The sequence below is a fragment of the Syngnathus acus genome, chromosome 13 (genome assembly GCF_901709675.1).
Source record: "Syngnathus acus chromosome 13, fSynAcu1.2, whole genome shotgun sequence".
NCBI classification, from domain to species: Eukaryota; Metazoa; Chordata; class Actinopteri; order Syngnathiformes; family Syngnathidae; genus Syngnathus; species Syngnathus acus.
Genome location: NC_051098.1, coordinates 12,727,129 through 12,829,192, shown reverse-complemented (window position 1 = coordinate 12,829,192; position 102,064 = coordinate 12,727,129). Strand labels below are relative to the sequence as shown.

The window sequence follows — 102,064 nt, the reverse complement described above, 5'->3', positions numbered from 1 at the left end:
CAGACCACTTCATTAGGGAAAGCGACCCCCTCACCCCCACCTCCTGATTGGCTGTTTTATTTGTGACGCTTCTTCCCAAACATATAAGCTACACGCGTAAAACACAAGAAAAGCTGGAGGTTTGTCATCCAAGCTCATGGAGGACGGGAGCGAGCCGGCCTTCTCCTCCTCCAAATATTGCGCATTCCCAAACGGAGGCCGGCCATTGATTTTATGTGGCACGGCTCGTTAAGTGCTGATTAGGCCGTTATAGCGGTATGATTTCAGGGAATGGCTCATGTGACAGGCCAGCAGACGCGAGTCGAGCGGAACTAACCGCCGCCATCTTCCCTCAAAGTCACCGGGGATGGCGCGCCCCTTGACTCTGACTCGGCAATGTTGGCCAGAACCCTTACAAGCAGTTATTCTGTAGGCGAAGCACGCCCTCTCATTGCCCTCGAGTGGTACGTGACAAAAAAAAAATAAAAAATCACTGCCTAAGTCAGGGGTGTCAAATTTTTTTTTTTCGCGGGCCGCATTGTAGTCATAGCTTCTTTCGGAGGGCCATTATGACTGTCAACCCAAATAAATGTATGAGCACCTCATATTAGATACAGTAAAAGCTACAAAACAAACTGACAAATAACTTGTTTTCAAATCAGATGAGTAAAAACTGGTCAAATATTTAAAAAAAAAGATATTAAAAGTGAAGACAATTTGCAATTCTAGTAATGATACACGAATTTGATGCACAATTTGTCTGGTCTCCGGGCCTTGGGTTTGACACCTGTGGCCTAATTTCATTCATTCACTTCAGTTGTATTTTTTATTTTTTTTTACATTTACAAACGGGAATCACAGAATAGGTTTTGATTCAAAAAGAGACAAGTACATCAATTTTAACCTAATCAAAAGATTCCGCTTCCAGTATAGTGAGCTACTACAGGTATCAAATCTTTATTTATCTGAGCCATGTATCTTTAAAGCAAATGCCACATTTACAGTCTTGATGAGTTCACCTTTATGTATGTAAAATGAAGAAGTGCCACACCATATAGAATTAAATCATAATCACACTAAATCATAGAAATGTATATATATGTCTGTACATGACACACGCCAGAAAATACTAAACAAATCATCAAGAATAAATGAGCCGTGAGTCCGCTCTTCTCCGCTGTCATTAACACAACCCCCCTCCCCTCCCTTCCCCTCAAATGATACGTTTCATTTACCCCCGCTGATGACGCTAATGATATGTGAGTGAAAACGTGCTCTCCTCCAGATAGCGAGACAAAACCAGCGCAAGAAAGAACCCATCTTGTTAGAGGCAACGCGCGGCTCAGACACTGTAATTTGGATTTGGACACTCTTGACACGGACTCCTCTGTAGGCGACGTGCATTAAGCGTGTGCGGGTGTGATCGCAAAGGTCAGACTGCTGCAATAAGGGCCGATATACTTTCTCCCCCCCCCCCGAAGCATTTTTTACTGTCAGTGTCAAGGGCGTCAGATGTTTGGCTCGTCTGCAAATGTTATTTCATCGAAAAGCACAATAAAGTGAAACGCCTCCATATCACAAATGGCACATTGGGAGAAAAACAATTGCATAGCTGTTGATGCGAGTGCGGCGAACCTGTTGCCGTTCAATCAAGGCAATAATAGCTTTGCGTTCGACTTCTCCAAAATTGCCGGGAACGGCGTCAAAAGGAACTGAAACGTGCTTATTATTAATGGAGTGACCGTCACTGTTGACTCATCACGCAGGCACCAATACATCCCACCGACATCGAAAGGCCTCAATTAGTGCGGCGCCGGCTGACACCATCTTTGTCACGGCGATGAAGTGCGACATGAAAAGCTGTCTGAACACGTTAAGGACGATTCTTATCCCGGGTGACCTCGTAAAAGCCTCAGATGCGCTGTCGATAACCGTCGGCGTCAAGCACGGAGGCCCGAGGTGGAGATTAGCCACGTGAAAATACAAAAGTGACATTTGAGCCTTCACACCTGTCAGGTTGAGCTTCACAAGTGCAGCTGAGGCTCCGGAAACCTCCCACGTATCTTTAATGAACCATTCTTCTCGGTACCATTTATTACTTTCAACACATTTTTCTGTCAGTAATAGCTTGAAACCGTGCACGAGCACATGTTGCGACATTTCAGCTTCATTTAACGCAGAATAATTTGTAGCTCAGCTCACTATATTTTCCAGCTAGCTTGTGCAACCCTGCTCCTAGCGCACATTTCCACTCCATTAGCATGTACGAGAGGCGACGCCGACCTACGGCTGACCCGCGCAACGGTGACATTTTCAAAACGAGCGCTTGGCTTTCATTTGCGCCGAGTCTTTTAATGACGCGTCACCAAACGAGAGCGAGCACCTTCGGGGACTTTAGCTGCCCTCCCTCAATAGCTTTAGCATTCCCCCCGCAACATTAAGCGCCATCATTTGCATGGGCCGGCAATGCGAGCTCCGGATGATTAAAAGATGAGCTCGTCCCGCTCGCCACTGCAGAGACGCTTGAAACGCAGCTCGTGTGCGAGGCTTTTCATTTTCATGTTTTGAGGGTTGCTGCAAAGCGGGCAACAGGTGGGCTCCTCACTTTTGTTCAAAACATCGCTGGCTGTCAGGAAAATAAACACCGGGTCGACTTGAGAGACTGCAGGTGTTACACATTCATTTGCACTTTGGGCTTTTTTGTGAACTGTGCCCATAAGAAAAGAAGCCTTTTTCTTTTCTTACTTTTCTCAAAAACAAGTATCTGTGCTTAGAATCCAGACTAGCAGGAGTACTTCTGCCATGCATCAAATAAAACGGCTACTGGTCCAAAACGACATAATATTACGGCACTATTTATTGTTTGAGTGACGTGACCTAAAGAGCATTACATCTATTTTAAAATTGGCCATTTTCTTTTTCGATATCAATTGCATTCGGATAAAAGGAGGTTATTTATAGCCATGACGCTTTACATGTTGCTTTAATCAATATAAAGAGCAATTTTTATTCCATTTACAAATCCCCAGATTAGCGCGACGGTAGCGAATGTCAAGAGGGATGCACATCACTTTTTTTTTCTTTTTGTCACCTGTCACAGCAGACTTCAAATGAAACGTCAAATTTTGCTTCAAGTTTGCAATTTTTGGTTCCTACCAGCAGGCCTTCGTCAGCTTTCTGCAAGGGCGAAGGTGAATTTGTTGGCGTTATGATTCCAGCCTGCAGGCGTAAACAGAGAGTTGTCTCGCTGTGGCAAAATTTTTAGTTCTTTAGGGACGGTAGAACTTTGCATCGAGATGGCGCACATATAGTACTTCCAATGTTTTTTTTTTATGATAGTTTTTGGCATTAACATTTGTTACTACTCACCTCATCCAGCAGCCAGATGGGGAAGTGGACGGGTCTAGTTGAGAAGGAGAACTTCAGAAAGAAAAACATTGTAGTTTGCATGCTTCAGTTTTACTAGGCAGCTTTGGTCTCTGTTTCTGACATTCACATGATTTGTCCACCTATTGAACATGATCTGATTAATTATCATTAAGTTAATAGGAAAAAAAAAATAATAATAAAAAAATGAAAAAAATAAAATATATAAAAAAAAATAATAGAATTTTCCATGACAGAACTCAACACAAGCAGATAAACACAAAATATTCCCTTTATTTTTTTTACTCATTCTACCTTCATAAGACTACACAGGATGTAGCTCTAAGCGGTATCTACAGTTTGCATCTTTTTCATTTACAGCGCGCTTCTTAACTCGTCATCGTATTTACAGTCTGAGAAAAAAAACAACAACAAAAAAAACACTGTGTTGGAAACTCAAACAAAATGAGTCTGGAACTTTAGCAGGGCGGGAGGGACAAAAAAAACAACAACAACAGTTCTCAGTGCAGCCATCATTGAACATACAAATCAATACGACAGAACAAAAGGAATTGGGACACCAAAGGATTCCCAACGCTTTTGATGGACAGATGGGGAGGCGTGCAGTCAAGTCACATTGTGACCTTTTCAACCGTCCTCGTCGTCACGTGAGTGTAAACACAAGCAGGAACACCCGCTGCTCTCGTGCACTGCGTTCCGTTAAGGCAAAGCGCGCTGCTTGGACAAAAGTGGACGCCAAACCTTCTACCCAATCAAATTCATCCAATCGGGCCTCGATGGACCTCGCTGGGGGCGTCCCATAACTTTTGTCCAGGTAGCATCTCTCTCATGGTGTCGCCAATGCAAAAGCAGCACATGTGGGAATACTGTCAGCGTTACGAGGTGAAAACACACTCGACCCACTTTGGGCCAAGTCCAATGATGGACGCAGGCGGGTTCACATTTGTTTTCAAAAAGTTCACATCTCTTTTTTTCTGAAATCCGGTGTGTTTGTAAGTGGTGAAAATCAAAGAGGAGCACTTGTTCTTTGCATTTTTTTTAGAAAAACGTAAACCACACACAATTTTTGAAAAAGTGCTTGCAAATCCCTTAAATGAGCTTTTCGGAGCACTTTTGACCATTCAGCAGTCCACAGGGAAAAAAAAAAAAAAACACTGACGGGCCGCCTCGCCCAGGCTGGCGACACGTTATCGATGCTCAACAAGTTTCAAGTAAAAAAAAACAAAAGAGAAAAGAAAGAAACAATGTGATCAAAAGATTAAAAGAGAGCAAATCTCCTTGGCTGAAAGAAAAGGCAGAATGGAGTGAGCCGAAAAATGTAGCCGCACTTGGGAGGAAAAAGAAAAACAAGGGCAATCAGCGGCTCATTCATTCTTTGTCTTGTTGATTGGCTCATTGAAACTCCAACAATTAAAGTTGTTTTTTTTGTTTAATTTAGACAGCACAAAAAAGACCTTGTGTTTATATTTGAGACTGACATAAAAAAAAATACTAAATGGAAAAATAGGATGCAGGACAGAATTGATTTTAATGTTTGCTCGGTCGGGTTTATGTGAGCTGGTAACGAGCATCAGTCAGCCAGCCATCACAATCAATCCGGAACACGATCCATCAATCCGGATTACGTTTGTCAAATCGGCCTCATGCGGCAGATCACATTTTGTTGTTTTGGTTTTTGTAAATCACAGAATTAATAGTACAATTGGCTAAAAAAAACAAGAAATTGTTTTGCTTAATCCAGAATAAAAATTGACCAGATCGCACAATTAATCGATGAAATAATCGTGACAACCCTAATTGAAATGAAGCCTGGTTTGGTGGATGGATTTTCAATTCCATTGTTTTGCTCTTAAAGAATGAAAAGCAGTCACTTTTTTTTTTGTCGGATAAAAAATCAGAATCACAATATTTTGACGCTTTTTCATTTTTGCTCTTGCCAACTGCCAATTAAAAATGGAAAGAATGATGTTGAGTGCAACTGACTGTTTCTGTCAAGTTTTTCTATTCAAAAGGAGGCTGCGCACGCACGCACACGCGCACACACAAAGGGGCGGCGGCGTACCGAAGCGTCTTTGGCAAGAGGTCCACCGTCGTCGTCGGCGAGAGTCCGTCGGGCCGGGCAGCGCGGCGTCCATGTCACCTGCGGCCCATTTCGCTTTGTCTCATGAAGTGGACGTTGTTGACGCTGTCGGCCAGCTCGGGGTACTGCTCGGCCGACAGCACGTAGAAGCCGTCGTAGCCCTGCACCTTCCCCGAGCCCAGCAGCTGCTGCTTCTCGCCCTCGGTCCAAGCGCGCGAGCCCTCCTCGCCGTCGCGCAGTCTCTGGCGCTCGCGGGCCCAGGCCTGCGCCACGGCCCGCCGGCGCGCCGCCTCCAGCAGCCGCGCCTTCTCCTCCTCCACGCTGCTGCCGTAGCGCGTGTTGAGGCTGAGCGCGCCGTACTGCAGCTGGATGTCGGTGATGCGGCGGGCGCGGCCGTTGAGCACGGCGTTGACCTGCGACACCGTCACGTTGACGCCGTTCTCCAGCGTGCGCCGGCCCGCCGCCATGCCGATCAGCCCCAGGTCGCCCTCCACCGGGCCCAGCTTGACAAAGTGGTGCGTGTCCACGCCGGCCGCCGTGTAGCGCAGCGACTGCAGGTAGAAGGCGTCGTTGAGCACGGCCGCCGTGCGCCGCCCGTCCTCGTTGGCCAGGCTGACGATGTCCGTGCTGATGCGGCCGTCGCGGATGGCGAACTTGACGCCCTTGCCGAAGACGGAGCCCGCCGAGGCGAAGGCCGCCGAGGCCTCGGCCTGCGGGCAGCCGGCGCTCTTGGCGTCGTAGATCTGGCCGAAGCGCTCCAGCTTCACGAAGGCCTTCAGCTGCCTCTGCACTTGGCACTGAACGCCCAGCAGCGACTGCAAAGCACAAACACGCACTTTACTTTTGCCTGGCGATGAAGCCCAAAGGGGGAAAAAAAAAGCAAACTGGTCAATTTGTGCCTGGTTCTTGTTTGGGTCAACTACTTCAATGGCAGCTTGGGTCCAGTCCACGGTTTGATGCGAGGATGAGTCAGCAAGCAGCGCTAACATGCCTGATCTCCCGCGTCACTCCGTGTTTGCGTCTTGCGCTATCAATGAGAGCGGCTCGACCGTCCCGTGAGCACACGGGGCAGAAGGGTTAGTGCCCCCCCTCCCCTGGCGGACCCCCCGGAGCGTACCGTCATCTGCACAGCATGAGGGTGCAAATCCAGCCCTAGGCTTGACCCAAAATGCGGCACACTACCTCGTCTCTCGGGACCCTCAACAGACATTCGTCATGCTTGGCCAGCGGAGCAAAAGTAAATGAAAGCAGACTCTCATTTTCCCGGCGGATGGAGGATTCGGAATCCGTTACGTCGCCGGGCCAGAACCGATCAGAGCACTTCTCACTAACAGATTCATCCGTTTATTCGTCTTTCTCTTCCTAATTTGCGCATGAGTGCCCGTGCTCGCAATCAATCGTGAAAGAGCCCAAAATTCAAGTTGTTTTCCTTTGCTAGCTTTTGAGAGTGCTCATTAAAAGACGACTTGCGCGGTGGCGAGAACATACTGGCAATGCCTTTCAATAGGCTGGTGGGGTGGGGGCTCTTTATTCATTCCGTCTAATCTACGCCGACGACGTTTCCCAACATACTATCTCCCCTGGAAGGATTTGAAATGCAAATGATTTTGGATTGGAAAAGCCATTTCCTCGTTTGCCTTTGCAGATCGCTTGGGTGAGGTTTGCGCAACGGGCGAGTGCACAAAGCTATCTTTGCTGGATGTGCACAAAAACGTGAAATTGCACACCTTGGATACGTGCTCTCCAACACAGATTTCCTCATATTATGTTATCAGTGGCGTGGTGGACATCAGGACCCTCTCCCCCTCCCTCTTTTGTCATTTCTGATTGCAGTTTCTTTTATTTAAATTTTTTCTTTTTTTAATTTAAAATGTTTTCTATTTTCTTTTAAATGGAAAACTGACGCTAATCTTCCTGAATTTTTTTTTTTTTTAATTTTTAATTGAATTTTTTTTAATATTCTAAGTGGAAAACTGACACTAATCTTCCTGGATCTTATTTTATGCCCTCATCCAATGACTCAATTGTGTCCACATTTCGTTTCCTCGCGGTGCCCGTGCTGACTGCGGCTGGGCCGTCAGATCACTGTTTCACTAATGGATGACACCGAGTTGAGGTGGCAGCCGGGGCGTCTGCCGACACCAATCTGACGGGCGACGTTAGCTCGTCTCGCTGCAACCCAAGCCCGGGCGACAACATTGGCCTCCTCAATAATTCAGGCGCTCGTGGAAAGGGAGGAGGGGAGGGACTTTAAAGGCCTCGCTAAAGCGCGGGAATCGGAGCATGTCTGCTAATTCCCAGACCTTGGCTGAGGGTGTAAGACTTGAGATGAAATCAATGGCCGGTGGTGGAGGGAATGGAGAGTGACTTTCCCTAATGGCAGGACAATTACAAGGGCTGTTTAGCCCGACCCCCATTGCCCGAGATGAGACCGGGACCCGGCTCGCCGATTGCCGGCTAACGATGCGGAGATGGGAACCGAGCAGAGGGCTCACCTTGGTGCTGTCCCACTCCTGCGTCTTCATCTGCGTGCGGATCAGTTCGTAGGACGGCTCCAGTGTGTCCGTGCTGGGTTTGCGGTATCCCGGGATGACGTTGTACAGCTGGAAGCCGAAGGTCACTAGCCAGCTGTTCACATCTGCAAAACAAAACTTTTATTTGGGATACCATGTTTTAAGACTTTAGTGATACCGATACCAAGTACCGATACTCCTCGTCATTGACCTACAATGAATGGCAACAGGTGGATGAAAACGCACGTGTATTGTAAACTCCGCCGTCTTGTGGAAGAGCATGTAATTGCACCGTTCCGACATATTTAATGAAACGTGCGCCTCACCCATCTAAATTCTGCCGTGACGCCGACTCCTTGAGGTATTTCGATGAAAGCGTGTCGCCGACACCTGGGAAGCCTTTTTGAATTGCGAATCAAATGCATCAGCACGTCTCCTTTCGAACGACTCCATACTATCTATCGTTTGTTTGTGAAAGCACACAAGCTGCAATAAATCCTCCAGACTGTCTGAAATGACTCACGTCGCGTCCCGCAGGTGCCACGGGGAAGGGAGGGGTGCGGTTCGCCGATGGCAAACGTCGCTCCAGCGAGCTAATTATACGGCGTAATATGGCGTCATTTGCGAGCAGCCGAGCCTCTGGGATTATTTTGTATTCTAATGAGATGCGGGAGGCATCTGCGCCTCAAATAGCGCCGCTTGGTTGGAGGTGCGGCTGGCGTCCTCCCGCTTTGTGCTGCCATTTGTGGAATTTCTCATTTAAAAAAAAAAAGAAAATTGACACATTTTTGGTCAAATTTGTCAGTACAACCTGACCGCAAAAATTAGCACTGCAACGGACGAGTACTTTTAGCGCCGACATTGGACGACACCTGACAAATGCTTTTTTATTTTTCATAAATCATTTGTTTGAGCAGACCTTGGTCATTTAACAAAATGGATGTAAATGCCAGTGCCATCAATCGCAACTGAGGCTGTCCAAAAGCCATTCAGACCAAAATGGGAAAGAAAAAAAACCTGGAAAAAAAATATTGATTTCCCTCGGTACCTCCTATAGGGGACGGCAGATTCCTCGTTATGATCGACAAAAGACACATTTGTGTGTCAACACAATGCACACGCAACCAATTTGGGGGAGAGACACAATTGCGAGCATCCCACTCGAGTGCGCTGCTGTTTTGCTTCGAGCGAGCGAACGGCTGCGACGAGCGAACTTGCTGACTCTTTTGACAAATCCATTTTGTTGCCACTTCTTTATGTGGCTTTTCACGGTGCTTTTTGCATGGGAAAATTTACTCTATTTTCATGATTTGCTACAGGGAAGGAAATAAGCCTAAAAATCTTTGGCTCAGTGACACAACAAATCGAGACAAAGACGGAGTTTACGCAGCCGCACGTTTTTGCTGGCGGGGAGATTTTAAAGCCCAGAGCGGCACCTAACGGCTCCAAAGTGACATTTGCTGCCGTTTAATGCGCTAATTAGCATCCTAGTCCGACAATTGTTATCAGCACGCCACATTTCCTCGGGCAAACAAGCGGCGACGTAGGGGAAAGAAGAGTAAATAAGAGGCCGATGTGGGGAAAATATTCTGTGCGGCCTTTTGTTTCTCGGTGACCTTAGCGCTTGATCTACGACTTGTGATTCAAAATGAATTCCTCCGGTGACATCACGACAGCGGGCGATGACTCGTGAGCGATTTCCGGAGCGGATCTTTTGTGTGTTGATGCAAAATGTGTGGCGCTGGGAGGCTCCCCGCTACCCTGAAGTGAGTGTCACTCTGCCAGCAAAAACAGTCTTGCAGATATGTGGCTCTCTCTTCTCCCCTTGACATGTGTAATTTTAGCGCCATAAAAAACGTAGATGCATTATTGATCGCCCCCGGGTGGGACTCACCTAACATCTGTCGGCATGGCTATTTATATTGCGCTACATACAACCCCGTGGACACCAAGTTGAGGTCGCTCGCTCCTTATGTTTAAATTTATGCGCTCAGAGAAATGTTTCACATAAAAAAAATATTTCCTGGAGGATTGAAATGTGGCCTTGGAAAGTTTGTTTACAGTAATCCCCTCAGGACAGATGCAGTCTGTGAAATAGTGACTACTCGCATATTTATATGAAAGCTTTAAGCCTAATACAAATATCTGTATTTGTGACTGAATGCGTGCGACTTTAAAAAGCACGGCCCGGCCTGTTGCGCGACGTCCGACTCAGCAAATCAAGTGTAGAGTTGGATGGCTGTTAACTGGCCAAAAATTATTGGGCCTAATCACATTGTAAGATTGTATAAGATGCAACTGTAAGCACAACTAAGTGCCATCTAGTGGTGATTGATGATATTGCACCTGCAAATTCACATATTTGGAGATTTTTTTGTCTTTCTTTGGTTGGTGGTGTGTACAAAATATGTGTGTAGGCTCAGTAAAAATGAAGAAAAATAAATAAAAACTGCGACATACCCGTCATGTAGCACTTGATCTCCTCATTGTTGCTGAGCGGGTTGTTGTTCTTGAACATGTAGAGGTTGAAGGGCACTATATGGCCGCTGTTGAGGCGTTTCCAGACGTCGTGGTCGGGGGTGGTCCAGCGCCCGGCGAGTACGTCGTAGTCCCTGCGGCCCATGTGCACCAGCCGGCTGAGGGGCTCGTACAGGCCGCCCTGGTAGCCGATGATGACCTGGAACCCGGGGTTGGTGTCCAGGTAGACCTCGCCGAAGGCCGTGTAGAGGACCCGCTTGATCATGTGACCCGAGCCGCTGAACACGGCCAGAGGCGTGCCGATGTTGTCGCAGGCCACGTAGAACTCGTCGCCGCTGCTCAGCTCCATGGCGAATAGGTGGCCCTGCAGGTCGTAGTACAGCGACGTGATCTCGGAGCTGCTGTGGTTGTACATGTGGGTGACCCGGGTGGGGCTGGACAAGTCGGCGTAGAAGAACTGCAGGTGGTGGCCCGCGCTGTTACGGCTGGACACCCTCCGGCCCAGGCCGTCGTAGCGGTAGCGGATGTTCCAGCCGCTGGCTTTGTTGTACACCTTCACCAGGAGCCCGGCCGAGTTATAGTCAAAGTAGTCGTTCCCTCGCTGGCGCAGGAAACCGTCCTCGTCCATCCTGTACTGGACGTCGCCCAGGCGGGTTATGCGGTCCCGGATATCGTAGCGCAACGGCGTCAGGCGGGCGCTGTTGCCCGGGCTGAGCAGATGCGGGTTGCCGTTGAGGTCGTAGCTGTAGCGCCACAGCGGCTTGTCGTTGACGGACACCACCTGGAGCTGTCCGTCCGAGTCGTACTCGTAGGTGTAGCGCGTGGTGTTGGCGTAGGGCCCCACCTTCAGCTCCTTGGCCACCACGCGACCCATGTTGTCGTACTGCACCATCATCCAGTACATGAGCGAGCGGAAGATCTCGTACTGCACCTCCTTCACGCGACCGTAGGCGTCAAAGTGTTTGGTGTGCGTCATCACCGCCGTGGTGATGATCTGGTTGATGTCGTAGTAGATGACGCCAAACTTGCCAAACTGCTCGGCCTTGCCCGACACGTCGTCGTAGCGGTACAGGTCGATGGGCAGCGGCGTCTCGTTGATGACCGCCTGCATGCTGGTGACGCGGAAGCTGTTGTCGTAGACGTAGTCGAACCTGGCGTTGACCATGCCCTCTTCGCTGAAGCGGAAGATCTGCCGATCGATCAGCGGGCCGATCTGGCGGTAGCGGATGGTGCACGTGAAGCTCTCGCTCTGCAGGTTGACCGTCTTGAGCATGCCGGCCGCCTCGTCGTAGGAGAAGCCCACCCGGGTGGTGTCGTAGAGGATCTCCAGCAGCTTGGACAGCTTGCCGTACTTGTAGATGACCCGGCGACCCGTGCCCAGGTAGGTGGTCTGCAGCAGCTGGCCCTCCTCGCTGTAGTCCTGCAGCACCGAGGCGTTGCCCTCGGGGGGCCGGTACGTGTTTCGGTAGTAGCCCACCGACAGCGCCGTCTCCAGGCTCTGGCGGGCCACGTTGGGCATGGTCACGGACGACAGACGCTCGTTCTTGTCAAATTCAAAGATGTACTGTCTCTGGCTGGAGAGCAGGAGCACCATGGACTGCGAGAGAACACTTCAGATCAGCTTTCCGTTTCGGATATTTAGTCGACGCGTGGATGACGCGGCTAATCGGAAAACACCATTTGCTCTTTGAGAATCGAGGTTCGGCTTTATGAAATGCAGTGAAAATGTTCTTTAGTTGTAGCTAATTATCCATTTGGCTCCCGACTTAGCGCCTTTGTACTCGCAGGTGTTGTCACGACAAGATCCCGCCATTTAAACACTTTCAATGGCAGCCGGAAAAGCCAGTCGTCAAGGTGCCTGGCTTCCCATTAACGCGTCCCGTCGTCGAGGCTGCAAAAAAAGCGCCGCTTTCTCACCTTTTCCCCGCCGCCACCGAGAATAAAAGTGACAGTAGCCTTTCCCGGTCGAGCCTTTTCAGCCAGACAAAAGCGTCGACGTGTTCCGACACGTTTTAATTACACGATGTGCTGATGATGCCGGAAGCTAATAACGCCGCTAGTATGTCAAATATCAATCTTTAGCGACCGATTCTTACCTTCTCCAGATAAGTGTAGCTCCACGATTTACCGTCGGCAAATATTTTGGAGGTGATTCTGCCTTTGTGGTCGTATTCCATGCGCACCGACATGGTTCCTCTCTGGATGCCCGCCACGTGGCCCCCGGCCGAGTAGGTCACATTGACCCCGTTCAAGCGGCTGCTCGGGGCCCAGAGCGTGGGTCGCCCGGCCTGGTCGTAGTGGATGCGCAGCGTAAACTTGCGGTGGTCGTCGTAGACCTTTTCGGTCCTGGTTATGCGGTCAAAGTCCAGAGACAACAAGTTCCTGTTGTGAACCTGCGGAGGAGAAAAAAGCGGCGGTCCGATCAGAAGGGGCTGAGTGGGGGGGTGCAATGATCATAAAATCCATTCTGACTGCATGCGGGCAAACGAGTGCCAGGTGCTGATTACTCTCATTTTGGATCTTTGGGAAGCTGGCACCAAGCAGGCAAGGACGACGTGCTTTGGAGCTTTTCGTTTGATTTGGAAAGACGGCATGTAATCCGAAAGGTCATGTTGGGCTTGGCGTGGAGTCAAGAAGGCGAGATGACAGCTGAAAAGACCAAGAGAGAGACGCCGAGAGTCTGTCGTGACCGTTTAGGTTGGCCATCCTGTTCCTGATCCGTGGCTCCCACCTTTCGCACGCTACCTTCTGGAACCATCCCAGCTTGCCCATTTGCTTCAAATGTCTCTTTTAAGGCACGCGCCAATGATCGGGGTGCTACTCTTAAAGGTTTTCTTTTTTTTTAGGGGGGGGGGGGTACTTTTCAATCTCCCCCGACAAAAGCCGGCTAAGGTCTCTCATCTGTGAAGGGACAATTACACCAAAGGCAATTACTGTCACTGATACTAATTGAGAGGCTTACTTTACGCTGAGAAAGCAACACTTTGGCAAGCTTGGCCACTTTATCCGACTTAAAATTAGATTCTCTTAAAATAATAACAAATTTACAAAAAAAAGATGCACAACCAACAAGTCAGCCTATTTGCAGTTTGAAAACTATTTTTTCAGTTTTCCTACAGCAGCAGCAACAACACAATAAAAAAAACAATTCCTTACATACATCGATTTTTGTCCTTACAGGACTCGACGGTAATCCCAAAGCGCTCACGTTTGTACAGGTTAATGGTATCTGTCCAAAGACATTTGAACTTGTAGGAAATGGACCGGGGAAAGAATCTGCACATAAAATGTTGTGATGTCAGGACGTGCTCCGTCAAAGGTTCACCGGGCTGAAAGAAAAACTCTTTTGAGCACAGACTCGAGTGTCCTGGGGGACGACGGGGGAAAAACTCACTGGCGAGATCTTTTTCAAACCGCATCGAGTCAGGAAGAAATCGACTATGAAGCAAGGGGGGAATCTGCACAAGGCCGTTTACGCATTTCAAAAAGTCTCCTCCAGGATATTGTGCTGTTGTCTTCTATCATCATTCAGCAAATGGAGGAAAACAAGAAGGGAGGCCCGGGTAGTGGAGCGGAGCCGAAAAAAACAAATCATTTGAATATAAAATACATTAGAAGAAGTCATTCTTTTTTTTTTTTCTGTTCAGACTGCCTCGCGCGACAACGCAAGTGTCATGATTTGATAATACAAAAAAAATAAGCTGCATTGTCGGTGTCTGTATTTTTTCCCCCCCATCGCAGCACATTGGACAACATGGTCACCCTGCGAGAGCAAACAGAGGCGCGGCGCCTCTGCGCCATAAATCAAAACAACCGCCGGCCGGGGCGAGACGATATAACGAGGGTCAACTCGAGGAGCACAGCAAACTGCAAGCGACACCCAAAATCAAAACTACTTTATCCCTCTGCGTGTCATTTTGGACATTTGAGTCGGAGGGCACCTTTTTTCTTTTTGAGCTGCCGCCCCACCCCAACTCCTCACCCAGCTACCCACGTAATATCACTTGACACGCCACTCAAGGTCGCTCAATGATTCGGGCCGTGCTCATCCCCGCCTGCTCGGTGGCTATTAGGCTGCTCCCGTTTCCCTACCTCACCCCCGAGGGCCGTTGTCTGTAACATACATTAGACGCTTGCACTTCCACAGGGACAACGGAGCCATTAAATGAACAGCCAGTGACAGACAAAGTGGCACCTCCCCATTAGCGGCCCGGATTCAAAGAAGAAGGAATAAAAAAAGGAACTGTTGCTTGTCTTGCAAAGGCAAGGAAAACAAAAGCAGCATGGTGTATTTTGGGGTTTGTTGTTGCGACACGCTGAGAGAAGGGTTTTCCTTTTTTTAGTTTGTTGGGGACTGAATTCATTTTGCATAAGGCATTATAAAGTGGGGAAAAAACCAGCTCCTACAATTTTACCTGCAGATTTGAAAAAACTTCCACCCACTTCCATTTTGGCAAGGCAAAGGCGAATTCTTACCCGCAGCCGACGCCCGTAGACGGTGACCTGGCCGCGAGCCAGCTCCTTCCTCTGCCTCCACTCCACCAGGTTGAGGCCGTTGTCCAATGCCAACGTGATGTTGCGCTTGCTGACGGTGGGGTGGACGGTGCCGGCCAGCAGGTGAGGCTCAGTGTGTAGCGACACCTCCATGCCGTTGGCCAAGGCTAGCCGCAAGGAGCCGTCCAGCCCGATGAAGTAGCTGTTGCGCACTTGATCTAAGAGATCAGGGAACAACAGAAGGCAATGTTAACGCTCGAGGAAATTTTTTTTTGGACTTCTTCTTGGTACCGGCATTAAGTTAATACTTGAAGAAAATTTTTGTGTGTTTTTTTTTTTTTTTTTAAAGAATTCTTGCTACCAACACAATAGCCAGGGCTAACATTGGCTTGATTACAGCGCTAATGCTAATTTAGTATTGCTACATTTTGTTTTTACTTCTTCTTGGTACCGGCATTAAGTTAATACTTGAGGAAAATGTTTTGTGTGTGTATGTGTTTTTTTTTTTTTTAAAGCAGTCTTGCTACCAACACAATAGCCACGGCTAACATTGACTTGAATACAGCGGTAATGCTAATTTAGTATTGCTAGCGCTGCTATTTTGTTGAAGCCCGAGGTTTGAGAATGGCGCTCGTCAGTGAGGCTACATCCAAAACTCCCTCTGAAAGTACCGGAGTTGAATCTTGACCTTTACCTTTTTTTTTTTTTGGTACTTGTACTTGAGTGTGAGTAGCTACTTTAGCAACCTCTGACAACCTGAGCATCTCAATGCTAACGAAAGAGGACATAATCTAATATTCATCCGAGCCGGGGCGCAGCGTAATGAGCTAAAACGGCCGCTCAGCAAAAGAAAAAAGAGAAGAACAACCTTTAGCAGCGGCAGCAGTATTTAACTGAAACGCTGCAATAATGCAGCGCCCGGCCCAACCCGGATCGATAGCCGGCGGCTTTCCCGGCGCCCATAAACTTTTTTTTAACAACTTTTTGCGGCAGCCTCGCGTGATGTCAGTGGAAGAGCGAGCTGAGCTGACCCGCGGAAAACAAAACAAATAAATAATAAATAGCACGACCCTTGTTTACGACGCGGCGCCACATTCAGACTTAATGTTGCTGCTTGTCTCGCGTACGTTCATCAGGGAACCCCCCCCCAAAAAATAGAGTGGATTATCCTCATTAAGGATCTCCTAATGGCTTGTGAAACATTAATGAGTTCATAGAAGGGCTGGGGGGAAAAAACTTTGTCATTCCCACGTGTCAACGAGACACATTTAAGCGTCTGGAAGGCTTCCTCTGTCGACAGGAAACAATGGGTGCAGCACGCGAGCGTTATGCTTTCCCCCCTCCCGGCCGCGCTGCCAAGAGAAAGAAATGAGCGGAGGTGGCAGGTTGACCTTTCGTCGGCCCTTTCCTCTTTCCATCACGAAGGTCGACATGAGGCCTGCAGGGGGTCAAACGAGGCTGGAAATGCCGCGCGAGTACACATGTAGCGGCGGCGGCTAACATACGAAGGCGTTTGTGGTTCTTTGAAAGGGGATTGACATTTTTAAAATCACATTAAAGGTTGGATAGTGTTTGAATTCCTTAGTGCAGGTATAATTGAGAGCATATTTAGAACATTTGATGCAGATAATAACCCTCTTTATAATGATTGACAGTAATGTCGGCAGCGATGCGGGCGTCCATAATTGCATATGTTAGCAAGAGACATGTTGGTCTCTTTCCTACTTTCTTTGCCGATTTTCTCTGATTGCAGCATCAGCGCACATTCCAACATGCTGCTCGGCTTGATGATTTGCTATTTTAGCCAAAATTATCGTGTCGTGGTCTGAAACTTTGCAACTGCCTTACAAATGTAAAGATGAGTCAGCTAATGAGAATGTAATCAATAAATATAATTCGACATTCAAGGTGGACTAACGGCCATTAAGCACAACTAGCGGTTGCACCCCGCATGCTACGAGAATGATTTATTTGGTGAATTTTCCAACATGAGGATTCATGAGCTGTTTGAGAGCAAGGAACTTGAGCAAAGTCGGTTGAATTAAATCCAATATTGCCGCAGGGCTTGAGGTGGGCGGTACGCGGCAGTAAGCAAGGCGCCGTGACAGCTTTAGTACGGCCCCTTCTGATTAAATGGGAGCATCGGATATGGCGGACGCCGCAGCCCGAGCAGCCTTGTAATTAAAGCCGCTACCCAATATTTGCGACGGCGACGTGACGGACCACACTGACAGCGACTTTGCAACGTTGCACCACTGTTAAAGCACAACAAAAAACTAATTTATAATGAGAACTGAGAAAAAAAATACATGTTTTTTTTTTTTTCCCAGACTGAACAAAGTGTGACTCTACATTATAAAACACGATTGAAAGTTGCCCTCCTTTTTCTTGTTTGACTGTTTTGCCAGTTGTGGTGATTTAAAGCTGCCCTCTTTTTTTAGGGCGAGCTCCTCCTCTTACATGTTTCCCGTTTTGAAGCGTGAGCCAGGAGACCCAATAAAAAAATCCTTTGAATTCCCTTAATTTGAACATAGAGTCTTTACTGAAACGTTTCTTTGCTTACTTCTATTTAAGCGTCGAATCACTATTTTTTTACTTTTCTTTTAGCAGTCTGTTTTGACACAAGTATCTGGACTTCGAGATCAGCACAGAGTGTGAGCACTTGGCTATCCCTGCGCCACGTAGTCAATTAATTAGCGGACCGGGTTGCTGGCGCCGATGGGCTGGTGAACAGATGTCCGAGACAAGGTCATGACACGGATGTGACCGGCGGATGGGACGACGGGGGAGTAAGAAACCAGAGCTGAACGCCTCCAATTTCATCCGTGAAAGAAGTCGGGGGAGCGTGGACGGATGGCGGGAGGGGGCTAGTCTTTGTCCCAAAAAAGTTCAGCGCCATCAACAGGCGATCGATAAAGTAGTCGGGCACAAAGGAGGACGTCAGAACGCGCCACGACACAAATTGGAGTGGTGAGCAAAGCCGCAGCATCTCGTATGCATGGCTGCCATTGTGTGACGTGACACATAATCGATAAGCGCGGACGAGCTGCCTTGTAGCCCGGCGCACTTTTCCTTTCATCAAGATGTAGCCGAGCAAAATGTGGTGAGGTGTTGGAAAACGAGACAGGTTATTATTTTGAAATCAAAAGTCATTGATAAATGTCGAATTATCTTAAATTACAGAATAAATAAAAATCATCTTTCAGATGTTCAAGGTGCCGCCAAAGATTAGCGTCAAAGTCACTGCTTGACATGTTTGTTAGCAAAAGCAAAGAAAACGACACCTTGCATGAGCGTGTAGAAGGTGCCCGAGGCCGACAGGTTGGTGGTGACCGTCACGTCTTCCTTGGCGGCGCCCTCCACCTGGACGCGGATGGCGCCGTCAGCGTCGGCGCGGTAGCTGCTCACCCGGCCCGTCGGGTAAGTCACGTTGGTTAGGCGGCCAAAACTGTCATACCTGCACAAACAAGATTAAAAAATGGGTAAAAAACAAAAGAAATTAAAAAGGGAGTTGTCCGCTGTTGTGGGTGTGGACACAGCCGACTTGGGGATCCCCACGTTTTTCAGCAATCGTAAAAAACAGTTCACCTGGCTGAAAGCTGTCAGAAAAAAAGATGAAGCGCCGTTAGCGGCTTAACAGACGAGCGGCGTATTGCCTCATTTCATTAATCGGCAGTCACGTTTATGACACGCGACGACACGACAAGGCCAGATTGTTTCATCCGGCTGCCCGCGTCACGTCGGCGGCGAAACAATTTGAAAGCTGTCACCGCGCCGAGGAGTGCTCACGCTCACTGAATAGCGATTGAAAAGGAAGCCCTCTTTGCATGTTGCCGCCTGCCACAGCGAAGCCGCTCGCTCATAAATGAGGTTGGCGGGTGCTGCTTTATTTCCTCAGCGCTTGCCATCTCAAATATCCAATATGGACAGGAAGAGCGGGAGAGGAATCATCTCCCGGAGATAAAAGTAATCCGAGCCGAGCTGCACTACGGGAGCAGTTTAGTCTTCCTCTTCCAATCAAGCTAAATGCTAAAGTCGTTTGTAGCTGAAGACCTCCGCCCCCATCTCACATTTTGAAGTAAAGGACACACCTCCACTCCAATTTTTATCATCATCAATTCATGTGGTGATTATTATTTGATTTGTTGCGATTTGTATTTTGTCCCCTGAACTCGAAATAGACTCAGCTGCTTTTTGTGGTCAAGGAGGGGAGGGGCCTTTCCCCTCAGATGCCCACGAGTCCCTTCATATTGCATCACATCTGTCTCACACGCCAGTTCCGTGACCTTTCGCGTAGAAACAGAGAGGGTGGGGGGGGGGGGGGGGGGGGGGGTGTTGTCCCCAATAATAATAGACTGGACATTGCGCCTCGCCGTCCTCCCGGCATAGCCGCTAATCGCTAACTCGAGTGCCATGCGGAGTGGAGAATGTCAGGATGCGTCCGAGTGAAGACAGTGGAAACAATAAGAAGAGGCCAGCAGTCATGTGACCACCTCGGCAAGACGCCGCAACAATGGCCACAGCAAATTTATTTTTTGTTGTTTCTTTGCTATGAGGCCGTCGCCCATTTGTCCTTTTTTTTGGGGTGTGGTTTCCGAACAACAGAAATCTTAAAGACGAAAGTTTAGGGACAACAATTCGATTCTGACAACCCCCGCCGCAGCCGCCCGAGGGGGACGGAGTGACCTTCAAAGCTAATTACGGAAAGAAAACAAACAGTCGTTATTGGCTGAGATGAAACATTGATGAGCGGGCTGGCACAGGTACGTAAATTTCACCCGCAAATGGAACATTGGCCGCATAGCTTGAAGTGACCTGGTGCCAATTAAAAAGCTTTCCTTACTACAAATTGCAATTGTCTTGGGAAGATGACATCATGCAATTCATGGATTATATTAATAACAAAGCGGCCAGTGATTGAATTGAGTAGAAAGTCGCCTGTGGTGTCTATGGAACATGATTAAAAGCTAATTTATTCATGGATCACAGTAGCCTGAAGGACGACGCCTGCTATACCTTTTCGAAACACGACACAGAAAAAACAAATGAAAAAAACTCACTTTAAAGATGTTGTTAAATGATAATGGAGCGTGCTGGGACTTTTCGAGAAAGCTCTCAAAAAAACAATCATAAAAAATTGGCGCTAAAATAATTGCTCTAAAATGGCTGACAATACGCAAAACCTCGGCAGCGAACGAGTAAACATTTCAATTTTTTTCCCAATTTTTCTTGCTTCATTTACAAACGAGCGAGCCCATCTGTGCGGTGTAAAAAATCAAATGCGGGGCCAGCGCCCTCACGGGACGGCGCAGATGCACCAGGACCGATCCGCTCACGCCGCGCTGATTCGAATCTACTTAAGCGACGCGCAGAGCCAATCAAAGACAGGTGATGAGTGTTAGCTCGGATGAAAGCGAGCGTCTGATGATGCATCGGGCCCGTCTATTCCTCCGGCGAGGTGAAACAGATGTCTGATCGGCGCCGTCCGCTTCATCGCACTCCCCCCCCTTTTTTTAGAAAGACGGGACAGACCGCCTCCCGGAAGTGGCGGCAAAACGGAATCCTGCGCTCAAATGCGCCCCTTGGCAACTGCGCTGAGCATATACGGCGTGTCATTACATGCCAGAACAGCTAATCCTGTTTTAGACGATAACACAAATGGGATTACGTCTGTACTGACGACATTCACGGCTCCGACAGGAGGTCGACTCGCCGTGGCTAACCTTTGCGCTAAAGCTACTCACTCAAAGAAGGTGGTCCACCCGTTGTCATTGGTCTTGGTCGCGAGCAGGCCGGAGCTGCCGTGATAGGTCATGACGGCGAGCACCTGGCCTTGCGCCGCCACGCTTTTCAGAGCGTTGTTGGTGCCCATGGTGAACCAAAAGGTCTGGCCGTCGGGCGTCATGATCCACAAGGGCATCCCGGTGGTGTCCCGTCTGATGGTCACCACGTTCTTATTCTTGTCCGTGATGGCGGCGAGGTCGCCCGCCCCCGTGTAGGTCAGGTTGTAGAGGTGGTCGCCCGTGGTCAGACTCTGGGTGAACACGTGGCTGCCGTTGGCGTCAAACAGGTAGAGCTCGTCGTCGATGGGCGACGACACCTCGTACATGTTGAGCGGGCTCAGGTAAGGCTTGTTCTGGCGTACGTAGCGGATGCGAATGTTGCCCAGGTCGGCGATGTAAAGCTCGCCGTCCGGGCACACCGCCAAGGAGGACGGCGCGTTGAGCTTGGCGTCCTTGGCGTAGCCGTCGTCGCCCAAGTAGCAGTCGCAGTTGGCGTCGTTCTTGCAGTCGCAGCCGCTGGGCGCCCCCGCCACCGGGGAGATCTCGCCGTCGGTGGACACGCGCCGCACCCGGTTGATCTTCTTCTCGTCCGACTCGGCGATGTACAGCACGCCGGTGTGGGACACGGCCAACGCGTTGGCCGACTCCAGGGTGGCGTGGACGGCCACCTTGCTCATGAGGAAGTGGTCGATGCCGGGAACTTGGCAGTGCATGGGCCGGCCCGCCACGATGCGCACTTGGTGGTTCTCCGAGATCTGGAGCACCACGTTGTTGTCCAGGACGTACAGTGAGTTGTCCAGCGGGCTCGCCGCCAGGTCTGTTGGCCACTCCAGACGAACCTGCAAAGGGGGAAAAAACGACATCAACATACAGAAAAACAATTTACAATTTAGATCTAATAAACAGTGGGATGGCGATAACCGCGTTAGTTAGGCTATTAGCAAGAAAACCATTCTCTGCTATTAGCTAAAAAATGCTCCTCTTTGCATTTCTTGTGATCTAAGATGCCCCCTTTTACAGTTATTATCAAATCTAAGTTTCCATTTTTTGAACGACGACAAAAATACAACCAAGCTTGATGGAAACAAGGTTTGATGTATTGGAGGGATAGCGAAGCATCAAGGGAACAATAAGTGAAAAAAAATGAGTTATCTCGCAGTTTCCATTTTCGGGAGGGGGGGGGGGGACGTAATCATTTGATAAGGACGAAAGCAGTGCCAAGTGTCGTGTTAAAAGCGGAAGCACGCTTTTTGTATAGTATGATCCAAAGATAGGAATCCATCGCAGGTGAAAAAAGGGCAGCGTTGAGGATCAGATAAAGCGCGGCGGACATTTTTTAAAAGAGGCGGAAACGCCGCCTTCTCCTCACCTCTAGCGTTTTATTCGAGGCGGACAATTAATTCTGTCGCCATGGGAAGGCCTCGGGCCTTCCCATTTAAGCTCCATTGTGGCGCGGACAATGCAGCAGGCTCGTCGCTCAATGTCTTCTTTAGCGCACGTCAAGAGGCACATTTGAATAACACATTGATTAAAAGTTTTCTTTTCTGCAAACGATGAGACAAAAGCGTTAATGAACGTGATTTTGCGTCAAGCAGATTTATGGGAAATGTTCCACCGGGGCAAATAACCATAGAAACAAAAATGGAAGCTGACGGCATCACATGACCATATACCATGCTATATAAAAATATGGATTGAATCTGGAGGGAAAAAACAAATTGTAATGTCAACTAAATGTTGCCGGAGACTATTTTGCATTTCCACGAGGCAGCATGTTGCATGTGCTTACAGAAAATACGCAAATTATGTTTTTCTTTGAAGTCCTTCGATGACATCACATGCAGCGCAACAGCCCTCCCTCAATACACCCGAGAGCTTGTTATCCGCTTTCAAGTAGAAGATTGCCACCCATATTCCACCTTTATCTCCTCACGCTCTTTAAGCCAATTTCATCATTTGACGGCCAACGGGGGAGTGGACGACATAAAAAATGGCATCTCTGACTCGCCGGCGTTATTGGTCACGCTTTTGAATCTCTTGGCACTCTTTTGGAGTGGCGCACTTGTCTGCTTTTGATTGAAAAAGCCCTCAAAAGGGAGGGGAGGGGGTTCCCCATCATGAAGCGTAGCCGCGGGCGGGCTGCATACCATCTCGACGGGCCTGGCGGCGTTCAGAAAATGCATTTGCAAAAAAGCACACGAGGGGAAGTAGTGGGGGAGGACTTTGAATTCCTTAAAACCAATTTCTTGTCAACACTGCCGGTTAAATATTACATGAGGCCCGGAGTGAGGAGGTTCTTAATGCCACTTTGAGAAGGGGTTTCACAGAGCTGCTGTCATGTATGATGTAACCCGCGTGTCACATGACTTCAGTCAAAATCCAGTCCCCAAGTTTAAAAAGTGGCAAGTGCTTGGCTAAAAATAGCTTTGTAGTAACTAAGTTACAGTAACAAAAATTTGGCATTTGGAAAATAAAGATTTACACAGATGTGACTACCAAAAAAAAAAAACATGCCAACTACAAAAAAACATGTCGCAGCAAACAATTTTTTTTTGCCTAGTTTGTGACTGTCAAAAAAAACCATGGCAGCTACACAAAACATCTCACAGCAAACAATCTTTTTTTGCCTGTTTTTACCCCAGGACACAGTCAAGAAGCAATCACGTCCCCTCTTTCCTGGCAGCAGCATGAGGTCCGCTGGCAGACGAGAGAAATGTCATCATTTCAAGTCCTCGTCTGAGAGTAAATCTAACGTCAACGCTGGCGCGGAAGCTGTAAATACCGTTCCATTTGCCTCCGCTTAAAGGCTGAACTTGGCGGGAGGCCCGCCAAAGCACCTTTTAAGAACTTTAAAGGAGAAGCCCAGAGCAGTTTGAAGAAGTGTAAGACGCTTGAGCGGGCTCGTCAGGTCCAAAAAAACCTCGCGGACACCAGAGGCAATCGCCCTCACAGCAATCCCACACGTATTTATCATCCAGTCAGGCTATTTTTGTACAATTTTAAATTGAACAACACAAAATTATCAAATTAGTTTTGAATTAATTTGATATCCGTGATGAATCGGATAATCGTTGCGCCGCAAATAAGATTCGATATGATACGATGCCGTCTCGTTCAGCCATCACTCAAGAAGTCAGGCTGACATCAACATCATCCCGCGGAGGTGGAGTTAATGATGATGGAGACTCCTCCAGAGAAACGCTGATGTTAAGTGAGGGCTTGCCGAGTGTTGGAAGCCGCGCGCATGAATTTTTAATGAATGCTTTTTAGCGACTGAGCGTTTTTTCAACGGGCCTCGCTGGCCGTTTGTCATGGTTGCGGAGTCTCTGTCATCTTTCTGCTTTTTCTTTGGCTTTTTTTTTTATTTGTCTCACCATCGCTGAGGACAGCAAAGAGGAGAACGGTGACGCTAACCACAGAACAAGAAACAATCTCGAGTGTGATGGCAGTAGTGAAGCAGAGAAAGAAAATTAAACCACATTTGTTCTCTAATAAAAAGAAGAAAAAAATAAAAAGGATTTGGTTCCTGTCATGTGAGGCCTTTTGTTCTAAAATTATATATTGAACGCTCTGTCTCTCAAAATCAGAGCTTATAATTGGCCCAAATTCAAAGTCATATGGTAGAGAGTAGCGTTCCTTTAATGTTGCCGTTAGCTTCAAAGCTTCCCGTTCTGTGCGAAAACAAAACAATGTCAGAAAAGGCCTCTGAACCTGAAGCCGCTTCACGGGAGGCACTTGAAATGCTGCGCTGACTCCCGTTTCAATGTCTTTACCTTCATTCTCAACACAGCCACATCGCGTCTGCAAGCGGGTGTGCACACTTGCGCAACCCCCTCATTTCAGTTTTCTATCCGCTCTTTTCTAGCACTCGGGTGTCCTTGCCCGGGGTGGTTTTAAGAGAGCGTGTATGTGCGCTCCATATGTGCTCGTGCCTCAGTGGACGCGTGGATCGAGAGTCCGCGGGGGGTTAAAGTTCAAGCTCATCCGCTGCACACTGCCTACGGCAAAAGGTCAACGCGCATCCTTGCTTAATTCTGCTCGGATGGCTAGGTGGTGGGGAGGGCGGGGCCGGGCGGGGCGGGACGCTACCTGAGCAATGTCCATGACGGAGTCGCAGCTGAGGGGTCGAGCGGAGGTCAGGTCGTTGAAGCCCAGGAGGGTGGAGATGACTCCGTTCTGGTCCACCCGGCGAATCATAGTTCCATCCACAAAGAAGATTATGCCGTACTTATCCACCGTGATGCCTTAAAAAAAAAAAATGAAGCGCAGTCGTCAGCAAACATCTTGACGTGTCACAAGGGCCATCAAGCTCTTTTAAAATAGGAGAATATTGGGCATCTTTTTTGTTTGTTTTTACACATTACACATTATAACCACTGGCAGAGCTAGAGGGGGGGTTGCCGGGGCACTGGTCCCTCTCGAAATATGCTTGGACCACAGATCGCCAGAAATGAGCACCTGACGTTTGCATCCAGCTTTGTTTTGCATGTGTGTGGTTACTTCTATATATTCAGAGCCTGTCACAATATTTCAGCGTTGGCGACAAAAGGAACCTTTGTGTGTGAGTGTGTGTTTTTAACACTTCTCTTCAAGCAAAATTTCCACACGTATGAATCACACTGTCATGCCGGCGGAGAACAAAAGGTGCGCGAGCGTGTGATCAAATAACTCAACGCCTCGTCCAAATATAGAGAACTAAGGGGAAAAAAGATGACGCTGGGGAGCGCAAGAAAATAATCAAAATAATGACATCTTAAAATAATTTACACCGGTGATGCTAACAGGGTGAAAGAATTGATGAGAATGTTTCACCATTTTTTTTTTTTTGCATCCAAAGCAATGCTAAAATGGGACATATGGGAGAGGGGCTAAGGGATGTGCATATTATTTCTTTCAAATGTAAATAAAAAAATATATATATATATATAAAACCACATACACGCTGGCACACATGCTAACTATTAGCATGTGACAGGGGCTAAGGGATGTAAGGGAAGCATATGATTTCTTTTAAATGTAAATAAAATAATATATATAGTAAAGACACACACAAGGTAGCACACATGCTAAGTGTTAGCATGTGACATATGCAAAGGTGCCAGGACTCACCTCTGGGGTTTGTAAGCGTGGCCTCGGCAGCCTTGCCCCCGTCCCCGCAGCGTGCATCGTCGTAGGGCAGACACTGGTCTCCGGTTCCCGCCACCACCTCCAGGTTTTTGGCCACGTCCTTGGGCGCGTTGAGCGACTTCACCTTGAACACCTTGCGGCTGCTGGTGTCCGACAGGTACACGGCGCCGTTCACCGGGCTGCTGGCCAGGTAGTACTTGTGGGCCGGGCTGTTGCTGAGGTCGACAAAAACACAATTCAAATGGAGTCGAAAGAGCCGTTTGAATTCATTGAAGGGGAAATGAAAAGAAAATATGATTAACGGAAAGCAAAAAAAAGAAAACAATTCAGGCATCTTAGTTGGAAATCCACAATAGTTTATGAGAAGAGCGTGCAGAAGATCTCACAGCTGGCAAATTGTTCGAATGGCACACAAAGCGTAGCAGCGTCCACTGGAGAGAAATGCTAATGATGGCACTTTGTCTGACCCGTAATTTTGCCGTGATATTGAAATGACAACGCTGTGTAAGCAACCCAGTTGCGGCCATTGCAAAAAGTCAACTCCCTTGTCCCTTCTTTTCACTTATTTGGACGAATCCGCACACAAAGCAATTGTTAGCTTTTTTTTTTCCATCCCCCAGCTATTCACCCCAAAAATCACCTAATGGCAACGTTTGCACTTTTTCTGAAATGGCACAAGTTGCAGATTTAATTTTTCGGAAAGGAGCTAAGTTTAGTCTGGGTTGTCACGGCGAGTCTTTTTTTTTTTCTGGGTAATGTTGCAAGGTAAATTTGAATTAGTTTAGGGATCATATTTGAAAATACTTACTGGATCAAAGAGTAAAGCTGAGCCAAGGCAGTTTGCGAGCTATTTTGTCCTGATGTGCGCTCTTAAAAACACCAACGTGGGTGTATTTTAGCAAGGTAGTCATTAGCGTCCACTTCAAAGATAACCCGAGTTTATCGGACGCTCGGCAGGCCCCCGATAAGCATTATGGAGACGCTTGGCCGTCATTCAGAGTGGATTAGGAGCCAATCTCTACTCTTTAACCTTGAGGGGTTCTTTCGTGGCTTACTGTTTTCTTAGAATGCCACAACAAGGCGAGGCTCTGTCGGGAGTGTCAACTGATTTCATTTGACAAATGACCTTCAACCAACAGCTGACATCCAGCCCTCCGACCACATCCAAAATAAGGTAGCTGGCCAAGGAGGAATATAAAAAAAAAAAAAAAAACGACAACAAACGGAGAAGTAGGTTGGTATCCAACCTCAATAACGGAATTCTCGTCGGCAGGTGCAATCAGCTGATAGCTTATCGGCTCCAGGGGCGTATGTAGAGCAGCCGCTTTCAAAAGCAGGAAGCGTTATTCGCCGACCTTCAGCGCCCGCGGCCATCCATATTCACCGACAACATCTAGTTTGTAGGAGATAATTGGATTTTGCCGCATGCTAGCGCAGAAATAGCGGGAGGGCGTGGGGGGACATCCTTAGCGGGGGGTCAATGAACACCAACGCGGGGTGAAGCGGGCGGCCACCTCCCCTCAGTCCCGTATCGGCATGCGCGGCTCGCACGCCGACGGCGGGATTTTGCCTGTTTTATACCGACGCACGCTGTTTCTCCTTCTGAATAAATCTCCTTGTTATCATGCAAATGCGGCGGCGAGAACAAAGGGACGTGATTTGGCTATTTTAATCTGGAGCGAGCAGCAGGCAGCGCACACTGACGAGTTTGTGTTTGTCGTCGTCCGACGGTGCGGCAAACCCATTACAATGTGTATTAAAGGACTAAGACCTCCCCGCATTAGTCTCAAGGTCACCATCAAGACACTCTGCTGCGTGATTCCGGTTACCATGACGACGTGGGACGGAGATAGGGAGTTGCGACCAGGCGAGTGGCTACTTCTGGCCCAGAGTGAGAAAAACGACAACATTCCAAGACCCAAATATTTGGATAAAACGAAATTGCTAATACGATGCCCCCGCTTGACTAGCACCCCCTGCTGGCAGGGAGGTGCAATTCCCTCAATAGAACTTTTGATTCTGGCATCATTTGCTTGTGTTTTCTTTACAATTAATTGAGCCCACAAACAAAACGACTTTAAAAGTAGTGCTTTTTTTCCAATGAAAGTCTGCAAGTCACATTGTGCAGATACCTGGAAATGGACACATCAAGTCGTCCAAAGGCGCACTGAACCTTTGCCTCATTAGTTGCTGAGACAGACTGAAAAGTCAATCGGGCAGCCAGCCACTGTGCCGTACATTTCTTTTCCCTAAATGGGGGCCAGTGACCGACCCCGCTCGGCTTTTCATTCCCTATTTGACCACATGTTGGCCGTCTGGAGTCGTGACCCCGTGATGGGAAATCAATCAGGAGCCCTTTCGCCCGAGACGTGCCGTATCTGCAGACGGCTCTGCAAACCTTTAAGCTCAATGAATTACGTGCTCATTTCTACTCCGCCGGATAAACTACAATAAACACAACATTGAGTGGAGATGCTTAGTCGGGGAAAATGGACGCCACGCTGGGCACGCTGGGGATTTTACCATGTCGGTAAACAAGCAAAGCGACTGCCATAAATGCGGCCAGATTAAGGAAGGCTATATTGAGTACAAACTATGTCCTCCGATTGTGGTCGGTGGGCAGAATCATAAGTTAGCACTTAAAAAAATAATATAAAAATAATGTTCAAATATTCACGACACATATTTGTTTTTTTTGCTGTGAAATGTTTACCCTACAATGATTTTTATCTTTTATAAACGCCACAAGATGCTAACAAAGGCATGTCTAATAGAAAATTCGAAATGACATCCAATTGTTTTTGCATAACTTATATTTATTATATATTTTATATTATATATATTTATATTATCATATATATATTTATATATATATATATATTTTTTACATAATTTATTCATTATTATTTGTCGAAAACCTGCTAATATACCCCCTTTGTATTTGAGGAAGCGCTAATTATCCAGAGAAGCAGGAGATGCAGATGCAAAGCAGTGGCGTGTGCGAGATGAAGGCCGGTTAAAAAAAATGCAACGCTATCAGCTGTACGAAGACGACAGTAAAGCAGACAGCCACTATCTGCGCACAATGTATAATTTCCACTTTGAAGCCAGCGTCACAATTGGGTTCACAGAGAGGCAAAAGGGAAGGGAGCAAAGGAAGTGGAATCATCTTTTTCGATCCTCTTTGCCTTACCTGTGCCGGAAGTCTTTATTTCTGCCAAGAGTAGCAGACGGAGGGCACAAGACAGACAACAAATGTTAGCTGCTAGTAAAACACTCTTGTTAGCGGGTCGAGTTAATCAAACGCAACTGGGAATTAATGCCAATGAAGAGAAGATGATAGGCAACAACCTGAGTTCCAGGACGCTGGTGACGTTGCCCGTGGCGTAGATCCGCCGCACGTAGTTGAAGTCGCCCACGTAGAGGCTGCCGTCGGAGGCGCACGCCAGCGCCACGGGGGCCAGCAGCTTGTTCCCGTCGGCCATGCCGTTGCAGCTCGGGCACGAGATGCTGCGGCGCCGGCCGTTGCCCATCACGCTGCCGATGACGGGCGGTTGCTGCGAGATGAAGATGTTTTCCCCGTTGCCCATGTGGAGGATGCCTGGTGGGGGACGAAATGTTCTTTTTTTTTTTTTTTTTGAATGGCGTGAGGATCAACTCAAGTTTACATGAATTCAAAGAGCTGCTGTTTGAAATGCGCCGCACGTCACGGAGAGCGTGGCGAGAGCGAGTGGTCTGAGCAGAGCAACATTTGGTCTATCAACGAGGACCAGCCAAGCATCCTCCTCCCAGGGCATGATTAAATCTCGCAATGGCTTCGGCGAGCAAGCTGTCGGCAATTAAATTAGGCTTGATTCTAAAAAGGATGGGCACGAACATGACGCGCCGGAGCCAAAGAAGCGAGGGGGCGGGGCCCGGCGCCGCTGGCCACGTCTCGTGGAATCTGCCCGCAGCTTCTCCCACCCCCTGACTCGGCGTGACGGATCAAAGCTTCCCGAGCACTTTTCCTATCAGCACGCCTCATCTCCTCTGATGAGGCCGTCGCTCGTGACAGGAGACTGCTCCAAACTTTCTTCTCTCTTCATCCACTTTTCAAGAGCCATTTGGCAGGAATGGAAAAATTGACCCCTTGGTTGGCCGGGAAGAAAATCGACAGCGGTAGATAGACAGTGTATAAAAATGTAGAAAGTGTGTGTGTGTGTGTGTGCCGATTGTACTTTCTCCTGCAGTTTGTGGGCGGCTGTCGGCGGGCAACAAAAAATGACCCCCCCTCCCCCTCCAGAATAGAACAATGCAAATAGGGATTGTGAAGTTGACTCACCGCTCTGTATATTCAAAGCGTGGTGCTTGTCCACGGTCCATCCGCCCAGCTTGGAGGCAGAGCTTTCGTATCCCTGGAGAACGGCCGTCCTCTTCTCCCACAAGATCAGGTCCGGGCATGATTCATACTCGAAACCCACAGACACTTAAAAAAAAAAAAAAAAAAAAAAAAAAAAAGAGTAAGGTTAGCGCATTATAACTTGGAAAACGGGAAGACTCAAAACAAGCCGGGCTGCGGTGGTAAGCCACCGCACTGGATCCCACAGGGCGGCCTCTAATTGCTTATAAAAGTGTTTATGTAGCGCAAGAGTTATTTTCCCAATATGGTGGAAAGCCAACCAGTGATTTGTCCCGTAGGAAATAAAGGTAACGATCGGTTCTAGGGTAAAACCATCAAAAAGCTACATTAGCATTCAAGTGCAACTTTAACATGAAAATGTTCAAATGATCCGATGATGTGGTTGAGACAAAACGGACGTTTCCTCACTGACCAAAAGCTTCGGACAGGCCGTAGACCTTCTGGCTGTAGACGTCCGTCTTGTCCCACACAAAGTCGTAGAAGAGGTTGGGCCCCGCCGGGAAGGATTTCCTGAAGAGCCGGCCCTCCACGGCCACCGTGAGGTGCACCTTCATCAGGTTGAACGGGATGGCCACGTGGGTCAGCGTCACCCTCAGGATGGACTTGTAGCCCGCTGTCCTGCTGCTCAGGTAGCCCAGCTTCATGTCCGTACCCGGTATGGGGATTTCCTCCTGCAGCGTCTGCACGGGAGCAAATAAATAAATACATTAAAAAATATATTACAAATAAATAAATAAACATAAATAAATGTAAAAAAAAACACACATATGGTTATTCAATTTGAAATCCCATCCAAAAAATATTCAAAACGTTTTTTAAGATTATTTCATAATAAAAATAAATAAATCTAGAATTATTTTTCTAAACAAAAAAATTAAAACGTTTAGCGACACTCTGCCAAACATTTGCCGGTCCTCATCTTCTCTATTCCGTTTCAATTCCCGGCCAGGTTTTGCAAGTGACCGCCGCGAAGCAACACGTGCCCATAAATACTCCCTGGAAATCCATACGGCCTTTCATTTCACAACCAACGTGCATTTGTCTTCCCTTCTGGCCGCTGACCAGTGCAGACTGTCACGTATTATTCATAACCTTTCCTGCCAGCGGATCGACGGCATCAATAGGAGGACAATTATAGCGCGGCGACGCGCTGAAGGATTTCTTCATTATGGCGCGCTGAATAGTTTCCCGCATTGATTTCATAACAGAAATGTCCTTCATTACAAGCGCTCCGTCCCGCCACCACGACGGCGGCGCCGCTGCCTTGCCCTCGGGCCGGCGCCTTACACGGGCGGGTAATATATGGCGCGTGTCGGGTGGCGCTCACGTTGCAGCTAAAGGTCAACGAGTGCCGCTTTATTCCACTCCGCTCTAATTAAGTCACCTTTGGCCACCCTCGCCCTGCTTTTGCGTACGGCGAGATCTTGCATAACAATTAAAATGGCGAGCTGCCGTAACGCTGGTCAGAGGACACGTCAGTCAGCGGCGCATTTTGCTCGGAGGGCGATTGATCCGCATTGGCCCTCGTGAGGCACGGCGAGCAGAGGGCGGCCCTCCGAAAGGGGAGCGGGCGGAGGCTATAAGTAGACTCATTGCAAATTCACTGAAATGCCATAAATCTTAGCAGGCAAACTGGGAGACGAGATAGTAATTAGAAAAGGGCAAAGAGACGCCTGTTAGACACGCCGTCCCGTGCGCTCCATGATGGCGACTTTGTGGGGAAAAGAGGTCAACGCGTCCCGGTAAGCCCGCTTTGTCGCTATTTTCAACAAAATTAAGACGAGATGAAGGAATTTGTTTCGCGAGAGCGGAGGAGAAGTCTGGAGGGATGGGTTCAGTCTGACCTGTAAACTTCCATTTATTCGCTTAAAAAGGCCAATTTTGTTCGGAAAATGCCGCCACAAGAAGGCGGAGATGCGCCCTAAAAACACCATCAGGTTGACATTGATCCAAATAACAGAAACGTTTGCGATAAGATGATTTTGAGCTGAACATAAACATCGAAACTTTTTTTTTTTTGCCATGCTTTGCTCCTTTCAGCAACTTGGCCATCTTTTCATGAACAGAGGTCCACAGCTCAGAAATTATTCAAAGCGGCCTTGGCTGGCATTACACCTTTATTGACTCTTTTGGGCTTGAGCGTTGTACGTAATGTCGACGCGCCGCTTTGCCTTGACTGCACACACCCCGCTCATGTTTTTCCACGAGTTCGAGCTTGAACCCAACGCACGTCATCCGTTTCTCCTCAATACTCACTTGACTGCACAAAAAGCTGGCTTTTCTTCAGGCAGACTATTTTCATTGTCTGATACGCGTCAGGTATAAATTGGTCGACTAAATTAGCCATCAAACTAACAATGACACAGATTTCAGGGTTAAATTATCAACGCGACGCTCGGCTGACATCGCGAACATGTGTAGTCATCCGCGCTCGACACGCTGGAAAGTGGCCAAGTTGCCGAGAAGAGCAATTACGCCCGAGAGACCAGATCACGGCGACGACTATTACGCTTGATGAATAGTCGGCAGAGTCTGCACAAACACACGCACGCACAAACACACAAATGTTTGAGTCCGACTCACCTGTATTTCGGGCACCACCGTCCCCCTCTCGGCGCAGGATCCGGAAAAAGCGGTGAGCGGCGCCGGCGACACGGTGGGGCTGGGCCGGGCGAAGCTGCTGAGATCACAACTGGGGATGTCGTTCTCCTCGTGGCGCATGACCACCGTGTCCATGACGAAGAAGCGGCCCCACGGCAGCCACAGGGTGTGCTCCTGCGTGATGAACGGCGCGCGCTCAAAGTGCAGCGCCACCGCGATGCCCCCGTCTGTCACCAAGTCGAAACTGGGAACGCGAGACAAGTCATTTAATTATTATTTTATTTTTTATTTTTAATTAAATAATTATATATATTTTTTTTACATCATACTTTTACATTTAGCCGGACATACTGCACACTGAATATTAAGTAAATAAAAAATTCTCTGACAGCATCAATCAAAAGCGGTCATTCTCTAAGTGCTCATTGTCCGAGTGCACGCTAGCTAGAAAGCGCCATCGATCCCTCCAATGGAGGCAGTCCGCTCCAACACGACTCTTAAAGCCCCGACGTGCAAATCCATCGACTGGGCCGAATTATCGGCTCCGTGCCTTGGGGTGCGCGCGTGCTATCGGACCCGCGTGGTTCTTGTCACTTCCTGCTGAGAGCCAATTTGGACCCGCTCACCTGGAGCCCCCCGTGGACATGCTTGTATGCGCAGCGGGAGGTCGCGCTACAGCAAAGTAGCGGCCTGGACATTAAAAGTACAGCTCGGAGACTTGTGGGGTCAGATTTGTGTAACGTCTACGGGAGGGGAGGGGGGGAGGAGCCTGTGTAGGCAGCGATCGATGAGGGCCTTTGTCAAATATGACATGCGGGAAATCTTTCTCACTGCAGCTGAAAGTATGTTGAGGAACTCATTTAGCAAGCATTTAGTCTTTTCTGTGATTTGCTTTTTTGATGAATGCTGGGAAAAAAAAAAAGCAAATGACGCCAGGCGAAGAACCCGCCCCATAACTTTTGTTTACGACAGAAAACTTTGCGGGCCTTGGACAACATAGAACACATCATCGAAATGAGCCCGGACAGCTTTCCCATTTCTAAGTGACTGAACAGGTGCCTTTCTGATTTCACGCTGCACTGAGCCTGTTTACAGTGATTGCAGGAGGGAATGCTTTGGGAGCGGCCGCCCCGTGTTTACAGGATGGAAAGCATCGAAGATTGAGGACTGTTTACACTTAAGATGCCTCCGAGAGAAGCGTATAGAATTTTTTGCGTGAGGGAAAAAAAAAACACACGGGGGAGAAGAGATGAAGAAAGCCGGCGTCGCAGAAAGCAAAGAAGAAAGTCAGAGAGGAAACGGCTTCAAGGCCAAAGCAGATTAGAGGCGAGTTGATGATGAGGGATGTCGATGAAAGGCCGGGGAAAAGGATCAAGCGTGTGCGCTTTTTCCAGACACCGCCAAGTGATCAAAATGTCAACGGGAAGTGGAGCACGGATCGGGACGCAGCGGCTTTCACTCTTCCGAGACAGACGCCAAATGTGGGAGGGAGGGAGGGAGGGCGCCTTGTTTGGATACATGGGCGTCGCTCTGGGAACGCCCCCCAAAGCCATACATCCTTGATATCCGTTAACTCTCACATCTACGCTTATTTGGATTTATTTATTATTATTTATGTCTGATTATTATATTGATTTATTTGTTTTGGGATTTATTCAAAAAATCTTGAGAAAGTCTCCACAAATGACATGATTTATTAGTATTTGTTGCACTAAAGAGTAAAATGATCAATAGTTGGCTTTTTTTTTTTGAGGGGGTGTTTAAATGTCATTATCTCTCTCGTATGTATTAATGTATAAGAAAACGGACATTTTTGTTTTCGTTTGCCAATTTTTGAACAATTTTTAAAAGCGCTATTATTTAATCAAGAGACCGATGCAGTGAACGCCAAGCTGGTTATTTCCCGTTGCTAGTTAAACAAACCACCTGCTGACATATAAATAGTTTTACCAGTGAGATGAGGATTACTGGTCGTTTACTAGCCGAGCTAACGCGCAGAATAAAAATGAGGCAAATTACGTAAAGGGCGTCTGAAATGAAACGCCTCCCTTAATTCCTCCCCAAAGCGCCGTTGTCGACTAAACAACGTCCATCTGCGCCGCGCCGTCCGAGCTTGCTCGCTTTGAATTGGCATATTTGATTTCTTTCCCTCGCCCGCCGCAACTGAAGCGGAACTTACGAGCGCGCACCAGAAGGGCTTTGTTTGATGTGTGTGGGAATTGCGCCCGGCGCTCCCAAATTGGAAAGCGGCAGGCAGATCAATGGCGGCGCTGGAGCGGCGAGAAAAAAGATGCCTCTTACCTTCCGTCTTGTCTGGTGACGGTGTAGCCGAACGAGGGCTTGTTGACGAAGCTGATGTTGACGCCCACCAGCGGCGTTCCGTCCGAGGTCACCACTTGTCCGCGGATGACGCACGCGTGCCTGCGGCGAAAAGGGAGAAGCGACGAGGTCACTACCGGGACGACAAATTGTAGCTCGTGCTTAATGATGCAGAAGAATAATTGTCCCTTCGCAAACGAGGAAGAGCGTCTTGAATGAAAGTGGGACGCGGCAAACATGAGTTTATTGTTGGATGATGCATCAAAAGACAATGGCGGGGATGCGGATCTGATTGCTGGAGGAAACAATTTCGGGCTTTTGTACGGGAGAGTTTTCTGTTCCAGTTCTAATGCTGGATATTTGTGAGAAGGAAGCAAATCTTTCTTTGCAGCGAGAAACCAGTCGAAAGATTGAAAAGAAAAACATGGTACAGAATAAAAGCAATCAAGCAAAACAAAAATAAAACACTTTGCACGTCTCTGAGGGTTTTTTCTTTCATAGCCGAGCTGGAGCGATAATGAGATAACGAAGCTTTGCTTTTTGCACTAATCAAAAAATATGCATGACTTATCTTTCTCATTGCGATGGAAAAAGTAAAGAGTGAAGATTGGCAGACTCGTTTGGCCGCTTATCGAAACGTCGAGTCGTCCACCTGGACATCCGTGTCGCCAAATGAGATCCAATCGGCGGTGACCAATCATCCTTTAGTGGCCGACGCAAGTAACAAAATATCTACTGTGCTGAAGTAAATTTATTTCAATGACATTTACACTCTACATTTAAAAACTACCTCCATTGTCAAAACAGGCTTGTTACGTTTTCGAGCGGTAATCTTGAGACGACCTCAGGTGCTTTGTTGAAACTAGTTCGGGGAAAAAAAAGCTTTTTTTTTTTTTTTTTTTTTACACCAAAGTGGGCAATATTCCAAAACTCCCGTCTCCCTTGTTGAATTCCGACTTGGCACCTCCACTTTGGTCAGCCATTGTTTGTGACCGAAACAAAACACTCCCTTGACAAAAAGGCTATTTTTAATGGCGGTTTAGGTCTTAAATATTGCCACAGAGCGGAAACAATTAACAGCGGCCATGTTAGCGGCCGCCCTCAACATGTCCTTACCAAAGGCAAGATCATTCACCTCCTACTAGGCCATTCCCCAGGAACCTGCTTCTATGTTAATGAGCCTGGCTCTCCTTCAGCAGACCTTGGCCGTAAACAAGCGAATACGGCTGGCCGTGTTTGCAGACAATTGCCGCCAGAGTTAACCCGCCGTCATCATTCACGCCAGCGGTTTATTTTATTTGAGGAAGCCGATCGTGGCGGGTTTTCTTTCAGGATGCGTCAAAGTGGAACTATCTCCTCTCCCGCCCCGCCGAGACGACTCTTCCTCCTCCTCCCTCGTGTCAAGACAAATGATTTAAATATTGACGTTAAACAGAGCCCGAAGAAGGAGACGCTGAGGGTGAAGGATCGGGTGCAAGTCACCGAGGACCTTTTGGGCCTTATCTCCGGTTGGAAAGCTCACAGTGCATATCTGCCAGTGAGGCCACATTGAGTGTAAACATGAGCGGCTGCAATTTGGACCGCCGGATTCAAGAACTGCTTCGGGATAATGCAACCCAATGAGTTGCTTTTTGATGTACTCAGTGGAAATGGACAAAACAAACCAAAAATAGCCACTTTGAACCAAAATGGCTGACTTCCTGTCTGGAGTTTTTTTTTTTGTGGGTCTACTCATAATGGACATGGCTACCAAAATTCACATTTCTGGGTAAAATGTTTAGGCAGGGCTCGAACTGTAAAATGTCCGCTGTGTCTCGCTGATCCTCGTTGAGTGTATGAGGCATTTTTGTGGGTCATGTTAAACGACCTTTGAGGGTTGATTTTTTTTTTTTTTCTAAATAAATTGAGCATGGGGAAAAACGGCAAATTGGCAATTTATTTGTCCTGACAATAATAACGATGAAGAAATGAAGTCATTTCAAGAAGGTCTCGACAGCGTACAACTCACACAGACGTCGGGCCGGCTTATTACAACGGTGAAGAACGGCATTTGCTCGCTCCAGCCCGCCGAGAAGAAACACAACAAGTGGCGCTAATGGCCTGACGCTAATAACACCTCTGTTGGCTATCAATCGCTTTCTCTGGCTGTCCCTACTTACTATTCTGTCCGGTATCCGCCAGAAAAAAAATCAAATGTAAGCAAGATTAAAAACAGATTAAATTTGACAAAGGTGCCGGAAAGGATTAATGGCCCGGTACGGCACCTTGACTTCATTACCGTCTCCGGTTTTGTTAAGTTTGTCTTTTTGTGGCGTTTCAGTGTCTCCTGTTTACTATTCCATCCGGCGTGCACGGTTGCCGCCGCCGCCACCGGGGGCCTCGTCGCTCTCTTGTATCGCGTGTCACGCCGGAGCGAGCGAGGAGCTTTTCTGCAGCGGCGGCCGCTTTACCGGGTGACACCTTCTGCAGCTTCTTGCGGTGGCAAACATCAGAGGGCGGCGAGCTCCGACATGTCAACGAGGAAGCGGTTAAGCGGGATCAATGGAAAGCTGATCGGCCGGGCGGCCGTATCAGAAAAGGTGCCGGGAGCCCATCCGAAGGCCCCGAACAGGGCTGTCAGAAGCGCTCGCTTCTGTCGGTGGGAAACCAACACCGGGCATGAATAATAGATTGTCACTGATATTTTTAGGTGAGCCTCCGTTCTCGCGGCTCATCTCTGGGTTCTCTACGTTTGACTTATTTATGGCCGCGGCTTCTGCTATCTCGCGCTACTTCTTTTTTTTTTTCTCCCCTTGCTCGTCCGGCGAGTGCTTGTTGACAGCCGGAGAAAATGTCAACGGGGTTAGGTGGGGTGCTGTCACTGTTTGGTGCACGCGCGGCGCTTCACAAGGAACCTTCGGATGGAAGCGCCGCAAACTGGAAACTGCCGTATAAAGGCAAAATAAAAATAAGATAAACAAACACCTAACCTAATTGAATAGGAAGTCGGCCATTTTGGCTTGAAGCTGCCATTTTGGTTCAGGCTTTGTACTTTGACTTGCGAATCGATCCAATTGAGTATCCCGGTAGTCCTCCAAATGAGCCCCGATCGTAAGTAGGTGACAGGCCTTCCTTTCGTATTTTTTTAAGGCAATTCAAAACATTTGTTTGAGTGCCAGCAGAGAAAAATGTGTTGCCTTTGTGCTTGGAAAAATGATCCAGCTTGAACTGAGAGACTTTTGAAATACGCGTACAAAGTTGAGCTAAAAATAATGACGTCTGAAACCATAACCTTTCCCGTCAGAAAATAACAACACGCGGCGCTGTTTGTTTTCTTGACACCATTTGAAGAAAAAAAAAATGCTAATCGCAAAGTCAAAACAATATGTGATATTGTTGACTTATTTTGCAGTTTTGATGCTGATTTGTCGCAAGTGGAAAAAGACGAGTGACTTCCAAAGCGGGATGCAAATAAGGTGACGAGCGATTCAAGATGAAGCGGGAGGGAAACAAAAGGCGGGGTGACAGGGGGAGGAGGGCGACTCTGGCAAGCGCCCGCCTCTGGGAGCAGGCCTCAGATAGATTACAGTAAAAGTAATCACGATACATGAATATGAGACGCCGTTGACGTCGCTCAGAATTTTTTTTTTTTCCCGCCTCATTCCACGTTTGTCCATCATCGTCCGTCCGTCATCCGTCAAGGGACGCGCAACCGCTGCCGGCTGCCCATTTCACCCTCCATTACTTCATCCAGCTGCCTTCATCCCATTCTCCCCCCCCAAAAAAAAACACCCCGGTGACACTCGTTCTTGCCGGAGTTATTTATAGCGCAGTTGTCTTAAGTAATAACGTGCTAAATAACTCCGAGAAGGCAATAACGAGCAACGAGCGGGGCTCCTGGCTAATGTTATTTTGCAGCATTTAGTCATTGTACACTTGCAACAATTCATTATCCGCCTATTGGAACGGATTGGAGGCTTTGTTTATTGCATGTAATTGCTTTAAGGTGAATGCAACGAGTGCCTTTGCTCTCGTGTTTTAAAGATCACGCGGCAGGAAAGTCGGCTAACGCTCGGCTTGGAAGGCAACGGGTTTTGCACATTCACATCTCCTGAGATCCAATGAAAGAGCCGCATCAGGATAAAAATGTGCTCACTTTTGAGTGACAATAAGTATAAATGAATTCTATCTTTTTTTAAAACAACAAAAAGGAACATAAAATACAAATAAAATCAGTCTATTATTCAGAAAAATATGTTAAAAAATACATAAAAAAAGTCATTACAAATACATTTAAAATATGAAAGAAAATAGAAATAATTCAAATATCATGCAGTGTGACTCAAAATGTAATTAGAAAATAATAATTAAATATACTAAATTAAAAAAACTATTTATTGCCAGGGGTCAGGCTTTACTAAAAACTTAGAAAATTTTATTTTTCACAAATCTGTACCCTCATATCAATCCTTAATGATTGATTGCATTTTCTAATACTTTGACCCTTTTGATGCAGGGCTCGTATCTAAGATCAGGGAATGTTGAATGCGTTGCTAATTAAGTGAGTCAGCGACAAACGCAATGTCAGAACCGCAAAGGAGCGCGGCAAAGCTTCCCACTCACTTGGCGTCGAAGGGGCTGGCGCCGCCGCGCACCACGTGGGTGCTCTCCCGGCCCACCAGGAAGCGCACACGCTCGTAGAAGCTCTGCGCCTTGCCCTGGTTGCCCGACGACAGCTGCGTCTCCTGGATGATGTCCAGGGGATCCGGCGAGCCCACGCACAGTGACGTGCTGTGACACGTCGCCTGGAGACAGCAGTCTGGATCCATGCAGTCCACCAGGCCGTCTGGCAAGGTCACAACAACCATGAGTAAAAAACATTTTGTGTGTCTGAGCAATTCACTCCTGTTTTAAATCTGTCACATGGGCCGCAACAGAAGAGCCCGCAATGAGCTGCGCGGCGCAGGAAGTCACGTCCCGGCCGAGGGGCGCTGAGTGTGTGCCTGTTAGCGCTCGGGGCTGCTTAGAGTGGTGCCTCTCAAACCGGGGGTCCACCGGTCGTGACTCGGATCGTCGCGGAATCATTTGGAAGGAATTATTAGCGCTAACATTGAATCCACGGTAGATTGATGCGGGAATAGCAAGATGTTCCTTGGCTTCCTGGACACAAAAAGCCAGCGAACCCCCTACTTTAGCTCGTCTTAATTTGTCCGCGCCTTACCGCCATCGTTGTCCTTGACGTCACCGCAGGACGTCTCCATGGAGGTGTCGCAGCCGCTGCCTCTCCAGCCCAGCTGGCATACGCAGTACCAGCCGCCGTTACCCAGCGTGCACCTGCCGTTGCCGTTGCACAAACCGGGACAGCCCTCTGCAAAGACAGTGTACGTTTTTTTTTCCCCCCCACCAAAAAATTAATCCTGTAGGATGAGTTCCCGTTTGTAGCTTTCCACTTTTCAAAATACGACCACACGACAATTTACTGCAATTTTTTTGCAGACACAGGTGATCCCGGGAACCCCAGTTTGACTACCGATGAGTTAGCATTTCTATTCATGTTCCCGGCCCTTCCGGATGTTGACGCGCGCGCACACACACAAACACACACTCTCCTCCGTTTTGTGATTGTTCCGTGGCGAGTGCCTGGAGGGGCAAAAGTAATGACCCTCCGCTTCAAGTTGATCAATGCGATACACCTTCAGCCAAGCCGCTAATATCCCTTTGCCGTGCACTCAGATGCGCCCAATCCTCGCAGTCGATGCCGGAGTCATTACCCGCCTTCACGCAGCATAATGACACACTCACACTCTACTTACGATCATGTTCAAACACACGCACTCACCCACACACATACGATGGACTGCTATCGAAGCCCACCATATGTCATTATTTACTCATGTCGTTAACGTGGGCTGATAATAAATCAAAAGATCTCATTCGCATGTCACATCTGTTCCTAATATTTTGACACGGACCCTCGTCTTTAAGTTGTGCTGACGGGCTGATAAATCAAACACCTGATCCTGTAAACTGGATCAAGTAGATTAAAATGAAATTCATTAAAACGGTATCTTCAAATTTAATGTAGAGTACATTCATTTGGATTTAACAATTTTGAAAGCAGTTAAAAAAAAAAAAAAAAAAATTGGATTATGTGTGTGTTCCACCATTGAGAGGAGCCAAAGGCAACAGAAACGCCAGCAGGGAGAACAAGCCAGTGTGTGGGGGTTGTTTTGTTGAGCTAGAAAGCGGGATGCTAACCACGAGGATGTTTATTCAGGAGCATCTCCCCGCAAATGTCTGGTTTGCCGATTATCTGCTCACGAGCGATCGCGATGGTGCCGCGCCAGATATCAAACACGGACGTCTGTCACGCTCTGCGTTGTTCGCGAGGTGCCTTGATAAGCGCCGTGCTGAGCTGACCCATTTTGTCAAGTGCGGGGAGCAGCCGAGTTGACGTTTCCTCTTTGAGCTTACATCAAATGGTGGGAAAACGGGCGGGGAGAAATGTGAAAGGGGGTATTTAAGATTTAACTAAAAATAATTCTTTCCGCCCAATAGGTAGAGCGCTTTTGTATTGAATGCCATTGATGCACTTTCTGAGTGAGTGTCTACGTGCCATTGTTCTGCATGTTTGATAATCAAATACTGCAAAGCTTTTAACCACGTCGTCCGTCCTACCAAGAAAATCAATTGCGCTTTGGCATTCACTGATTTAAAAAGGCCTCTGCTAAATGATGACGGGCTCCTCAAAAATCAATTTCAATAAAAGGCAGAATAGATAATGTGCTGCGGTCAGAACAAAACAATACGATTTTCTCTTAATTTCCCTGAAGAAAGGTGGCGGCTGCTGGAGGCTACTACTGTTAGAAAATGTCATCATCTATCCTAGACACCGAGATTTCATAAAGTGATATGTTAGAAGCCCTAGGAAGTTACAAATGCAGAGAAATGAGATGAGCCCATAGTACGCAGGTGTTAGCTTGTCAACAAAAATCCTAACGTGCTAATGTGAAGTTGTGCTCCTAGCGAGTGCTAGCAAACTTAACAAAAACTCTAACGTGCCAATGTGAAGTTGTGCTACTAGCGAGTGCTGGCAAGCTTAGCCATCTGAGCTAAGAAGGCTAACTGCTTAATCGGCACCGCGAACCACGCCCCCAACCTTTCGACTCGCGGAAAAAGGTTGTACAACACGAGCGAGTGGGTGTGAAGGTGCTAAGTGGAGATGATGACGTGACAATGGCGCCAAAAGGTGGTTCATGGCGTCGGTTGGCGGGCATTGTTTGTCGGTTGATGGCAGTCACACAAACGATGATGGACGAAGGAGGACGTGGAAAAGAAAAAAGGAGGAATGCCGTACCTTTCACTACCCTATCCAGATAGTGAGCTTGGGAGATAAAAGACAAGGACAATAGAGTAAGGGAAGGCAGAGTGTTAGTGTGCCACAAAACCAAAAGAAAGCATGCATCTCAAGCAAAAGCGACAAACAACAGCCAACGCGGGGGATGAAAAGGAGCCGTGCGGAATCCCGTCGGACGCCGCCCGCCTCTCTCGCGGGAGCGCTTTCAAAAGACCGATCGATGCGCTCGGGGACCTTTTCATCTTCAAACGCACTTTGGCAGACGGAGGGGTCGAAACGAGACGCCTTGATTGTGACAAGTGATTTCAAATGGTGAGCTTTGGCTTCTTAATGGCCGCCGCCGAGGGATATTCTGTTCGGGACTTCAAAAGGCTCCATCTATAATTAAACATTTACAGACCGGGCTCAAAAACGACAAGGTCTGAGGAAAGGTTCTCCGTTCGTGCAATGTGACTGGCTGAATGTCGTCGCATCAGTCGGACACGTTCGACCCATAACGAATTTTCATGGGTCAGTCTGACCGGCCGGATGTTAACTGTCTATGGGTCAAAGTGACCCGCTGCTTGCTGAACCGTAAAAATGTCATCAGATCAATGTAAGGCGCTTTCTGTTCTCTGTATCACTTTCTAATCAGCTTTGAGTTTACCTAAACTAAAAGGCACGCTTCTTCCCAAGTGGCAACGGGGAGCAAACAAGGAAAATAGAAAAAACGCTAACAAGCTTCTTGAATCGACTCTTGCAATCGAAAGGTTAGCGGTCCTCACTTGGCTGGGCTCCCCCAGAGGGATCACAAAGTCGCCCAAACAAACAGAACTTGCTCCGGTAAAGTTAGAGCACGCGCCACTCAACGTTTTCAACAGCAGTAAAGATTGGAGTTGACATCACGATGAATTCGAAGTTTTGGGTCCGTCCACTCATAATCCTAAACAAACTTAAATTTGTCCAAAATTCTTTGCGGAGGCCCGAGCTCCGAGTCGGGCGGCGCGGATTTTGACAGCGCGACCTCCGGATAGCCCGACGCTCTTGACGCCGAGCGGCTCTGACAGGCCTGACATTAAATAGCGGCGCGCTAACGAAATGGAAAGGCACCTGTGCCCAGCTGAGCTCCAGTCACCCTTCAACAGCTGTCAATCCTCACAACATCCATCATCATCAAACACACAAAATAATTGAAAAATTGCTGCGAGGCGCAAACGCACGACTCAAAGACAAATAAAATAAATACAATTCGAAATACAGCTCCAACGGATCCACGGGCCTCATCCGGCAAATAAGCGGCAAATCTCTCTCCTATTAGAGGGCCTCGTCACAAAGACGCCGCCGCACTCCAGTGTAGCGTTTTTTTTTTTAATTCCTTGATGACGCCCTAAGTGCAGTTTGAAAAGGGCTTAAGGAGAGCAATTTGAGTCAAGAAGTGGCAGCAAGTGCCCCAGCACGCAGGATTCTTTTTGGGTCGTCGCTCGCCGCGTATGCTCAAATGTTACAATAAATGGGAGGTACAGTGCAGTGAAAGAAGAAACGACCACAATCTCGTTCCGAGGCAAAACAACAACAAAATAAGAGTGAGCTTTTCCAGAAAGCCATTGCTATTCGGACAAAACAAGCAGTGCCAAGGAGAGCAAACACACAGCGAGAGGCGGATCGGGCGGGCGGAAATGAGGAGCAAAGAGGAAGAGGATGAGTCAACTCAAAGGACACCTTAGCACATTCCCACATTAAAATGCATGAAGGCAAGCCTCGGATCCTTGAGTAAACCCGTTCATGCTTTACTGAGTTGCACAAATTCAATTAAGCATGCTTTCCGAGCCTCCCTCCCACCCGCCACTTCCCTCACTCGAACCCCCCCCCCCCCTTTTTGAAACCCGGCCTACCGATTGTGCAGTGTTCTCCGTTCCAGCCGGGACTGCATTCGCACTTGCCGTCCTTGCAGGTGCCGTGCTCGTTGCAGCGCGGGTGACACGCCCTCTGCTCGCATCCGGCGCCCATCCAGCCTTCGTCGCAGCGACAGGTGCCCGAGGCGCAAACCCCGTGGCCGCCGCAGTCGGCCGCGCAAATCTCTGTGGGAAGCAAAAGTGGACAGGGGGGAGTCAAAGAAAAGACAAATCCAGGAGTCATTGTGGAGAAAAGGCAGCCACGCTTCATTAGCTCGTCTCACGGACGTTGAAAAGGATTCAGCCGCATTTTCACACAATACAAATCTAATAAGACCCACAGAAGCAGACTTAGTCTTCATTCTGCCTTTTTTTTGTTTTGCTAACGTTACACTTGTATGCTCGTTTAAAAAAAAGAAAAAAAAGTCGCACCGCGATGGCGTGTGATAACGAGCCGCGGCACTGGCGCCCAATCAGCTCGACATATACACAAAATGATCCATATTGAGAATACCCAAAGGTGCCCAGGGGGACCGCGAACATCTTGCACTAGCTCGTTAGCACATATGGTAAAAAGAGCAGCAACCTCGGCATCGACTCCGGGGGTCTCGCTCGCTGCACAAATTGAAACGATGATGTTCATTTGACGGTGTGGGAAAAAGAAGCTAGTTTGTACTTTGCAAAGTGGAAACGCGACGTGTAAACGCTGCACAAGACGAGCGGCGCCAAGGCCATGCGTTAATTTATTGAGAAGCTTCCAGCCGCCATTCGCGGGGAACACATCATAAATTAATACTAATCAGCATTTTTAACAAGAACACTTTAGGTTTGTAAAAAACAAAACAAAAAAAAAACAGTCATCCGACCCCCCCGAGCCCCCCCCAAGGAAAAATAAAAATCCTAGCTCCGCCAGTGGTTATAAAACATCTTGTTAGCTTTTCCAATTATATTGTAGACGCAAACGTAAACACGCGAGCGGCGTTCCGTGGCCCGGACTTAAGACTGCGTCAAAGCCACACGGCGACTTTGCGACGAGGGAATTTTTTGAGAGGCAGACTGTTTGACGACCTGTATGACAGCGAGCTTAGTATTACGTGGCATTACGGGAACACTTGACAATAAACAGGACAAAGCGGGATAAAGCGCAAACTCATCATCATTTGCAGAGCCCGCCTTCGACAAAATACCCCCACCCCCTCCCCCGGATTACCTCTTTAAGGCACCGCTTGGAATATCCAAGGAGTCTGAAGACACAGATTGTCATCTCAGGGAAAACAAATTGCTGTCTGAGCGGAAGCAATCGAAGGCCCGTGTCGTTATTATCAGCGCATCGGAGCCAGGGCTTTAATCCATTGGGGAATCAACGCGGGGAAAATTACTTTGCTATAAAATGAAAAGCTAGCTTTCTCCCTAACGTTTGAAAATCAAACAGCACCGCGGAGGTAAAACAAGGGCGAGGTGTTTTTCATCCATCGGGAAGTTAAAAAGAACCAAAATAAAAAAAATCCTTTGACATCTTACTTCTATGCAAGCTGTTTTCTTTTCAGCAAACTAGCAATTACGCGAAAAATATATAAATCCGAGAGCGTTCATATGAGCTGCCAGAGACGTCAAGGTTGTTGATCGAGGAATTAAAAAACGTCTCTGCTATTATGAAATCTTCCTTCCTCGCTGCCGAGTGCCACAAAAGTTTTTTTCAGGGTGGCGAAAACCGTTGATCGGCGCGCTATTTCCGCTTGGCCGTCAAGGTATGATTTAGCGCTGCTAATTAAGACGATGCCGTTTTATTAACCAAGCAAAGCTTTCGGCTAATTGTTCCGAAGGCTCATTTATACCTGAATGCGTTTTTGAATGACGACCGACGCCGTTTCTGCCGTACTCACCTGTGGAGCAGTCGTGGCCCGTCCAGTTGGCGTCGCAGCTGCATGTGCCAGCGTCGGCCAGGAAGGCGCCGTGTCCGGAGCACTGGTCCATGCACGAGGCCCTGGGGCTGTCGCAGCCTCGCCCGCCCCAGCCCACAAAGCAGTGGCACTCGCCCTGGACGCACACGCCTCGGCCGGAACATGTCGGGTCCAGGCAGTCCGCTGAAAAGAAAGTTCAGCTTTCACCGTTCAAGGCAGACAGAAAATGTCTACACACCCCAGTTTAAATGCAGTTTTGAAGTAAGTACCGTACAAAAAAACAATGGAGATTATGTGATTGCACAAGTGTGCACACCCTCTGTGGCTGTGTTAAAAAATTACCAAATCATGTGGTAGCACAAGTGTGCACACCCTCTCATGACTGAGTGTGTATGTATGTGGCTGTGTTAAAAAAATAATCAAAACATGTGGTTGCACAAGTGTGCACACCCTTTCATGACTGTTAAAACACCCCCCCCGCCAATGTTTAACACGTCTCCGATGAACAATTCCCACAACGCCGGCACAAAACCACATGAGCACGGCGGCCCTTCAGTTCAATCCCATTATGAGGCTGACTTTGTCCAGTCGAACAATATCTGAATGTCGCATACAGATGGCAAACGGACAAACACCACGCCTGCATTGCCCCCATTTAGAATGACACAAAGTGGACATAGAGGCCACCGTAGTAGGACAAACAACATCTCGCTTCTTGCCAGATGGTTAGTGCGCCAGGTGCGAGGACCGGAGGACTAAACTGACAAGGAAGTCTCCTGGCAATTAATCATGGGCGGCTGAAGGTCGCGGCGAAGAAAGGTAAAAATGTTAAAGGGCGCTGTGGCCCGCATTCCCCGCTGCCACTAACCGCTGACACGCCAACCCCAAATAGAATGGGGGGCCTATGGATGATGCGCACCCCCATTTATCAAACCCCCTGTGCCATTTTTCATCTTGAAATGAGAGCCTTCAAGAGCTGACAAACACAATGGCCGCCTCACTCTTATCTGCTCGGGCCGCATCCGCCGCCGAGCTCCCGCCGGATTCACATCAGACGCCGTGTTCGACTTCCAGCACAATACGCGGACTGTTTTGTTATTAATGCGTTGCCTTATAGTCATGGCTTATAGGCTGTCAGTCACGGCTGCTGCGGGGGAGGACTGCAACGCTCAGCCGTGCTCATTGACAATTCGGTTTCTTCAGCACTATTACGCTTCACAGTGTCCACTTGTCCGGAGTACTGATTTTCTTGGGGCGCAGTCTCGCCTTGGATAATACGTGTTTCATGGCAGACAATAATCTGAGAAATACAAAAGACCCCTAATTAAAAAAAAAATTAAAAAAAAGTCTGGTATATGCTACTTTTTGGTCAAAAAAAGTAATCTTCCAACAAACCACGACATTCTAGTTTTGTGTTTGTGTAGCATAAAATATTACAATATTATATTCAATATATTATAATAATAATGTGTAAAATAAATCACTTGGTTAAATTTTGTGTAAATAAAACGAAAACAATAATTGTCTTAAATGAAGGTGCCGGATGTAAAATACACAAAGCACAAACTTGGTCTGCTTTCTCACAGCTGTCACATTTTGGTCAACTTTTGCAAACGACTCAAATCCACTGCTTGCTTTGCTACCTTCCTCGCAGTTCTCCCCTTTGTAGCCCGGGTTGCAGATGCAGGTGCCCACGATGCAGGTGCCGTGGTGACTGCACGTGACGTCCACGCACTGGTTGGTGGGCACGTCGCACTCGGAGCCCTTCCAGCCGCTGTGACACATGCAGCGGCCTTTCAGGTACTGGCCGTTGCCGCTGCACAGCACCGGACAAGCGGCTGCCAAGAGGAAGAGAGCAGACAGTCCATTAGGACACGTTAGCGTCAAACCGTGTCTCGCGGCATTTTAGCATCTGAATTTCCGCTGCGGACTAGTAATTAAACGGCCCAACTGACCTCGGCCGCAATCGGGGCCTTTGAATCCAAGGAAGCAGTGGCACGTTCCGGCCACGCAGTCGCCGTTCCCGAAGCAGCTGCTGGGACAGTCGTCGACGGAATCTGAAGCGGGGCAAAGACAAAAACCGCAATCAAGGAGGTCTTTTCGCCGGTAATGGTAGTGCAACAGTCCTCCCCCTCGTTGTCTCATACTTAATTATTATCCGCGCCGCTAATGACGGTGACGAGGCTGACTTCTTGCGGAATGAACAGTTTTCACGGGGGCTGTTTTTCCTGTAATTTGCTTTCCTGGCGTGAAAACGTACTCGACGGAAAGCTTGCGGAGTAAATGAAGTCTCCGGAAAAATGCGAAAGCAACACATTTGAGGGGAATGCGTTCTAGCTATCGTCAACAAACTCGAGTAATGTTGCTAATGGCTATGCCACTACGGTGCTTTTATTTTGCAGTGGCGGAAAAACAACGCCGTCGAGAGATGCTCGTGGCAAACTTGAGCGGTCTTCGAAGCAAATAGCAAATTGATTAAACGTTACCTCAATTTCTTTTAGTGTATTTTTAGTTACTAATCAAACATAATTATAAAGAAATAAATGTTAACATACGTAACGTAAGGTTAGGCAACAGGTGGATTTTTCTTTCTTTAAATGTTATAGCCATAAATGACAATTCATGGAAAAATCCATATTGCGCAAGCTAAAAAAAAGGGAATAAAAATATCTAAATAATATGGCAGAAAAAAAGTAAAGACTTTTTTTAAAAATCAGTGTCAAAAATATATTTATAGACACAAAGGCATCTCTGGTTAAAACTGGCTTTTCATCAGGGTTAATAAAATAAATAAAGGACAGATAATAAATCATTATGCTGTTTTCTTTGATTTTATTGACGATGTATGATACGTCCTCGGCGTCTGTGATTTTCATCAAATGTGATAGATATGCAAGCAAAAAATCCCAGAGATGAATGGGCATTCAGGATGACAATGTTTTCTAGTCAGCAATAAATAATTCTGTTACACCAAAGCATCTCTTGAAGCGTGTGCCATGTTGTATTAATTTAACACAAATAATCCAAATGGACATTTAGACTGAAGCGTATTTTTTTTGTTAGGACATCGATCAAGCGATGATGCACTTACATCAACTTAATTGTCAAAGTAATGAAGACGACGAAACGACGAGGCGGCGCCGAGATTTGAGACGAAAAATCTCCCCATCTCGCTCCTGGGCGAATCTTTTTGGCGAACAAAAGAACCTCTTGTGCTATCACAAAGAGCTCTGAAAAACCGAGCTCGGGATTGCGCTTCCCTTTCTTCGAGAGAGTCAATCATGGGAGAAGATGCCAGGCCGAGTGAGGCGAGACAAAGAGTGGGACGGTGGCGAGACTCGCTGAGCGCCGCTGCGGGCTTGTCTGGGCCTGACTTATAGATCAGGGGAGCATGGGAGGACTTTCTCGCGGCGCTCCATCACTGTGGAGAACTCCGACGGCAAGAACATCATTTTAGTGGGAGGCTCGGCTTTCTTTAGCTGCCAGCGAGTGTGTGTAAAATGACAGTAGGAAAATGAGGTGTGGGATGCGAGGCACGCACGCCGTACCAAATGTCTCTCAAGGGTGCAATTATGCAGGCGAGCTGCTTGGCTCCAACGTGAAACTACAAAAAGATACACAATATGGATGAAAAGTATTGCGACACACCCTTTTTATCACTCAACCAGGGGGGTTGGGCTGAGTCAGGGGATCTGCGCAGTGCTCGTAAAAATGCACCGATACTCCACAGGCGATACCGCTTTACCAATTAAAATCAGCGTATCCCAAAACTTTTGTCCGCCATGAAATTTAAACCTGCCGGCACATGCCATCTATTTTCATACGTTAATTGGAAGCCGTCGCTGTCACGTTTAATTGAGCGGCCATGAACTTCCGCCGAATTCACATCAGCACGCCACGCGTTATTCCTGCCTTGTGTTCTCCCCCGGCGAGCGGCCATGAATATCTCTTAGCCGCACGCTCCGAATCGGCCCGACGCATAAATCAGCGATTCAAGCAGGGGGCCTTCATTGAAATTCATTACCCCGCCCGCGTATCGGGAGAAGCTAACTATTGTGCCAGTTCCGCAGTCCGGCGTGTGAGTTTAATCAGCGCCTTTCCCTTGGATGCCGGGCACATCTGAGTGATGACGAGGCACCGCCACCAGAACCCCTCCTCCTTCCCCCCAAGCGTGCACTGGGATCCGTGTCAGGCGGCAGGGAACCGGGACAAATGGCTTCACGCTCCAGAGAGCTGTGATTCACAACAGTCACCGGGACACGTTTTGGCACGGCCACGGAGCCGCGAGTGACGAGGGCAACCTACATTATTAAGGACAGGGACCCCTGGCCCACTTAGAACCTGAGGCGCATCCGTATGTTACATTGAAAGAAAATCTTAAGGCGCACCACCGAAGAAAATTATTGTACTGAAATCCGAATGAGTTTGTTCTGGGCCCGCTTAATTGAACACAAAGTTATTCTCCGGTTGTACGAATGGCAACAGGTGACTTCTTTTGACATTGAATTATGATTCTGGAACTAGTTTATCTTTCTCTGTTAGCTTAGCATGTTAGCATTCAGTCTTTTCTCATCAGAAAGAATCCATTAGCATGTTTGCTACTCAGGTTGCTATCTTGCTATGCTAGCAGAACGCGTCACTATTCGTTTTCTTTTGAGGAAGACATTGGCATGATGCTATTTCAAATGAACACGTTTGCAATCTACGACATCAAACATGTTTGCTTATGGAATCAATCTGCGGCTAAAGGACAAGGCAGCTTCGACTCCATGTCGCTCGACCTGAGTGGCGTACGGAGAAATTGGAATATGTGTAAAACTCAAAGGCAGACAATATAGGAGCTGCCGCTTCTTTTTGATCTCCCACATTCCTCTACCTGAGCGCCCCCGTTTGAAGGTCAACTCCGAGCCTCTGCGGCTCAGCCAGTTGGTGGGATTCAATTTCTGCTGAAGGGCACTTAAGCGGTGACCCATTTTCCAAAAGAGGCCCTCCTGTGGGCACAAGAGCTCCGATGCAAACCAACCAAGAGAGGCGCAACTCTGAGTAATCCCGCCCAACCCACTAACAGCCCCCCCCCCCCGCCTCGGCCCCCCCTCTCGCCCAATTCGCCACGCTGTCGGGCCTTTTTCGGCTCAAGCCTTCCCCGCTCGGCGACGGCGGGGAACCTTCATGCACTCCCGTCGAGAAGAAATAACCAAAGTAAACACGCCGGCCTGACTTGCCCCGTGTGTCATATCATAGCATAAATATTGAATTGCAGCTGCTGTTGGCACAGCGGGTGGGCGCATGGGGGGGTTGAATGTGGACAAAACTACATCGATCCTGTTCTGGCTAAGGCCCCTGTCGCAGCGACCCAGGAGCTTTTAATTAAAAAGCATGTGAGGAGAGTTCCCAGCTGCCACGGTTGTGAAAGCTGACACCTCCTAAGTCCCCTCCTCACCTAGCGCAAAGTGCTAACAAAGAGGTATCACACAAGTTGAAACTGGAGCAAATTGAGGAGAGGGGGGGGGTAGGAGTGTACACTCAAAACTCAATTGGCTGGACCCCCTGATTGGCTCATGAGACACTCGCGCTAATGAGGATATTACGATCCCTAAATGACCTCCTCGGGGGGGCATGTCCTGATTTTGTACTTTTTGCCAGACTGAACTTGTTACACATGCAGTTTCTTCATCTTTGGAAATCTGTCGAAAGATGCAAACGACTTAATAAATTGTGTGTCAAGTTCTGCTTTGCATTTTGGCTTTGACAGGGGAGCGTTTGAAAATGGAAAATCTCGTGGGCGGACAAACTTGGAGTAGGGGGGCACCATTCCGGTAATTAGCTAAATTGGGAAAGGTCAATTCAGAACAGCCGGCTAACAGAAGAAAGGATTAACTTGCTTGTAAAATTTCATACTAAAGGGGTGAGCAAGCACTCCAGAGACATAACTCCACTGAGGAATAGTTGAGCAAAAATATCTGAGGAAAATCGGACTTGGCTGTCCGAGGGTGCTCACCGATGGCAGTGGTGAGAAAAGAGACCGTTTCCACGTCCTTGCCGTCGTTGTAGACGGCCAGGTGCCAGATGCCGGACTCCATGTACCGGATGAAGCCCGTGTCGTGTGTTGCGATGGGCGCCAGGCTCCGCTGCAGGGCGGCGGGCCCTTCCAGGCCCGGGGGGCCGCGGACCAGGAGTCGCCGGCCGTCCAGCAGCTCCACAAAGTCAAACTGCGGACCAGACGGGAGAACGTGAGCAAAGGCGGGATTAAGAAGAGCGACACGTGAGACGCGAGCACTCATTTGGTCTGCATGAATAAGTTATCCTTCCACAGCCATAGCGGAATTAGCATTAACATTATAGTTAGCTAGTGATCAGTTAGCCTTAGCTTATTTTCAAACGGCTAAATCGAAATAGGAGAAGACAACCTGATCCAATAAACGGACAGATACTAGCGGCGCTAACGACACAATTTGCCGATAACAAGCTTGCGTCATCAACTTGGCTTCAAAGCTGTCAATTTTCCATAAAAGCGGCCGAGATTGTTTGCTTTAATGGAAAGTCGGGGGAAGTAATTAAGTGAGTTTGCCAAATAACATCTACGAGCAGTCGCTTCATCATATCAGCGGAGATTCCATGAATAACAATGAGGCCACATTTCACTTTCATCGCCACTCTGATCAGCTACAGGTAAGAAAGCGCCACTCTCCGCACAGCACCAGGCTGAAAAAAAAAAAACAACAACTAAATGACACCGGATGGTAATTTCCGGCAAAATTGGACTTGGGGAAAAAGCAAAACGGCAGTTGTGCTAAGAGAATGAAATCTAGAGTGTGGGCTAGGCGGCCAGATATGATTCATAACGAGCTATATCTGCGGGAAATTAGAGCAAAAGGAAAATCCTTGCTCCGGCCGCACCCCGCGAGGCTCCGTTTCCTTTGACGTGATTCATCGACGACACGCCACTGCACAGAAATCTATTGTAAATCCTCGACGTCGTAACAAAGGAAGGTGATTCATAACATGAGAGAAAGGCTTATGAATTGATTCCGCGCGGGAACTAACAATATAGCCATTTATATTCTGCCGCAGAGCAGAAATGTGGAAAATTGCTCATTCCGTGTCGACATTATTGTAAACACAATGCCCTTCTTTTTACCAGTATAAACAAAAGTAGAACTGTTTGACGACAGAAATGGATTCCTGCCAGATGTCAAGTCGATTTTCTGTAAGTCATAGGTAAACCTCAGACTGCTCAAACATGCGACAAAACGTGACAAGCTAGCTAGCCTTAATTTGCCGCTAAAGCCGGGTAAATCCTCGCCGGTTCAAAGAGCGACTCCCACCTGCGTGTGAGACGGGGGCAGGCCCCGCCTCCCGTAGACCCCGACTAAGGCGTCCTTGCTGAGTGACACGTTGAACTTCATGTACATGGGGTGGTCCACGAAGATCTGCGAGCGCCAGAAGACGCCGGGCGGGATCTGCTGCGCGACCTTGCGGCCCACGTCGATCTCGCCCATGTCCACGTAGCTGTCGTCGGGAAACAAGCCGTCCGATTTGCCTGAGAAAGAGATTGCGGCGAAAAATATCAGCAAGGACTCGGTGTGACCGTTCCTGTCGTTCCTCAAAAGGAGGAGTGAAAAAGAAAATGCAGGTAGGTTGCTTTAATGAGTTCACCGCTTGACGCGTGAAAATCTATCAAACACGTACTTGCCCCTTGTTGCTTTGTAATTTAAACCTCTGCACTTTTTTCGCATCGAAGTAATGGCACGTCTGGGGGAAACTGAATTAAAAAGGTCGAACATATGGCTGCACAAATGCTACAAGAGAGGGAAAAAAAACCGAGTCGTACAGTTGTAATTGAAACTACAGTAATAAAGAGAGATGTAATTATATTTGCGGAGGATCTGGAAAGCTCCACGCAGCCGAAAAGGTGGAAAGCTCCATATGCTGCTTCTTGCACCTGGTGGCGGACCGGGTGGAAGTGACAACATCTGTTCGTCCCGCGCTGACGGGCGACCCATAGCAACACGCGGCGGCAGCGGGCGGCCGAGTTTAACGGCTTGAAAAAGCCGCTGACATTTTGCTTGAAATATTTTTCGTAATTATCTGAACCACATTGTGTGTATAAAATGAAGTTTGCTGACTTTCCGTGTGCTATGATTGGGCGGTTTACGTGTCAGTCACCAGCAAGCCAATTAGCTGATTTGGCTGAATGCCATGTCAATGTCGCGCCAGTGCTGCGGCGGCAAAACAAGATAAGGGACGTTAGCGCTAACGGCGGCCCAGAATGAGACGTCTTGCAAAAAACATCGATTTGCCATCCTCGGACCTTTTCTTCGTTGGCTCAACCATGCCGTGTATTGAACGATAAAAAAAAAAAAAAACAAGCGCGGGATGCATTTGTATGCTAATGAGCCCGTGGTGTACCTTTTGCGGCCTGCCAGTGGCAAATGGCACAGCTACATTTTGGCCCATTTGCCGTGGAAGCGAGCAAAGTTTTGCTGGAGCCGAGCCGTCGCTACCGCGGGGCCAGCACATGCTTTCGTTGGCTGCCAGGCACGGCTGTCCGGGCGGGCGGGGGGGGGGGGGATCACATCCGTTATGAGGGGTGAGCGAGTGGCTAATCCTCCCCCATTTTGTCCCTTCAGGAACAAACAAGACTTGCCCACTGACAAGCACTTTGATGGGATTACAATGCAGATCTGGTCGCACGCCACCGAGGCCCGAGTAGCACAAAAACAACCGGCGATTGGCCACAAATGTCACTGGCAATCTTCGGTTCCCTCCGACAAAACTTTGCGGCTGAGCCGCCGCGATAAAGCGTCCGCAACTTACCGTCGTCTTTGCCTCTGCGATCGGGCGTCTCCGAGCCCAGCGGCCTCAAGCTCAGGTCGGTGGGGAACGGAACGCCGCTTGTGTTGTCGTCCGTTACGTGGTACATCTGTCGCTGCGTGGGCTTCAGGTGCCAGTTCAGTCCCAAAAGGTGCATGGCTACAAAGAACAAACAAGTGGAATTGGAATTTCTCCCAAAATAAGCAGGACCAAAGATAGTTTAGAAACGCTGCTGCTAGTAAGTTTGTGTGTGAAAGGCTCAAGCCGACGAAAAGCAAAAGCTACAAAGCTGAAAGATGGTCGGTTTAATGGTTAATGGCAAATTCCGCCGAGCTTGCGCATTCGGGCGGTGTGTTGACCCCGAGCGACATCTGCCTGACGACCACCGTGCTGCCTTGTGATCACTCCGAGCCGATTGCCCTGCCCCCACACATCCTCAATGACAAGACTGAAGCCCCCCCCCCAAAAAAAAACAGCTCGCAGACACGGAGGATATTCCAATGTCAACTCGGCGGATGAAGCATGCTGATATTTTACAAAAAAAAAAAAACGGCCTACAATGGTGGTGGCGGAGGAGGGAGGGGTGGTGACAGATCACCAATACCAGAATGGACAAGATGAGCTTAGCCAGGCAAAAAGAAAAAGGACGGAATTCTACAGTCAGCAGAAAAAAGGCCCGGCGACTCAATAGGGCCATTTCTTCCTTTTCTTTGAGTAAATAAGCAAGCAATTCATTGATACATTTTAAAATTGGCACTCCTTTAAACCTCCCTTCCTACTTCAGTTCAGCTGATTTGAAATTCAGCCGAGCACCTGTCGTTGCTTGACAAGGTGGGGAAAAGATTTTCATAGTTTGATCTTTTGTGTACTTTCTTCTGGCTTGAAAGAGCGACTTGTCATTCGTTTACATAAACGTTGCAACAAAAAAAACCTTTACATCATATACGCGTCGGTTGTCATCCTCATTTGATGTGTTTGACGCACGGCAAAGCGGAGTCACGTCTTCCTGTGATTTACATCTCAGGCAGAATCAAAGAACAAGTGGCGTACGAACGCACTTGAGCTGAATTGAACGGCAAAGTCCAAGTGGCTCTGAATACACATGTACACGGCTTCCAATAAACGGCAAACCTCGCCTTTGCGCTTCCCTCTCCGAGAAGTTCTCTCGACGAGGCATTGATCTATGTCCGCAATGACAAGCGGTGAACAAACCCAGCGCCGGGCTTTTTGTTTGTTTGTCATTGCCAAAGCTGCCGAGAGCCTCTCCTCTTTGATTTGTGCTTTCACGGCCAGAGAGGGACAAAGTGAGCGCGTTGGGATGTGGGAAACGCACTTTCACAAAGTCACCGGGCGGGACGTGTCGACGCGAGTGTCCTAGTAATGCGTCTTTGCTGGGTTTCATTCTTCATCCCGTCCGTCCCCGAGGCCTCGGATGGCAAACGAGCGCTCCCGTCGTTAAAGATTTACGCCGGGGTATCTATCTGTCACGAGACGCCCTATTTTGTTGTCTTTTTTTTGCAATGACACTCGGAGGGTTTTGTAGGACTAACTAGACACTTCTAATGAGACAGCCCAGCGACGGAGACAAGCCGTGCTTCTCGACAAGGTGACGACCTGTCAAGAGTTTTTCCCCGGCACAAGTTGTGGCCCGCTTTCACTTACATCTTGGCAGAAAAGTCGGGTCACGCCGGGAGCCAATTAGAGGACATGCAAGCGAAAAACTCTGAGGTGAGTCGGCCGGCCGAGCTCCTCTGAGGCGACGGACGCATTTCTCCTCATGTCGATGATTTTTAATCATCAAAGAGACATCTGAACTCTCCATTGGATTTGAACTCATCGGCCGCTGTGGATGTTTAAATTGAACGTAACGCGCGATTAGCATCTTTGACTGATCACGCCGTGACTGGCGCGTGATTGTGTTTGGCGAGGAAAGCAAGTCTCAGGTCGCAATGCGTGGCAAGGCATAATTGGCCTAATTAGACATCTCGCCTCCAACTCTCCCAATTACAAGCCGGCGCAATTAATTGCACTCCAAATCAAAAGCATTTTCTCATCAGGCATTTAATTAAACACCACCGCTGATTGGGCCCAACCTCGCTCTCATTGTGTTTTGATGCACTCAGAGATTTTTTTTTTTTGGTATAATTACACAGCGTGATGAAACAGGGCTTTGGGCCAGGCCCCCCCCAAATCCACTTTCATTCTCCTTAAATCCCTCATCTTTATCTTTAATCACCGCCGGCCCCACAACGCAGCTAATAATCTTTTGACAAAATAATGAATTTTTCAATAAAATGGATTACAATTAATGCAGATTTTTAGTGCGCCCCATCCTCGGAGGGGAAGGAAGAGCCGGAAATTGATTGCCTTCCCTGATTGTCATGGCATAATATCTATTCTAAATGAAAAATTAATTTGTCTGGCTGAAATACAAGAGAGTCCACAGTATCAGGTGCGCCGGCTAATTAGAGGAGAGCAAAACTTTTGTTATTCTGGACCAATTGAGTCTAAATTCCGGGGCTCGCTCTTTGACCAACCGCAATTACCCCAAATTAATTTGTGTGTCTGTCACCTAAATTACTGCAGACACTTGATTATCGAAATGTTTGGTGGGCCGGATTGACCAAATTTTGCCCCCCCCACACAAACACCTTTTGGCGTTTCCGTCGTCAGACCAAATAAAATATAGATCATAGAGATAAATGATAGCGTGTATTACCCGTGTGTAATTCACTTAGGTGCTGGCCAAACGGGGAAGAGCTGATTTAATAGCACAAAGATAGCCTTTAGCCAGCTGGGGCCACCGCGCAGGTTGGGGTGAATTTTATTAACAAAAAAAAGAAAGAAAATGAGCAAGTCTTTTCTTATCTGACCAGCAGACATCACCAAGAATGACCATTGCGCTTCTCTCAAGTGACCACGTTATTACGGCCAAGGTGAGGAATTTTTTTTAAAAATAGACGGCGACGTACCGATGAAGTAGGCCAGCAAGAAGAGCAGCGTGACGGACAGCAGGATGGCGCTGAGGGCGGCGCATTTCCAGTTGCAGTGCTTGTAGGGCTTCTTCAGGCTGAAGGCGGGCCGGGAAAAGGTGCTGCGGGGGAGGGGCCGCGGGGGAGGCGAGTACACCGTGCTGGAGGTCAGCGGGTACCCCGGCGACGTGCTGCAATACATGGGCGAGGTTCCGCCTGGCTTGAACAGGAAGTGCCTGCGGGGAGCAAAATGGCTTGAGTCCATATCCACGCCGTCTTGTCTATCACGTGTAATTGTGTTCCCAGGCACACTCTGTACCGTCGCCATGGTAACCGTGCGGCTGGATTAGCCGCCAGATTAAAAAAATATCTGTGGTCCTTTCAGGTGTTCTGTCCCACAGACGGGTTCCGGCAATTGGGTGCCCTTGACTATGCCCGAGTGAATCAATATCAAATCAACCTCATTTTTTCCCCCCCGTATTCACGGCAGAACGTCCAATGAGTAATTCCCGGGAAAGGCGTCAAGGCTATTCATTCGGCTGGCCCGGGCCACGTCAGACGGGCCGAAGTGGCGGTCCATCAGAAACGGCCGCGCCACTGTCAAGGCTCTTTTACTGACACGGCGACAAGAGGCGGACGTGATTAAAGGGCACATTACGATGTGCCACCAAGGACGTGACTGGGAACATGTGTTACTTTTAAACACAGGGGCGGGGCGGGCCGGGGCGGTGCAGGTTGACGATTTATGGCGGTCACTTTTCCCGACATCTATGAAAAAAGCCTCCATATAATTCGGCCATATAGTTTGTGTGGCACCCGTCGGCTATTATTAATTAAAACTGCAATTTTGAAATGATCATGTAACCGTAGCGTGTTGCTCCGCCCCCTCCAAGAGGATTATTTTGTAACAAATAATGTATTTGTCCATCAATCCGTGCTCGGGACGTGCAATGACAGGCGGCGGAAGTAAATTCTCTTTTTACGACCACACCATTTTAGAATTCATCACTTTGTGACATTTTCATTTGCTGGTGCGCAGTGAGATTCCTCAAATATAAAATATTTCCCTTGGATCAATAAAGGTTGGCTAAGACCCGTCAAGGAGAGCTGCTTGCCAATGACGCATTTGGGCAATTTCTCCAGTAGGAGATCATATCTCGAAACTTTGCGTCCATCTGATTGGAGCTCATTTGGCTGAATTCCTGAGTCCAACTTTGTCACGTACGAGGCTTGGAATCCGTTCAAAATGGCTGCTTGCTTCAAATCGATACGGCAAACTTTCCGTGCACGAGTCTTTAAGGCTTTTCGTGCGTCTTGTTATATATTTGTGATTCTTCTTGTTCAGAGGAGCGGCAGGCTTTAATCGCACGTGTTTATACTTGCGCACAAAAACTACTCGAGCGTAAAATCCAATTAACTGATTGTTCTGGGAATGGGATAAAGGTGCGGATCGAGGGAATTTTCTTAAGTGGATTACAGCCACTTAGGTTGGACTACGTCACCTTGTGTGGGCGCTCTCAGTGAAAATTTGGATTTGTTGATTTTTATGATAAATATATTTTGCCCACTAAATTAGTAAAATTTTACATGAACGTTTTCGACGAGTGGTTTGGGAACTACCATAATGTTTTTATTTTGTTTTGTTTTGAACTTTCCCAGTATAGTAATGGTGACCAAGAGTGCATTACCGCCACCTAGAGGCCTGGAGCAGAACAGTATCAAGCACAACTGGAGCGTTTGCTGCTTTGTTTCTCTTATGTTCAGTATTAATCTCGCCGCTAAGCCCGAGGGACCAATCTACAGCCGTCTGGCATGACTTCCCGTCCTTGGCAGAGGTCCACGCTCTACTAAGAGCCTTTCGAGGTATCGTTATTTTTCTTCACTGATTGTCCAAGAGAAAATAATGTGCTTTCGTTGCCTTGCAATCGGACACGCGGGCTCCGTTTTGCATGCTCTCTTAAGTTAGCGATTACGCTTCATTATTTGCTAAAGGGCTACATGGGGACGGATTGAGCTTCTGGCACACAAATACACACACAAACATGGATGACATTTTGAGAGCAGAGAATGTCTGATGGAAACATAGCGCAAGGCATCGGTGACAGAAGCGGGGCGAGCATGCGACCTACCCGTCGTTGTAGGCGGCGTCGCGGCGCGCCGACGCCAGATTGTCCATCTCAATGGGGTGGTCCTGTAAAGTCTCAAGGAATGCCTGCTTTGCTATGTTTCTACACACAGGTGGAGAGATGAATATGAAGCCGCTGGTGAGATGCGCGTGCGGGGAAGCACAAGGAAAATACAACGTTGCGCTCTAAATGGACAGACAGACAGCGTGGGACATTGAACATCTTGCGCAACCTCGACCACTACCACGTGTCGTCCCAGCGAAGCCGTCACCGAAGTGGCGGCGGGTGACATGAGGCGAATAGGCAACGCAAATTCATTTGGTAACAACGGGGGCATGTTCAGCTCCGCCGTTGCCCGGCGGGGACGACACTTGCAAACGCGGCTTGTCGCGACGATTGCTTTCACATGAGGAAGCAGCCTTAATGACGGATGCTTTTGCACAAGCCTCGCCCAAATAAGGGACATTTTCAGTTCATGCTAAAATTCCCCCGTCTGCTCCATAAGCAAACAACAATGGAGGAACAGAGCTGCCGCATGCGACGACAGGGCTTGTGCTCCGAGAGAAACGTCCTGCTTTTGAAGTATTTTCTCAGGCGAGGAATCCAACTTTTAATGAGCACAGATACCTGAGCTCAGGAAGGGGGAGAGGAAAAAAAAAAAAAAAAAAAAAGAAGATGGGGCCAGATACCAGATCGGAATGCGACCGAACGCGGCGGAATTCACATTTTGATTCCGAGGGCCATTATCACGCTATTGGCTAGTTTGTTAATATCCAAAGTTTGGGGAAAGGGTTTTTCACTTTCTTACGTTGACAAAAAAAAAAGTTCACTCGCTGAGCCATAGCGACTGTAGACGCTCGATGACGACATTTGTTCCAGAAGGAAATTAACCGAGCTGGACAAGACCGATGAATCAAACCACTGCAAAGCTTCTCCAAATAATCAAGCAGGACGAGGCCATCATCTGGCGAGTGGTCACTTTTCTTGATTTGCTCTGACGTGTTACTAATGAGAGCAGCGCCGCGTTAACACCCATGACACGGGACGGATGCACTTGATGCCAGACCATCCCTGTCCGTGAACGTGCGTCACGCCGCGCCGTGCCGCTTGATTAAGAGTCGGCACCACATTTCTCTTGTGATTATAATTGAGACCCGGCCGCGTCGCCACGGTGACCGACCCGTAAACAAAAGGCCGCAAAAGCGCCACTTTTCTCTTGATAGTCACTCACTCGTCAGCTCTGACATCCTACTTGAAATTGTGTTTGGTTTTTGTCTGTCAAAATATTTTAGACATATATTTAAACTTGATATTTGGATTTTACCATTGGTTATGGCTTCATATAGGATTTTTTTTTTAATCTATGTGCGTTTAGAACACAGGTGTCAAACCCAAGGATCGGGGTCCAGATACGGCCCGCCCACATCATTTTATGTGGCCCGCGGACAAATTGTGCATCAAATTCATTCATTACTAAATTGTGTTCACTTTTAAAATTAATCTTTTCTCAAATAAAAATTCTAACAGTTTTTACTAGTCTAATTTGAAAACGAGTTATTTGTCAGTTTGTTTCATAGTCCATAATATGAGGCGTTCATACATTTATTTGGGTTGACAGTCATAATGGCCCTCCGAAGGAAACTATAATTACGATGCGGCCCACGACAAAAATGAGTTTGACACCTCTGGTTTAGAAGACTCTACCTGGTCTCCAGCGGGATGTTGCTGTTGAGCAACCAGTTGTCCGGGGCACCTGCATCCGGGACGCCGCCGTCGGGGTGTGCCGAGGATCCGCCGTCGGTGGGCGCGGGGCTGGGGTTGCTCCGCGGCGTGTAGTTTCCTCGGTTCAAGGAGTTGATGGAGGCCGCATGGTGTTGAAGGTGGTTGGGCGAGTGCGAGTGGGACAGCGGCAAGGGGGGCGTGCGCAGCCGAGGGTGGTTCTGAAAGACGCCGTCTGCAAAAAAACAAGAGGGAAATGCTAATTATTCAAGATTGCTTTGGTCCGGGGGACACAAAAGTCAAACGGCGAGAGCAGAACGCGCAAAACAAACAGACACAACTAGATAATAAAAACAGTTTTTAGTCATCTGGCGTCTTCGTCGTCTTTTCTTTTCTGCTCAAACACTTTGAAGTGTTTTATGACACACGGTCAAAAAAAAAAAAAAAGAAAAAAAAAGGGGGGCAGAGATAGAACCCGGACGCCATAAACTAGCGAGCGACAAGCTCGTTTAGATTTATAATGTGCATTTTTCATTGGCCATCTGCAAAGAGTGCACCGGGCGCTGATTTACCTTCCACTCTGGTTTGAACCCGGTTCAGCGCCACATATTTCATGGTCGGGAGCCCAGACAAGGAGAGTGTTTTGCAGGAGGGGGGGGCGCTACTGTATATCACGCTCGTGTCGCGTCGACAGATGGCCGAGCGGGGCGCTTCCCTAGTAATTAGCCCGGCTGCTGAGGCGGAGATGCCGCGGGGGGAAAAAAAATAAAATAAAAAGGGACCGGCGTGATTTTCGGGGGATGACCTTCCATACCGAAGCCCAAACTGCGCTAATAAGATTATGCTAATGTGGTACGTAAAGGCACACATGCATGGAGGAAAATCATATTTCGTGAACAAATATGATACAGCAGACACCTGCCGTAATTGAAAGTGCTTTCAATTAAACACGGCAGGCTTTTCCTGATATTAATTTTGTTTTCTACATGAAGCCGGAATTGTTAGCCATAACACTTACTGCATGCTATTTTGAACTGTTCATAAATCCATCAACCATTTTGTTTTGTTTTTTAATAGGGGCACATCTATGTTGGAAAAAAATATTAATTAATATTATATTAATTAATATTAATAATTCAACCCTTCTGTTATGTAACGGGTCAATGTAAAAGTTAGAACTGGGAGAAAAGAAAAAGCAAGAGGATAGCCGTGTTTTTTCTTTATATACTAAATCATTTTTACATTTGACATGGCTTATTAAATACAACTGACTGAGTACACTCATTGGAACTGCAGGTGAACCGTTGCTTTTAAAATAAAGGGCTAAAAACAAAACTCGCCAATGCCACTTAGCCGCAATCATTCAAAAGGACGGCGCGAAAAAAAAAAAAAAAAATTAATGGTCCTCTATTGACTGGCTGAAAAGAAAAGGCGATTCATTAGTTATCACTGAGAAAGCCAGGACGGCGACTGGACCACAAAGGGCAAAACTTTCACATGCTTTTACCAAACAGAAGCCCTTCCACAGCATTCAGTGTGAAGAAAAGGACTTTTTCCATTTTTCTTTCCAGCAGATGCACGCGTCAGTTGTGGCCTCCTGACGCTTCTCTGGGCCAGTAATTAAGCTAATGCACCTTCATTAGCGCAGACATCTTCCTCCCCCACATGCTGACTGACAACACAACACGTTGCACACACAACAACTCAAGCACATACATGAATTACGGCCTCTCTCAGGCGTGGATGGTGGACATTAGCTAATTAGCACCTAAACAATTCCACCAGATTTTTTATTATGCTAGTAGTAAAGCGTTTGGTGCCGACAGCTTTACCAATTAGCATATTAGACATTTTGCTAGCAGCTGTTACATCCAGCAAAAGAAAAGTACAACTCTAATAAAAGGAAATCAGCTTTAAATTTGCAGGGGTTAGGGTTAGGGTCTAGGGTCCGGCCTTCCTGTGTGGAGTTTGCATGTCTTCCCCATGCCTGCGTGGGTTTGCTCTGTTTTCCTCCCACATTCCAAAAAACGTGCATGGTAGCTATTACGCAAAAGCATGTGCTGCGCTCAAGCGGCGTGACATACAAAAGGAGCCCCGCCAGCCCCCGTGGAAAGTGTCCGAGCGTGAGCCATTGGGTTGGACAACATTAATCAAAAGCTATGGGCCTCCTAAATAAATCATTACATCTCGCTTAGCTCGGCAGCGCCTATGGCTAATCACCACTGCACTATTTCCAGGCGAGTAGTATTTGCCTATTAAAAAAAGAAAATACAAATAGAATTTGTCATGAAGGCAGTCAAGCAACATTTTTGTGCCAGCTCGCCCCGAGCCCACTCTTTCCTGCACCGTTCGACGAGTCCGCGGGGAAGCTCGACGCGGGAATAGCAGCCGTCTCTCCCAGACTTGTCGGAGAGCTAACAAACAGGTAGCGTAGAGCGAACAACAAACACACGGTGGCTCAACCACTGAGCTGCCTGCATTACTAATTGTAGTGCTTTAGATGTCACACATAACAGCATGTTGCCAGGAGGCATACTTGCTAGACCAAACTGAGTGTAAAAACAGAAAAACTGTACTATGACGGCTCAGAACCATAAACGCATGCGACACACATGCAAGATTTCGTTGTACTCGACTATAATGTTGTGCAAGTCAAGTCAAAGTTGATTTATCATTGATGTTATTGGTATTTTCATCAAAGTACAGTTCTTCCCATTCTTGTTTTGAGCCACGGACTGACGTCACGTAAAAAGCATATTTTGACGGACAGGCTTGCTAACGACATGCAACTTCAAGTGTTGAACATCGACTAGACAGCCAGTTGGTTTGACACCTGTTTGTGTTTATATATCTATCTATAAGTACTATAGATAGATAGATATTTGATTTGATAGAACTTTATCCCACAGTGGGGACTTTATCGCAGCAGCGTTCAAGAGTGCAAGAATACAAGAAACAAGTGCCAAATGTAAAAATGGATAAATTACAGACAAACAAGGACAAGTGCCACTAGTAGTGGTAGAGATGATACGGAAGGAACCCAACACATGATCAGGTGTAGAGTCTGACAGCAGTGGGAATGAAGAACCCGCGGAACCTTATTATGATATATAAACATTGTGCTTTCTTGCAGCAAGTATAATGAAAACAGAAGGGGCCCCAACATTGAACCCTGTGTAACGCCATACGACTATGATGCAGTGTTGGGAGGTGGTACAGAGATGGACAGCATGTTTGGCAATGATGTGTGGGAGCATGATGTCGATTTGTGCTGCGATGAAGCAACTTTCACATTAAACACCAGGAGTAAAAAATAAAAGCACATTTTGCCTTGATTTGGACAACAACACAAGCAAGAGTCCTCTTCGGTAGTTCAGGAATACTTAGTGGAAACATTTCAAGCATGCTTTGATAAATGCAAATGTGTTTAGAAGATGCGGGAGGCGTAAAACTATCAATCCATCTCCCTAAGATAAACTGGGGTTCACTGTAATGTTATCTATAAATCGAGCTTTTTTTTTTTGCTATCCTGAGCCATTAGCAAGGCCGCAGGCAGATGCCCGCCGCTCTTCTCCCAAGATCTCATGGATTTCCTGTCACCGCTGAAACAAGACGAGTGGTTATGCGTGTGGCGCGCTGTACGTCCGTCTGCCGCACATCCATCAGGGAGGTCTGCGAGATTTCGTTATTGGGGGGAGGTGGGTGGGGGGGGCACAGATGGTCTGCGATCATCATGCAATGGACGTGATGCATCTCAATTTGTGTCAGCAAAAACAAGAAGCTATGTCGCTATGCAAAGGGTATTAGCCACGCTCGCCGTGTACTGACAAGAATGCAAGAGGACAAATTGTCTGGCGGCTGCACTTCACTGACAACAAAACGAGCGGATCAAGAGAAAGAGCCCGTCTTTGAACCAAACGACATCACGGCGTCATGTTCTTCTCTTGTCAACAGTAACAACAAAGTCCATTTTGATGGTTTGGGGGACTTCTGTCCACACAGAATACGCATTTTCAGCTACTGAATGAGGGGAAACTCAGCAAAAAAAATAAAAGGATCTCATTTTGTAGCGCCACAACAATAATGAATATTTGCTTTTAAATTTAAAATTCAGTAGATAACGATAACGAGTAGATCGATTCAGTCGCTAGCTAGCTAATTATAGAGGTACAGCTAGCTAGCGAGATGCTAGATACTTTATTCATCCCGTGAGGGAAATTAAATTGTCACAGCAGCAATCTTCACAATTAGCCTCACGGGTTTCAGGGTCAACCTCTTTAAAAGCACATTTGCTTCACCCTTGCATGGACATGAGGGGGATGATGAAGCAGTTTGAGAGATTACTTAAATTCTCTTGCATCCCCTCTCTTTGCAATCCCCCCCCCCAGGCCTTGAGCATGCACGGCTCAGCATTCCGGCCCGGTCAGGTGTGAGCTGCTGAAGGGCGGGCGAGTCTCTTTTTTTCGTTTGGTCCTCCCCCACCCCCTAGCAGCTGCATTGAGAGCCCACAGAGGGCCGGGCCCCCTGCCGCTGGGTATTAAGAGATGCTAATATCAGGAGGTGTGCGTGTCTCAGATGTGGGCCCCCGCAGGCAGCCTCCCCGGGAAGGAAGCGCCTCGGAGAAAGCCGACGGCCAGCGTGAACAACGCGCGGCACAAAAGGGACTGCAAGCTCCGGCGAGCAGGCCTCATCAGCCTTGCAGCCATGCCGGTTCTTCCCAGTGAAACCAAGAAGAGGAGGAAGAGGGAAAAAACAAAACAAAAAACAAACCCACACTGCATCCTTTCAGGCTTCTATTTTGCTACCTCGAAATCCTGCGGAAGACTTAAATCCTGCATGTGGGCTCCGAGATGACCCCAGGCAAGCGAGCGTGATGCAATGTGATAAAAAGCCACCTGCTCCGCAGTGCAGCACACAGACTGTGAGCTTGTTTACTGACAATTAAAAAGGTATCATGAAAAATGATTTCCCCCCCCCACTCTTGTCTGGCTTTTTAATCGCCTGTTGGTGCGCCATAAAAACACCTGAGAGACACCGCGGGAGCTTTTTAGCCGGACTCATCCTGAGCTACGCTGTCCACTAAAGTGTTTTCAATAAAAAGAGGTTATTATAGTTCGTAATGTCCCCCCCCCCACACACAGAATTCAAATTTGGTAGCAGTCGGACAAAATGTGTAGGACGAATCCGTCTTTGAGTTTCCGGCTGAAATTGCAGCAAAAGTCCAGCTGGAGAGAAAAATGTCCGCCTATTTGTTTTATGACTTTTTTTTGTGGGTCTACTCATGATAGATAAGAAATTTCATGTGGCCAATTGAAACTAGCTTCAGGGGATGGTTTTTTATTTTAAGTAAGTGAATTGATAATGATAAAGAAACGAGTTTTCGTGTTTACCGAGGCCCTGGTAAAATTGAAATTTGCTTGAGTTATCAGGTGGCATTCAAAAAATAACACTCAGTAGCTCTTCTACACAAAATCCCACGAGACAAACTGTGAGCATACGCTTCTTGTTCAATCACTTGGTTAAACAATAAGCGAAAAACACGATTACATTTGATTCGATTGCTCGGCTGGACGATTTGAATGTAATTGCTCTGCCAAATGCTCTCGCATGTGATGTGGTGCAATGCAGCAACTTTTTTTTTGTTGTTGCCGGCTTAATGAGTTGTGTGGCGGCAAAAGAAAAACAATGCGGGGGCTCCTCTGATCTCCTTTGTGATTGTAATTAACTCCTCGCTCGCCGTCAGCCGCGAAGCAAAGCGCATTTAGCATGACGCTTGGCATCGGAAAAGGAATGTGGAACTAAAGGTGGAAATGAAGAAGTCCTCCTCACTCCTCCGCCGCTGTCATCCCGCTGACATCCCCGAGGCTAAGCTAACTGCTTTAGCTTGATTGTTCCTCACCGCCCCCTCCGGGATCGCCCTGACACGGTGTGATGACCACCGTGTCACCTCTTGAGGAATTAAGGAGGAGATTTGCCACGGGATTAATAACTCATTGCGAGAAGGGGGGGGGTTCTTCCTGAGCAGGCGGGCGGCCGAGACACTTTGGAGTTTGATGTAATTCGACCCGTTGGGAACTCCATCAATTATTGAGAGCCTTTCATTTTGCGTTGTCAGGAGAGGACAGAAAGTTGCCAGTGAAGGGATTGAAAAGAAAAGAAGCCATCGAAACGCTTCTTGTTTGTGTGACAAGTGGTCGGACACATTAATTAAACGCTCAAAGCTTCTCAAATAGAACAAAAGGCCTATTTTTAAATGGGCTAACATTTCCTGAATCAGGTTGTGGTGTGCTTATGTTGCAAAAATGCCTCTCAAACGGCAATCGGAATTTGAAATGAACCGGGAGAGTCAATTCCTGCAAAATGTGGCTAAAATTTCATTAGACAGTTCTATTATAAGGTTCTCGCTAAGGCCCAAAAAGTCTGTGAAACTGGTGTGGGAGGGTGAGGGTGAGGAAGTGCAACAGGGCTCATGTTTAGGGCCCCTCAAATTATCAGCAGGAATCAAAACATTGTTTTTCTGCCCGATGACCGAGCGAAAAAGGCAAATCGTTCTCATCAGCAACAACCATCAGAGCGACTCGTACTCAGCGACAGCACTTTTCAGAACAAGATCGCCGATCAGCCGCCGCCGTCTTTGGCGAGGAGCCGACGCGTATTCGCGAGGCGTCGCGCGGGAGCTTTTCAAAAGAGCTAATCTGGCTCGAGGGGGCCGCGTTTGACTTGTTAATTAAAGTAATGTCTTTCACCGGGTTAAGACTTGACGTCACTTCCAATGTGGGGGCTTTAAATGTGGCGCCGTCTGACAGTGTGAAGAAAACAGGGGGGAATTGTGACAAATCCATAAATCCCTTTTCTATAGCGTTTGTCCTCATATGGAAGCCGCAAATGACTGGGTGAGAGAGGCGGGGCAGGGTACACCCTGGAATGGTCGCCAGCCAGCCAACTGAGTCAGTCCTCATCCCTCAACTTACGTTTTTTAGAACATGGGAGGAAAACATCCAAAGTCCACACTGAAAGACCAACGTCGAGATTCAAACCCGAACCTACAAACTGCGAGTCGGATGTCCTAACCAATCGAACACCGCGCTGCCAAGAGGGACAAATCCCTCCTTGTGAATCCGAATCATCCATCTCTTTGAAAGCAACATCTGAACTCTGCAGACCTCGCTCGCCGGCGTTTCCCGAGGCTGTTTATCTACTTCGAAACTTTCTCCTCTCTCTTGCTGACAGGGGGAAAAAAAAAACGTGTTGTTGCTCGCAGCCATCCGCGTGACCTACAACATGAGACGTCCGGCGGCGAAAGATGGCGGGCGGGCCGGGCCGGCGGAAAGCAAGTAGAGAAAGCGAATCCACTCACCGTCAGCAGCTGCGGCGTACACGTTCCCTGAGCCAGCTTTAACTAAGAATGAACCGGGGCCAAACTCATCCTTCGAGTCAGAGTCCCAGGCTGGCTGAGCTGCACTGTTACCTAGCAACCCCCCCTGGTTGTGATTGGTCCCAACGCGAGGGGGAGGGAACGGGTGCTGCTCGACAGGGGAGGAGGAGGCGGAGGAACAAAGCTGCGGAGGACCTGTGGACCACAAACAGAGACAACACACGGTGGTGGAGGGTCGCTGGATGGCTGTGGCACACCCAAACATCTCACACACGCACACAATCAAGACTTAAATAACACTTGACAAACAAACATCAACACCTTCCCCCCGGTCTCAGCCAACTCAAGGCAGCTGCGAAGAACAAGATGTGCCTTCAAAACACCTTCAAAGGGTGTCAGATGTATAAAAAGACGATTTTCTGTGAAATATCACTTTCAAACACACACTTTGCCGTGTGCGAGACTCAACTGCAACACTTCAATTTCCTCACCTTGATTGCCACCACTTGAGGGGCTCATGAACTTGGTCTCCTCGAAACAGCAACGTGAAACGAGCTCGCGAAAAATGACGCTCTGGTTGGCATAAACGCTTCTACCTGACGCACCGAGAATTTGGAAAATCTGATGATGGGTTCTAAGCCGGATGATGATGATGGCCTTAGTTGATGTGCTTGTGAATTCATCACTTCACCCTGGACGATTCAATCCCTTCGATGAACCTTTCCGGACTACGTGAGGGAGCTGGATGCGAACAGAACCCCGGGCAAGATCAGGAAGAGCACAGATGACATCGGCTAGATTGAAACCCAGAAGCTCCATCTGTAATAAAACGCATGGGCAGATGCGCAGGGCGCTTGCGGGTATGGATGACCTCCTGAGGCAGCTGGAGAAAATACTTCAACCTCAAATAATCGCAACCACCTCAGTAGGAAGCGGGCGGGAAATGACCTTCACAGCACACATGAAGAAGTGACCACAACGAAGGCTCATATGTATACAAGCATGGATTGAACATTTGTAAGGCTAACATATATGACTAGCTTAACGCTGACTAATGACTGACTACTGTGGAGTATGATTGGAGGGACAGTTTCGGTGACAAGTAAGAAGGTTAGAATATTTTGAAGCTGCTCCAGGTCTCCTAGCAAACATCTGAGCAGTTTTAACAAAGGTATGACGGCGGTCCGCCTTTGCATTTCTGCTGACCGGACCTCCATCCATCACAGCTGGGCAAGTGTCCCGCAAGAGTATTAGAATGCAACTCATTGATTTGCATCTAATTAGAAAACAATTAGACGGGTTAGCCAGAGAGAGGGCCGAGCCGTGCGCAAGAAGTAAACGTCTATCGGCTCTTTTGAGGAGGCGTCACGGGACATCCTTCGCCGGACTTTTACTGTCTGTGCTGTAATTCGGGCACTTTCAAACTTCAAGAGACCACTTTGAAGCGAGAAATGTTTCCAAAAATAATCCAGACGCCAGTTAAACGTTACCTTGCGCAAGCTAACTTAACCCGCTTCCGCTAACAACGACAGAGCGGAGCTAATTTACAAAATTCACACACAACCTAATTTATCGCAAATTGTTTTAGCGCACCCCAGTTTGAGGACCGCTACTCAATGCTGAAGCAATCCGGGCAGCGTTTCAGCTTGTGAGTGACCCCTGAAATGGGTCGGCGGCCACCTTTCGCTCGCCATCGCTCCAATCCATCAGACCTTCACTTAGCATCAAGTGGACCGATTAGCTCCTGACAGCTCCGGCGAGCAACAAGCAAACGCGTGGTGCATTAAAGGTCTGAAGCAAATGCATTAGCGGGCTCGTTAGTTAGGAGGACCAACATGCTAGCTGGTGATAGCTAATGAAAGCGCGGCGTTAAGCGCAACAATCCCAACAGAGCGACTCATTACGGGTCTCATTAGCAGCAGAAAGCAGAGTGTTGCTACTTCATGTCAACAAATAACAAAACACACAAAAAGTCCAATTAAACAAAAACATTTTCATTAAAAAATGCATTAACGTCAATTCGCGGCGTTTGCTTATTTGTTTTAATGAAATACTTTTGTTAAAAGCAGCTTTTAATGCTTCTGGTAATGTGACGTACATAAATGGGTACGCTCGCTTTGAAAAATAAGAATTTCACCCAGTTGTCAGCACACACGAAGACTTAAAGAGCGCCACACAACAGTGAAAAGGCGCTCGCGGATTCTTTAAAGCCAACAATCAAAGTGAGAAGAAAGCGTCTACAGCTTCCTTAGCTTATCAATTTTAACCGATTCATCGAAAATATGAGCCAACAGTAGCTGCTTCAAACAAATATTTCAAAGGCCCCTAACCCATTTATGTGCAACTTCTTTTGATAGCTGTCCACCCAATTTTGAGTCGATCGATGAAACTATTTTTTCTTTATGCACTTATGGACTAACTTCAATGATATGTTATTTTTCCTAGCATTTTATCAGCATGTAGTGGACACTCGACCGACACGACTACAAGTTGTTGTGATACATGTCCGACTCATTAACTTTGTTTTTCCAAACATATTGATTGATGCATCATTTGTGCCAGCACAAGTTCCCGACGCCTTGGGCGGAAACTAAAGTTGACCTATGTGCCAATTAAATGAAAAAGGAAAATAACACGCACGCATTCTTCTGCACACTTCAAGTGGCACGCAATTTTATTTTTATGATTCGATGTATTTATTATATTTTTTATTTTATTTTTTTTAATTGACAAAAACAAATGAAACACTAAACGCACAATTTGGTTTAACAGTCTAAAGCATTCTTAGCAATCTTGGGCTAATTAGCTGCTTCAGCTACATTAGCAACCTCTACTTCAGCATCTTTAGCCGAAACCTTAGCAATATTAGCACCTCTATGAGATTCAGCGATACTATGCCTTACTAGGTCCCACTGATATTTGTCAGGTAATATTTACACAATAAATCCAACACACAAGCAAATAATTCGAAACAAAACCTCTCCCACAGCTCCCGATTGTTTCTTTTTTTCATTTTTTGGGTTTGACTATGTCGCAGTCAAAGAGAGAGAAAGAAAAATGAGTAATCATTGTTCCATTAAATACACCTCTTCCAGCAAATAGAATTAACGTTCTCATAATGGGAGCTACATGAAGCTACTGTTGCCCAAGCGGCGGCTTAATTGGAAGCCTAATGGCTCTGCAATTGCACCGAGCAGCGTCGACATCATCATCATCATCTGTTTTCTTTTCATTCCCAGATGACACGCCACAATAGAGTTTAGGTGCGACTCTGGGACTTATTATTTTTGTCTCCATTTCGCTTTTTATCAGTCTTAGGGGGTCTTGAACTCTTTGGGTCTGGGGACCCCATAAGCTGGCGAAGAGCTGGCGGGCGGCACAAGCAAACTCTGTGGCTGCCAAGAAGCGGGAGGCTTTTCTTTTTTAATACATTAAATATATAAACATAAAAGTCTGCTTAGAGGCCTATAAAAGTTTGGCCCCGACAATATTTGTTCTCAGTTACACTTATTTTTATTAAGCCTTTTAGCACAACAAATTACAGTATGTTATTGATGAAACAAACACTGTGTACCCTTTATAAGTCACAGTTGCCTATTTTTGTTAAATAAAAATATAATCGTGACAAAGATTTATGTTCTCTCAGTTAAAAAGTCTTACGGCAATAAAGTTGTGTTTTTCCCAACATAAAGTCACAATATGATATCAAAGTCGAAGTTTAACAGCATCAGAAAGTCATATTTTTAAAACTCCCCGTTTTTCTGAAACCACGCATTTATTATCAAATGAATAGGACCACTTCTAATGCACGTATTCTCCAAACAATACACCTTTTGTTGTTGTGGAAAAATAAACTCAGACTTTACACAGGTAATAATACGCCGCCGCTCCATTTTGAGAACAATGAACTTGCGGGTGATGCCAATTGAAATAAGAGTTGCACTTGAATAGATTCCATTTGGTGGCTTACACTGCCAAAACAAACAAACACGAGGACTGGCAAAGAAAGCAGTACGTGAGCCAGCTCGGGAAAAATATGATGGGGGGGAGGAATAAATGTCTTGGACTGCGCTCCTAACCTCCTTTCAAATCAATAGTCAAAAAGAATGGCGCTAATGTACGGCACGGTGGGACACAAATGGTCTTTTTATAGACACGGCACAGGAAATGGAAACGATATTTGCTTTGTAATGAAAGAACACGACCACACAAGACGGCACGGTTCCATTTAGGGCCGACCTGCAACGTCGTTATCGCCACTTAAAAGCCGGTGTCCATTACTCAGACTCCGAGTGTCGAGGAAATTATGGAGGGATGCTTTGCGCCGGACCGGGAAGCTAACGCGAGCTCGTTAACGGACTCGCCAGACACACCACTGTTTGAACATGTTGCAAATGTCGTAGTGTCGTTTTTAGTCATCTCTCGTGATAAACAAGCGCAAATTAATGGTGTCTGCAAGTCAGCAGGTGGCAGCAGTGGTTCCAAAAGCACAGTTTTGTACTTTTTGTCAATATTGGGTGCAATGCATTTGGATCGTTTTATTTTATTTGTATTTTTTTTGTCAAATATAAATTTATTTGAGCAGTTTACTCTTCTCCATGACAATTTCAGTATTTCATTCCTGAAAAGTACATTTAATATTATTTTAAGCTACTTTTAACGTTATTCACAGTTTGAGCATTAATGACGAATGCACTAGTGAAGACGGGAAAAAAAAGGGGGGGAGAAGGGTTGATGAGATATCGGATCTCCTTTCCATCACGCTGGCCTCTGTCACGGCCATCCATCCAGTCCACTGTCATCCTCCCAACTGGAGGGACGGTGCATCCCGCCATCCATCTGAAGGACGCCGCCATCTGTTTGCACTTTACTGTGACAAACAACTATGAGAACTCGCTTTTTTCAAATACCTGCACTAGACATTTCAAACGAAGTATTATTATAAATTTGGGGTAAATTTCGATTAATTTAAATGATTTTTATAATTTAAAAATAAATACATTTTATTAATTAATTTAATCATATGAAAATAATCTTTTGGTTTAAGTTAGCATTTGTGTATATATTATTCATTTTTGGCTGATATTTGTACTTATATTTTTTCTACATTTGTTTCTTTTTAAATGAAACAGTTTCTCCATGCTCTGAGTCACTAAACAAACATTTTCCATTAGCTTCTTCCTGGTCGTTAGTGGGCTTGTCCGCGGAATCATTAGCGTTGATGTAGTGTGGCATCATTACCCCTCCCTCCTACGCCATGTAGCTCACCCTCTCCCAACCCCCCATGATGCCCTATTCAAGCCTCCTGGCAGGGGCCGTCATTGTTCAAGGATGAAAAGTGAACACTGTTGTGCGCTCACCTCAGCCTGAAGGCGTGCGACGACTATTTTAAGCATCTCCTGGCCGACACAAGTGCCCGGAACTAACACGCTTGTGGGCCTGTATACACGTGTGCTCTTTTAAATGGACCTGGCTACCTTGATATTTTTTCGCCTATGCTGGCGATTCTTGGTTTAGCGTACCTAGCATCTTTAGCTGTCGGAAATCTTAGAATGAGAAAACTCAAGCTGGGTAGACAGATGAGGAGCTCGCCTAACCTTTCCAAGAATTAATCGTAGCAACCTTTAGCGGCCTTACATGTTTTAGCTAGCTAACCTGCTCAGCCAACCATAGCTGCTTGGGTCTCGTTAGCCACCTAAACTGTCATAGCACCCTTGGCTATTTTATTAGCCTAATCTAAGATGTGTTAGCATTCTTATTTGCCTTGATGAGTTTCATCGACCATAGCTGTCTTAGCCACTTGAGCAATCTTGTTAATTCTTAGCATCCTGAACTTAGCAAATTCAACAGCCTTATCTGCCTCGGAAACCTTATCTGTGTTAGCATTATTACCCTTAGCCGTAGCCTAAGGGAAGGAAAATAAACAATGGTGATTGAGCGTAATTATCAGCTTTTTACTGTCTCCTCTGGCGGACAAACACAATGACATGAAGAAATAATGGCCCAGAATGGGCCACTTAACCCACCCACCACCGTGTCATCAGTAATGAAGATGGGGGGTTCAAAGAAGACAAAAGTTTACTTTTGCTGTGTGAGAGACATTGCGGGCCACTCATTAGGCCCCCACAGAACAAAGAAGTCCCTGGCTGCTGAGCCTGCCTTTATCCCATGGTTCCTTGAGAATGAGATGGCCGCCTTTTGATTTTTTCTTTCTATTTTTTTTTAAGCGCACCTTCCTCAAAGTGCTATTTATGCCCTGCGTGCTTTTCCATTTCAGTCACTTTGTGCTAACAGTTTGTTTGCACGTCTGCAGAATGTAAAACACCGGGCGCCGAGCGAGACGTCGGCAGCGCTGCCAAATCCTGGCCCTACTTAATTCACAGCACACTGGCATAAACTTGAGCCACGTTGGTTTTTTTTTTTGTTTTAAACGCTCCTACATACGAGAAGGTGGCTCATTTACGACGGGAGCGGCGAATAAATCACCAAACGGAGGAGACGCTGATTGTGCAGGTTTTTTTTTTTTGTGGGCACTTTTCCTGTGATAAAAGTGCAAATGCGAATTCAACCTGGCGATACTAAGAGGAATAGAGAAGAGGTATGCCAGAGCACAAATTAAAAGAAAGAAAAAGAGGTAATCCAATTTTCCAATGACTAATTCCCTGTGTGGCAATGAATAGAAATGTGGGCGCCTGCAGGGTACAGTAAATGAGCCTTTATTAAGGCCAAAGCAGCAATAAAGCTGCGTTGGAAGACACCGACTCGCTCTCAACAGTGGTCATTAACATTTTCTTTCATTCTTATAAACTGCTTTATTATGAGATGAATTGATCAGGGGTCCTTATTAGGGATGATGCAATAATTACGGTTACTACCGTATGAAGCGTCTCTCAAAGTAGTATTGCGGTTGTCTTTTGGATTTTGCCATCCGAAAAGACAAACGGAAAAAGAAAAAGGGCATTATTTTTTTTCAGTATTTATATCTGTTGTATTTCTTTTATAATAAAACTAGTTGATTGAGTCACTGTTTTTTGTCTTTTTTTATTTGTTTCATTTTGTCTAAAATATTTGTATTATTTTCAAATGTTTTGCTTTTTTTTGGTGGGGTATTTTTGCGCTGTATTTTTAATCATTTTAGCTTATTTTTTATCTATTTGTGTATTTTCATGTATTTGAAATAAATATTCAGGCATACATGTTTGATTGATTGTAACTGTAATGATGTAAAGACAAAGAGCTGTATTACTTCTAAGTAGAAGCATGTTTCATCCTGAATCATCAAGCTTTGCGATCATTTTGTCATTTGGCACGCCGGCTGAAATCAGATGTCGTTGAAGTCGATGCTGGATATTAATGGCGCTGCGGCGTGTGCATGAATAACTAACGAGCGGGCAGCCCGCCAATGCATTTCACCCTTGGCGGAGCGACTCTTCATATTTGCTAAGGATCGAGTGTCTCATCACAAGAGGGAGTACGAGGCGGGCGGGAGGTTAAGAAGTTCTCGCATCTTAAGGTGAAATCGAGCGCTATCGACTGGACAAAGACGAGCCAATCTATTACGGGGCGACGGAATACAATTAAAAACACACGGCAATTAAGCGTGACCCCGAGATCGAAGGCGTTTCGGAATAACAAGCGGTGTGCTCTTCCTGGCGATGCAAACGTTGACACGGTCATTTCAGTTACTTCCAGACTGAAGGGCGACACAAACCTATTATCATACCGGAGAAATCTTTCCTTTTAAAAAGGACATAACCGTATCACCATAGCAACCGCACCGCACAACTTCACAATTTACACCCTATGTACTGCATGGATGTATGTATAACCCTTTTTGATTTCTTGCTTGTTAGTCAACGCCTGATAAAAAGTGACAACCCAGACCTTTTTTTTGTTCCAACCTGACCTAAAACTGAATTAAATGCGACCACCAATGAGAGAGAAGGTCTCGTAGCGCTGCTACTTCATCAATTAGCACTTGTCTGTGATTTAATGAATTGCCAACAATTTGGACAGAAACAGGCGTTTGTAATATCGGAATATTGGACCTAATGTAGGGATGGCAAATTGGGTTCTGCTTGTACTTAATCAAGTCAAATAATGAAAAGGATCGTTAGCGAGCAGGCTTACACAAATGGTCCTTCGGGTACGAGGAAACGTGAATGGCACCTTGGCCCACTGTGAGCAAAAATGTTCGTTAGCAAACTTCATTAACAGAATAAAATCAATTGTTCCCAAAAAGAGTTTTTGCTTTAAGATCTTTTCCCCTGCTGAAAACTAAACAGAGAGGATTGCTTGTTGTGCGTTAGACGACACAACTTTGCCTTACAAACAAACATCTGCTAGTCTAATTGGAGGGCGCAATGCAAAACACGCGGAGCGGCTAACAAAATAAGCATCGCTGTTGCGGTCCTCATAAACCTTCAAACGACAATCAGCAGCAACAGATACATACACATAAAACACAAAATAAGATTTGACTATGAAAATGGGACAAATTCATTTTGAAGTCCAAAATAAGAAAAAAAAAATCTCTGCGGTGGTCCGATAATTAGGGCTAGCATCGCTATCTCGCCTCGAGCAGGAAAAGTGTGTATTGCATCTTCTCAAAGCCACATAAATATAATCACAAATGGGGATAATTAGCTGGATCTTGTGTGGGTTTTAGGAAAAGAGCATCAGGATTAGGCCGCTCATCCCCTCTCGCACGTCCCACATCGGGGCAGCGGGCGGGGAGCGGCAAGCCCCCCCCGGCGCCCCAAATGCGGCGATGCCCGTTATGACGATCCGACAAACTGGCAGGCGGCGGGTGTGCGGCCGCGCTGATAACAACCTCAAATTGTCCACCAGGGCCTCGAAAAGCTTGCAAATTAGCCTGCAAATGATCCGGAGAAGCTCTGCACTGTAAGCCGCAGTGATCTGGGCCCAAGAAAAAAAACAACAGAAAAAAAGAAAAAGAACGCATAAACAACCCCACAAGGAGGAAAAGATTGCCCACTGAATCTTTTTTGAGATCTTCACTTCGTCTTACTTTTTTCGACATAAGACGGAATGATTTGGATTTTTCCTCCCTATCAAACAATACGAAGCAGCGTTTTGCCTTTTGAAACACACGCTCTCGTACAACGCACCGCCGGGCTGACGAAGCTTCAAATCCTGACATCAGATATGACTCGTCATCAGCGATATCACGTAACACGTCGAGAATTACGAGCTGAGGCTGAGATCAATAGTCAAGACGCTGCAGGCGGTGGCATCAAGCAAAAAGAAGAATCCCCTCACATTGTCCCACATTTATAGAAGAACTCAATATATGCAATATACGTACGCTCGCATTGTTTCCACGCTGATCTCAATTTGCGTGTGTGTGTTTTGACTTCAATTACCAAAACACCGAGCTTGCATAAAATAATTTTTATAGCGACCACAAAGTGATAGTGCATTAAAAAGTATGAAAAGATGCAGAAAGGCTTGGTTGGTTAATATTTAATATGTTTTGAGGGACAATAAAAGCAAGACAGCTGGAAACAGCGCTGATGCTATTTTCCGTGTTTCAATGAAAAATGATTTCTTGTTATCTTTATATTGCGGCAATAAAAATAAAGAAATCAAACTGTTCCCCGGGCTTGGCCATCCGTCGCTACTGATGCAAATTCCAATCAGTGTGAGAGGCTTTCTTTTTGCCTGCCGGGATTCTGCGACTTATCCCCCCGCCGTGCTGCTCTTAAAGATCTCAACCTGGCGAGCAGATCAACGCTTTAGCGAGTCTTTCAGCATACAATCAAATACACGAGGGGAGGTGAAAGAGGGCGAGGATTTAGATTGATTTTTTTTCCAGACACGTTATGCAACCCGCCCCATCCCAGAATGGAGAATTAGAATGTACCAACTAACCAAAGAAGTGACCAGCTAACCAGCTACCTACGACTCGACTAACCAAATAACGGACCTGAATAAATGTTGACTACCAGAAAAACCAACAAATTGATTAACTTAGATAAAAGTCTCGTCGTGCAAGTAATGCTGCCACCTAATTGCTGAGTAACCATGACGACGAGGGCCAATTCTATTTCCAGAAGCTAACCTGTGCATCCAACAAAACTGTGCTCACCGTTGTGGCTTTGATGTAGTGTTTCACCCGGCCGATTCTTGCGCCAAGACCCTCCTGTGTGCACATTTTATAAATAGGCAGCTCTCAAATCATTTACTTAAAATGGGTGGGGATGCTTACCAGAGACCAAACTATTTGTATACAAATAATAAAGTCCATCTTTCATTCTTGTTAGAGGGTTAAAGAGTGGATTCATTCTGGACACTTTTTTCGTAAGATAGCAAATGAGGCACAAGTGAGTTGGCCTGTTTTGCGTGACTGATGACAAATGTAATTAACGTTGAATCGCTATTTCAGCCGCTTCCATTGATTTCCTATTCTTTTATTTCCATTCCATCTAAAATGGTGTTCAGGAACACATATTAGCATTAGCGTGTTGTCACCATGAAGTTAGCTTGCGACAAAACGTTTTTTTTTCCCCCCCAACACATCAATAGCTGTCACATTAAAGCATTTCTTTTGTTTTTATTGCTAAAAAAAACATGCTGTCTAATGAAACAAATGAAGCTCATCGTGTATCAATTAAAGCAGCATAATGTGCTAATTGGATTCTGCGAGAGAATCAGATTGTAATAAGAAGGAGAAGAAGGTCTGTTGCTGCAAGGGCGACCCGGGATTACCTACTTTACTCGAGCGCTCGATAATGCTGGCGGACCAGCCAGGATACAAGCCTCCCGTGATGTGTCGGCTCAGAGCGCCGCACGGCACTCCTACGGAACGCTGACGTGATCAGACGGGCTTATTTTTAGGCCTGTTATTCCAATAAATAAATGATGAGACATGTTTATTTCAAGGCCAGTTCTGCTAGCGAGTTAACATGTACGTTTTTTGATGTCTTTATCTGTTAACACATTTGCTGTTGCTTAAAAAGCAGATTACACGACTGAAGAGTAGAGGGAGCAAAAATAAGGTTTGTCTCATCACCAAAGACACTGATTGACAAATTGGTTAAATAAATGACTAACAAAGTGACTCATAAACTTACAATCTAAACAAAAACTAAAACTCTTGAATCTTGAAATCTAAACTAGCTAAGTCACCAACAATCTATCGACAGACTATTCAACAACTGACTAACCATCAAATTTGGTAATTGGCCAAGTGACCTATCTGGTCATTTATTATCCAACTTACTAATTATGCAACTCATCGACTAACTAGCCAAATAATTGTTTATATGCAGACAATGCTAAACTCAGCTTGGTTTAGCGTTTACACAATAATGGATGCATGAAGTCAGGCTGGCGCTGTCAACCCGAGAAAATGGCGGGCTGATACGTGTGATGTGGATGAAAGTAGCATTCTTCAAGAACTTGTCTGGTAATTTGTGAGCAGAAAGTTGTGTTGAAAGAGATAACCGCGTAGCCGAGAGGCTGTGGAACCACGTAAACGCAGATCCTCCAAGCGTTGTCTTTTTTTGGGGCGGGGGTAGCCTGGAACGACGCCTAAAGGCATGATGAAGATCACCCGCAAGACTCCAGACTCAGGAGCAATTACCTTTGAGAAGGGCACAATGAATTGTGTGCGGAGAGCATGTAGCTACGAGCTAAACGAGCTAACCAGACAACAAAAAAGCAGTGTCACTCAGTCACTGCACACTTTGCACACAATGTCAACCCACAATAGCAACTAATTGAACAAATAACAGTTGACTAGCCAGTTTACCAACAATTTACCTGACTAAACAAATGACCAAATGACTATACTAAGTGACCAACTACCTCCCTGACTAGTGATGGGAAAATGAAGCTTCAAATTTGCTTCATGAACCAGTATTTTATGAATCCTCACTATTGTTTAAGAAAGTCAAAGAGTGCCATCTAGAGGACTCAAAAAACACAACTGGTTCATGAAGCAAACTTGAAGCTTCATTTTCCCATCGATACATTTTCGGACCTCAAGAAAACAGCAGCCAAGTGAAGACTGTGGCGTAAAATACTGCAGCTTTTCCAAGACTTTTATTCCAGCATAGCAATGACAAATCCGAGCCATATGTTATCAGCTGCGGGTGGGTGCCGTGGGATGGAAAAGGGGCAAAGAGTTGATAGCGACGGGCCGAGGCTGCGAGTGCGCCGTGCATGTGGGTCATGGCTAACAAAGCCAGCGGCGGCTCTTTTAAGTTACAGTAAGACGCCCGCCTTGATGTTCTGCCTCCGCAGGGCCTCGCTATGACTCAACAGGCGCTGGCTGCTCCAAGTATCCTCACGGGGCTCTCTCGGGAAAAGAGCCATGATGGGAAACACGCGCACACACACACGGCATTCGGGCACTTGCACATACATGGAAAACACACAAGGAATTGGCCCCTTTTTCCCCAGATTGATTTTTCTGTTTGCTATAGCTAGATAGATGCTGATTAATGGATAAAGGACTGAGCAAACGTCTCGCGTATTCGTCAACAGTCGGCGCTTGCTTATTTGCATGCATTAAGCCAAGGGTCAAGCGAGTCGCATGTGAAAAGGGGGATTGGGAATGAGGGGCGCTCGGCGGGGGTGGATGCCCGCCGGCTGGAATACATTAAGAAGCCGAGTAAATGGTTTGTTGGTTTAAAGACACTGGAGCGCACACGAGCCGCACGCCTTATTTGATGGATTTTAATTAACTTGCCATATACAAATTGTATCTTATCGGGCTCGGTTGGATTAAATGCCCCAACTCAAGTGCTTTTTTTCTGCTGGAGCCAGAAGAATAAAAAGGCTGCTTCGAATGACGATGCGAGTCTCCGACACGCCGCGTCCGTGACGCCGCAAGCCGAGCGCCGCCGTGCCGGGAGCTTCTCTTGAATTATGTACAACGGAGGCACAATGTGGAAGCCCGCACACGCTCGCCTCGCCCGAGTCAGCCACTCAAACGGATTCTCCCTCTTGCGGACATTTCTGTCACTTAGAAAATACATCGGCAGATATAAATGTAAAACCATTTACGAGCTGCTCCGCGAGGCTGCGTCAGGGTAATTAGAATCTCGCCGACGGGCGCTACACGAGCTTAGTTGTCTGCCGCCGAGGTGTCCAGAGAATTCTGTTGCAAATCTGCCACATCATATTTGGGGTTAGGGGCGCACAAAACAGGAAGCGCGAGACACTTGGCGAGCTAATACGAAGAGGTAAACATGACACTGATTCAAGGTGAGACTCAAGACCTCAGCGAAGGGGGAAACAAATTTGGTGACATGAGATGGAGGCCAAAGAGAGTGCAAGACTGCAGATCGACGTGAATGCGTGTCAGGATCACAAATTGCCAACAAAGATTTCACTTCCGTATCTTTGTGGAAATGAGTGGATATTTCGATAATGCGACCGGCTTGTTGACGCGAATTCCCACAAGGGGTACGTGGAGGACATTTTCTCACAGCTCTGTTTAAAATGGTCTTTGAGTAAAAGTCTCTCATGGTGAGCAAACCCAAACATCAACTCATCATTGTACTCACCGTTTTCCGTGTTTTCATGTTCCGTGTCGGTTAGGGTCAAATTGGAGTTGGCCCTGCTGGAGAGGCACGAGCTCCGGCCTGACTTGGGGTTGCCGGCGCGGCCCCACAACCGGACGGCGTGCTCCGGCGACACGGCGCCGTCCGTCTCCGTGTCGGCGTCCGAGCCCACGCTGACAGAGTATTCGCGGTGCGGCATGCCCAGCTCGCCCCGGTAGGTTGCCGCGTGGTGGCCGTCGCCGAAGCCCAGCTCTCGCAGGGAGAAGTCGGCACCTGCGGCAAAACGTGGGGGCTGATGACATATGACGGCGAGCACGTTCCAACCTTGAGACGTGCGCATCTTTTAATCAGGCAAAGTTGTGATCTTATGACTGCATATGTAGCGTTTAACTTGTTGCTAGGCGACTAATCAAAGCCTCTCGAGAACATGTCTCTTCCATTTCTTAACAACCTGCATGCAGTAAAGTTGACTGGGGGGTTGGCGGAAGAAAAAAAAAAAAATCATCCATTTCACAGGGGAGCTCCTGAGCAGACTGTAAATGATAAAAACGTCGCTTGGGTGGAATTCATTGCCATTTGTCCTCGATACAACACCGGCATGTTAGCAGGATTTCATAACCTTCTCCAATCTCCTATCGCATTAAGAAGAAATGAAAAGTGTTCTCCATAATCCAGCCATTTCGTTCAACCCTACGCCTTAGTATCAGAACACAAACTGAGCTGAAAGTTGATGCTAAGCTAGCAGCTAAAATCCCACCTGGCCGGCCAAACTCGTCCACCTCGTGGTGCACCAGCTCCTTGACGCGGTTGCCGTAGGCCACGCGGGCGTCGTGGTCGAAGGCCTTGAGGGTCTCGGTGGAGCTGTACGACCTGGGGTGGGTTTTGCCATCCTCGCTGTCGGCCGACGAGCTGGTGTAGCGCCGCTCGGGGGGCTCCTGCCGAGCCGTGGTCAGCGAGCGGTACGGTCGGCGTTCCTTCACTTCCATGGCGGTGGCGCCTCTCCGCTCGGCTCGTGTCAACAAAAACCAGTCAACCGAGATGGCTTCCTCTCAGAGCGTCTGTTAGGAAAAACAAAATAAAGGGGGCAACTTTTTAAGTTTGGTGCCATGCTTAGTTTGTTTACATTTCGCTTGGAACAAGACGTTGAAAAATTAAGCTAGGCTAATGAGCCACATTATCGGATGACATTTCACAACGCTCTTCTGCCAAATTTGCCATTTTGATGACAATGAAGGCGTTTAATAAATTTTAATTCACAATCCTGCCAAATTGGTCTGCCAAATAATAAACACATCAAGTACGACAACAGCAAAAAGTGATTCCAGCTCGCAATTCGAACTTCCCAGTTTCCCCTCATCACATCAACGTATTGCCAAAGAGGTGACCGATACTCTCTTGGGAACAAAAACAATGCTCATTGAGGTACATTCTTGAAACTTTAGAAATCCCCTCCTTCCCTCCTTTGCATTAGCATAGCATCAAGGAATGGTTTTCAAAACAATAAAATTAGCAAGCGAACCCCCGGAGCAGTTGAAGAGCCCTTACAGCTGGCGGGTGGGCGGCGCTTCCGCGCACCCCCAGCGGCCCAGGTCCTCGCACGGCGGCCCCGAGTCATTAATCACCGCCATCCTTTGAGCTGTCGATAGATACAAACACAAGGCCACAATGGTGGTTTTCAAGCACATGTTTCGCCCCCGAGCAGAGGCAAGGAGGCTCTAACGGGGCTCATTGTCTCCTGCTTTGTTTTCCCAAAGCGGGCACTAGCGTAGCATCCCAAAAAGCATTGACCTCCACCAAGGAGGTTATGTTTGAATCAGCGTGGGTGGAATGTCCTCACAACACACATTCGGACACGGGCGTTATCGGGACATTTTTGGGATGTCAATCCACACACGGGTGACACAAGAATTTTAAAAACTGCCATTTGTGCTGAATTAATATGTCCTAATAAGATTTGCTTCAACCTACGTCGGCTTCACTATTAAGCTAACCAATGAAACACTAAGATCGTATGACTTGATTTATGCCTCGCCTAACCCAAGTAGCGGCTTGACTCAACTTGCCACACCGACTTGGGACTTTAAAGCTTAAAACTTACTTTATAAGTATGTGACTCCAAGCCACCGGCGAGAAGCGCGCGCCGCTATCATGCGATAATAAGCTAACGGTTTGATTTGACAACGGCGCCTCGGCCTGGCGCGTCCAAAAGAGATAACAGCTCCATTTTTAAAGCGTTATCATCATCACAAGAAGCGAGGCGGCTGAGAAACAAGCGACGAGGAAGGTTAATGAGGATACACTCACAAAGACGAGTTATTTACAACCGGCTCTGACAAACGACGTGCCGGGTAGCTTCCAGATGAAGATAGCCACCGAGCGCTTTCATTTCCAAAAGTTGCCCCGCCGTCGCCGCCGCTCGGAGCGCATTATCTATGCAATGATTCCAAATTGATTATCAGGGACAAAAGAAATGATGGATGGTCTGTTTTGCCAACTTTGTTTTTTTACTGCAATCAGCGTTTTTCAATAGCATTGTCCGCATTTGGCAAAAGGTGCCGCGTATCGGTCTGAGGCAAATAATGTTAAAACATTTCCAACGAACAAACACATTGTGCCCATTGAAGTCATTAGATCGGGCTAGATTGCCGCATTGTGTGTGTGCGCACACACACACACACACACACACACCCAAAGACAGAGGCTCATTAAATGATGCACAAAGCACATCTTCAGAGGCGCTGTTAGCACATGTAAGCAATGCTAACCAACTGGGACGAAGAAAATATATTATGCATGCAATATATATAATGGATGTATCATATATATCCATAAGCTATGTAATGTTGGGAAAATGCACGTTAAGAATAACAATAGGAATTGCAGAAAAGCTTCACACTATATGCGCTTGCACATTTCTGGGCATTTTCAAAGGTGGAAATGTTCCATGGAGATGAATAGAAATATAATTAACAGGATCAAATTGTGTGTTTTTAGTCCAGGTTTATAGGCTAGTGCACTTATTGAGCCGCAATTTACAATCACTTAATAATGCTAACTGCCTCTCAAAATCATACCGTAGCTATTAGGGTTATATTTTAGATTAGGTAATATTTTTCCACATACTGATAGTTTTTTTTTTTTTTTACAAGTTAACCAAACAAAAGTGTTTCAAACAGCTTGAGAGCCAAACTCTTTTGGACACTCCAACTGTCTCTCGGCAAGATTAAGAGCCTGCATGGTTTTATGCCTCGCTAAAAAAGGAAGTCCATCAGCGGCTGAGGTTTCCGCTTTTTTGCCAAGCTTGCCTTAAAACAGCTGATATGTTAAAAAGAGGACTTTCCCGACATCAGCCTCCAGCGAGCGTGTCACTCCAGCGGTGTTAGCCTCATGCTAATCTGTCAAGTCAATCCAGATGTCTGCCCCCCGCCGTGCACACCGCAGGGACCACCAGGCCCAGTGAAAACACCGCTTGCTTGTTTTGTGCCCGGCTTGTTGTTGCGACCGTTGCTCCGGTGTCAGGAGTCACTTAAAAACGCCATTTAAAGGGGGTGGGAGGTATACTACGGGGAGGGTGGGCGCAATATAAATGCTAATGACTCCACGCTATCCATCACGCAATTAGCGAGTGTGCTGAGAGATGCTATTCAGCGCAGCGGCGTATAAATCCTAGCTTCTTTCGCTCGCCTCAATTAACCGCGTGCTGCTCTTTACGTGAAACACAAGCCAGGAAAATGATAGAGTTAAACGCAAGAAAGATTGACTGGCTGGCAGCCAACGGAGGATTCCCAAATTCTCATCTCGGCTTTCATCGACACCCCCGCAAAATGTTGTGTTATTTGTCCGGCGATGCCACAAGATGGCGGCCGGCAAAACAAAAATAAAAAAATCGTACACGGGCCTACCTGTTAGTGCCTACTAAACTAATTTAAGAACCATTTTTGTCTCTCGCTTGCGATGTACCACTTCAACACACTCCCTTGACACTAATTACTGTACTACTTTCCGTCTTAGACTGGGCTTTAGCGTTACATGCTGTGTACTACCTGTCAAGCGTCATTTCAGCTTGGCAACATGAGCTCTCAAACTTCTGAAGGGAATTAGAATTTGTACTTTGTCGGGCTTTGTGCCGCTAGAAGGGTTGGACTCGATCAACATGGCCGCTCGGGCGCCGTGGGGCACATATCTGCGGCATTGTCGACTGGGTTCATTGAAAGCGGAGAAGGCTGCACACAGGCACTACTTACTTCTCCTCTGAAAGTCTTTCACACGCCGGGCCTCCATTGAAAAGCCCCCCTGGCTCGACAGAAAGGTGTGTTTTCAATAGAGACTTTGGCCAAAGAGGCCTATGTGTGTGTGTGTGTGTGTGTGTGTGTGTGTGTGTGTGTGTGTGTGTGTGTGTGTGTGTGTGTGTGTGTGTGTGTGGGTGGCTAGTTCCGCTGAATGCCTCGCCAAACAAATCCGAATTCAGCCTCAACCATGCAAGGCTGAAGTGGGGGGGATACTAGGGACTCCTTCCAGGATCAAAAGCTAACCCCTCCAGCGCAGCGGTGCATTCAAGTGAATACGTACAACGGCCTCCACGTAAACAGAAAACGTCGACGGCTGACTGCAGCTGGACCCTCGCCGCTAATCACTCGCATTTCCAGCTCCACTCACAACATTTAGGACGAGGACTCGCTAGGACTACAAAACTAGGACGAGGAGCACTTCAATAGTTTCCGCCTTTAGCGGCGCTCATGCTAATGTTGCTACATCAGAAACTGCTTTTGAGTGTGACGCAGTGAAGTTGTCGCCCATCGCAAACTCCAAATAACAGACCTATTGTTGCGATAATATTTCTCTCACAATGTCCAACGAAAAGCCTTATTATCTTCGTGAAAGCGGCACTGGCGAGTATGCACGCTGACCACAATAAGCCAAATTATTTATGAACCACACAATCATATCCCTGGTGTGATCAAGCTAGTAAACAACGGGAAGGTGCGCAATTATGCATCCACCGCATGCACAAAATTGAGCCAATTTGCTCCACTTGTAATGACGCTAAGATGGATTTTAACAGCGTTGTTTTTTTCTTTTCTCTCAAAATGAATCCAAAAACAGCGGGCAGAAGACTGTGACACACAGCAACTATCGAACTGTGTTGTTAGACACAATAAAAGCAGCGGCTGTCTGGTATTAAAGGGGGGTGGGGGGGGGCTTTGGCACGAGGTAATGATGCCATTGAAAAAGGGGAGAAAAAAAAAGGCTAACTCAATTGGAGAACATGGCGGTAATCCAATTTACGGCAAAAAAACATGTCAATCACTATTAAAACAGACACATTATAAAGCTGCCAGAAAATCCATCCATTCATTTCTTTTCAAACCGTATATCCTGATTTGGGTCAAAGTGGAACTGGAACCCACCCCAGATAGATTTGGGCAAGAAACGGGGTAAAGCCTTCAACCCCTTGATACTCTGCCTGTCATTTGTAATGATTGCATATTGATTGATTTGTAATGCTCGCATTTTGAAATATTCATCTTACAATGGATCTGAAATCAAATTGTGACAAAAATCTGTCTTCAGCAAATAACAATTGACAGAAAATTAGTAATTGAATGCTGTAGTGATTCACTCAAGTTAGCATGCGACAGAACCACTATCACGAAAAACCATTGCTTTGGACAAAATGTGTTGGAAATCTATCGGTTGTGGATTTTGACCCGCGAATCTCAGATACCTTTAGTCGAGACACCCGGCATCATAAAAAAGCCTCCTTTGATAAAGTACCAACGCAGAGAAGCAACGGCGGATTTTTTTCTCGGGGCTACTCAGAGTTCCTGAGGCACGGTGATGACACGGAATGTCTGATGACGACCCGCGCCATCCACTCTGCCACAATGAGGGGGCATTAAAAGGCACCCCCCCCCCCCCCACGGCTCCGTGGCATCAAACGCAAAGGCCCCGTCGTTTATCTGGGCAGGGAGCGTCGCACCTCGTGACGTATTCATTTAATCCCGTGACTAAATGACGATCGATCGCCGCCACTCAAGGCCACAATCAGTATCGGAGATTTAATCAGGAGCCGGCCCGGGGACAGAAAAGGAAACTTCCATAAATAATAATAATAATGTGCTCTCACACAACAACCAGATGTGCATTTTCATTTTCCAGGAAAATGCACTCGTGGTTGTTTGGGGTGAAAATCGACAAAAGCGCACGTCTTTCAAGAGGTGGGATGGACAAGATGGCCGACCATAGAATGGAGAGTGAAAGAGCAAGCATCTTGCAATCAGCTTTTCTTTTTTGTGTGTAGTCACGGAAAGTTTGATTTCTCTGATGCGGGACAAAAAGGGCAAAATAGTGTGAGAAAAAGTTTCCATTTGGCTAAAGCCTCACGCCACCTCAAGGGGCAGCGGGCAAACACAGCAATCATTTCATAAGGACACAAAGCACTCATGGAGCCGCCAACAGAAGAATGTCACATGGCAAAAAACAATGGTGACATGTCACACACGCACCCCCCCCCCCTGTAAAGCCTCGTACAAACAGCCATTCTTTGCCGAAACTCCAAACAAAGAGGACCTTCCCGAGAAAACAATCGCATGAAACTATCCTAAAGCGTTTTTTTTTTTTGCTAATGTCTGTGGCAAAAATAAATCTGACACAAGGGCAAAATCTCAAATTTCATGCGTCAAGTATACAGAATTTAAAATCGAGAGCCGTCGGACTGAATGTTTCATTTTAAATGGCCACTGGCGACTTTTCAGTACCAAATTTACTGCTAAATGAAACATTTGGTTTGAATTATTAGACTTGTCTGCTGAGTCATCAATTTAGTTAGCATACTCTGCCCGCACACAATCATGAACATTTGCTTGGCAATGAAAATGATCATCGATGCTTGCGAGCATCCTTGGTAAACAAAACAGCGCATATAAGCTGTAAAGCTTTTGAAAATTTGGAAAAAAAAAAAATTCATCTGCTTCATCCGCCCCGGCTAAAACAGGCAGCGACTACATTACCCATAATCCTCTTTGTTTTATCTGCTCGGCATTAGGACGCTGGCATTATTCCAAGCTCCGTCTTTCCGTTTCCAACATCTTGCATATTTGAAGTGTATCAAGATTAAACGACCGTGATAAATAATCCCAAAACGGCAATAACTGCAAACTCTCACCAGTGGAAAACTTCTGTCTGCTAATAAAGTAAACATTCATTGTTTCTCTCGGGGGAGTTATTGCAGTTGTTGTTTGTAGTGGTGTCACTATTTGGGAATGAAGCCCTCAAGCTGCAAGTGATTTGATTTTTCTTTGGCATTTTTGCAATAACATGGCATTTTGGATGTTGCGCTTTTCTAAAAAACAAAGTGGACAATTTTTTTGTGCTTAGCATCCCTAAATGGAAGACAAACAATTTGTTGCACTTTGTGATTCAACTTGAGTGCTTTGTTGTTTCTCCAGCGTTGAACTTTCTTTCGCAATTGAAGAAGTTGCCCCGCATTGATCTGCACGACGCCATCGATGCCGTTTGCTTATTAACATCGTCGGTTACGTTCTCAAATTAGCTCCCGATGCCCGACCATGAGGTCATGCCAGATTTTTTCCCTTTCTTTCTCGCCGCCGTAAAATGATGAAAAGCGAGCGCTCAAGTGCGCTCATTGTCTCCCGTTTAAGTGGGGTCAAGATAGAGCCGCCCCCCACCCCAACCTTCCCGAGTCCACGAGCGGGAAGCGTCTGCAAAAAAACATCCACTCTTAACCCGCGGCATACCAAGTAGGCTCTCTCGGCCACAAAGGCCGGCTTTGTCCTGGCGCACTCAAGGTGCTCTCTCACGAAAGCCCTCATAAGGTGGGCTAATGGCGGCTGCGGGGGGGCGGGGAGGTGACTCAGAGTAGAGCAGCCTCTCTCCTACATTTTGGGTCCAGGAGAGAATCTCGTCATCTTTCCGCCATTTAAACATACAACTCGGCGTGCCAAAGGCATGAAAAAAGTCGAATGCGCTAACTGGTTTGTTTCGTTAGCGTTGCCCATCGCTATGCACTTTTTTTGGCTGCATAGTAAGTCGCTGCAAATTATTTGGCAGACCACCAAGCAACAGCTGGAGGTTTGGATGACCCAAAGTTTGAGAATCACTGGGGTAGAAGACATGCTACCTAAGAGAATTACCACACGAGGCAGAAGAAGAAAGGCCGAGCGGGCTAGCCAAGCAGCGAATAAAACTACTCAACAAATGAAACTTAATTGAGGTCAGCGTGATTGAAGGCGAGGACGGGCTGCCGCATAGCTTCCAGATGGCGATTATTTCGTCGGGGTTCGCTAATGCGGCGCAGGTTGGACGCTTGTAACCCGAGCCCCCCTTGGGCCCCGCGCCTCCTAAAGCGAGGGCCGCAGGTTCAAGGCGACTTCAAACCGGGCCGCTGTTTGGATAGGAAGGTAGGTTGGACGGAGGGGGGGTCTAAGTACGGGAGGTGGGGGAGTTGCAAAGCATGTTAACACCGTTGCTGTGTTGAGCGAGTTTGGAAACAAGTGCGGCTTTGCTCCAAATCATCGTCGGAGGTTTTGCTTACTGCAGCTGGAGAATCCCGCTGTTTGTTTGACGCCCGCGTCGTCTCGCGCTCAACCGACCCAAGTCATGTTTACACACGGTGGTGATTGTTTTGATTTGTTTTGCATGCTCGAGTACATCAAACTAAATATTTAGGTAGAAGTGAATGCATACTCAAAGTGCCGGTGGTGGGAGACTTTACTGACATGGTTCACGTCACGTACCTCGTGTCGCGTGATTTTACTATTTTTGGGACAAAGTCGGGTTTCAAGCCCGTGTCAAGCCGAGATTAGAGTTTCAAGGTAGGATTTCAAGCCTGGGTTGGTGTTTCAAACCATGGTTTTGGGTTCAGGGTAGGGTTCTGTTTTATACAAGGCTTTTAAATGACGGTTTCAAGCCAGGGTTGGGTTTTGAGAAGACAGGAATCTGTTGTCGCTGTCTGTGGACCGCCCATGTTTCCCAATATTTATGTCTGCATATTCAGTGTATTACTCAACCCGCAAACACACAGCAGCTCTATAACAATCAAGACGGTGGAGTGGTGTTCCTCAGGGATGCGTTTTCAGTACACTTCAAAAACAATGTAGCCCAAAAAATGGAGAGCAGTAACGACGCTGTGACGTGTGCACAAAACAAACGTCACCATAATCATTTTTTAACACGTTAGGCACCCACTCAATGACACAATTCCGTCGCCACGCTGACAGCTTTCCACTTTAAATGTAAAATAGGTGGCGACTAATAAATTGTGAGGTGGCTGGCACATCTCGCCGTCATGTCATCACCGTGCTTTTTTTATTTACATGTATCTCGCCTGACGGAGCGAGATACGAAAAGTGATGTTTAGTTTCAATCAATGTGCCGTAACGTATACCGGCGAGGTTTTGGGTGTGATTTAGCTCACACTTTCTGAGTTTGAGCTGAGTCAGAGGGACGTTCACACCAAGCCGCTGCGCTGTAGCTCATAGCTTTGACCCACTGCAGCTTCTTTTTATGGCCCCCAAAAAGCTCCCCGACTCCTCATTTACTGATTTATCGTCATTTGTTAACATTCCAGCAGGCCTTCGCTGGTGTACAAGTCAGCGCAGTTTTAGTGCGGAGAGGACACTGATGTTATTGATTGGTCGATAGAGAACTACCATTCAAGAATGGGGGGGGGGACACTAAAAAGAGTGGGGGGGGAATATAATCAAATTGGAATAAAGCCAATATTTATACATTGCATTTCTTTAATTGGTAGAAAATGCTGCCAATTTACATCTACTGCTCAAGTGTCAAATTATTAGCAACGTCAAACTATTCACGATCTAGCCAAGGCTGCCAAAAGAAATAGCAATTGGAGCAAAAACTGGCATGGCTGCTAAACTGCCCAATTCTTTGGCAGTTTCCTCGCCGGTACGTCACACGGTTTACGATATAGCAATCAGCGGCGCTTCAGCGGGCGTAATCAGCACGACTGTAATCAGGACCAGCACAAGCTCGGCTCGATTGCAGAATGCGTTGTCGGTTTCAGCACTGCTACGTCACGCTAGTATTTGTGAGAAAGCAATCTGCGCCATTTCAACTCCCACAATAAGCGCAACTGCGGAAATTGCCAATTGCTAGCCAAAACCGTTACTTGCAACAATACCTTGAAAGCGTCAAACCTGGCTTATTGAAAACCCTACTCCTTTGTTTGAAGTACTTCTCTGGGCTTGAAACCCAATTTTGACATCCTAGCCGCAATTTGAATCTGGAACACAATCCTTGTTTGAAATCTCGACACAAGTGTACAATTGTCCAAAACATGACTTGGTACAATGAAGTATTGTGATTCAGGAAACAACTCACCAATCTGGACAAATATATAACAGTGTTAAATGAACTATTTTAAGGCAGACAAAAGAGTGAGTTCATCCTTTCAGAGTGCAGCGATAGTGCTCTTATCCCTCAACTGTGCAGCTTTCAAGAAGGGATTATTGGACTATTTTAAGGGGGGGGGGCGACTTCATGCTGAATCTTGTGCGGATGGAAATATTTGGATGGAGTAATTTTTAGGATGACATTAAAAGTATGGCGAGGTCACGTAGGGTCGCCAGGCGGCTTGCGTACTTCCTGCTGTACCAATTTAAAGAGGACTTCAGTAATCCACGGTTATTTGTTGAGCCTGTCACGAATTGTGAAAAAATAAAATAAGATCAGGTAATTGACACCCCCTAAAATTAAACTGGTCAGAGATGGCTTGATGTGTCCATCAACATATTTTCGATGCTGATTTTAAATAATTTCTTTACATTTTTTTTGGAGCACGACAGGTTTTCGAAATTTGTTTTGATTTTAGGTTAGATTTAGCTTGCGCAATACGGATGTTACCATGCGTTGCAATTGGTAGCTATGACGTTGCAGAAGAAAACAATCCATATATTGTCTTGACTCATTGGCTGCCAGCCCAGTTAAAATGAATCTTCCACGTCTATAGTCGTCAATGGCAGTAAATGAGTTAATTCTTGAATATTGTGAAATGTACCATGAAGGTTTTGCCTACATCTTCATTCATAGTCAGTCATATGTAAAAAAACAAGCTGGCGCGTTCGTGTTTCATACTCTAACGGTAAAAAGGAGCAGTTGGCGGCAGAAATAATCCCGTCACCTTGCTCACACCGTAACACTCGGCCGCCTCTCGAATTCTCCGAGCGGCCCGCGAGCAGATGGCCGCGTTAGCACATCCGTCGCAGTGTCATTTCCACATTTTCCACTTGCACAAACATGCTGATTTGTGCCCGTGTGTGTTTATTTTTTTTTTAACCAGAAAATCACTGAAAACCAGACAGCGTGTTGACGCCGAGCCCAGAAAGACAAACGGTGAACGCGCACAATCGGCGCTCTCGAAGTAAACAGCACGCCGGCGCCCTTCTCCTTCTCCGCCGTGACCGTGGATTCAGTGAAATGAAAAAGGGGAGGAAAAAAAAACTGCAGCAGTTGTTGGTAACAAGTGTTTTGATTCACTTGGACTCAACACGAGAGGCTCGGAGCCCGCTCGCACGCCGTCACGGCCGACTCCAGAAGACGAGGTACAAATTAGTCGCAAGCACTTTCGACGGAGGCCTTTTGTTTTCGCCCAGCGATGCTGTGTCGCTCCTCATTGATTCGTTTTACTCACACACGACAATCACAGACTGTAACGAAAGGAGCTTTGGAATCGGGAGGCGTCAACAAACTACTTCAGTTAATCATTTAAAAATCCGTCAGGGAGGTAGCTTGATTGTAAAGTGGTACTAACATGTTTTTGCACTGCCTACATGGGCAGTAAAGAATACTTTTATAAATGTTACATTTGTTTTGGTGTGATTTGCTAAACTGTTCTGCGACCGCCTTTGGAGGTCACAAAACAGAAGGAAAGGACTACTTTTGTCTAAATTCAGATATGTTTGTTCCCTGAAAAATCAGATGAATAGATGAATTTGAAAAATACCAAATACCAATACCAAAAACATTAGCAAAAATATGCAAGCAATATGCGCTATTGTGTTTTGTTTTTTTTTCCATTTTGTTATCACATTAGTGCACATTTACTAGACAGCTTTCATATGAAGCACCGTGGCTTAAAAGCACTACACTCCACAAGTATCTGGGAGCCCCTACAGCAAAACATGTTTCTTGACGCCGTTTTAATTTGAACAAACAAACAAACAAAAATCCATAAACTGTTTTTGTGGATTGACTTCCAGTGGCTCAATACGACACGCTTGGTTTAGCCAAAACCTCAGCGCTTGACCACACTGACGCACGCGCTGACCATCCAGCTCGGGAACGGCGCCAAGCCCTGATGTGCTCCCTGGCGTTTGTCCGCATGTGCTCACGAGAGGGTTGCCGTGCGTGCAGATACACAAGAGCATCGGGCTGCACTACTGTGGGTCACGTATCCCAATACTTTTGGCCGTATATTGCCAAAGTAAAAGTGATCAACAGTAACTGTGCAAGGTTGTCCTAATACTTTTGACCAAGCAGCATTGTTTCTGTACTGTACTTCAGATGCGCCACATATTCCAATACTTTTGTTGACTTAGTACACACAAAGTAGTCTCCTCAAGCCTGCTTACAGTGTCAAGTTGTTCCATACCGTGCAAAACATTTCCTAATAGATCACAAAGACCATTACAAACAATGCATTCTGAGAAGACTTTTTTTTTTTTCTTCACATGCTTATCTGTGTCTCATCGCTCCGAAAGAAGCAAACGATCCCCGTGCTGCCGCGCGCGCAATTTGCTCGCCGGCTGGTGAATAGCACACGGCCTCGTCGACAACGAATGCGACGCGCCGATGAAAGCTTCGCGCTTTGTTCGGAAGAGCAAAGAATAGGCCTTTTCTTGTCTATTCTTTGAAATTGATTATAGCTGAAGCCATGGGAGATGCCATCCAGTACAAAAAAGTAAACCACCTTGACTCCTCGAAAGAACTTTGTGATCGTACACGCAGCCGCAAATTAGGAGCTACGAGATGACATCATTCAAAAATGGCCGACCGGTCGGGACACCTCTCGCCGTTTGTTAGCATGAGCGTATTTCTGAAGGCAGATTTAGCAGCCAGCTGCTAGCATCTTTTTATCAACGCTATCACTTTAGGAAAGAGGTCCCAACGTGCTGCACTGTACAGAGAGCGAGAGTAAGACGATCAGACGCATCGTCGAGACGCGGCGACATAATCTTCCTATCAAAAGGTTAATCCTGCCGGAGACATGAAATCACTCAAGAGGATTCCGCTAAAGCTACACGCAACTGGACTGGTCTGTGCTCAAAATCATTGGGAGGTCCTCACAAATATTGCAAACAGATTTTACGTTGTCAAGCGCAGCCATTTTGTATTGCCGTTTTTAAGACAAAAATATCAGAATTTAATTTTATTTGACACTCTTCTTCATTAAACCTGTTGCGTTGCGGGTCAAAATGACCCAATTTAACACACTATGTTGAAGGTCTAATTGACCTGCGTCTATTCGGTTGCAGGTCTAATTGACCCGTCATAAGTGCAAAAAAAAGTGAAAGGCAGCAAACACAATAGCAAATGGCGGCTTTATGATATATAAAAACACCTTTCCTAATCATCTGTCCACAAACCCTGTCATTTCTTTATGCCACTGCTGAATCCTTATTAAAGCATGATAAATGACTTTTTTGTCAGCACCGCTTATGTCACCCACACGGCTTTAAATCAATAACGTCAATGCGTTTTTACGCTACAACACAACGCAAACAGACAGGTGTTGTTGTCTGGGTCACGCCACCGCATAAAAGAACAGGTCAGCACATTCTCCGTGTATTTGATAAATAAGGCCGTTCGCTAAAATGTCATCTTTGCGCCGCGGCTGAGAGGAAAAATGCCCCACTGTGTCTGTGACTGGAGCAGTCGAGCGCTAGCGGGCCAGCTAGCGGGGCCTCATAAATATTGATGGCGTAACAGCTGAAGGTCAGCTCCGCCGGGAGACGCCACTCTACCACTTTGCCGCCCGACGCTCGTAAAATGTATGGCCCGGGCCGAGGCGCGTGGCAACAACGCTGCTGCTGTTACGACGTACGCCATCAAACAACCAACCAAAGCACAGGTGTGCAAATCTTAACCTTCAAGTTTCAACAAGTCCCAAATGACTGTGGCAATCACCAAAAATCAAATCCTCAAATTTCAACCAAGGCTATTGTAGATGATTTTTATTTATTTTTCCACAAAAAAATCATCACAATTAAACGTCACTGCTTGAATACAATTTTAGCTAGCAGCTTTTTTTATGGTTACACAACACAGGCTCACTTGTTGCTAGGCAGAATTCAGAGGGCGCTATCAGATTGGCCGAGGACAGATTTCCTGTGAAACGACATGACAGCAGTGGGACCACTGCTCTGTATCAATTAGAAAAGACATATTACAGGAAAAGATGGCGACCTTTTTATACAGATATACACTAATGAACAAATTAAGGCATCACTGCCCCGAATTAATCCCGAGTCATCTAAAATTAATTAGGTATCCAAACAGATGCCTCAACATGTTTCTAGCAACATTCCAGTTTCCTGAATACTAATAAAGCCACTCCACGTGTTTTTTGGATTTTTTTTTCCACCAAACATTCCAAGAGATGATATCTGTATCCAAAAGATGCAAAGTGCCACACACTTGACCTTCCTTCTGCGGCTCCCCCGTCTCCAAACTACTCCACCGCCTCCCACTGCGCGTGCATATTGATCACAGCGGGGTGAAAATGCAAAGTTGTGTGGCACAAAACGCTGCAAAACGCAAAAGGAGCCCCGAGACGGCTTCATTAAAGCAAAGGCGCTCGAAAACCGGAGCTCCGGCGACGGGTGAACCGCTGGGGCTTAATTACCTGAGGCTTAGGCCACATTTCAGCATCTTGCATAAGATGCTCGTGATGAAACGCCACTGGGGAAGGCTCTTCTAGTGGGAGGGACAAACAAAAACCTCGCACGTTGTTAGCGGGACGCCCCGCCCGAGGGACGGGACGGAACGCTGACCTTCAAACGCGGCCGGACCATTTTTTTTTTTTCTTCTTTTTTTAAATGTAATTACTGTCACTTTGGTTTCCTCCTCGGGGTTCAACGCGAGGCTGCCACGCTGTCGTGAGAATAAAAGGCGCTTCAAATTGAACGAGTCATTTGCCACGCTGTGTTTTGAGGAACACGTCTAAGGCGACTTAGAAGCAGTCAGTCGCTATTTCTCGGCATGAGGGGAAAGTTGTTCGGTGCTCAAACTTGGGCTCGGCAGCCGTCGCTTGGGGCGGAGCCAAATAATTGCCAATAAATGACTGTCATATCAGTTTTCATGGGCAACAAACATTAGAACCCAATTAGCGCGACGGCTTTAAAAGCTGCAGTATGACACATCACATAAATCGAAAATCTCATTTCTATACCGAAACAAAAAGGCTTTTTTTCACAAATGTCTGCATAAAGAACAATAGCGATAAAATATCAAGCAAGGCACCTCCCGTTGCTTTTCCATACTCTTCTTTGATTGGCCCCTGAGTTGGCGGCAATGGATGTGGAGACGCCGCAGGATCCACGTTTGATCACACAGTCTAGAGGACCCCCCACCTCCCCGACGCCACCCGCCCACTAAACAATTGACCGGACGAAGAGTCTTTGTGTTGGTGCAGAGGGGCGTGTCCAGGGGGGCAGGCTAACACCTGGCTCCCCAATACAAACAACTCCGACACTGACTTCAGAAAGTAATCTGAGCCCGGAGCTATACGGGCCTCATATTTTTGCACCTGCTCACTCAACGACGAGCCACAACGCATCATGAGATGTGGTGTCGTATTTTATAAGGCCCAGCAAAACCAATTCGATGATGCATGCTATTTTATATCAGACAGTAATTCACTAGATCCCCCAGGCGGTATTTCGTTGCCTCTTCCAGCGTCAATCAAATAGCACCATTATGACCCGATGCTACTCGGTCAAAAACTTTATAACGCCCTCAAACAGAAAGAAATCTTCAAAGTTTCATCAGAAGGACATTTTCAGATTTAATTCGTATTTTTTTTACAGATATGCACTTCACAACCAATCACGGCTCAGCTTCAGAGAACCAGTGAGCCCTGATTGGTTGTGACCTGGCAACTGTGATGTCATTTTCAATCGACAGCAAGTGGCAAAATGGCCGCACCCCTGAGACGAATTTTGTTGCTTAATTGATATTCCACAAGCACACTATTAATCAGAATGCCATGTTTACACTCATGGGGGCACATAAAACATATTTAACATATTTATATATAACATTCTTGAAGTTGCTTCACTGGAATCTGTGTTATTTGATCCCTTTATCCTGTATTAGACCAAAATGTATGTATGCGGACTGTTAGTGTTTTAGCAGACAAAGCGCATGACAGGCAGCTACTGGGCAGCGGTCGTAATAAGGAATCCGAGTAGCCTCCACGTGTCACAGCCCGAGTGATGAAGCCGTCGCAACCGAATGTGAGAATGAAGACTCGGCAAGGTCAGACAAGCTAAATGTCTTTCTGCTCCTTTGAGAGACGGCGGAAAGAAAAGGTTGAAGGGCAGGTCACCGGGCGGCCGTGGATGACTTGAAATGGGTTGTTGGGGAAATGGGGGAAAGCATGTGGGTGTGTCGTAATATTACTTTACACGCGTTGCATTTAGATGGAGTACATGCGTGCGAGAGCAGCCTCGGCTAAACGTAAAGCCGCCCCCGAGCCAAAAAACACTCGGGTTGGGCCTGCTGAAAAAGCAGTTACACAAGAATTATTGATTCCACTTTAGAATTACTGACATCAGTGAAAAAAATGACTACACGCAGAGATCCGTGTTATGATTGCATTTATGCTTAAAGGATGTATCGGGGGGGGAAAAAAGCATACCAGCATTTTTTTTTAGATTCTTAATCCTTTATTTTTAAGGGTTATGTTGTAAGATGAGTTTTTCCTTCTCCCATCTGATGAAAATACGATTCGAATCAGACTAATCGCTTGTTCATAGTGTTCGTGTCATCCAGGTCAAATTCGCATGGCCATTCAATTATTCTGATTACGGCAGCATGATGCCATGCTCCGCCCACATAGGCAAGAAGGTTTCGCAAGCTAGCATTAGCCATCCTTCTTCGATAGCTGCTTTCGATCGGGGCCCGTTTTGAGCAACTTCTTTCTCGTAATGCTACATCTTCCTACCTTTTTCAAGCCGACAATGAATTCAAACTGGCACAATTCACCATCTGAGTATGTCCATTACCACACAACACACTAAGCCACAGAATGAAAGACCATCATTAATGGACGAGTGGACACAAGTCGTTTATAGCCAGCCAATCAGAGCAGGAGACGGTCCGAGCTACTAGTTCTGCAGCCCCCCACCAACACCAACACCCGACAATGGCTCCCGGGGGTTCGACTCACTCGCTCACTCACTCATTTTACTCCCACTCTGCTCTCACACATTGTTTGGGAACTCCTCAAAATGACACCGCACTACAACACAGCACAGCACAACAAAGCTTGTTTGTTGCTTAATCATTACAACGTGGAACATTGTTAGAACCGCTTTTAATCACAAAAAAACAATGTGATTATCATGTTTTGAGGATTTGGCAAAAAAAATTCTTTCAAATAATATGCGTTGAATTCTGGGGAAAATTAAATTATAGCTATAAATAATTTGCTGTTTCATAAATATTTAATTTTTGAAATTATTTTCAATTAAATTCAAATTTAACAGAAATTATTATTAAAAAACATTTATAAAATAAATGTTATGTGCCTTTCATTGATTAAATTTTTTTGTATAAATCATTTTAAAGAAAAATTGAATTAATTCAGCGAATCCCATTAAATCTAAACATTCAAATATTTTCAATTAAACCAACCATTTCCTTTATCCATTTGAAACAGCACCACAGATGTTCACTCCAAGTCCCATGAAAAATGAACACATCATCATCATCGTAGCAAGCGTAACGACTTATTGACAAGCCCACATCTCGTCACGTATGAACGAGAATAAGCACGCAGGTAGACCAGAGAGCGAGCGAGGGAGGGAGGGAGGGAGCTGTGCACGGCCGGGACCGAAGGTGCGGTTCAGAAGGGGAGGGGGCGAGGAGAAGAGAGGAGAGCCACATCTGCGCGCACGATGTATATTTCAATGAGCATTTCTGCAGCTTACCATGGTGAAGACAATGCAGCAGGTCCCGTCCGGGTCCACACTTGACTTGATGAGGTCTCCACTCGCAGACGCACGTTATTTCCACAGTGCACGATGCTGTGTGAATAGGAGGAGGGGGAAATTGTCCTGTTCTCCTTCCGTGCGCGGCGCTCCAAAAAAAATCTATCAAAAAAAATAAAAAAATAAAATAAAAGCGCTGCTGCTCACACGCACGTCAACACGTCCACGTTGTTGGAATGCGCGTGATTGTTCCTTGGAATTGAGGAGGGGAGGAGCAGGAAAACGAGATGTCACGGTGCCAAGGCGGCCAAGCGATGTGCATGCAGGGGAGTGACAAGCTGCTTCTGCTTCTGCGTGCTCCCGCTCACTGAGCACACGCGAGGAGGCGCAGAGCGTGCGTGGACGCCCCCTTCGGTGCGAGGAGGCTGGAGTCCCTGCAAGTGGCTGCTCTCTCTCTTGCTCGCTCGCTCGCTCACTCTCCCACTCTCTCTCCCTCCCCCCCTCTCTCACTCATCAACTTGCTGCATTCATATTTACATTGAAACACACGTGTAATGGCCAGTCAAGCATAAATATTTTTGGGGGACACGCTGTTTTTGGTTGCAGACTTTATACTCAATGTACTTATAAAATTAACAGCAACGTATAAAGGCAGAATTTAAGAAAACAGGAAGTCAGGCAGATTGCAAAAACATAAATAAATATGATTTTGGAAAAATTGATTACGGAAAAGCACGTATTGTGTGTTATTAAGATAATTTTTATATCGCTTAACAAACAGTGAAACACCAACAGTATCTTCTCGGTGGGCAGCACCCAACTCACAAATATTTCTCGATGTTAATCCTTGGATGGATGTTCACTCCCGCAACGGCGCAAACATCCCTCTCTAATTGTGCACATAACCAAAGAAGAAGAAAAAAAGTTGGACTGCATTTTGTGCATACAAAATTGTTTTGGCAATAATTTCCCTATTGTCGCTAAAATAGCCTGCAGACGTACCAAATGTTGTGTCCCCCCGTCGGTGGACTATTTGACTTTGAGCCCGAAAGCCGATTTGG

General features: G+C 46.8%; 1 protein-coding gene across 9 annotated transcripts; it reads right to left on the bottom strand.

Annotated features, from left to right (window-relative positions):
- Positions 1 to 3,619: 3,619 nt before the first annotated feature.
- Positions 3,620 to 101,366, bottom strand: tenm4 (teneurin transmembrane protein 4). Of its 9 annotated transcripts, XM_037267070.1 has the most exons (32): positions 101,004 to 101,366; positions 83,567 to 83,867; positions 82,813 to 83,082; positions 69,257 to 69,469; positions 61,885 to 62,134; positions 60,184 to 60,282; positions 58,055 to 58,290; positions 55,086 to 55,241; positions 53,594 to 53,808; positions 52,267 to 52,477; positions 48,224 to 48,325; positions 47,912 to 48,106; positions 46,251 to 46,451; positions 44,368 to 44,553; positions 42,497 to 42,523; positions 40,361 to 40,507; positions 39,763 to 39,985; positions 35,143 to 35,262; positions 32,824 to 33,085; positions 30,653 to 30,920; positions 30,163 to 30,306; positions 29,193 to 29,442; positions 29,035 to 29,055; positions 25,824 to 26,056; positions 24,804 to 24,958; positions 20,676 to 21,553; positions 18,216 to 18,388; positions 14,914 to 15,149; positions 12,534 to 12,830; positions 10,420 to 12,034; positions 7,942 to 8,084; positions 3,620 to 6,261 (listed from the first exon to the last, which is right to left on the bottom strand). In XM_037267070.1, exons 2-32 carry the CDS (start codon positions 83,793 to 83,795, stop codon positions 5,503 to 5,505), a joined length of 8,514 nt encoding a protein of 2,837 aa, XP_037122965.1. In that variant the 5' UTR covers positions 83,796 to 83,867; positions 101,004 to 101,366; the 3' UTR covers positions 3,620 to 5,502. The 9 variants fall into 9 exon arrangements, with proteins under 9 accessions (XP_037122965.1, XP_037122966.1, XP_037122968.1 ...); XM_037267071.1 differs by lacking the exon at positions 29,035 to 29,055; XM_037267073.1 differs by lacking the exon at positions 42,497 to 42,523.
- Between the last annotated feature and the right edge of the window lie 698 nt (positions 101,367 to 102,064).

Bases quoted from the DNA above. Each gene is read 5' to 3' on its own strand.
- tenm4 (XM_037267070.1), bottom strand. From the start codon at position 83,795: ATGGAAGTGAAGGAACGCCGACCGTACCGCTCGCTGACCACGGCTCGG. The intron at 52,478-53,593 runs GTGGGAGTCGCT...TCTGGTCCGCAG, and splicing joins TGCCCCCGTCTCACACGCAG to TTTGACTTTGTGGAGCTGCT. The intron at 12,831-14,913 runs GTAAGAATTCGC...TCTCCTCCGCAG, and splicing joins TCTACGGGCGTCGGCTGCGG to GTTCACAACAGGAACTTGTT.